Source organism: Dermacentor silvarum, chromosome 10 (genome assembly GCF_013339745.2).
Source record: "Dermacentor silvarum isolate Dsil-2018 chromosome 10, BIME_Dsil_1.4, whole genome shotgun sequence".
In the NCBI taxonomy this organism is placed as follows: domain Eukaryota; kingdom Metazoa; phylum Arthropoda; class Arachnida; order Ixodida; family Ixodidae; genus Dermacentor; species Dermacentor silvarum.
This window is the reverse complement of record NC_051163.1, coordinates 106,161,591-106,305,769: the sequence shown is the minus strand read 5'-3', so window position 1 is coordinate 106,305,769 and position 144,179 is coordinate 106,161,591. Positions and strand designations below refer to the sequence as shown.

At 45.2% G+C, this 144,179-nt stretch overlaps 1 protein-coding gene across 1 annotated transcript; it reads left to right on the top strand.

Moving 5' to 3' along the window:
• Positions 1–30,493: 30,493 nt before the first annotated feature.
• LOC125941089 (uncharacterized) lies at positions 30,494–107,948 on the top strand. The gene is made up of 9 exons (XM_049658021.1): positions 30,494–30,507; positions 30,884–31,029; positions 61,658–61,842; positions 68,149–68,243; positions 69,209–69,272; positions 79,497–79,634; positions 87,837–87,920; positions 99,194–99,300; positions 107,450–107,948. The coding sequence occupies exons 1-9, from the start codon at positions 30,494–30,496 to the stop codon at positions 107,844–107,846; spliced, it is 1,230 nt and encodes a 409-aa protein (XP_049513978.1). The 3' UTR covers positions 107,847–107,948.
• The last annotated feature ends 36,231 nt before the right edge of the window (positions 107,949–144,179 follow it).

Sequence of the window (144,179 nt, the reverse complement as noted above, 5' to 3'; positions counted from 1 at the left end):
TACAATGTGGTCATCTTGGCAGGACCCTCCCTAGCAAAGTAGGCTGCTATGGAACACGTTTCTTCAATAATTATTTACAAATGAAAATAGTACTGTACTTTTAAAAGTACGCAAGGCCCTAATATGCGGCCTTTCATGTACATTCCGTGCAGTTATAATACCAAGTGTGGCATCTTATGCTAAGCTGGTGCATGACAAATCAGGGCATTTAGCCTGACAGGAACAACACCGTGATTGAGATGTACTCCAGATGTAATTAGCTCCTTCACTTAGTCAAGTGAGCGCAAAAACAGATTGGCGTCACTTGGCTTCCAAACCCCATAAAAAAGCACGAACCAAAAAACCCTCGCCTTTTTAAGGCTTCTCACAAGTTCGAGGATAGTCCAGAACTTAATTATTTAATTCTTCACAAGCGGCAGCCGGTTAGTATTAAAATTTAGTGTGGCCTCGTCCGGTACATCGTCAGTTTCTCTTTTGGAAAGAACTTTTTTTTTAAGATACCGATATGACGATACTTACCACCAGCGATAAGTATGATGCTCGGGGAGTTCCTCGGTGTTTGCAGCAATGCTCTCGCTAAAAGAGAAGCAATAAACAGCATACGTGAATTTCTTACAATGTTCGCAAGTGTTCTGCAAATGTAATAGTGCCAATTTCACGGTATAATGTAGAGAAGTGTAAAATATCTTTTTTTCTCGCATTAGATGCGATATTAGATGTAATATACACAATACAATTTTTCAAGGCTGAGTTCATGACAGTTTTGTTCCCTCGAAAGTAGCAATTTTTACACGTTTGATATCGGAACTCCTCTTCGAACAAGCGTAAATTTTCTGTTTTAAGAGCAACGGGCCAGATCTAATGGGCCACTTGTTATGACTAAGAAATAGTGCAACAAGCAAAACAAAACCAAACAAAAGTAAAATGTCTCCGTACGTCGGGATTTTGTGCGGATTCGCCACTCCACATAATAAAATATACGACAATGTTTTTTTTTAATTTTCGAATACTGTTAGCCCTTCCTGCCTGTTACAGAGTGGGATGGGTACATTCTATCAATACAGCACAGTTTCAGCTCTTTTTCAAAAGTTTCCAATGAACACGTATTGTCAAATACTCGTCGGTCAAGCTTATTCCATCGTATAATTGTTTTAGGCAGAAACGAATATTTATAGACGTCAACTCTTGACACGTAGGGCATAACTGCAAAGGGATGGTTAGTACGTGATGACAGTCGACCGGGCGGCCGCAATTATAAGCCGAAATCCAAACTGAATGCATTGCGATAGAGCTGGTAAACATACGTAAGCCTAGCAATTTTTCTGCGAACAGTCAAAGTTGGTAGCTCTGCACGTGCAAGAAGTTCTGTTACGGACTGCGTTCTTCGGTAGCAGGAAAATACAAACCTCACGGTCATTCTCTGGACACGCTCAATCTTGTCAATAAGATATTTCTCATTTGGATCACAAATTAAACTTGCGTATTCCAGAGTTGGTCTTACTATTGATTTATATGCTTTTAGTCTGACATCCAGTTGTGCATCTTTTAGTTTTCACCGTAGGAATCCAAGTTTTCGTTGGGCTGTTCCACATATATTTTGTACATAAACACTCCCGTTCATGTCATGAGAAATCGTAAAGGCTAAATATTTTAATTTACTGGAACGTTTTATTTCTATGTTGTTAATTATGTACGGGAGCACAAATGGCGTCTTCTTCTTTCACACAATCATAGAAGTGGACTTTTCATAATTGATTAGCATGTTCCACTTTACACACCTGTCATATACAACTTTCAAAGAGTCATTCAACACGACCTGGTCTTGCAGGCTTTACTTGCGACAAAATAACAAAATATCATCCGCAAACAATCGAACTTCGGCGAGAGGATGTATGTCCTTCGCGATATCATTGATGTATAATAAAAACAAGATGGGACCCAGAACGGACCCTTGCGGAACCCCGGATGAAACTGATGCAGTCGAAGAGCATTCTTCGTCTATTACCACAAACTGTTCTCTGTTAGGTCAAAAAAAGCCTCGATCTAATTGATACTTCGTTCATCGATAACATAGTCGTGCTGTTGTGTAAAAGCTTCACGTGACACACTCTGTCGAAAGCCTTGGACAGATCTATAGTAATAACATCAATTTGTTCTCTCGAGTTTAAGGCTGTTGCAAAAGCATGAGTAATTTCGAAAAGTTGTCGAGATACGGCTACGGAAGCCATACATACTGCTTGCCGCGAAAAAGTTGATGACTTTCAATGTATTCTACAACATATTTAGATATTTTATGCTCTAATATTTTACACGCAGAACATGTGATGGATATAGGACGATAATTGTAAATGTCCAATTTATCACCAGTTTTAAAGACTGGCACAACTCTTGCTAACAGCCAGTCACTCGGTAGAGTGCTCTCACGTAACGATGCTATGAATATCTTCTCTAAAAAATAGGAAACCCATTCACAGTAACGCCTCAAAAATTCATTAGGTATCTTATCAAGAACAGGCGACTTCTTAGGATCCAGCTTTAAGAGTAATGAAATTACACCTTCTCGCGATATGACAATGCCATTACATTGCTGCCTGCCTGACGCTTCCATTGAGGGTTCGCCTTGTTTTGAATTAAATACCGACACAAAGAAACTATTCAATGCTTCAGCGATTGATTTCGGTTCACGGCATAAAGCACCGTTTATTAGTACTCCGTTTATTATTGGTTTAGCGCCGGAGAGATACCTCCAAAACTTTTGGGGGGCGCTCCTCATATGCTGTGTCAATGTTGTAGAAATGAAATGCGTTTTGGCCTCCTTGAGCTCTTTTCGCACTTGCGCACTGAGTAGCAACTACGCTGTCATGTTTGGGTTTGTTTTTACGAGCACGTTGGAGACGTCGTTTTAAATGGATATTTCGAGTAATCCACGGATTTTCTTTTCGAGATCTTGTGGCATTGTATCAAAGGCAGATTCTAAGTAGTCAATAACTGAAGTGTCATCAGCTGCGTGAAAACTATAATTATCTACCACCTTCTGTTTTGAGGCGCACTTCTTATTAACAGTAACAAGTACACTGTTATGGTGCGCAATTCCCTCGTGAATATCTATTTTATAATCAAAAGCTTCTCCAGACAGAAATATTAAATCGAACAGCAAATTAGCTTCCTTGAGTTCGAGCGAGTTTCTTGACCGTCTGAATGAGACCATACTTCATCATAATCTCTAACATCGAGTCAGCACGAGACCTATCCATAGAGCCGGGAACTGTTAACGGACACGGAAAAATAATATAGGCAAAATAACTGCTGCAGTTGCTTGTGTTATCCTGCCGTGGTGAGCTTTGTTTACGGGGTGCACCTGCATCGCAATTTGCTCTCGTTTTCCGCTTTTAATACCACTCGAGCCCATGAATGTGACCTGCCTTAACAAGCGGCGACCTTTCTCAAGAGTTGACGCACAAAAATGTGTTTCCGGGCTCGCCAGGCCTTGAAAACCTCAGTGCTATGACTGCGAGGACGAGAAAGAACATTTATTGTAGAAAATATAAATTAACAAGGTGGTGTCTTCCAGCTTGTGCGGGGAGGAAGCGCCGTGTAAGCTTCCCCCCAACGCCTGAACGACATTCCATAGCACTCGTTGCTATACCTTTCACGGCACTGTTCTTCTCTGCCTACACTCGGCCGCGCCCGCCTACGAATGCTGGCGTGAAACCTTGACCGCACTGTGTATTAGTGTATGCGTCACGTCTCGCTAGTTTCGAGTTTTGAAACGCTCAACCTTTCTCGAACCACGCAACACTTAAGCCAAGGCGACACCTGCGCTACGCCTGCGCGCGCTCACTCCGGGCCAACGTTGCTTCGAACAACTCGAGCTAGACACCCTAGAGGACGCTGTTTAGTATTGAGCTATTGTGAACGCTTCAAAATACGCAATTTGGATTTGTCGGCCGCCCCGGTAGGGCAGAACCAGTCCGCAACACGTAGCACGGCCTAGCTGGAGCACACGAGAGCAAGTGTGTCGTCGTGGCTCAGGGCCGTGACGACACAAGCCGGACCGGCGCCCAATCGGTCCTCATCTGTCCAGGACGCGTACGGCCGCTTTTCCGTACGCACACGAGCGCATGCCACGTCCTCCACTTTTAAAGGCGCGAATACAGTACGGCGTGAGGCGGGCGCGCGCCATGCGCGGCAATGCACGAGGGCAGCACAACATGCCAGTCTCGACAAATTCTGTCCTTGTGTGATCGGATTTCGTGATACGCCAGACGTACTGCGCGTGTCGCTCTTCGCGAGTATTTTGGTGCGGTGAATCGGTATACGCGACCATTGCCGCTGTAGACAAAATACTGGATTTTAGCCACCATTGGTTACGCACCGTGCAGAACGCCACCACACCATAGTCGGCAGCGTCAGCGACTTGAACGGGGCAGCTCTCAAGGTTAAGCCTATTTCAATAATCTTTCCCGAAAAGATTTTAGGGGACTTCATGAATTCAGCCCCGAGTTTCTTACGGTGATCGATATTTCTGATAATACATTGTGTAATTATGTTTCCACGAACCCACTTTCCTAATAAACGCTTCTCATCTTGCCAGCGGAAAAATCGTTTCGTCTTATTCTTGTTCAACACTTTATAAAGTTATCTGTATTTCACGCTGTCGACATCATCACAATGGCATGGCGCCTGTATTAGTGGTGGGGACTATCGAAACTTTCGCACGAGCTTACAACGTGTCCAAAATGGGAGTGCAAATGTCATTGAAGCACCGGTAGGCGATGGCTGGACTATTACCGTTTCGAATAGCGGAATGTAGTCATAACTGGAGTGGAACGTGTGGCAATGTAAGTTTTGCAACAATAAGAATACGCCAGGTTCAAGACGTAATTGCAAAAAAAAAAGACGTAGCGACAATTCCAAGTTGCACTGCAGTTATTAAAGTATGTTCTCTTAAAGCACTCCTTCTTTTACGAAAACCATAGAACGTTTGGTTCAATGACGTCCCCACATTTGTGTAGTCTGCCGCAGCGTATTTCATTTAAAAGACAAAACAAAGTAATTTATTCACTAATTGATTGAAAATTATTATGTACACCGAATGCATTTGGGGTATGTTCCCATGAATACGTTGGCAGAGCCGCGAAGAGTGCAATCCCCACCTAGCTGTGACGTAGTGTGGGGCATTCTAAGATGCATTGCCATAGGGAGCAAAGTGGTTCGTATACGCTGCAGCGACTGTGCATCTAATAGGGAGGCTTCTGGTATTAAAGAAGTGCACGGTACTCGGATCTTCCATCTATGCCAGAGGTGGTTTCGGTGGCGAAGCACACTTCGCGGTGCCGCCTCGTGTAATCGCTTGAATTTAACGAATATTTTGGAGGGAGCTGTTTATAAACATACCATTGTGGTGATTGATCAAATGGCACCTATTTTCCTTCCAAATAATGTCCACTTAGAGAAATAATTTTTCGCTAGCGACACAATTCGAGAAAACTTTGTAGTCGTTTAAAAATCAGTTCAAAAAAAGAAAAAAAAGCACACTGTACTCCTCTATCAGTGTCTTTACGGACACTGACATTCTTTCTTTCTGTTGATACAACTCTAGCAAATTTATTAAACTGTAAAACATTTTATTTTAGGAGAACACTTTATGTAGTGGACGTTTCTCAGAGAACATCGAGAGCTAACAACGCAGCCGTTCTCTTATGTAGGTATGCAGATATCTAGCAGAGTTCGTTGTGTCATATGTGATGGCAGTATCAAAACATTATGATGTGATCATAGCGATCTCTCAGAGGTCTACAACAAAATGCTAAACATGTTCAACTGAGAAACGAAGATTTGCGAGAATTACCCCTGATATTCTATTTAATTCGTTGTGTAATTTTTTCCCTATGCACTCCACATAGCTACCGCGACTCGCCCTATGACCGGTAAGTACCTTGGGCGAGTGTCCTACCTGCACATTTCTTTGTATATGCATTGCTAGATGATTGTGCCCAATAGTCAAAATATTTGTAACTCAGTATTTAAGAGAAATGCCTACTTCCTCTCTGCTGCACTGTTTTAGAAAATGGTTTTCCGCAGTCACGCAGTTGGTAATGGTTGTTCATTCTTTTGCGAGTATCCCAGATAAAGGAGGAGAGGTTCATTTTCATTCCTTGATTGTAGTGTAGTATGCTACCTTCCCACATTCCTAGTTAATTGGGTTACAGCATATTCAGCTAGCCGCGCGCAATTTGTTGTTGTTGATAGTTTAACCCATTACCAGTTTTTTCGGGTGTCCCCCAAAGAAGTGTTCCTGGACCCTTATATTGTTTTTACTTTTTATTAATGGCATTGTTTACGTAGTTGAACCATTTAAGGTCAGGCTCATTGCGGATTATTTTATTGTGCTCAATGAAGCTACGTTTCGTACAACCTTCCGTCACTTGTACTCAATCAGGTTGGCGAATACGAGTATCAAGGTGTAACTGTAACCAGCAACTTAGGTTCGAACTCACATATGCCTAGCATTTGTGACTCAGCGTTTCGTATACTTTGTCTTCTAAGGCATAAACTAAAGCATTCTCCGGCAAAATTAAAGTTTAAGCATATTCGTCGATCATCAGATGTAGATAAGAATACGCGTGCATTATTTGGTACAAGAAAACGAACATTGACGCGCTCGAGGTGATACAGGGTAAAGCTGTTCATGTCAAAATATCGGCAAAGAGGCTCTATCCCACCACTAATGAAAGAACGTGGCGTCCCACCGCTCCAGACACGCCGCAAGATTTACAGATTAAGGTTCATCTTCTCAGCTAAAAAAAAGCAGCTTTCGCTTACACCATAAGTATACGTCACCCCTATAAGTACTAGATGATTGAGGCATCGTGAAGACTACTATTAAGTGCATACACCTAACTCCATATAGCTAGAACGGTATCAAGGACAGAACGATAAATATGTTCGACTCAGCAGTTAGGATATGCGCGAAATATCACTGATCTATTTCTGATTCGTTTCATTTCATTTGTCATTGTTTTCGCGCTCATCATAGGCATGGCAACCGGTGCTATGACTGGTAAGTGCACTGGTCGATTGTCCTACCACTAATTTCCTCGTTATGTAAAAAGCTGAGTCATAACTCCAACGCTGCTTATTGCAGTAAATGTCAAACGCGGAAATTCTTTTCCGAGATAACCCCTTGGCGGAGTTTAAGGAAGTTCACAGCATTTGAGAGAAAAATGTAACCTACAGTGACTGCTGGAAGCGCAATCTTTATTAATGGCCTTGAGCTTTTTAGAAAGCTTGCCGAAAATTGGTATGTTTGAAGAAAGAAAACACTGAAGCACGAAGTTCACAAATTTAGATGGAGTTTACAATTTAGATGGCACCTCTCCATCTAATACACATAATCGCAGTTCTGTGAATTGTATCGTCACATCATCCAAGACAATTTGATGTAATAATTTGCATCTTACATGAATTTGTAACAGTTTAAGGTCTTGCCCAAGTGCGACTCGCTTATTAGTCGTGTATTTGAGAGTCATTTACATATCAAATGGATCCGCTGTAGCGGTAGTATTTGATGCAATTGAGAGAACTTCAATATTGTTTTTCATTTCCGTGTTGGTGTTTTAAAACTAGATAGTGTTGTTTTCTGAAAATATCCAGTTTTCATTAATTTTTATACTAATAAACGGTCTAAATCGCGAATTCGCTACCAACAGTCTCTAGATTTTCTTTTCTCTTTAAATGCAGCAAACTGCATCAAGTTTGGTACAGTGGTTCCGAGATATTTCTCATTTCCTATGTATTTAAATAGGAGCCCGCAATCTAAAGATAACCTCTTAATATGCATGTATGAGGTACATAAAAAGAACGATGAACTTCCGAGAATACTAACAACGGAGCTGCAGTAAATACATGCTCATTCGGAGCAATTTTCTACATTGCCCGTATAGCATCCTACGGGCCTTCACGGCAATGCACCATGGAATTATAAATGTTTCTATGCTGAAGAAATTATATTTCAAAATATAGGATTAGGTGCCACCAGTTGTAACTAAAGGGGCCGAAGGAATACTCACTTCTGACAACGTATGCATCTACTCGGAACAGTCGCACTGCGGCAAAGCAATGTTCTCGTCAAGGATGAGCGGCGAAGTCACACGACAGGCACAAATTGTTATGCGCCCCCCCCCCCCCCCCCTTCCTACGGCAGAGGCTACGCTGACTAAACAGGTGCCAAAGTTAGGCCGTAGCACGATTTATCGCAGCTGGTGTTGGAACGCTAATGACAGAGCGATTGTCATTCGGTCCGATTGCACGCGCAGCAGTGTGAGTGGCAGCAGAGGGAGGGAGAGTGAGCGATTATGCGGGTGCGCTCGTTGAGCGTGCTTGAGCATTTTTTTATGCTTGTTTTCTCTGTGTTTGTGCCTACATATTTGTCTAGGGCCCCACTGGCCTTAGCCGCCAACCGGTCTTGATTTAGAAGTGCTAGCTGCACCTCAGGGTGGGTCCGAGCTGGTGAGTTGCGAACGAAGAAGTGGGAGCACTGGTTCGTGTTAGAATGTATCTTATTCCCTTGGAAGTACGCTAGGTTTCCTGGTTTTGTAGTGCACCCCCACGAGATGTGGTGTAATGTCGGTCTACCGCCACACCACGGACAAATATCCTGGATAAACGTTTGTTAGACTTTTTCGGTCTATGGTCACTTTGTCGTATATATGTCACCAGGCTTTGACGTTCTTTGAGACCAGGTCCTTTGTGCTGCGAATACGAGCCTAACCACTGCATCGCCACATCGCAAAACCAAGTGAATACTGGACAACACCATTTCTTCGCACGATTTGTAATCCGGTAGGCCCCTAAGTTCGCACCCACCTGGTCTTTGCTTCCCATGAAGCAGTTATATTGGGCCACAACATCTGGACGAGGCAATTCGATCCCCTTCTTCTGAGCACGGGAATACCTGTCTTTAGATGACATGGGCTCTACACTGTGTACACTTTTTGCAATTGTAACAGTTTTGTCCATCCAGCGCACAACGATTATCCCGTTGTCGGAAAGCGCTTGTTCTTCGTACCAACAGGGCTGGCGTTGGAAAATATAAGGAGCATAAAGGCCCAGCGTGACCATATCACCACACGTAAAATAACACGCTCGTACACAATATAAGTGGATAATAATCTCTCCCAAATCATCGGAAATCTCGTATTACATGAGATATGTGGATCATGCTATTACTGGAATGAATACCGAAAAACGGCATTTACCCATGCGAGCGTTGCATCTCGACGGTTACGAACTGCAACCATTATTTCCCGCCTTCTTGAGCAGCTCCTAAATAAACATAGACAATTTCTGCCACCTGGTGTCGGTAATCTATACTCTAAGCTCTCGAAAGGCACGTTGGGGCAAATGTGGGTTAAAGAAGAGCCTACAAGCCTCCTGCGAGTCCGCCAAAATCCCTGACGGCTCTCTGTGGTCTTGACATCTTATGGCTGAGGCTATGGACGCAGCTACCACCCTATGTAGCCGAAGTGGTATGTAGAGGCACTCGTCAGTAGTTTCGTGTTGTAATCGACCGCCGTAATTACATAGCTCCGTCTGCTGTAGCTGGTGGCATCAACGTATGTTACGTTCACCCGCCGTCGTTGTTCAGTGCCTATGGTGTTGGGCTGCTGAGCACGAGGTCGCCGGATCGAATCCCGGCCACGGCGGCCGCATTTCGATGGGGGCGAAATGCGAAAACACCCGTGTACTTAATTTAGGTGCACGTTAAAGAACCCCAGGTGGTCCAAGTTTCCCGAGTCCCCTACTACAGCGTGCCTCATAATCATATCGTAGTTTTGGGACGCAAAACCCCATACTTTTTTTTTAATGTGACGTTCGGGTCGAGCCCGAATTTTTTTTCCGGCGCCATTTGATTATTTCCTTGCTTCTATTGGTCTGACAATCGTACTTCATGTTTTGGGGAATAGGTGGTACTACAACCTTTTTTCGAATTTCGTGGGGTACGTCCGTCAGCGCCTCATGGAGGTGCTGGGGGTAGGGTGGGAGTCCAACTCTGATCAGAAGCGCCCTACCAGCAGAGCTCTTAGTCTGACCCTCTTAGCGATGAAGACCTCCGCCCTCACCTCGGCATAAGTATTGTGCATTCTCAGTGCCAAAAGTTGCTCTGCAGATGTTCCTTGGGGCAGGCCAAGCGCCGCTTTATAGGCCCTCCAGGTGAGGGAGTCCACCCCGGCCTCCTCTCCCCTGTCCAGCGAGTGGTATGGTAGTCGGCACGTTACCCTGCTTCTTGATGGTTACCCTGCTCATTACAAGGGCTTCTATGAACCCAATGGTATCTTTTATTGCGATAGCAATTATATGGACACTCAAAAGCAGATTTCTGCCGTCGGCGTCGCCGTCGCCGTAGCCGTCGCCGTCGCCGTGAGGTTCCGTATGACGTCATTTGGAGAAGAAATCGTCGCCGCGCGCCGAACGCTGTATGTGCGAGTGAAAGGGCGCGAGGGGCGCGTCTTTCACGGGGAGTGAACGCACGGCGGAGAACAAACGCGCGTTCTGCGCCGTGCTCGCTTAAGGGCTGCAAAAGTAGGCGTCTCTGTTCTCCTTCACAATCACCATGTATGTAGAGCAAACGCGCCTTCTTTCGACGAGCGAGAGGCCGTGGGGGAGGGGGAGGGAAGGGAGGCGACGTTTAGCTGCGGCACGCAGTGCCTATTTATATCAGAGGCTCCGGCAACAGTCACCAACGCCGCACTACAGTGTACTAGAATATTCTAGTACACTGTAGCCGCACGCATTTTGAGCGAACGCGGGCAAAACGCCGATGGCGTCTTCAACAGTTCTGCGTGTTGCCGATGTTGCTGCATGTCCAAGTTTATACAGCTGATAAAGCTAATATCATTACTCCGTATAGCTCTCTACAAGTTTGCTATCGCAATTGATGCTTCGCCTTTCAGGTGAAACTGCGACAACTTTTTCCTTCACACCTTTTCGGTGATACGGAATAGGTGACCCGTAAAACGAGCAATCGCAGGGAATTGTGGGGCGCCCCGTGTGCTAGTAGCTTCCGGTTCGACGGACGCCGCGGCGGCATCGGCGGCATGCCCAGCGCACGTGTTTTTCTACGCGGTTTCAACTGTCAGTCGTACTAGCTTTCCGTCCGATTTGTCGACCAGCAATGTCGTACCATTCATGCAGATGATTTCTAGGTTTCAGTTCACTCTGGGAGCGACGATGACGAGCCAAGAAAGGCAAGGATACGCTTTTATTCATAAAGAAACTCTGGTTTTCGTTTCGGTGGCCTTTTTTGTTTCTGTCAGGTTTAGCTTTACAACATATGCCGTTGCTTGGACGCACCGTCACTGACTGCTATGCCTGCGGGTCAGTCAGACAGGTGAAAAAGTTATCGTTATCCGATAATTTATCAAGCGTATGGAAGCATTACTTAGAAAATCGGGTGCTGAGGCGATGGCTACAGCGGTGCATGCTGTTCTGTGATCGTAGCTAGAAACCGATATTGTCGGTATAACGGCGCAGCTAGCGCTGAAAATGACAACTTTGCGCGCTGTCAACGGCATTTCTTGGTAGAAACTCTAGGTTCATTTGAAGTGGTACGTACTTAGACGTTCTTGCTTTTTTTTTGTCAACAATGGCCGTATCGCCGTCATATTACGGCTGCGCATTATCTCTATCTGTGCTGAATGAGCTAAGGAGGCCTAGCTGGTTGCGAGTATTATGTATGTATCTCGCTGTGTCCCGCTTAAGTTCGCGCCGTAAAATATTGTTTCATAATACCTCTATATATGCATGCGAGTACTGACATTGTTCTGGTTGTCTGAGTCAATGTTAGAGAAAGAAATATCTTGGGGAATCATTCCGTGTCGGCCCTTACACAGCTAATCGCCGCCTGATAAGTGGCACTGTACGTTCATTTTCTTTTTGCTCAAGGATGGTCTCTGCCTTGTTACAGTTTTGGAAGTGGCAGCCATTCCTGTGATGCTTGTGCACAGCTGACTCAGCAAGGGTTGCTGCAAGGCAGTAGTTACATGCGTTCACCTTTAACGCTTGAATTTGAGCAGCCAACGGCTGAACAGCCGACGATGGTTTTGCTAGGCACCTGCAACCGGGTAATCTTCGAGTGACACAAAGCCGGACTGCAAACGCAAGTGGCTCAGCCAGCTACGGCGTTGCGCTGCTGAGCACGGGCTCGCGGGATCGAATACTGCTGAGCACGGGCTCGCGGTGGAGGCGAAATAAGAAAACGTCCGTGTGCTTGCGTTTTAGTGCATGTTAAAGAACCCCAGGTGGTCAAAATTAATCCGGAGCCCTCCACTACGGCGTGCATCATAGACTGAACTGGTTTTGGCAGGTGAAACCCCAGAAAGAAGGTACTGCAAGCGCATCAATGGAATTCAACGGCGAAGCGGTGGCGGCGGCTGCGCTGACTCGAACCGGAAGCAGCTAGCAGACGGCGCATCCCACAATCCCTCGCTATTTTACGGGTCACCTATTGGATAAATCATTCTTGAAATCGGTTTTAAGTGTAATTATGGCGTGATCGGCTTTGCCGTTGTTTTGGACCCAGAATACCAATATGATGCCCTTGGCATCATATTAAATCGGACACGAACTACGTGTCCGCTTCATATCTAGCCTAATTCAAAGCTCTTCTAAATAACATTAATAGGAACAGTCGGCGCGACTTTGCTGTCGTTGGGGCCCCTTTGAACCCGTTTCATCTAATAAAGTCCCCTACTGTACTACATTTTTTCAGCATCGTTATGGTCTAACCACTGTTACAAGATTATCGCTTGCCTCGAGACGTGCCTACGTGTTCTTGAAATTCCCAGAATGTTGTCACCGATTCAATATCCAATTAGCGTTATCTAATCGTATTGCTCGCATAAAGCGAACACTGGCGCAAATAATCGATCGCACGTGAGAGCCGGCCATTGTGCTGGAGTGCACTCGCATTAAAGCGTGATTGCCCGCGTCTTGACCCGTAAACCCGATTCCGTTGACGAACGACATTACGCGCAGTCATGCTTGTGCTTTAGCGTTACTTCATTATCCACACGTAGCTTTTAACAAGTTCTTTTCTTTTTTTCTTGCATTCATCGTAGCGGCCCCTTCCTACGCAACCACGAGTAAGCTTCTTAATGAAACTACACCAGAAAAAGAACATCAAACTTCATTTCGCTCGCCTGGACATATATATATATATATATATATATATATATATATATATATACAAGCACACGCATGACTGCATGCTTGTGCTCAGCAGAGAAAAATCTCAGCAGAGAAAGATATCGCACTCGCCAAACCTCGCAGCACAACATCCAGCGTTCACCATCCCGACCCACTGTTGCATATCACGCAGACAACTAGTGACGTCGGATCGCACCGCTGGCACCAGTTGCGCCACTTGTCCAACCACAGACTGCCTTGTTGAAGAGCATCCTCCGCGGCTGTGTGAGGCAAATGCTGCTGATGGGCACATACCGGTAAAATAGGTACGAGCGCTCTCTCGGCCAGGTGCTTGGCCATTAGGTGACCTCAACGCTTGGAAAGGGGTGTGTCTCTCCAACCCGAAAGTGTCCCCACCTCAATAGGTGCATTTGGGGCGTCACGTGGGAAATGGCCGCCATGGAAGTGGCCCAAATCTCTTTTTTGTGCGCACGAGGGTTTTGACGGGAATTTAGCGCACAAGCTCCTCTCCCAAGCATATCACCCCTGAAGGATAGCAAACGCCACGCCGTGGTCCACTTCTGCCCATTTGAATCAGTGCGCGTCCGGCGGCCGTGGGAATGGAACCCAGAACCTCGCGCAGTAGAGGCGGTTGCTCTACAACTAAGCCGCGGCGGGGGGGTGAGGAGCCCTCACCATTCTTTTCGCATTGTATGCACTGCGCTTCCCAGCTCAATAAAGCCACACCTGGTGAAGGGCCGTTTACGGAACGAATTCGCCGCTTCTCTTATGGAGGCTGCTACACTACTGGAAAGTTGAACGTCATTTCTATGCTCTCTCTCGCTATATATCACAAGAACTCAACAAACAATGAAAGCAAGGACAACATAATTACTGGTACTTACTAATTGAATTAAAGAAATCATAAATTTAGTGTTTGTGAGTGGTGGCGCTCGCTAACACTCCCAGGGTTAGTTCCAGTTGTGAAACATAAATGCCCCAGAAAGTGGATGGGAAAACGGCTCCACGGTAGCTCAATCGTAAGTGCATCGCATTGAGAAGACGTGAGATCGTTCCCCACCTGCGGACAGTTGCTTTTTCATCCATTTTCATTTCCATCATTTTATCATTGCTTCAATTCAATAAGTAAGTACAAGTAATTTCCCCTATGTTGTCCTTGGTGTCATTGTTTGTTGGCTTCTTATGATATGACCAATATGAATCGGGCCCCTCGGTTCCCATTCTCCGCGTTCATATATATATATATATATATATATATATATATATATATTATATGTCCAGGCGAGGGAAATGAAGTTTGATGTTCTTTTTCTGGTGTAGCTTCACCAAGAAGCTTACCCGTGGCTGCGTAGGATTGGGCTGCTACGATGAATGCAAGAAAAAAAGAAAACAACTTGTTAAAAGATATGTGTGGATAATGAAGTAACGCTAAAGTGCAAGCATGACTGCACGTAATGTCGTTTCTCAACGTAATCGGGTTTACGGGTCAAGACGCGGGTAATCACGCTTCAATGCGAGTGCACTCCAGCACAATTGCCGGCTCCCACGTGCGATCGATTATTTGCGCCAGTATTCGCTTCATGCGAGCAATACGATTAGATAACGCTCTTTGGATATTTAATCAGTGACAACTTTCTGGGAATTTCAAGTACACGTAGGCGCGTCTCGAGCCAAGCGATAATCTTGTAACAGTGATTAGACCATAACGATGCTGAAAAAATGTAGTTACATTGAAACTAGGAAAACGCTGTTTTCACAATTACTTAACTCTTCGAACAGCAACCACCCATCTTTTCCGTCGTTCTTGCTCCCACGGACGGCCTGGAAATTCGGTCTCATAAGTGTGACGGGTTTCTTTAAAGGTGGTTTAACTCCTTTTCAGGTCATGTGCCGTCATTCTTCTAGCACCACATTTGCGTTATTGTTGGCCACTTGTGTATGCCGAGTGTAGTCTTTATATTTTTCTTAACTCCACTAGCTATGTTCCCTATACTTTGGCGGCTGATTTCTTTTGTTTTAGATGAGCGAAAGAGCCCAAATTCTCTTCAAGAATTATATTTGTTGATAACGTCAGAAAGGAGATGCAGACAATACCACCACTGCTCTCTCCCCTAGAGGAGGGGATGCGTTTACGAAGTGTGGCAACAATGACCAATATTTTATTTTTCAGAATTTTTGTAACACTGGTGCTGGACTGAGGCCTAACGGCCAGTTTTCTTATTTCGTTCCTTAAGTCAAAAAATTGAAATTGGTTTGGAAGTTGACTATCACAGTCATTTACATGTTTCACTTGCATTAGAGTACAAATACTTAGTGCTAAGGCTTCTTAGTACCATGACCTTTTTTCTTGACTGTTTTCAGATGGTTTCACAATATTTCCTCGTGTTCATTTGCGCGCACAATGTTTTCAGGCACCCGTTTTATAAAACTCAAGAAGGCAGCTGCAAGGAGAAGATGGCGTCAAGGAGCCAGCTCAGCACGACTGCACATGGTGCAGAGGAGCGCACTCCAAAGCATCAAAATGTGTTGCCATGCAATTTGGACGAGAAAACTAAAATGTGTGTACCATGTAACTAAATGACTTGAAAACTTTCAAAAGACAGTGTGTCAAACAAAGATGAAAGTTTCGAATGTTTTTTACATGCGCATGTCAGATTCCTTTCGCATCTGCATTGGGCAGACCATAAGGTATTTGAACAAGTGCCGCAATGAACACCAATGAGTTATTAGTGCAGCAATGTACTCGCATTTGACAGTGAACTAATGTAGCAGGAGATGGTGCATACGCTTTAGCGTGTATCACGACCAAGTAGCACGCGGAATTATGGAAGCATTCCGCAGAAAAAAAATCGCAAGGCAAGATGTACCAGCCAGCCTCCATTGTCATCATTGATACCAAAATGGCACTGCTAGAATGAAGATAAATGTGTGAAGTGGTGTTCTTTGCTGGTGTGGCCTTTTCCTTTTCTTTGCTTCCTTGCATTGCTCCTTTGTGTTTGGCTACGAACATGTGACATGTAATAGTAATGAAACGGAAAAGATTGTTTTACTAGCAAAAATCCCCACTTCCCTGATCAGATCATTAGAATATGCGAAATGAACCAACTATCACGTGATGTCTTATGAGAAAGAAAATTATACAATAGACAAGAATACCACAACAGTTGTGAAATGCGTCAGTGCGCTGTGGCAATAGCTGTCTACAAAATACAGTGTTGGAGAAAGCGCGATTGCACGATCCCGACAGCACCAGGAAATTACTTGCATGAGGATGCCAAGAGTAAAGTCGAGCTTTCTGCCAAAAAACTACCAGCTTTGGATCCAACCGAATGGGAGCTGATACGCCACTGTACTGCCTTGTCAATGAGCGGAGATAGTGTTGTAGAACCACGGCAAGATGCGCGTTTAGAAAAAAGGGGGTGCAACCAATGCATGAATGACTATGTGAAATATTATAGCCAAAACTAGACGGTGCGGCTTTACACGAAAATATATAACACATTTCTAAATATACTCTATACTCTCAGTCAAAAGCATCCATATGCTACATTGGATGTTATCAAGTGAACTGCTGTCTTGAAAGCAATTTGCGCATGAAAAAACTTTTCCTGCGCAAATTATTTTACCAGCCTCATGCTTAGCAGATCATCTGATTACCTATGGTTATAAGTACACGAGTTTAGTGCTTGAAATGCGTTTTCTGACCAGTAATGTGGTGCACCTTTCTCTTCAATCGTAGTGCCAATACTTCGCGAGTTTGCGCATGTTTGTTATTTGTTTGATTTTACATTGTATACTTTCATTTTTTTAAATGTTGCCAATTGGAAATAAAAAACATTTCTCAATGCATTAGCGATGAAATCTTAAAGAAAATTATGTATTATTGCAAGATGTGTTGTAAAGTTCATGAAAATCCGTGTAATCGGATTTTGTGTATCTGTATGCTTTTCGAAATTTTACTCAGTTTGCCTTGTGACTGTTTGATCAATAAAAATGTTGACATTTTAAGAAAAATATGTTTCATTCGAGTGACTCGGCGACTAAGCATCAAATCCAATTCACCAAGCATAAGTGCGGAGCTCCTTATAAGGAATCAAATATCCCCGACATGTAAGTGTTGTGAATCGCCTCTGATGTGACCATGGCACTGCATAGCGAGTGCTTTCACACAACTGGGAGTAGTACCAGCACTCTGTCTGAAGGAGTACAGACACTCTATTAGGAGGAGTACAAACACTTCGTTTGGGGGAGTAGAAGCACTCGGTTCGAGGGAGTACTAATACTCTTGTGGGGTGGAGTATTCGTACTCTGGAAGGAGTTCTAGCACTCAGTTGAGGAGTACTAATACTCTGTCCGGGAGAGTTGCAGTACTCTCTCTGAGATGGAGGAGTTTTACTCTTGAAAAGAGAGTGAAATATGGGACAAGCAGATACTCCCTCAAAGAGAGTTCCCGGAACTCTCTTAGTTTTTTTAGAGTGAAGGGGGTGTTCAGCTGTGTGAGTTGAATGTTTAACAAAAAAAAAAAAACGTTCCTTGGGGTCTTATATCGATTGCTAAGACGACTTTGACGGCGAAAGCTTTAATGTGTTGACGTCACTTCATTTGCGATTGTTTGCTTATTTAGGTTAGTTAATTGAATAACCACTGTTTGTCGTAATTCGGTTTATTGTTTTCTTACTTGTTGTTACGGAGTCTTTATTTGATCCTAATTACTATGTAACTGCTCTTTGAAACTCTTAATTAGTCTTAATTTGGCGTGACCAGTCCTAACACGGAGCCTCGATCGAGTTGATGTTTAGTAGTCTCTATTACTGGTCGCAACCCTCAATTACTTTTTTATCGTAATTATTCTTGGTTACTTAGTAATTCACTTTAGCACGCTTTAATAAAAGTGTCGTATGATGTCCGTGTTCTGGTCTTGTTAATTATCCTAATTACATTTAATTAGTCTTTGGGACTCTTTAATTACTCTTAATTGCTTTTAGCTACGGGGTGCTTAATTCACTTTTACATGCTTTATTGAACGGTATAGATGTAGTATGCCACTTTCTGATTTTTGCTACCGCAAGTGTTGTCCACGATGGTCACATTCCGCGACTAATGAGCCAGTTAAGCGTTTCGCTTTAAAAAGGCGCCGATGCCCAGTATCCCGCACGCACAGCAAAGCTTATGCTCCATCGCGTGCACACGCGCGCACACAGCGTTTTAAGACCGCATCCGCACAGCCCCCCCGTGAAAACGCCAAAAGGCACCCAACGATATTCCTTTTGGTGCACGGCAACACTTATTTAGATGCACTGGGGAGCGAGGCGAGCATGCTAGGGAGACCGCGCATGCGCAGACCCTGGCACTACTTTTTCACCGGCGCGCTCCACCGGCGAAAGGCCACCGGTCCGGCGTTCCGAGTTATTTTGTGGGCACCTGTACACATGGTGTCTGCTTATCGCTGCTGTGAATTATTATATAGCAAGCATTTCCTCGTGTTTGTCCGTCTCAATCTAGCAGCGTTTAAACCTTACCTGAAGTTCAACTTCGTACGCAACTTGCTTCACTTGCGATTGACACCACGCTAAAACTTCGCCGCTTATTTCTTGAACGGCGTACACGTATTCGGCGTTGCACAATTTCCTGCCTTTACGCAGCGTGTCACCCTTGAATAAATCTTCGGCGCCCGATATTCGCTGCAGACCATGGTACAACACAGCCGAAAGTAGCTGGTCCATATGGTAAACGTTCTGTCCCGGTGCGACTGTTTTCACAACAAATCCGTGCAGGGGCGCGGCCTCGCCTGGATGACGTGGCCTCGCTTCGATGACGTATCACCATTTTCTTCTTTTTTGTCCTCTGTGTTTGGCGGCGCGGTCGGTGTGCGGCGCCTCAGTTCGGATCAGCTCATTCCACGTGAGCGAGAAGTTGGCGCGCCTATTACATTCGCCGCGTGCGTTGTTTTGTTTCGCTTGTGAAAGCGCGAAATGCAACGATGAGCAAGCCTCCTGACCGACAGAAGGTGATCGAAAAGTACATCCAAGGGTTACATCATCATGAAGACGGCTACTCCCATGGCTACCTGAAGTCAGACGATGAGCTTAAGCTTCTTGAGAGGTCCTTGGCTGCCGTCAACGAGCAAGCCGTCCTGAACAAGCCGTCTAAATGTAAGGATGTATCGACTGCTTCCTAATGTTTAGCTCTGCGTACGCTCTAACACAAGATAATGGAATGGCATACACAACTTGCTCGACTGATGTGATGTACCCGTTCAAATGATTGACAGTGCACTTTCGCTTAACTTGCTTATACTTCTGCATATTGTCAATTATCGGGCATATATATGCGACCTATTTTATGTCTCGCAGAAAAAGAGACATCGATGCCGTACCTGGAACCAACGTTTTTATCCCATGCGCCAGTTTGTATACATACGGTACTACTGCGCTTTTTTTGTGTTCTCTGACTCAGTTTTACCACCTTTCTCATTTATACTCTTGACACCACGAACCATAGTTTCACACACAGATGAAATGATCACTTCAGGGTAACCAGCATCTAGTAAACGGTTGACCTGATACAAACATCCTTGTACATATGTAAACACGACTTCTTAGGTGCAGCGTTTGGGAAAGTCTTTACAAAATTAGAATTACTGGACTTATAGTTCAAAATGGGCTTCACCGACCTGGGATCATATTTCTAGCACACACAACTTTTACCAAAAGTTAATCTTAGGTTTAGAAGCTGCAGTTGATGACTTTTAGAGACTTCGAAAGTAAGATCAAGACCATGCTGCCTGAATACCGTCATAATTTTGTCAACATCCTCGGGGTGAATGTCACTATTGATAAGTATAAAGGAATCAACATATCGGAAAACCCCACACGAAATCTTTTCAAGGTGCATCTCTAGTTGCCTGTCAATATAACCTAGAACTATGTCACTGATGATAGGAGCCACACATGAATCAATGCATACCCCCGATTTTGGTACATAAATACCCCCTGGCCACAAAACAAAGGTAAACATCAAGTAAAAAGACAGAATTTCAAGAAAAGCATGTATTGAAATACCGCAACCATTAATGAAGGCTCCTTCATCATTGCAATACACTGTGGAGTCTCAAACGCCTTTCATAACCTGGGCATGTGGAAGGGAGTAATATAAGTTTTCCACATCTACACTGAAGGCACAAGAAATGTCCACCGAACTACCTTTCAGGTACTTGCAGAGAGTATCAGACTTGGCTATCCTGAAAGGGTCAACTATTTTAAGCGCACAAGATTCTTCTGCAGAAAACGCAACACAATCAAGAGCCAGCTGCCTTTTTACGAGACTATAGCCTGGAAAGGCATGTCATCCTAGTGGGATTGTAAAAACACACGTTTCGCTTTCTTTACGCTAGCTGTTAAAGGTGGCAAATTTATTTCTTCAAACAAAGATAGTGCTTGCTGCTTAGCTTTCACAGCTTTAGCTTTTAGAGCTTTAAAATTTTTCACAACTGCTACCTCAGACTTTTGCGAATACAAACCAGAATTCATAACAACGAAGTACCCTTCTTTGTCAGTTACTAACACATGCAATTTGTTTTCACAACGAAAATTAACAAGGAGCCTAAGCACGTCCTTGCAACCCCGCCGTCTTCCCGTCCCCGCAATAGCACGTACACACTCTGAAACACACCTTGAACCTTCGTCGTCTTTGGCACATCTTGAGACCGGCCTTGGTGTGGCCACCTTCTTGAAGGGGTTCAGGTGAGGCTCGAAGCAGTACTTCGGGCCGACACCCAAGACCTGCTTGTATTCCGCCGGAATGTGCGTCGTCCTAAGGTTAAGGACATGGCCCTGGACATGTTTTCCTTTCTTCTTCACCAGCAGCGTAGGACGAACGCTGCGCCAAAGTAATTCGCTGGTGAAATTAGCTATGTTGCACCACTGTCAGTGAATGTGGGGTACCCTCTAGATGACTTGCATACGCGATTCGAAGCAAGCCCTTAAGAGTTCTAACTTGTCGCCACCAGTCGGACTTGAGAAATTTGCACAGCCTTCGTGAATGACCAAGCGAAGGCTTCTGCCGCCCGCTCAGCACCTGGACGTCGGCTACGCAGATTCCTTGTCTGACGTGCCAAGATGCAACCCTGACCTTACACACACACAAGGCAATCATGGCGGCCAAACAGGCTGGGTTATCAAGGTTTGAGTAGACACAAAGAGCCCTGAGTACTAGTATTATACTGCATCCAGACGGCAAATTGGCCCACTTGTTTAGGATTCATCGTAACGTTGGTAACAGCACAACACAAGACACGGAAAATTGGAAGAAAAAAACGACCACGCGGCACTGACTGTCAACTGATAGTTTACTGAACAATCGACTAACATATACAGGTTATAGACTCACGTTGTCTAATTCGCGAACGGAATTATATATGGCTACCTGGAATATGGTGGCCGTCCACCTTCGGGAAGGAACGGTTTGGTCTCATATAAAGTTTATTCACTCAATCAGCGGAACTCTTGTTATTGACCCAGCATGAAAGTCCTAAAAAGTGCCAACCTTCCTGTCACTGTGTAAAGTGTCGGGGCACTCAAAAATTGCAAATTTAGAGCATTTAAGAAGGCATAACGTATTTTCTAGGGTTAATTTGTGCAAATTAGAATATTTAAGACAAGCAACGAGAAAATTATTGGCTTCAGCTTCGCCGGATGAGAAACTGTCCGGTCAGAGAACCAGACCAGCTCTTTGTCGGTGAAACCTTCGAAATGTAAATCAACGGCGTAGCCTAGTAACTGCGACTTCGAGTGTTCGTGTTTGACCGAGTTTACGGCTTCCCTTATGCGACAAGTGCTGAAAATCTCTGGAGTTTATGAAATACGGGGCCTAAAATTCGCACAGTACCATTTCTCTCCGAAAGCTTGTTCCTATGAAGAAAGGTAATGCCGGTAGTACTTGAATAATCGGAACATTTCGTGTCGCTATGTTGTTGTTGTTGTTGTTGTTGTTGCCTCAAAACATGGCTCGTACCCACGAGGGGGATTGGCCACACTGGATAAAATAAAACATACACCTAACAACGAACAAAGGGGTAAAGGTGAATAATCAAAATTGCGATTTTGGCAACTCCTTAACACAGATTTTAAGATGCCCTATACATAAACTAAATAAATAAAAAATTAAGAGAAAACTAACTACAAAAATAAACAAAATAACATGTCCCACGGTCGGTACCCTAGCAGCGTAACCTTCCGGATGCTTCAATAAATTTGTGTACCGCAGTGATCATCGAACCCTGACTTGTGCCTAATCGACAGGCCCCAAAAGACAAAATGTTTGGCGTTGTAAGTGCCAAACCCAGATTACTGCTGGGAAATAGCAGAAACATTCTACGGAGGGAGGAGAAGCGCTGGCAAGAAAGAAAGAAATGGTCAATAGTCTCCGGTTGATTACAACACGAGCAGAGGTCAGTGATTGATAAACCGGATCTATGAAGATAAAAATTTAGGCGGGGAACTCTGCAGCGGAAAGTTGACAGCGTCACCTCGCATTGGCGTGAAAGGCACTTGCTCGTGTTCCACCGAAATTTTAAATGTTGAAAATCGTCTGAAGAAAGTATGGACGAGTCATGGCAATTCAGCAATAAAAGGCGTTTAAATCTAGCTCCTGTTATAAAAGAGAAATCCGGAAGAACATTTATGACCGGACCATTTAGTGATGTCGAAGCGAGCGAGTCAGCTGATTCATTTAAAAAGATTCCACTATGTCCGGGGACCCAGACAAAGCGGACTTCGGATAAATTTTCTGGGGCAAGAGTCGAAAATATACTGAGTAGGTGTGACTGATTATTGGAAGTTAAATGTGTACAGACCGAAAGCGCATCTGTAACCACTATTACCTTAGAATTCTGTGGACCCAATTTTCGGGTGGCAAGAATAACTGCCAGAAATTCTGCAAGAAATATTGGAGTGTAATCAGCAAGACGGAGAGCAAAAGACCAGTTGAGTTGATTCGAAAAGATGCCAACACCAGCCTTCTCTAAATTTTGTGATGCGTCCGTAGAAATAACCAAATGAGACGGAAATTGACTAAGATGGTCTTGAAGGAGACCTTCAAGTATGCGCGCAGGAAGAAGTTTCGCGTTTTTTGGAAAAATATCATCAAAAGTGAGTTTTATTTTGAATGAGTTAGATTTTGGAGAAATCAGGCGCGGTAGGCTAACTTGAAGTTTTGATAACAGCGACAGAACAAAAATAACTTGTGGCTGTCGGTAACGCCGCCATCCTGTTCTGAAAAATGATTCTGGTGAATTGAGGAAAACGGCTTGTAAATTGGAAAGGGGTGTATCATAAAGCTTCAGGAAAGTCAGGACAGTAAGTTGCTTAAATCTGGAATCAAGCGGTATAATTACAGACTCCAGATAAAGTACATTATTAGGCACAAAACTTGGCAGCCCAAGGCAGAGACGCAGCGCTTGCCTTTCCAGTAGAATTAAAGGTCTTAGGTTGTATGCTGCACATCCTGAAAAAAAGAACACAACCAAATTCTAGAATGGGGCGGACGTAAAGCTTATGAATCATCAGCAACGTAGTTCTACGCATCCCTGTGTTTTTATTGCTGAACCGGCGCAACAATTCCATTGCACGTTCTCCTTTATTAGCGTTTGCTTCTATTTGCTGCTGCCAGTTTAGCTTACCATCATAAGTTATCCCTAAGTACTTCAAAGTTGGAACTTGCGGAATTGGCTGATTACGATAATGAAGAGAAATAGAGAGAGGATTTGACAATGGAAACACTAGTAGAGCGCATTTCCTTACGTTAAGCGAAAAAGACAGGCCGTCCAGCCAGGACTCGTGTTCAGAAAATTAACATTGCAAAAGAGTTGTACATCCTGATGGATTGGCACAGAAGATAACAAAATATTAAACAAAAGTGGCGAAAGAACTGATCCCTATGGTACGCCTCTCGTCTGTTTATACGTATCCGATGTCACCCCATCCTTGAAACAAAAAAGTTCTCTATCAAAAAGACACTGTTGTATCCAGGCTACTAAATAGTCTGGAACAGAACAGCTAACTAATCGAGAAATTAAAATTTCATGTTCGACACTGTCATATGCTTTTGCAATATCTAAAGTTACCAATGCCGGTATATCTCCTCATTGTCCTGTGAGTCGAATGCGGCTTTCTAAATCAACGTGAGCTGACCAAATGGAACATTAAGGCCTAAATCCTATTTGTCTCGAGCACAGAATACCACGAGAAGAAGTAAATTCAAGGAGCCGGACATGAATTACTTTTTCTACAATTTTGACTAGATTCGATGTAAGTGCAATTGGACGAATGTTGTCCAAGATATATCCGAGGTTTTGTTTTTTAAGCAAAAGCACAATTTTTGCAATTTTCCAAGAGGTCGGAATCCATGTATACTGTAGTGACCAGTTAACTATATTCAAGAGCTCATCTGGGAAAGAGTTAAACAATAATTTAATCATAGTAATGGTGATACGGTCTGGTCCAGGAGCCGATTGATGTGCAGTTAAGATGACATCGGATAATTCTGTCATGGTATACTTCTACAAATTAAGATGTCGAAATTTTGAACCTCCTCGGTCTGGGACACAGCGAAGAAAAGCGTGCTTCAAGCCCTTTCGCGATATTATTTAGTGAATCCACCGCTTCTTTGGGGGATAGAACAGCAGAAAATGACCATACGGACTGTTGAACATCTTTTTTGTTGCGTAAGAACCTAAAAAGTGCCTATCTTCTTTCTGGTTTTGAGAAAGACGTATGTAGTGCATTTTTTTGTTCATCTTTAGCTATCGCCACAGTTCGTTTAAATAGAGCTGCATAGAATTTATAGTCCATCCATTTTTTCGGCCAATGATTATCCTGGAGACTTTTCCACGCTGCTTTTCTTCGCCTATAATCCCGTGTGCAAGCATCGTTCCACCATGATGACTTCGACGGCGAGCTGCAAGACATAACCGTAAACTCAGCAGGCTGAATAGAAGAGTTTAAAAGCGATACCACTGAGTCAGCCCTCCGTTGTTCATCATAAGTACTCAACGCTGATAAGACTGCATTTATAGTTCATTTATAAGTTTTATAATTAATGAGTCGTCTTTGTCGTATAATAGGAGCCTGACGTGAAAGCATAATTTCAAAAGTGATGGGTAAGTGATCGCTACTTGTTCCATTGTCAAAGGTGTCCCAAGATGAAATAGACGTGTTAGCAGAGGAGAAAGTCAAATCTAATGGAGAAGAGAATCGCCCACAAAGAAAGGTAATTTGTCCTGAATTGTGACATTGAAAATTGTTGTCATGCACCCAATTCCACAACATCTTTCCACAACTATCCGTTTTAATTCCCCAAGAAGTATGATGCGAATTAAAATCTCCTGCCAGGAGCGTTGCATTTCAACAGTTTCGTAACAGCGAGTCCAGGTGATCAGTGTTCTTGACTCCGTTCGGGAAGTACATATTAACCACTGTAAACACAGAGCAACCTGGCAGCAAAAAATCCAATCCTAAAATGTCGCAGTCTGAACACACATGTTCAAAAGTTACAGTTACCTTATGGTATATTTTTGATGAAACTAGTATTAGCAGCCCACCGCCCCTACCTGGACGATCTAAACGAAATGTTCGAAAATTATTAATAGTAAATATTTTATGTGACGAAAGCCATGATTCTTGAAGTAAAATAAGATCTGGTATTATTTTGTGTACTAAATAAAGAAGGTCAGCGTAACCTGAGGATATAGAGCGGCAATTCCATTGGAGAACCTTTACTGATGCTATGACGATCCTAGAATGGATGACTCCACGGCAGAACGCAACGCATCCTGCTCGTGGTGATCACTGTTCTTTCCTTTTTTAGGCTTAGATTTAGGAGTATCCGTGGGAGAAAGTGGGGAACCCTTGCGTCTATTGCTGATGGTCCCAAGCCTCATGTGTCCAAATGAGTGGCTAGGTCCCGCAGTTGCTGAGACCGGAGAACACACTGAGGTATCAGACTCAACCTCTGCCTGATTTTCAAAGTTCGATTCGTTTGAATGGCGCGCGGGAATACTACATGAAGTGGGGTCAGCAGCAGCAGAGTGCGATTGGAGGAGGCTATTAAATTTGGCAGTCAGCATCTCAGTTATTCCTTGGGCAAAAGTGTTAAACAGTCGCTCCATAACTATTGGCATTGCCTTGTCAATGGCTGCGGCTACAGCGACCGAAACTGTGGCTTCTAGAGATGTTGACTGACGGGAAGCAGCTGCTGCGTAACCATCATCGCGCTCCTTTATTGCTGATATTGCTTCCGCACGGGAAGAATGACGTTTCTCCGCGATCTCAAGCACCTGAATCTCATGGCCTCGCGCAGGGCAGTTACTATCTCTAGCACTATGAGATCCATTGCACAAGCAACACCTAGGTGCATCTTCATCGCAGGCTGATGTAGAGTGAGAGCCGCCGCAATTACAGCATCTCACTGATTACAGCATCTACATGCATTAGCACTGTGGCCAAATCTCCAGCAGTTTCGGCACTGCAATGGCCTAGGTGACAATGTCTCCACGCGGAACAAATACGGCCAAGCCTTCACTTCAGACGGGCGCGTTAAACCGGTGAAAGAGACGATAACGCTCTCACTTGGGACTCGGTTATCACCCACCGACCTACTGCATCTCTAAACAGAAACGACACCAGCCGGAGAGAGCATCTTCAAAAGGGCCTCAGGAGTAATATCGGTAGGAACCCCGCGAACAATGCCTTTCACGCATGCGAGATGAGGAGGGACGAAAGCACGAACCGCGATGCTAGTGAATCTAGTGCAGTTAAGCAAATCATTAAGGCACTGAGCATTAGAAGACTTACATAGAATGCCTGTCTTGCCAAAACGCCTCACCTCCGAGATGTCAACGAAGTGCTCGGTAATACCGCGCAGCTCCTCCTGGAACCTTTCTGATTCGGTTAGCCGAATGGAACACCATGCGTGGGAGCGAGCGCCACGGGCAAGGTACTGACTCCGTTCCGAAGAAAACACTCCAGGGGCACCGACTCAGTGGGACGGCTAGCCGACCAGGGCGAGCCCTGGCCGGGACCGGAGACCGGCATTCACGGTCCCTTGAAAAAAAAAACGAAAAACAAAACCTATACAAGAAACAAAGCCCTACGAGCACTTAAAAGGTGGCCAATCCCCTTTCGGATACGAGACAAGAGGCAGAACGGTGGCCGGAACCACAAATCGCGAGAGCACATCCGACAACGACGGCGTCGGCGACAGCGTTGTACGATTACCTGCGCATTACATTTTACAGGTTCACATGGTCCACTGCTATTATGAATTCCGCAAGGAGAGCGGAATAACACAAGCGTAGGCCTGAAACTGCGTTTCTTTGTAAGCATGAATCCATGAATTCGAAACCTTGAATCCAACATTTCTATTAGCTCAATCAGTATTCTTGATTGACCCAGTTACGTTGCTTGCTCTCAGCTCGTGTTCGGCCGCCTCGCATGAGCAAGATAATTTAAATGTTGTTGTTGTTGCCTCAAAACAGCTCGTACCCACGAGGGGGATTGGCCACGCTGGATAAAATAAAGCATATAGCTAACAACGAACAAAGGGGTAAAGATAAATAATCAAATTAAGATTTTGGCAACTCCTTAACACAGATTTTAAGAAGTCCTATACATAAACAAACTAAATAAAAATTAAGAGAAAACTAACTACAAAAGTAAACATCAAATAACATGTCCCACGGTCGGTACCCTAGCAGCGTAACCTTCCGGACGCTTCAATAAATTTGTGCACAGCAGTGATCATAGAACCCTGACTTGTGCCTAATTAACAGGCCCCAAAAGACAAAATGTTTGGCGCTGTAAGTGCCAAACCCAGATTACTGCTTGGAAATAACAGAAACATTCTACGGAGGGAGGAGAAGCAGTGGCAAGAAAGAAAGAAATGGTCAATAGTCTCGGTTGATTACAAAACGAGCAGGGGTCAGTGATTGATAAACCGGATCTGTGAAGATAAAAATTTAGGTGGAGAACTCTGCAGCGGAAAGTTGACAGCGTCATCTCACATTGGCGTGAAAGACACTTGCTCGTGTTCCACCGAAATTTTAAATGTTGAAAATCGTCTGAAGAAAGTATGGACGAGTCATGGCAACTCAGCAATAAAAGGCGTTTAAATCTAGCTCCTGTTATAAAAGAGAAATCAGGAAGAATATTTATGACCGGACCATTTAGTGATGTCGAAGCGAGCGAGTCAGCTGATTCATTTAAAAAGATTCCACTATGTCCGGGGACCCAGACAAAGCGGACTTCGGATGAATTTTCTCGGGCAAGAGTCTAAATAAAGTTGTTTCTTAAATAAAGTTGTTTCTCTCTCTCTCTCGGGCAAGAGTCGAAAATATACTCAGTAGGTGTGACTGATTATTGGAAGTTAAATGTGTACAGACCGAAAGCGCATCTGTAACAACTATTACCTTAGTCACTGAACATTAGAAGGCTTACATAGAATGCCTGTCTTGCCAAAACGCCTCACCTCCGAGATGTCAACGAAGTGTTCGGTAATACCGCGCAGCTCCTCCTGGAACCTTTTTGATTCGGTTAGCCGAATGGAACCATTATCCGGGGGAACGAGCGCCACAGGCAAGGTACTGACTCCATTCCGAAGGAAACACTCCAGGGGCACGGACTCAGTGGGACGGCATGCCGACCAGGGCGAGCCCTAGCCGGGACCGGAGACTGGCCGGTCTCCGGTCCCGGCCAGGGCTCACCCTGGTCGGCTAGCCGTCCCACTGAGTCGGTGCCCCTGGAGTGTTTTCTTCGGAACGGAGTCAGTACCTTGCCCGTGGCGCTCTAAAGTAGTCTAAATTTAAATGTTTAAATTTCGTGTCGCTATATGCGAATCTGCAAACTTCTTCCTCTTTCAAGTGAGTCACGCGAGCTTTATACAAACATATAAACAACTGCGTGCGGGATTACAGGTTCACATGGTCCACTGCTATTATGAATTCCGCAAGGAAAGCGGAATAACACAAGCGTAGGCCTGAAACGGCGTTTCTTTGTAAGCATGAATCCATGAATTCGAAACATTGAATCCAACATTTCAATTAGCTCAATCAGCATTCTTGATTGACCAAGTTACTTTGCTTGGTATCAGCTCGTGTTCGGCCGCCTCGCATGAGCAAGAAAGAAGCGGTGGGATAGGCGTGCCGACGTGTCCCGCGCAGCAGCCGCGTTCGAAGCTCGTGAACCGACCAACGGCCCATTCCACAGCCCTCTAGGTAAGCGAGCGGACGCACCTTGCCATCCTCCGCCTTTCTCTTGGATAATTTCGATCCCTATAGCGCCCTGTACCAGGCCGCACCACCTCGCGCCAGCATTGCGTTACGGTGTAGGGACAGAGGCCCCGGGCAAGCGTTCCGATAGGCTGGTTTTTATTCTTTTGCACTCGTTTATGACATTTTCGGCTGGTCGTTCCGGAGCGTTCTAGACTTCTCTAGCGAGCCGCCGTGTCTTGGGCCGGTTCAACCAGAGCCTTGCGTTCTGCTGGTTCTTCACGGTCGCTCACCTCTCACGCCGAGCGCTCTCGGGCACTCCGAGCACTGTGGTGCGAGCAGTCTCCGAGATTGAAAGGGCTCGGCCGCTGGATGTGGAAAGCGTTTCCCGCCACGTCATCGCAGTGCAGGGTCACCGCTGTTGGCGACGGCTCACCCTAAGCATGCTGGCATCTAGAGACCGCCGTTTTTCGCGGCAGCGCCGGGAGCTTTAACTGTGGCATTACAGGCCAAATCGGATGGTCGCGCATCTGGTATTGCCCCCCCCCCCCCCCCCCCCGAGAGGAGAGCGTGTTATACGCTAGGTTTGCGTGCTTGTCCTCGGCCTCCGAGTGCGAAGACCCAATATCTGCGCGCCGCTTGGGTTTGGAGGGTGGAGGCGACCAGTCGAAGAGGCCACTAGACTCGGCACTATCACTGGCGACTCGCTCGGCGTCGGACTATTTGAATTAGGGGCCGTGTTTTCTAGCGATTGATTTCAGCCGTCACTTTTTTTCGCACTTCGCCTTTGGCTCGAACATTTTCCAACCGTAGTGACTCCGCTGTTGGTGCTGCAAATTTATTCTCGGCGTAGTTTTCAGCTGACGAAAAGGCGAATCCATCGGCAAAATAAGGCCGTAGCTTTTTTACGCAAATTTAAATTCTGGACATTTTCCAACGGCAAAAAATACCAGATTCTAAAGTTATTTAAACCTACAAACTTTATACCCCTAATGAGGAGAGTTTAGAAACGTATGTGTCGGCATGCGCGCCACACGGTACTGTTCGGCGCAAGCCTATCTATACCAATTTACCATGCAGCTAAACCAGGGACTAACTTGTTCATAAGCACTCCTTATTTGTTATTTTACTGTCACTGCATTATTGTTAAGTACCTATCGCCGCGCTCAACACCTTTGAGTTAGGACTTTGTTTACATGGGAGTTCATTTACATATCCCCTGTGCTGTGTAGCAGGCTAGATATATCACGCCGACCTCTCTGCCTTGCTTCAAATAAGTTCTCTCTCTCTACAAATCCGGTGCTTTGCGGAGCAATTACACGTCACTTATTGTAGTTGAATGTTGCCGAGCACGCTTAAATAGTTCCGCTATGCAGAGAGACGTTGCCCATGCAATTTTACTCTATTTTTCAGCGAGACCTACTTGGTGCACCTCTGCGCGCTCGCCCTTTTCGACCCCTGCCTGAGCCAACTCTTGCCCTCTGCCAGTAGCCGCCACAGCCGAGCCGACGAGTCATCTCGCAAACTCGAAGACAGCTACCCCGAGGAGGTTCTACCAGGTAAGTACTGCAGCAGGTTTCTCTTGGTGGTAACGCGTTTATTGTCATACTTGTGTCTGCTAAAGGTCTTTCACATGTGCCATAACCACACCCCTGTGGCATTTCACTGTTTCAACATATTGAAAAATGCAGCTTAATAAGCTCGATCCGTAGGCAAGTTTGTGTGAATCAGTTGAAATTCCAAACTATCGTTAATATAAAGGGTGTCCCAACTATCATGCACAAACATTTAAAAACATGCAAATGTCACGTAACTGGACAAAACTTAGGGGCTGTTGTTTGCCGTCGCTTGGGGTTCGGAGATTATTTTCTGCATTCCGCCTAATTAAATACTGAGGCTAATTAATGAACCTCATAAACATTTTAATTAGATGAAAGGCGTCAATGAGAAAATTGTAGACCAACATGAAAACTACCGATACACCTACCTGTTGCTCACTACGTGCTCCATAAAAGTGATTTTCCGAACGAGAGAGAAGCCCGCGAGTACACGCAAAATTGCCATGCGACTGGCCGCTCGAGCCACTTTGCGTGTATTCTCGGGCTTCTTTCACGCTCGGAAAAACTGATTTAGCACCTACTGAGCAACAGAAAGCTGTATCGGGAGTTTTTCATGTTTCACTAGAATTTTCTCATTTAAACTTTTCGTCTAATGAAAATATTACCGAAGTTGATTAATTAAGGTCTCGCGCTCTCTGATACCGAAATTCCTCGCGCCACACTTCCACGCGTAATCGCGTGTTTCGATATCCAGAAGTTGATACGTCTTGTACGGAGAGCTTGCTTCAATTTTCCAATTACATTAAGACCGCTTAAGGTCGCCCGTCACCACATGCTCGCCGGTGGGTACGACATGTCTCCGAATGCACTGCCACTTTATTTTAAAGTTGCTATTGAATAATTTTCACTTTAAGTCTTCGTGCAGAAACCCCCCGTACATCCACAAACGCGCCACGCATGGAATTCTTGGCGTTAGCCTAGATGGCACGACCTGTGGAAAGAAGGTGCAACATCGGTTAAAAAAAAAAAAATCACGGAAGAGATTGATACGACCGCATCTCTAGTCATAGGTAGCGGTACAAGGTAGATTTCGAAGGAAAAGAAAAAAAATGATTATACACTTAATACGTTTCATAGGGGATGCCATTGAATCATCATCAGCAGCAGCTGTTGCGCCAGACAGGAGGTAGGCTACGCCTCATAAATCGCTCGTTTCGGAGGTGGAAGTACCGTTTGTCGTAACGTTGCTTCGATACAAATCGAATTATCAACAATGTCCATCTTCAGATGGGTTCTGCCGTAACGCTTGGAAACACTACGAGTAAACGGTTCGAAAAATAATGGCAAAATGACCTCGTTCTTAGCACCGCACCACCATAGCCACTAAGCACCGTGGTGGGGTAATCGTTTTGTCAGATGAACGATTGCTATGAATATAAGCAAAATACAAAGACCATTCGATGTGAGGTGGAAAGTTAGTTCTTGTGCCGATGATAATGTGGATGCCAACAGAGTTCTTTTTCACAAGTGATCGGGCGTCTCCATTGGATTTTAAAGCAAACTTTGACCAGCGCGAAGAAAACGAGACGAAAGACGAGAAACACGAAGAAACACACACGCTTGATCCTCGCGATTCGCCTCGATTTTTTTCGTGCTGGTCAAAGCTTGCTTGAAGATCATGAACCAACTAACTCGCACCAAAGTCATGTTGTGAAACTTTAGTTGCGTATCTAAAATAGCGCCAAGAAGCCGCTCTTCGTTCGAAACCTTTGTGATGTAATCGCTAATGTGAACAGAAGGCAGGACGTCGATCAAAATTCGTGGGGAAGAAAACCCAGTAAATGTGGTTTTAGCGGGGAAAATGTGCCTGTGATTATCTTGGCACCATAAAGTAAAATTATTTAGGTCGGTGTCAAGTTTAGACTGGATCGTGGCAACTGATTTTACAGGATGTGAAGTTGGTCGTGTTGTCCGCATAAACTATGGTCTTGGTCTTGGCAACAGTAGTGGATAGGTCGTTAATAAACATCAAAAATAAAAGGGGACTGGGAATTTGTCCCTGTGGGACCCCTACGTTAATTAGCTTCGATGAGAGATTACCAGTTAATAAAGTAGTTTCTTATTAAGTTTAGTGGAGAACCAGATATGCCGAGGGATACGAGTTGATTAAGAAGTAGTATGCGATAGGTTATGGGGTCGATGGTCTTCGTCAGATCGATAAATACAGATCCCACAATTAGACATCTGTCAATAGCTTGCTGAATTTCTTCAGTTGAAGTAGTGAGCGCCAGTTCAGTTGTACGCTCAGTCATTCATACCTTGGCGAAATCCGAATTGCTCGGGAAACAAAACGTTCAATTTCTACAATTGGCGGATTATTCAAGTGTGGAAAATCTTTTCACTTTACCAAAAACAAGGAAGGATACAAATTGGCCTCTAAATTCTAATTGAAGTCTGATCACCTATCTTGAAAACAGGAGCAATTATGCAAGCTTTGAGGCAGCTCGGAAACGCCCCTGCAGCGAACAATTTGCAAATGATTAGTGCCAACACTAATATTTTATCCGAAAATAGTTTTGCTTTACATGGGATCAATGTCGATAAGCCAGCGCTTGTAGTCTCTAAAGATGTCATGACCTGATTAGCTTCAGCTGCTTTTATTTATTTATTTATTTATTTATTTATTTATTTATTTATTTATTTATTTATTTATTTATTTATTTATTTATTTATTTCAAAATACATTCCCGGCTTCATGAGGAGCATTGAGTAAGGGGGGGGGCATCACACCAAGAATACACGTGAATACCGATAGCCGCAACCACGAGTAGAAATCGTTAGAAAACGGGGTTGGTTACAATTGAAGATGATTAATCATCCCTAGCGTTTTCCGGAATTTAATATTTATTGGTCGATTATTGATGAGCTATTCATTGGCTATCGATTGGCCATCGATGGTTAAGTAGTCCTAACCATGCACAGCTTCGCTAGTTCATAGGGGTATGTGCCATTGTGCTTGGACCCTTTCTGCACTACCGCTAGGATAGGCCCACAATTTTTCCGACGCATCATGGACTTACGGCCGGCTTAAACAGCTCCGCTCCCACGTTTGTTTTCGTCCGTTAGGGAGCACAAGAAAGCAGAAACGTGCCCACATCGACGAACATTCTCATTGCTAGTCATTGCGGTATGTGCGGATGGGAGCAGCAATTTCAAGAAGCTAGTGTATTTTTTAAAGGAATAAAAAAGACCGGTAAGAGAGCTTATTCAGGCATTTATGATTGATAAACAGACATAACGTATGTCAGTAAGTTGTTGCACCACAATTTCTCGAAGTTCCTGGTCGAGCGATTTGCGCATAAATACGGTGTCGCAACATATATAATGTCGAAATTGCAATATCTTTATTACGCGCTGTTTGTATACCTATTTGTTGATGGTAATTATATCCTGTTAGCTCTGTTTAGGACAGGCCGTCACCTAATGCATATTTAGGTAATGTGTCTATCTCGTGAATGAGCAGCATTTTATTTCATTTTCGTTTCATTTATTTCTGAAAGTGCCCAAATACAGCTCTAGGCCTTATTATTGGTGCACTTGTGTTACACGTAGAACAGAAAACAAAAAAAGCAACAGAAAACCTGAAGTAACAGCCGTAAAATGCAACAAAAAATTGAATTACGTCAATGACACAAGTCAGATAATGAGCAAATACAACAACTGAAAATATCAACATCGTAACGCAAGGTATTTGGTTGTGTCACAAGACGTGTTATAGCGTCACAGGGTGCAAGAGGAGTTAACGTAGAAAATGCTGGGATTTACGCAAGTTTGGGCGGGGCACGCAAAACTTTACAGCCGAAAGTAACTGCGGACAGGAAAAGTTGTTATGAATTAGTTTATACAAGAATAAGTAATCGCAATATTTTCGCCTTATTTCTAGGGGTGTAATATTAAACATGCGCAGTACACGCTCATAGGCATAAAATACACGGCGTCCCAGAAATCGATCGTACAGGATACGAATGAAACGTCGCTGAACACATTCCATTTTAGCAACATTGGTCAAATAATTACATTTCTATACAACGAAACTAAACTCTAACTTGGTGCGGTCAAAAGAATACAAGAGAACAACGCAGTTTACATTCGTAAACTTTTTTGTCATTCTCGATACCAGACCTAACTTTCTATAGGATGCATTAACAATGCTTGAAACATGTTGTTAGAAAGTTAGTTGAGAGTCAACCAATATTCCTAAGTCGCGCGCACAACTCGCTCTTTTCAAAGGAATGTTATGAAATGAGTATTTGTATGATAAAGTAGTCAATTTACGACTAAAGGAAACAAGTGTCTTAGTTGGGTTAATAAGCAAAAAGATAGAAGCACACTACTCCGCTACAGAATTCACGTCTTCCTGTAATAATTCAGAATCCTGCGCTGTTTCTATTTCACGGTAAAGCTCAATATCAACGTACAAAAGGAGACGCGAATGACTCAAACAATCTTCAAGATTATTAACAAAGATATTGAAAAATATCGGCGTAAGATGGACCCTTGCGGAAGACCGGAAGTTGATTCATAAGGCAAAGAGTATTTAGCACCAACGCGAACATAATTTAACCGAGTGGACAGGTAATCTTTAATCAGTGAGCACAGGCTGGCACTAACACCGTAACTCGGGAATTTATGGATAAGAAGGTCGTGAGAAACATAGTATGCTTTTGACAGGTCGAAGTATATATACTGTGTCTAACTGCCTCCGATTAGCAACAGTGGGTGGGGCAGCATCAAGAAAAGAAACAAGGTTTGTTTCCAGAGACCTGCCTTAACAAAGCCATGTCGGCATATACTAATCTTATGCTTAAAGAAAAATGACAGATGTGTAAACTTCGCTATTTCAAGCACTTTTGAAAACTGAGACAAGAGGAACACGCGGCGATAATTTTTAATATCGCTCACGCTGCCACTTTTATGAATTGGCCCAACTATTGCATTCTTCCAACAAGAAGGAAACGCTCTCGTACGCAAAGCAAGATTAAAGATGTGCGTAAGGAGAGCAACAAAAATAGAACCTTTGATAACAAAACTTGGTATTCGGTCGTAAGCAAGAGAATACTTTGGTTTCCACTTACTTAGGCCGATGCGATATCGTGTTCTGAAAAAAAAAAAAGCCGGCAGATCCCACTACCTGTGGGAATGGCTGTTATGCGAAGCAGTGTGCGGGGAGCCTACAAAGTTAACGAAACGACCATGAGAGCACCAAGACATAGGCGGCTGTTTCATGACATTCACGTCTTCAAGAGTCCTCAGTAGTCCCTTTCGGAATGCCTAGGATAGCTTAAGGCGAAAGCCTTAGCCGTGTTCATGACTGACTTCGACCATTAGCATTTAGACTTTTCCTTCACTTAGTACCACATCCGAACCCATTCATTGGTTTTTGAGTGTTATAATCTTTTTTCGCTGAGTCATTGTCATTTTTGCTGAGTGATGGTCATGACTATGGCTCTTACCACCAACTTTTAGTGCTTCCTTCATTTAGTACCCAAGTCAGAACCCATTTCAGTGGTTTTTGAGTGTTAATCTTTTTTTGCAGATTTTTTCTGAGTCATTGTCATTTTTTGCCGAGCCATGCTCATGATTATGACTTCTACTGTTATCCTTTAGTGTTTACTTATTTAGTGCCCACGTCCGAACCCATTTTAGTGCTTTTAATCTTTTTTGGTGAGTCATTGTCATTTTTGTTTAGTGATGCTCATGGGTATGACTTGTACCATTATCTTTTAGTGTTTTCTTCACTTCGTACCCACGTCCGAACCAATTTCATTGACCCGCCGTGGTTGCTCAGTGGCTATGGTGTTGGGCTGGTGAGCACGAGGTCGCGGGATCGAATCCCGGCCTCGGCGGCCGCATTTCGATGCGGACGAAATGCGAAAACACCCTTGGCTTAGATTTAGGTGCAAATTAAAGAACCCCAGGTGGTCCAAATTTCCGGAGTCCCCCACTACGGCGTGCCTCATAATCAGATAGTGGTTTTGGCACGTAAAACCCCATAATTTTCATTGGTTTTGAGCGTTAATGTTTTTTCGCTGGGTCATTGTTATTTTAGGCGCCTGTTTTATGACCTACATGAAACGCATGTCATGATATTCATGTCATGATCTGCCATTTATGTTTGTCATACACTGTTGTGATACTGAGCCAATTTTGGTACCTACCAAGTTAACGAAACGACCATGGGAGCACCAAGACGTAGGCAGTTGTTTCATGACCTACGTGACACACGTCAGGATATTCATATCATGACCTATCATTTACGTTCGTCATACACTCTTGTCATAGCATACCAACTTTGGTAGATACCAAGGTAACGATACGACCATGAGAGCACCGAGACGTAGGCGGCTAGATAGATAGATACTGTAAAACTGGCAAATGTTCGCCAAGAAATGCTTCCCATTAAACATGAGATGTTGAAATGGTCACTGAAGCTATACTGCGAGTCACGAGTGCTAGGAGCATCCGCTGTGTTCAAGAAAGCCAAGAAAACATGTTCAGCGAATGCATTGGCGATATTGTCGCAGTTTATAAGAATGCCACGAGAAGGATGATTTATGACAATAATTTCGGCCCGCTCAGAACCCTGATGTTTTGCATAGGTCCAGAAACGTTTGGCATCGCATTTTACGCGCTCTACGACGAACTTAATGTATGCATCACTGTCTCTACGCATTAGGCGTTTCGCCTCGCTTCGCAAGGCACTAAATTCTTGTGCCACCCCGATGATTCTTGTTTTCTTGAACTTCCTATGGTATCTTAGGTTTTTACGAAGGAAACCGCGCAATTCCTTAGAAAACCACTTAGGATAGCGTGCAGGGCGAAACGCCTTGCAGAGAATGAAGGCTTCCAAAGCACATTAACATTATCAGTAAGCATGCTAACTGCTTTGTTGACATCTGTGGCACGGTACTATTCAGACCAGTCGGCATCATTCAAATAATGGTAAAGACCAAGATAGCCACCGTTCAGAAAAACAAATGAGCGAACAGGCTCGCTCGACACATAAATCGCCTCTAGAAAAACTGCTAATTCGAGGGGAACAAGCCAATGGGGAACAGCACTAAACAGCCAACAGCAACAGAAAACTCAGTTCCCCTTTCCCCCTCCCCAGGGTAGCCAACCGGGCACGTCCTTGGTTAACCACCCTACCTTCCTCTCTTCGTTTTCTCTCTCTCTCTCTCAGTAACACAGAAATTAGCCAGAATCAGATCTAAAACATTTCTAGCGGCATTTGGGGCCTTGTTAAACTACGTTAATCCGAGAAATTCGATAAAGAACAGCTCATCACAGTGAAGGGATTATAAAGATACGGATGTCGCGCGTGAAGAATCCCAAACAATAGACGGAACATTGAAATCGCCAGCTATCAGGATATTATATTTTGCTACATCAATAACTACAACTAAGTCATTCATACGCTCACAAAACTGCACGTTACTTATGTTAGGAGGGAAGAGGCTGCGAAGACCAAACATTTTTTGTCGCGTTTAACAGGAATTTCAACCCACACAGTTTCTGGTATAATCTCAAGGTCTGTACGACTTAGAACGCTAAGATTGTTCCGCACGGCAATTAGCACACCGCCACCGTATTTAAGCATTACCTTTCCTGAAATGCCTTCGCATTTTGCATCGCTGGCTTTTTGATAAGGCCCGGTTTATTTTGACGCCAAGATTGTAGCTGTTTGCCTCCTTGAACATTTCGCAAACAAGGTGTGGCCTACATATATGTACTTTCTTTAAATTCAAGGACACCTGCCTCAAGCAAGAGTCCAAAACGCAACAATTATTCGGTGCAGCCTCGTTTGGCGATATAGCACTAACACTTTAAACCATATTAAGATATTTTAAAATTTTTACCTAACCTGTGCCATGACTGCTCGTTTTAGATAAGCTCCAAGTGCACTTTAAAGTAGTACAAAATCTTGTTTAGCTTCGGAAATTTGGCAACTTCGTGATTGAATTTCCAGAAACAATTTCGGGGAGTTTTGTAAGAACTTTGCATCTTGCATGTTAGGATATTGCTGTTGAAGATCGATAGATTTTATGGCTCTTCTTTACATAACGCAAATTTCACTTACATTAGTTAAATTGGGGAGACCCTTGATGCCTTTATAGCATGTATTCGAAAATGGAAATCAGATTTGCCCTAAGTAAAACTTCCTTTTAACTGAGCTTCCCGATTTCCAACTAAAAGAATGAGTGTATGTTATTAGGCCTGGGGATTATATACTGGAAAGCCACGTGAGTTCGAAATGAAATAATGAAGAGCCAGCTCGAGAAGCGGCTCTTAAGCGTTCCAAGTGGGCCGTGTAGCAGACGATCAGATGACGAGAATAGACAGCACTGTGCATCGGTGGGTTTGATAAGATAACAGAATTTCTCAGCATATAGTTTAAAGACGGCGCATCTATATATACTCTGCATGATTGCGCCCTTGCATCAAAATATTTTTCAGCTCTTCACTCGTTTCCAACGTCTAAGCATATTGCTGTCGCCGAAAAACGCAGGAATGAAGGCAGTGTGACCGAAATGGCGATAGTTCTTTATTATATTTTATAAGGCGGTGCTAACTCTTCTTGTCTTCTTTCTTATTTTTTTCAGAAGAAAGAACATGAAGACAACCGGTAAGTCCTCAAGCATTTTGCCTGCCATTCTCTCCCGCTACCACCGCGCACAATCTTCGATTCGCACAATCGATTTAGGCCACAATCGCCCGTATACTTGCCAGCGCCAACTAGCTCTTTGGGATGATCACTGCGTCTGCAACACTACGTACCACATGTGCAGCTTGTGACGTGGATTCTGTGGTTGACATTGAAATAACACAAATAAGTTTTACAACTCTTTATGCGTGTAATACAACGCTTCGCTGTTTGTAGTCTCCAACGAGGTCCATTGAAGCAGCCGCAATGTTTTTGTATGTAATGACTAATCCCCTTTACTTAAGTGGGTGACATTTCGATCTCGGCACTTGGTTCAGGAGTTATTGCAGCTGACGTGTTCATGCGTGTGCGAAGCTTGCAGTCTGCCAGAGTTACGTTCTCTGTTCGTGGTCGTAGTCCAGTTACTTTCGTGAACAGCTGCGTTTAGCATCCTCTGAAATAGAAGTTGCGAAAATCCTAGTTTTTCTAAAGAAATGTGTTTTTCATACTGGCACGTCTTGCACGGACAATGTTCGTTCATTTGAAGTGTACGCGAGGCTTCAGGGGAAAATATTATGTCGCTTGGGGACCTAAGTATTTGCTTGAGTGCGCAGTCGGGAGAGGAGAGCGTTGCGACCTTGACGAAATTGGCATACTATAGCCCATACTATACAATAGTAAACCATACTGCATATAATTAGCAAGCGCTAAATGCTTATAAAGCCGCGTTCCGTTTCCATGGCTTCAGTATCGACTGACGTTTATTCGAATTTCAGCACTCATTTTGTTGCTTTTTGTTCCCTAGAATATACCCCCAAATATTACGAATTTGTCGTAGAATTTCGAATTTATAACGCGCATTTCAAACTGCTTTTGAGCAGGTATCTCGTGCCTTTCTTCTCTGGGACATGCATTTGGTCAGTGCACATTTGCGTTAATTTCGTGAAAATTTTGAAGCCAGCATGGAAAACGTTTTTGTTCTTTCATTCTGGCTTTTTCATGGTTTTATGTTAAATTGTTCCACATGCGTTGCGGTTTTACCCCCACACAATCGTGCTTGCTGTTCGCTATCGGCAGTACCCGGTATCGGTATATTAACGTACTTATTCATATCTTTAAGATATTGAATAACAATAACTGCTAAGAATAACGCATTTATTACTTGAGAAGCTAGCGGATATACCAGCCAAGGTTTGTTATTCTTCCGCATTGACCTGTTCAGCAATGTGCAACGTTCAGCAATCTGATCCATACATCCCCCGCAGATGCTCAAGCATTCCTGCAAGCAGGCACTGAAGAATAAGGCAGACACATCTTACCTTTCCTACGGAATTCTTTAGATGCTGCTAATGATGGAGCTGCAGGTATTCACGTGTGCTATCTCTATGCTTGTTTGTGCAACAATTCTGTTAAATATACTGGCTATTGTCGCCACGTGCTTGCATGTCAGCTGTTCCACTACCTACACTTTCCTTCAAGCGATGCTTGATTTCCTAGTCTTTGCCAGATATCTTCATCATCATGATCACCATCAGCTTAATATTTTGTGTACTGCAGGACGAAGGCCTCTCCCTGCGATCTCCAAGCCCTGTCTTGCGCTAGCCGATTCCAATTTTCGCCTGCGAATTTCGTAACTTCACCACACCACCTAATTTTCTGCCGTCCTTCGCTTCGCTCCCGTGGCACCCATTCTGTAACTCTAATGGTTCACCGGTTATCTATCCAACGCATTACATGGTCTGCATAGCTCATATTTTTCTCTTACTACAATATCGGCTAAAGCAGTTTGCTCTCTGATCCACAGCGCTGTCTTCCTGTCTCTTGTCAACCAATTTTCGTTCAATCGCTCCTTATGCGGTCCATAACTTATTCTCGAGCTTCGTTCGAACCTGTAATACATAGCATAGTAATATCTAATATACTTATATATAATATACTAATATACTATAACATATTATATAATATAATATATAATATACCTGTAATACATAGCATAATTTACATAGCACATGTAAATTTGGTAATACCTTCCGTATGCACTCGGCAGAATGCACACGGAAGAGTACCAGATATATACCTAGTCAAAGCTCGGATAATGGGCCATCGTTTCTATCTCTGCAAAGAGAGATTCCAATATATCTTTTTTAGATGCGGAGCATCTTATAGCGGCGGCCTGTCCCGCGGCGTCGTTGGCGTCGGCGTCAGTCCGCACCTCTCCTCATTCTCTCCACGCCAGCTGTGCGGTAACGCCTCTCTCCTCCTCTCCACGCCATCTGTTCGATAACGCGCTTCTCCCTCCGTGTCTTCTCATCCGCCACCTGTGCGATAGCGCGCGCATGCGCGGCTCTCTCTCTCCTCCTCCTCTCCGCGCCAGCTGCTTATATAAACCCGGTGCCGCGGCGATGTCCCGAATAGCTTCTCTCCGAGTTTCTGATGCCGTGGCTTTTCAGACCCCATCGCGTTAACCAAATAGTTTACCATCCCTGCGTGCGCCACTCAATGTTTACAAAGCCAGCGAACTCTGGAGCATGGGAGAAGAGCGTAGTAACCTCTATAAAACACATTCCACACCGGGGTTCTCCAAACTACGGCGCACGGCCAGCAGTGGTCTTTCTGTTAAATGGCAGACCTGCAAGCGTGCCGTTATTCCTCACAAAGGTAGTCGCGCTTCCGCCTGATGATAGGTGGCTTCTCCACAAAGCCTTCCCAGTTGCTCTTCTTTCTTTACAAGATCACGCAACCTCGTGCGAGAAGTGCCGACGAGTCGGTAGACATGGGACCGTGGCCTGAGAAGCACCGATTGGCTCGTGCAACCCCACGTCGCGTGGGGCGCGTGTGGGCCTAGCAGCTCGAAACGTCGCTAAAGCCTCAAGCTTTTAACGATTAGATTAAGATTAGCAAGTCTTGCTGGCACTATAAACGAATTTAACTGATTCATGAACTTGACCAGATAATTCAGTAAAATTGGAAAGCTATTCACTTACTCAGACGAGAATCTTGGATAAATTAAGTACACATATTTTTCGTGCGTAGCAAACACATGTACTTTCGTTGAAAATGCCCGCGATGCCCAGCAGGAATTGTTTTTGATAAAAAATAGGGCCACAGTACGCATTTCTTTCCGCCTACTCGTTCACGTGCTGCGGTAAGCTGTCATATTATGACTGGTAGCTTAAAAACAAAAGTGTGCAAACATTGCACTCTTTTGTGTAGAAACACAATAGGCACTTGGCAACTTGAGAAGCTAAAGACCGCGTAACGAGAGACAAAAAAGTATTGCCTAACGTTACGTGACTACGAGGACAGTACGTGGTATTGAATAGAACGCTTAGGGGAGCAGGCGACATTGTAGTGGACGTTAAGAGATATAAATACAGCTTCGAAAATCATACAATGCATGTGGCAGACAACCGGCGGTTGATTAAAGTTTGAGCAGTGGTGTCACGGAAAGGAACGTGAAATCAGTAAATTTATAAAAATAACATCAATTCGGCTAGCGCAAGACACGAGTAAGTGGATATCAACTTGTGCTGACTCCGATTTGCGCTAGTCAGACAATGCAAAGCGATATATTTGTGCGTTATTTTTACTGGCCAACATCGTTCTTAGTCATTAACTTAAAACAATCCAAATTATGTTAAAACTTATTTCTGTTTTCGTGAGTTTTTTGTGCCTTGGTTCAATTAAAGCTGTCGGACGTTTACTCTATCGACATTGAGGTTATTCCTACGTGCACTAGAAGGCTTTTACTTATGTTCAATTTGTATTATGCCAGAACTACAAAGTGTTGTTGTTCTGTCACTTGGCTATCGCTTGTAGCCACCTGCCTCCATTTTTTTAATCCCACTTGAAAGTTGTAATGAAAGGCTTACTTTTAAAGTATGCAGATTTGGTCACATAGCTATCTAGCAATTTAGTAATGGCCCAGACGCACTTATCTTTAAACCAATCAAATGGATACAACACAACAATAAATTGCCTTAGTTTGCCATGTGAAAATGCTTGTGCGCACCTGAAGATATCTCCTGTCATTCACCTTCTTCAGGAGCAAAATATTCAGCCTGGCAACGATTATCGTTCACAAGTAGCATATCTGCAAACCAGAGCAACTGAAATTGCACGACTGCGGTCGCATAGAATGGCGACTTTTCAAATGCGAGCTGGGGCAGCACTTTGAAGCCTAATTTTATTAAATAAACTCATACTCCACAAACAGACCTCATAGGTGTTATGTAAAGCATACCAACAAGTTCGCATAACGTCGTGCGGATGTCGTTTATAAAGTTGCTGTTAGCTGCGGTCACTTTTAAGCAGTGCTGACAGGGCGTTACAGCAATCAGACACTGAGCATAAAGCTTCCTTGTGCGGCGAAACACCGTCATTTTCGTTGCAATGTCGCCATTGCAAGTGCACTGTGAAATTCGCAGACAGTGCGGTGTTGTTCACTCCTAAAAACAGTGAGGCTCGCCTTATGCATGGTCGAGGCTTGGCAGGTTATTTATAAAAGTGGTGGCGCGTGCGTAACTCAAGCCTCGATACACAAAGGGGTATTCTGCCTTATATAGTTAAGTCTTTGGCGACTGCCCGTACGTGCCCGTGATTGGAAACTTGAAGATAATTGATTCTGTGTGTGTCATAATTGTGTAATAATTTATATCATGTAGTGAGCGTGTATGTGTACGTTTTCTGTTTTTTATGTCCGGGTTTGTCCTCCTACCTTTCTTTAATTATTCATGAAATCACAAGTTGTCTACACTACCTTCTCAATGGAAATGCTACAACATATGGCCGGCTGGCCTTGTGAAACGTAAACACTACGGGAAAAATCAACACGATTTCATGAAAATACCGAACCCAGTGACACACCTGCCCATTAATAAGGAATGGTGACGTTTCCCAGACCACCTCACCGTCATGTAGATATCGGCTCAGTGCAAAAAAACAATCTTGTGTCCCGCCATCAATGTTTGTGAGTATTTTCAAAAACATAGTGGAGGCTGGGAACCGGCTTTAATAATGGGTATTAAGGAGGGTCCCTGTCAGAAACGTCCAATACAAATACCTATTAAGTGGCCAGGAAATCGTTAACCTTTATCTATACAGGTTGTTTATTTTTAAGTTTTAAGGAATTTATAGAAGTCTCGATCCTGCGGCAGGTAGTTCAATTTTGTCATTGGGCAGGGTTATTCGATGAGGCGGACATTAGTAGCATGGGAAATCGAAATACATATTCAACTAATTAACTAAACTTCACGAATAATTTTGCTTACTTACGAGACATATTGCAATTTACAAATAGCAGCCGGCGAGCTTGTCAGGCGTATCCTCTTGGAATGAATTTTCAGAATGACACCAGTTTAGAAATATGCGCCATCAAACTCACCTTAAAGATGCACTGTTTTTTCACTTATTGGAGTGATATAACGTAAAATGATTCCAAACTGTTTTGATTCAAATTCCTGCAATCAGCCTCCACTATTGGTCAAAACATTTTCGGGCCACTCCCAACTTCGCCTGTCTGTCACGCGACATCATGAAACCACGACAACTCGCCACGTCAAAGTGACATGTACGCGAAAAAAATGCATTAATATGCCGAACAAAAACTGAAAATTTTTCTGAATAGCCACAGACTGCCCCGTTCCGAAAGGAATAGAAGATGGCTAAGGCCCTCGCTACTCGCACCTGCCGGTGAGCATGTGTTTATTTGCGCATGATAAACCTTCTTGCGCGGCAGTAAAACGTTATCGAGCCCTTTCGGCATGCATACGACATCGCTCTGCCACAGCCGCTGGATAAAAAAAAATGTCAGTTTCGCCCTAAGGGCGATACAATGAATGCGATAGCAACACAGCAATGCCATACGAAGTAAGGTGAGCGGCTTTGGTAGCAATATGAATTGTAGTAAACATGATCTGATTAAGTAAGCAGGTGTGCTCCGGCGTAAGTACACCGACATGAAGAGAGACTCGATGACCACGAGAAGGCGCGTGTGAAACGGTGGTGTTGATGAGAAGCGCTGCCCGTGAGCAGCGCGTGCGAAGGGACACACCTGTAGCGCTGCACTGCCGATCCGGGCAGCATTGCATGTGTAGCGTGCGTTGGAAAATGTGGCCCGACTATTACTAACTGAATGAACAAGCGTGGTGTGAGCACGCACAAACATGAATAGATCACACTGAATGACTGCAGACAACGACTGTCAAAACAACGGCAGCAAGCGCATATACGCCGCAGCGGGCGAAGGTACGTGCGGTCTATCGCTTCAACGGAAACTGAGCGGCGAATGCACAGCGCATAAAGGTCAGAGCAGTGTGGAGATAAGAGACGGTGCGGGTCGAGCGACGAGCGCGGTTGTTGGCTGAGTAGAAGTGCGCCCCCCCCCCCCCCCCCGCTCCCTCCGGCGCTCGCTTCCCGCTTCCTTGCTTGCGCGTGGGAGATTGAGTGGGTTCGCTCTCCGTGACAGCGTGCGTCCCCGCACGCTTCCGCTCGGGCATACGGCGCGCGGCGAAGATTATATCTATACGGAACCTCACGGCGACGGCGACGACGACGGCGACGGCAGAAATCCGGTGGAAGTGTCCATATAATTGCTATCGCAATAAAAAGGTGCGGCCTGCCGCGTGCATGGAAAACGGTGTGATCCGCCGCGGCGCCACACGTCGGGGGCTGTTGTCTGGCATCGGCATAGCAAATGCGTCTGGAACGCGCTTGGAACGCCGTCGCCCCTATTTCTTTGCGTTTAGCGTGGTGCCAGTTTCCGCAATACTAAAACTGTATTTTACGCACTTTCCAGCGAATGCATTTAAGCCTCTATAGAGCCGCTTTGCATCTACCCATCGAAAATAATTTCATGCACCACTGGAATGACTTACCATATGCACTTAAATTATCATCACCTTTGCATGCATATAAATATCAACTTAAAATTGTATAAGTAGTTGTCCTCTTAGACACTTTGTACATAAAGTGTGTACTTCATTTGTTCTATAGGTTTGTACAATTCTTTGTATTATTGGTATTCTATTGTATTGTTTGTATTGGTTTGTATTACTTACATGTATGACTCCTTGTATTTCCACTACTACGTTCACAATTTATTTACTTGTGGATTGCATATTATTTATACTCCTCTATCAATTAATCATTTTGTAATCTTCTTGTTAACCGAGGGTCCCGCCTTCGCCTGTATACTACTAACAACCAACCATGCATCTCATATCAATAATAAACTGAAACTGAAACTGACAGCTAGTCGCCACAGACTTAGCGCTATTTGGCCATACCTCGCCCTTGCACAAATTTAATAATCATCGCCAATGCTTTACGAATGGGGTCGCAGCTTCCCAGCGTCCTAAACTGATGTGATCTGTTTCGCTGGTTCAATGGCCCAACCTAATACCGCCGGTAAATGAGAGGGGGTGGCTAGATTTAGGACGCGGATGCATGCATAATACAGCCTTCGTCGAGAAGTTTTGCAAGCTAAATTAACCTACTGTTGCCTACTGTTGTTAACTGGCAATGCAGTGACCGCTCGTTGTACGTGGCGAGCATGGTCATCCTACTGTGCATTGTAGCCCTGGCGCTGGGCTACATCTTCGTGACGACCAAACGTAAGTGAAAAACTTCAAGCTTCGTTAAACGGCGTTATGAAGGAGGGGAGGGGTATACGACTGAAATACTGCGTGTCGCTTGGTAGACTGCCATAAGTTTCTGCACATGAACGTGTGCCACGATAACGAGCTCAAATGGCTGGATGGCGCTCTTACGTTCTGTGCTTACGAAGGCTTTCAAGAGTATACAGCGGGCTGGGTTTTATGAAGGCGAGTGTATCTTTACAAAGAAGGCGCTTTGTTCCTGTGCAGATGCGCTATTTAGACGTTTGTTCATTCGGTCGCTGACGCAGCAATAATTAGGAGGCCCTGTGAATAGTTTTAAATGAAGCTCGCATTACGTGTGAACTTGTCCGCTGGTCGGCGACACGTGGTACGAGCAATACAGGACTATCGCACTACTGTCGGCAAGGTGCCCCACCTAACCTAACCTAAGCTTAACATAACACAACCTAAACTTATAAAAAATCGAATGAGTGAAATTGTTTTAATGCTCCCGCAATATTGAGCCCGAATAACTGGTTGACGCTCATATGTGCTTTGCGTTAGATTGCTTTTAAGAGTATACAGTGGGTTCAGTTTCAAGAACACGTGTGTATAGGAACACCTTATAACTATATTAACTATAACTTGGTTGTTTAGGAAGTCCTGGAAGTTGTGTATCTAAACCCGTTTCTGGTGTGTTCTGGTGAGTGTTCTGGTGAATATCAATGCATCGTTTCGAATGTGCTTTCAAAAGATGCCAGAAATGAGGCGTTTTATAGTGAAGTAGGGAATCCACCAAGCGTTCGCATTCTTTTTTACCTATAAGCCCTTCAAAGAAATGCGACTATTTCAAGGAAATGTGACCTGCGTTTTTGAAAGATTTATAAATTTGTATATCGTAAAAAATATTAGCGGACGAGCGCTGTAATAGTATGTGTAGGTTATCCCTGTTTAGTGAACCTTGCAACAGTTTCCAAATAGTGCACCGCCAGAAAAAAACGCATATTGCGTTTTAGGAACGGAAGCGATACAGCTACCTCTCATTTTAACGATGTGATGCGCATTGTGGTCAGCGCGGCCTGAGAAATAGTCTGACAAAAATCTACACCCAACAGTCAGATTACCAAAGGCATGCATCGCCACATAATATTATAATAGGTACGTGACTAGTTTCCAAGGGCTATTTCTACCAGACATTTTAATGCGTAAATTCACGCATTGCTAAAAGCTCCTCCATCGTTACAGAGAGTTCCGGCAGAGATAGTGACATATAGTAGAAAGCTGCACAAAGTATATTTATTCGTCAATTTTAATTCAGAAATTTGTGTCATGCTTTTTTAGGGCCTTAAGGCTTGCGCTTCTAGAACTGATTAACGACTGAACACATCCTATTTCTGGTAAAACGGGAATATCATGGTGTTCGAGGTCAAAGGAACGGTGCGGGATTAGCAGCTGCTGTGGTCCGATTCGTGGGGATTGCATGTCTGCCTGCAGTACATGAAGTGAGCCTCCATAGTGTAGAAAAATTGGACAAAATTTTCATCTTGACGTATATCTGGTTGGAAACATATTGAAAGGCGTCTTATAACTTTACCTGTATTGCTTCACAATTGCGTTCAAGGTGACGGCCCGACATCGACGGCCATATCGACTGCGGGGACTACAGCACTGCTGGAGACAACAACCTCGACGACCACTAAAATTCCAGACAGACCAGGTGAGAGTTGAGAACACGACGCATCGCAAAGATTCGCGGAGCGATAATAAATAGTAGCGGGAATTAGATTGTGGCGGGATCAGCATACGTGTCAATGGACGGCACGTTAACCCACACAACACAAAGAGAGCACATGCATAGATGGGTTCATGCACAACACATAGTGCTTCCTGTGTATGTATGTGCCTCTTTTGTCCATCAAATGCGATCTCGTGCATCAGTGAGGTTTTATTACGCGCGAGCGTATACGACTGACTGGGGTGGTTTAAAAAAAAAGTATTGCAGTTTCATACGAGCGCAGCACGGCCATTTGCTTTACGTGGTCAATTGTCATTATTTGAAACAGTTGCTTACAGTTGCTTTGATCTCACTAAACATTTTCTTATTTATATATTGTTATTGAAATATGATTGATATATTATTTGATTTCTATGTTGCTTAGGCATTACTCTGGTTGCTTTATATATTCATGCATATCTAGCTCAAGCACTCGCGGGATCGAATCCCGGCCACGGCGGCCGCATTTCGATGGAGGCGAAATGCGAAACCGCCCGTGTACTTAGATTTAGGTGCACGTTAAAGAACCCCAGGTGGTGCAAATTTCCGGAGTCCCCCACTACGGCGTGCCTCACAATCGGATCGTGGTTTTGAGACGTAAAACACCACAATATATTTTTTTTTACCTCAAACTCGTTGTTGCGCTGGTACAGCACTACAACATATTTGTCAGAGCATAGACATAGGCGACCGGCGGGAACCAAATATTACGGGTTCTGCCCGCGCTTGTCAACTTGCAATTTTGCACCCTCTAACGAAGCATGCGCACTGTGTCGAGCCATGGCATTGCACATGCGCCTCTTCTCGTTCACATGGGCTGATGTTCAATTCAACCACTTCTGGCCAGCCCGCTCAAAAGAATCATCAAGAGAGTGACATGTGTTGCACCGAGAAACTGGACGTGGGTTTCAGCCCGGTGTGATCACTGCTGAACGACAACGATCTGCTAGTGTAATCTAAATCTTTTCACTCTGTCACGGACGCAGGCCCAAAGCGGGCGTATTGGCAGGCACACAATCCGGACAGCACGCGCATGTGCAACACTACGTCTTCACACCAGACCAGTATTGTTGCAAGCCAGTTTGGCACACGCTCGCAGATATCACTTTGTCACTGCCTGTGCATATTTTACGGGTATGTGTACGAGACCGCGCAAAATTCTATGCTGGAAAGGAGCGCTCAAAAGGCACTGCTACAAAGTTTCGAGGGCATGGAAGCGTTTGCGATCTGCACGTGCACGTTGTTATTAATCGGGGATCTAAATAAATGGGCAAATTATTCCGCTGCCTGCAATCGGCAGCCAACAAGCTCGCCCAGATCACTCGCTCTATCCTGCAGCTTGCGAGGACACGTGGATTATGTCCCGCTGATGGCGTCATAGACGCGCAGGATAGTCAATAGAAGCCAACCTTTGATCACTTTGCTATGATTGAATTACGCCTGAAAGAAGCCTCGCACACGCCAAGCCAAGCCTTTTAATCTTCAGTATTATATTATTTTTTAATCCTATACGCCTAATGGAGCTTTAAGGGAGTTTAGGGTTTAGTTTTGTGTCTGGGAAAGAAAGGAATGAAAACAAAAAGAAATGTGGGGGTGAGCCCGTACCACCATAAGCTGTAACGGGCAAAAATAGCCAATGTAAACATTAAACAAAAGGGGTTATCGTCGCCAATAAAATGAGGGAGCTTCAGTTAAATTTCCATCGCTTGCTCTAGCCACTTCCTCGAGCCAAGCATGTAAGTTTGTAATAAGTGCAGCGGTTGTGAAATAATGAAGACACCGGCTATTGCTATGGGCACCGCGCTACTCAGAGTTAACGTTATGAGCATTAATGAGAGAAGTATTCGTTGTGAAGTTTACATATCCGTCATCAATAGATCCTCTTCCCACTTCCGTGGAAATGCAATCACGTGTGTTTGGTTTTAAAAGAAGTGTTCCAGGGACCCTATGAAGTCATTTTTAGCGCTTAACTGCTCGCTTGCAATACCAACTGCTTTCCGATACGGCAGGTCGTCTTACAAGGGGTATGTTTCAGCATAATAAGCACTGTAGTTGAGGCAGGGGGGTAATTGCGACGCGTAAGCAAATACTTATTAATGAGATTTGCATTATTTATCTACCTAAGCCGTTTTGAGCCTGTCTGTCTGTTCGTCCGTCCGTGGTGTTACGCCGACCTAGTGGTTCAAGTTACCTACCAGGGTGGGCTAATCGCTATTTATGTATTTATTTATTTTACCCTCAAGCGCACAGAGCTTTACAGAGCTTTGTGCTCGTTGTCATGATGCCGTCGTAATCGTCAACCTTTTCATTCCAGCTTCGTGATCCGATTCGCGTCATGTTGCTTCGTACGCCAACCCTAGCGTTGTCTAAACCCTCGGGCCACTATGGAGGTGCTCGTAGTCCTGATGCCGTCAACACCCTCGCTCAGCTTTGTCATCCTACTCTCGTCATGCCGCCTTTGTCACGCAGTCGTGATGCATTCGTTGTCATACCGTTTTCTGAAGGCCGTCGTGGTAGTTCTGCAGCTTCGCCATTCAACTCTCTCGTAAACCCATCGTCGTCATCAATCTGTGTGCTACCTGACCTGGTTTGTTTCTCTTGCGTTTGTGCAGCTTGGTGCGACCAGTGAAGTGTACCGAATGGCCTTACAACGCTGTCACCGCTCTCTTGTCCTACACCGCAATGATGCCATCGTGGCTGTTCCATATTGTCAGATTGCCCTGACGCTGTCTTCGTCAAGCCATCGTCGTCGCCCAATCGTCATACCATTGCCATCATGCCGTCGTCGGTAAACCGCCTTCGTCGTTCCATGGACCTTATTCCTCCTCCGTCATTTTATCGCAATCATGCTGCTGTCATTAAATTGTAATTATCCCGCCATTGTGGTAGCAGCAATATTGCGTCGACGTCAACCAGTCGCTGTCATGCACCCATTATTTTTAAATAATTGTCAGGCCACCGTGGTCTTTTCATCGTCGTTATTCGCCATACCGTCGTCGTCATGCCATCATCGTCACGCTGTCGTCATTATAGCATCGTCATTATCTGAGAGGTCATACCGCCTTTGTCGTTTCACCGACGTTATTGCTTATTCATCATTCCATCGTGGTCATAGTGCCTTCGCTGTTCCGCTATTCTTCGTCATTTCATCGTCGTCACTGCGTCCGCTTCATACTGTCAGCGTCATAACGCCATGCTCATGGTCAACCTTGGCCAGCGAGACTGACAAACAAGAGTTGTCTGCTAGCATGTAGTCGAAGCAACGAAAGTCTGATAATTACCACTAGAGATTTTAAAACGTGACTTCAGCAATACAATGTGCAGCTACATTGCTTGAATATAAGACGAGCGTCCGGTTTGCTACCCTACACTATGGGTAAGGGAAAGGGGGAACATAAAAAGAGGCAAAGAGGGAGAGAGTCAGCACTGAACACACGTGCGACGATGTATAGGGACACTATAAGTGGTCTCTTAAACCAGTGCACTTCAAATACTGTACTAACGCACGCATCGCTTTTTTTGTGCCAGTGACGGGTGTAGCCACGCTCCGAGTATATGACTAGGAGAACGGTCTCGAGTCCAGTCAGATTAAAGTTGTCCTGAGAGAGGCGTTGTACGTCGTAGCGAGGACAGGTACACAATAGGTGCTCCATGGTTTCCACATGATGTTATTCTGTCAATGGTAATCAGTTCATGCTAAATCTTGTTGCACAACTTGGTTGGGGTGCCAAACAAAGCATTGAATAGGGATTGAAATGCTGCGGGGTTCGGCGTACTGCGGCGTGTCAGTTATCGCGTCGCCCAGGGGTCAGGTTTTATGACGGCTTTTCATTGTTCCATGTACGAAGAAGCAACCAGCAGAGCTACAGAAAAAGCACCGGTGTTCTTTAAAGTCAATCCTTTGTCTTTTAATACAAAGACGTGGCTACGTTTATTTCGGTCGCTCAGTTTATATGAATTTGTCCTGCTGAACGCAATGTCGTGGGTATTACTTCCTTCAGCGCTGGCTGCACTGCTCTGCAGGCAGGAGAAAATTAGCTCCGGTATTTGTATTAAGGTAAGCGTAAAGAAAGACTAGTGGCCGTAGCCTACATGGTGGCATTTCATACAGCGGTGTTGATTTGAGGCATGCCCCCCGTGGTTGCTTAGTGAAATTGGAGTTATGTGGCGAAGCATGATATAGTGTGATCAGATCCCGGCTGCGGAGGCTGCATTTCGATAGCGGTGAAATGCAAGAACACCCCTGTATCGTGCATTAGACGTAGGTTAGAGCCCCAGACCACCAGAATATAAAATTTAATTTGAGGCATCATGGAAATGAAGCAAAGATTTGAAGCATGAAATGTAATTGGCTTAGGGAAAGGCAGGCGTCACAAAATACGACAGTGTTGCGTCCGTGTACAGGGTCGTGGCATGGCAGCCTGCTTGGTGCATGTACTAAAAAACGCACCGTCCCTTCCACTCCGTGAAGATGGTCGAAGAGTGCAGCTGTGTTGCTATGTTGCTTACAGTTGCTATGATCTCACTAAACATTTTCTTATTTATATATTGTTATTGAAATATGATTGATATATTATTTGATTTCTATTTTGCTTAGGCATTACTCTGGTTGCTTTATATATTCATGCATATCTCGTAACACTCGTAACACCGAGTGTTACGAGTGTTACATATGCATTTGTTGCACGTGATGCAATTGCGTAAGCACAAGTAAACATAAATCGACATCAGGAAGTTATATTGAAACATTACCAGGCAAGAAGAGGCAGCGACTGCCGATGCTACTCGACGAGTGTCCAGTTCTCTGGTCGAAACCTGCCGAGCCGCCGCCAGAGGCATCGGCTGCAGTCACGGACATCGCGCCCGTTCGGCGCAAACGCGGGGAAACGCGTACGGCGTCTGCAGCAGCTCTGCGCGTTATCCGAAAGGGCACACCGCACAGAAATACCTTCTTCTATCGCCTCTCCTCCTCGCGCCCAACGTGGCCTCTCATGGGTCGCCTCCTCCATCCAGCGCGCTTTTCCTCCTCTGCTGGTCACGTGATCTGCCCTCCCCCAAGAGCGGCTCACAAGCTCTCCTGGTTGCGTGACCTACGTGACACCGGACAGACGGCGAAGGCTCGACTAAGAACAGCTCCGCTGTCAAGTAACTATCAGTGGGTTATAAAGGACGATATTATCATTATTTAAAGGTAACCATGTGGCTGAGAACGGGTAGCAGAACGCAAACGTCCGAGAACAGGGGCTGACTCGAGGCAATACAACGAAATCGGCGTATGTCCCCACAGTCTTGAAATCGGCGCATGTGACGTCACGACTCGATCTGATGCTACGGTAGGAGCGCAGAAAATGGTTTGATTGCGTCCGTGTCTGTCGCTGTGCCGTGTGCCTGTATTGTGCATAAAATCAAGGACAGGAAACCCCTTTTCTGTTCAGCGCTATCTTGTGCGCTTGACATTTATGATTTGAAGGTATACTTACTACGTTTGTCTGCGTTGTTGCTGTTACGTTATAACACTAAAAAGATCGCAAGTTCTCCTGCAAGATGGAGAGAGTTGACGTGGAGCCAATCTACTGATCTGCTTCAAGAGGAGAACTGAAACATCTTCATGCAGTATCTCTGCCCAGGGTCGCTTCCATGCATCATCATTAGCTTTATATTTGTGTGTACGGCAGGACGGAGGCCTCTCCCAGCGATCTTCAATTACTCCTCTTTTACGCTAGCTTATTCCAACTAGCGCCTGCAAATTTCCTAACTTCATCACCCCACCTAGTTTTCTGCCGTCCTCGAGTGCGCTTCCCTTCTCTTGGTATCCATTTTGTAACTCTAATGGTCCACCGGTTATCCATTCTAGGCATTGCATGGTCTCCTAGTGTCAAGTAGAATATTGGTTATCCCTGTTTGCTCTGTGATCCATACCGCTCTCTTCCTGTCTGTTAACGTTAGGTCTAACATTTTTCGTTCCATCGCTCTTTGTGCGGTCCTTAACTTCTTCTCGAGCTTTTTTGTTAACCTCCAAGCTTCTGCCCCGTATGTTAGCGCCGGTACAATGCCATGATTGTACACTTTTCTTTTTAACGACTGTGGTAAGCTCAGTCAGTATTTGGTAATGCCTGCCGTATGCACTGCAACCCAATTTTATCCTTCTGTAAATTTCTTTCTCGTGATATAGAGGTTGACTGCTGATCCTGAATTCTGGTTCGCTTGCCAGGCTATTGAAGATTAGCTTTTCCTTCTGCATATTAATCACTGCAACCCAATTTTATCCTTCTGTAAATTTCTTTCTCGTGATATAGAGGTTGACTGCTGATCCTGAATTCTGGTTCGCTTGCCAGGCTATTGAAGATTATCTTTTCCTTCTGCATATTAATCTTCAACCCCACTCCTACGCTTTCTGGGTTAAGGTCCTGAACCATTTGTACCGTCCTCATTGTTGCTGAATAGGACAATGTCATCTGCTAACCGAAGGTTGCGGAGATATTCACCGTTGACGCCTTTCTTGATAGGTAACTTTTTACTTTTCTTGTGGAGAACCAAGGTAGCTGTGGAGTCCTTGTAGATATTTGCCAAGATATTCACGTATGCCTCCTGTATTCCTTGATTACGCAATGCCTCTATGAGTGCTGGTATCTATACTGAATCAAATGCTTTTTCATAATCTGTGAAAGCCATATAGAGAGGTTGATTGTACTTTGGAGATTTCTCGATTACCTGATTGATGAGATGCATATGATCCATCGTAGAATAACCCTTCCTGAAACCAGCCTGTTCTCTTGGTTGGCTGAAGTCAAGTGTTGCCCTGATTCTATTCGAAATTATCTGAATATTTTATGCATTACTGAAAGTATGTTATAGAATACTATATTTCTTTAATTTCTTAACGTTTCCCTTATGTATTAGTATGTTGGCCTTCTTCCAGCTCTCTGGTACACTTCAAGTCGTGATGCATTCAGTATAAAGGGCCGCAAGGTTTTGAAGCTTCATATCTCCTCCATCTTTGATTAAATCTACTGTTATTCCGTCTTCTCCAGCAGCTTTTCCCCTGGTCATGTCTTGCGAGGCCCTTCTAACTTCATCGCTAGTTATAGGAGCCTCTGTATCCAGTTCATCACTACTTCGAATGAAATTAGCACGGCTGCTCTGGGCACTGAACAGGTCAGTATAGAATTCTTCCGCTGCTTTTACTATGTCATCAAAATTGCTGATATTACCCTGCTTATCCTTCAGTGCATACATTTTGCCTTGTCCTATGCCAAGTTTTCTTCTCACTTATTCCAAGATGCGTCCAAATTTTACTGCTTCCTCAATATTTTCCGCGTTATAATTTCGGATATCCCTTACTTTCTTCTTGTTGATCGGTTTCGACAGTTCAGAGAATTCTATCTGGTTTCTCGAGTTTGACGCTTTCATGTTTTGTCGTTTCTTTATTAGGCCCTTTGTTACTTTGGTGAGTCTACTACTGGTTGCCTTGGTGGCTTACCTTGCTGCTTCTGAGATCAGCCTAGTCAGTTTCATTCATAACCTCTGTTGCCTTCATCATCCTGTCCTAAAGCTTCAAATTTGTTTGCTAGCACCAGTCTGAATTGGTCTGCTTTTACCCTTACTGCGTCTAGGTTGGCCTGTTTCTTCGCGACTAATCTTATTCTTTCTCTCATGAAATTAGAGAAATCCTTGGCCTCACTAACCTGTGGTCACTACACTTTACCTAACACTTCTACATCCTGCACGATGCTGCTATCGGCAGAGATCGGTATGCAACATAAATACAGTGAATTCATTTATAAAAACAGTGGACTGCGGCGCTTTCTGCTGACGTCTGATCAGTCAACATATCGACATGTGGAGCAGTCGCCAGTGATTTTGTTGTTGATGCCATTCAATTTATTATTTGCCATTATTGATATGTTAAATGCTGTTCTGAATGACTTGTCCGTGCAGAAATTGTAGAAAATTTAAGGGAACCTAATACTTGCATGTTTGCAGCCAAGTGACTTCTGCCCGTTTATTTTTCTCGGCCGATAAAGAAAGCCCGTGAAAACTAAAAAAATACCACGTGACTAAGCCTCCGTCCGCATAGAAGGCAGCACCCTCAAAGACACGACAGGAGTTAGTGAGCTACCTGTCTCGCCGCACTGTCGCGTGCGGGGGCTCGCCAGATTAGCGCCAGCTGTGCCACTGAAGAGCTGGCGCAATGCCACGGCACTGTGCACGAGACACAACACTGTTTCATACTTAGGATTTCCCTTAATCACAGACACCGCCTTCTCATGCCGTAAAACTACATTTGTTTGCGTCGTGATAGAGCATATACGATGCACTTAAAATATACAAATGAAAAATAATTATTTTTTCCCTATGTAAAGTTCCTTATTTCACATATTACTGTTGATCATATGATATGAGAAATTCGCCCCCTCGCTTGAACACGATGTCTACAAAAACGTCGCGCTTTGGAATGTCTTAAGTCATACCGCCTGTTCTGCAAAATCTAAGTACAGTAGCGTCATTTCGCTCGTCCCAATTAGTATACTGCCACCTTTGTAAGGCGTTGCACTATATATTGTTTCTTCTGCAGCACTTCATGTTGTTCCTTAGTTCTTGGAACTCGGGAAATAAACCGAAGCCAGGAATAAACCTGACGCCTACGTTACGAGATGATAAAAAAAAGCCGCCACGGGACACTGAACACCACATCGCCTTTCACTGCTTTCTTGTACAGTCAGAAGAAATAATAAAACGTATTTCTATATAGATAAAACCAACGTGAAAAGATTATCGTCGGGAAATTTCCGCAAACGATAAGGTGATATTAGTAATTTCCTGTGTGTAAACACAAATTTATAGCGTTTTGCGAATGGTAACAAAATATGTACATAAGATATGTATACACGCTTACAGGAATTGACGATTGACCATATCAAAATCTGGAGAGAAAGTCGTAAATGCAACGCAAAATAGGAAATTGCCGAATGCCAATTTATTGGCCTCCCGTTTCTGCCAGTAAAATTCTGCCGGCGTCGTGACACCATTGTCTGCATTCTTTACCAAGGTGTAGGCACCATGTAACAATGTCGCCTGTAGGAGTTCTTTAATGCTCTGTAAAATGCGCAACTATTTGCTGTTCCGTAAAAGGTATTGTCTACCTAGCCTCAATCAGTATTCTTGCGTGCTGGAGCAAATGCCTGCTCTGAAAAAATGAGGTTGGTTATGTTATGTAAAAAGTTCGTTGAAATAGTCTTCTGGCACAGCCTATGTGACTGTGCTACAGTGTGCGTACATGAAACGCCGCTTAAAATAACTTATGTGGCGGCGCTGGACTAACAACGCTTTTTTTTTCTGAGTGCTCTTTTCCATTTGCTGCCCACTTTCGCTAAAATGTCCAGCAACAGTTGTAGTTAAAATGTGCTGTTTGAGGATGTCCAACAAGCCCTGCGCTTTTAAGGCGTGCCGGCGTCGTGACACCATTGTCTGCATTCTTTACCAAAGTGTAGGCACCATGTAACAATGTCCCGCCTGTAGGAAATACGGAACATTTCAGGGGACCAAGGCAACAACACAAAAAAGGCCAGATTCACAAAGCTTTTCTTTCGTAAGTTCGCTTTGCCTGGCTGGCCGCCTTCGGTAATTGTTTGTCTGGCATCCGGATTGGCTAAAATTATTTCTTACGAAAAATTCTAGCGTAACAAGTTTTCGTGAATTCGGGCCCTGATTACGTGCCGCGGTTGGTGATTAGGATAACGGTAATAATCTCGATGTGCCCAGTTTCTCCCTTCTACAGGCATCGCATTGTCACCGCGTGTAGTAATCATTTTTGCCCGTACACAGTATTGAGAAGAGTGCACGGAGCCTTTTTTTTCTTACTGGCTTTGGCAATTAAACCACTTCAACTCGAATGGTATGCCTTCAATTGCGCTATAACCTATATCCTTGATGGACGGTGCTGTCTCGTTAACAGAAAGTGTTTTTATGCATGAAGTCGCAAAAACACCTGAAATACCAATGTAATTAGTCCTACTCCATGGTTTGAACTCTCAAGCCTCGTTCTTGCACTCCTTCTTTCGCAAAATTAGATTTATCAGAATTCGTTCATTCCAGGAAGATGCGTCTTTCTTTGTCACGGGATACTATTCGTAAACTACAATATGTGGCTAAATAAAGTTTGTGGTTTCTTCGTTTAAAATTACGCAGCTAAATACAAGCTCCGTACTTGCATTGGCCTTCACAAACACTAAATCTGTTGAACTTTGTGCATTCTTTAAACGTACTACTTACACACAGGCTGACCGCATTATAGCCAACTGACCGCATTCGCCACTATGGGAAAAGTGCATGTAAATTACCTGCTCCAGTTTACAGAATATTTCCCTTAGCAAAATACATGCTTCAAGACGAGCAAATTACATTTTTTCCTTAACAAAACGGGTATATTCATTTGTCAGCATGCCCTAAGCAACATTGAAAACTCGCGTCTAGTGTTTTATGATCGAGTTTTACCAAGTATTCCTACAGGTACGTTACGCTGGAGGTTCTAAATGTTCGCGTTCACGCATGATCCCAAAAAGCCCCCTTCTCATGTTGTGGAGGGAAAATGTGTGCGTATAGGGTCGAAATTAGGATGAGTCGCTTGTAATCATCCTCTCGTCTTCCTGCAACACTCTCATATATGAAATTTTCCTCTTTTTTCTGCAATAGAGAAATCAGTCTCAGATATAATGGATGTAGGAGGGAGGTGATACATTGTAACATCGGATGTGAACTGCATTTACGAAAATGTTTCAGGCACGATCGTCTGTTTCACAGAAGATATCAATGAACACATGGACACTCTGAAAAATGTATGCTCTCAAATAACAATTTTGATCAGATTTGAGGAAAGTGGAGACCGCAAACCCAGGTAAGTACACTCTTTGTGCGAAAAGCCAGCTATAACTCATCGTTCTGTTTTGGCCGTAATAGAATATGCTGGAACACAATAAAGCGCTCTAAACCGACTAAGTTTTCAACGACGCAGTAGCGCCAAAACTGCCGATAAATTGGGGCCCTCATTTCGTGTCACCCTATTTTCATCTAGTTTTGAGGTTTAGTCGGTGCTGTTGAACTCTTTAACCGTCTATGAAGGAGCGCTTTAGCTGGTGCAAATTGTTGTTTCTCGGGAAAAACAGCAAAGCGGCGAATAGCGAAAAACCACGTGAAGCCAACCGTTCATGAAGCCAAGGCGAGGAACAAATAAGAATGTTTTCTGCAGAAAACCCAATATGGGGGATATACTTGCAATTTGTGTGCTCTTGTAGCCCCGAATCTATCCTTCGTGTTAGTCCAAAAAGAAAACCTTGCGCTGGTGCGAAACAATCCGTAACGCCCTCCCCCCCCCCCCCCCCCCATAATGTGTGCGAAGCACTACCAATAGACCCATGGCAGTAGAAGTTATGTCCATTTCTCAAGATGGACATGTACTACGGCGAGTAGGATTGTTAGCCAGCGCCACTCACGGCCGTGTCAGTGGATCTGGAACTTTGTTTCTACCTCGGCCTTCACGCAGTGCTCATCTTCAGTGCATGAGCCAATGCGAATAAGTCTCCGAATGAGTTCGCATTGTAGGCTGCAGTCACCATTCTCACTTTAGGTCTTGGGCGCGACTTTGTAGTTTTGCTAGCGTTAACACGACAGCTTTGTGAGGAAGCTCTGCGGAGAGTTTATTTCTGTTAAGCTAAGCAACTATGGACTACACACTTCCTTGGAATAAATACCCGAGAAATAATGGTTGATGGTCAATTATGACGCCTTTTGAATCGGTAGTTACAAAGGCTGTCGTTTGCACGTTGACTTATAGGGTGCAACGGGATGTAGTCAGCGGTACGAATGGTGTACTCATTCGTGCCACGCCGCAACGTTGCTACTGCTCGTGTTCCCTGAACCACATAGGTTTGCATGGATTGCAAAACTACTTTTCTACTGCATATTTTAAGATATTTCTCGCTGAACATCCAGCTGGAACATGAGCATTTCTTGTATTGATTGACAGCTGTCCTACCATAAAGCCAATAACATCGCGCAGCGATACGTAAAGAAGCAAAATATGTTTTCACGCGGTCAGCATCACAAGCCATTCGATGCACGAGTTTGAAGCCTTAGGTTAATTCTCAATAAAACAAATACACACGATAAAAAAGATTGTAGAGGGTATTTCGTGGTAAATGACACAGTTGTGCTCTAACTGAATGGTCGAAGAAAAAAGTTTTGGACAGACACTGTTCGTTCCAAATGGCTCTGCACCAACTAGCCCAACAGAAATCGTTTTGCCGGTGCGGCCAGCACCTTTGCTTTGCTTTGCTAGTTTATTAAATTCGCCTATTGATTGCTGCCGTTGCTGCAATTGAATATTTGCGTGTATGGGATGCTACACGCCATTCCGTGAGAAGTATTCTAGGAAAGACAAGTTGACTAATTTTCTGCTCCTAAACAGTCAGAAAGGCGTATATGCGAGAAGGTGGCCTCAAGTGCGTGCAACATGGCCCCATTTACCATGATGTGACAATATTCTTTATCCTGCAGAACTGTCCTTCCTGGAGCAGTTGAGCAACTTTTACGGACCGCAGCTCGTTTTCGGAATCAAGTTTCAAGAGGAGCAGGAGCCAAGATATTTCGAGACTGTGGCAAACACCAGAGAATGGCAACTCACTACTGCCCATGCCATCGTGAAAGTGAATCTGACCGAACTAAGCGCCCAGAAACTTAAGGTGGGTCTAATAGCACGGAAACCAATATGAGTGTTAATTTGCATTTTCACCCATACCACCAGAATTAAACTGTGTTGAAAAGTTACAGGCATGAAAATAATCAGCATGACGTAAAAGGGTTATGCGAAACGCTTCCTAGCTGCGAAAGTATTACGGCAGCGCTTAGTTTCTTGTACAATTCCAGTGCTTGTTATCAAGCAGTCAACGCACAACGGTATTTAACTGAACTAGTTGCTTCACGGTTAAGCGGAGTGTTAGCCAACTAATTAGAACACGCAACAAAGGGAGACAGACAAGGAGGTCAGGGCACAGTTCAAGTTTCCGTTTCATAAAGCGCTTCGTTTGATAGAAATCCTTCGTCTCGCACTAGCGGGAAAGCGGCATAGTTGCTACAAGTGGGACGCTGGTTGGATCGCCGGATCATACCGTGTGTCCCTTGTGCGCAGACAAGCAACACATGTAATCAAAGAAGCAGCATCCCTTAGTCATAGTGGTGCTATTCTCAAGTATTCCGTTCCATGATGTCGACAGTATTCGCGGTGCCGACAGAGCGGCAGAGTCCCAGCAACCTTTAATGCCACCATACTATTGACTAATGCCGCGATCTTCCACCAAACTTAGAAAAGTCGGCTCCGATAATTTGAAAACCATATTAAAATATGATGAAGAGAACGCTTGCCATTTATACACGTATGTTCGGGGGAGAATCGAACACCGTCAACATTTTCGAAGAATACAAGCAATCGAAAAACAAGACGGCGAATAAGACGCACGGTTTAAGTCAGCCACAATATTTGTATTCTTACCGCATTTCAGTAAAGGTAATATGGTTTTCCGAGGACATCAGACATACATCGCACAAGATCGTGGAACACTCTTACAGCACTTCGGAGCGTTTGCACAACTACTTTTCTGCGAATGTTGTACGAGATACTTTTAACATCGCTTGCACACGAGGCATGTCAGTCGCTTTGTTTCCGGCAGCTATAGGCTTTGTGCCTTCAGTTAACCGATGACATTACATGAACAATTATACACTTCGTACATCACCTGAAACCTGAAAATAGATGACATCTTACTCAATAATTGCATGCAAAGCCCGTAACTCACAAACATCAGCTCACGTTAAAAACGTGATCATGCAATCATGAAAGTCAATCTGACCAAAGGAAGCGCCCAGAAAATTAAGGTGGGTCTAATAGCTACGGCTGAAAATCGTTGTGCATGCAGTGTAGTAAAAGTTCCAAGCAGCGTAAACCAATCGGAGGACCCAACGAACCGACTATAGTTGGCGACGTATTATACCATGCTCATGCCATAGACATGTAGATCCCCTGCACTGTACGAAAGTTGGCGTGAAGACATTATTGTGAAAGGTGACACGTACCCTCTGAAAAATACCTAGTGTTTCTTGAATATAAGCACGTCCGAAGCTCCAATAAAACGAGTCACTATGACAAAGGCTTTCAAGGCACAATTTCAAAGCACGCTGCAGCCAGAATTGACCGAACCATGCAGTGTTACAGCAGATGCCATGCACTTGTGGGAATCGTCATCAAACATGCTACTCCATCTATACTCTTTCTCACACACTGGGCTTCCCAGAGCAAAAGCAACAAAGCTGCGAACGGAGATGCTTTCGCGCTGAAAATGTAGTTCGATGGTGTTGTGTTTGTGCTGCCTTGCGCAACCACGCACACTGGGGGCCCTGAAGACGCTGCAGGCCTTCGTCACTGCGCCGGTAGCAGACAAAACCCAGAGGGGTATGTATTTTGACGTGCTCACCATCCTCATTGATCGAGGCTCCCGTAGCACCTAGTTTCGCAGAATATTAACGGCGAACAATCGATGTAGTCTTGCCAGACACGCCAGCTGCTTGGCGCTAAACGGGGTGAAGAAGCAAATAACAGCTTCGCTTTAAACGAACTTGCGCTTATTCATTATTATTTGTACGTGTGCAATTCTCAATCGAGACGTCGCGGGCCAAAATCCGTAGACGTGAGTACGAGTTTCTTGGCGTTTATGACTCACTGAGGGTACTAGATATCACTACAAATAAATTAAATAAACCAAAATCTCAGTAAGTTTCGAACCATGACGCCGCAGAAATAACGATGTAGCGTTAACAGGACAGCTTTGTGGGGAAGCTGTGCGGAGAGTTTATTTCTGTTAAGCTAAGCAACTATGGACTACACACGAGTCTAATGCAGAAGATCTAATGCTAAGAGCTCGATGCTCTAAGCATTAGATCACGAACGAAAAAAATGGGAAAAGTTCAAATCCAGCGGAATCCAGCGCATGCAACATTTGGCATGCTAGGCACGTTGCATAGCAGCAATATTACGTAGAAAAAGGTAAGCGCATACATTTCATAGGCAATGACAAAAAAGTTACGGGAAGCGTTCATCCATGAAATCTGAAATCCTTGAGAGTTGCTATGGTAGGCCGAGCAATATCAACAAATCGACTAGTTCGCGTTTGTTGCGTAAAAATTTGTGCTTTCTGCATGCTGGAAAGAAGTCAAGAGGCCGGCGCGGTGGAAACACGTTGACGTCATCCTCATACCCAAACCCAACAAGCCGTTCAAGATACAGAATCTACGACCCATTTCCCTGGCATCGTGTGCAGAGAAACTATATAAACATATTGACGCAAGACAAAAACCATCTTTAAATAACGTGCACCAGTTCGTGCGCCCTCCAAGAGGACAACGGCGTATTAGTGAGAACAACAAAGACAACGACATAATGGCACGTGCATTCGCCGCACGCACTCGTGTCATGTGACCGTTGTCGCAAGAAGAGGAAGTGAAGCGCCGCTCGAGAAAAAAGAAAAGGCTTCTTGATCTCTTCTTGGAACGCTGCAATTACTAATTTATTTACTTTCCGGGGGCACAAGTTAGCCCACAATAAATAGTTATCTTAATTATCTTGAATCATTCGTTACAACATGGCATTGAACAGACTGACGCCGTCCCCTGAAAGCAATATACACTCCAGATACACACAGTAGGGGAAGAAACCTCGCATTGGATGTGAAAGGAGCGTTGGATAATGTCTCGCACGACAACTACATCACCTAAATCCCTACCCCTGGGGTGAACGAGCCTTGTGGTTGGAGAAGTATGATCCTGGGTATTGCTTAATGGTGCAATTAATTAAATCAAAGACTTCCTAATAGACAGAACTGCAACTGTATGAGCGGGTAACGTCCGATCCGACTAGTTCAAAGTGCCAATCAAGGGCGCACCTCAAGGATCCGTTATGTCGCCACTGCTATTCAACCTGGCAACGAGCTCCTGATCCACGAGGTTGCGCAAAATTGGGGGAATAAGACGTGCACAGTACGCGGGCCATCTGATCGTTTGGACAAGAGTTTCAGTTCGATGATAACAAGATGTGTTAGAAATTGCTGTCAATGCGACGAAAGATTACCTTGTGGAACTCGGGCTCTCCAGCGCCTCGCAGAAATCCGAGCTCCTGGATCTACGCAAGCGGATGACTTCTCCAAGGATACCGGACCCCGCGAAAAAGGAATACCAACGAAGTACGCGGAAATCCTAGAACACAATAAAGAACGGAAATACTACGCGGGACCATACAGATGACTAAGAGGGGAACAAACAAGATCATACATTTACGGAACTATATTGCACGCATTGCACCCTGGGACATATTGAAGATACCGCAAAAACTACAGATACACCCAGCACCACAATTAAACCGAAGACACAAGTGCAAGCAGCCATCAGAATTCAACCCTGGAAACACTACCGCGAAGGAAAACGTAAGTTCCTGTCAAGAAGCTTGAGTTCGGGCGTCATGAGCTCTCTCTCGAAAGAGCCAGGGTGCAGGTGCACTATGAAGTCATCATCATCATCGAACTTCATTTATTACCACTGCAGGACGAAGGCCTCTCCTTGCGATCTCCAATTACCCCTCTCTTGCGCTAGCGTATTCCAACTTGCGTCTGCAAATTTCCTAACTTCATCATCCCACCTGGTTTTCTGCCGTCCTCGACTGCGCTTCCCTTCTCTTGGTATCCATTCTGTAACCCTAATGGTCCACCGGTTATCCATCCTACGCATTACATGGCCTGCCCAGCTCCATATTTTCCGCTTAATGTCAACTAGAATATCGGCTATCCCCTATTTCTCTGATCCACACCGCTCTCTTCCTGTCTCTTAACGTTACTCCTAAGATTTTTCGTTCCATCGCTCTTTAAGCGGTCCTTAACGCGTTCTCGAGCTTATTTGTTAACCTCCAAGTTTCTGCCCCATATGTTAGCACTGGTAGAATGCAATGATTGTACACTTTTCTTTTCAATGACAGTGGTAAGCTCCCAGTCAGGATTTGGTAATGCCTGCCGTATGCACTCCAACCCAATTTTATTCTTCTGTAAATTACTTTCTCACGATCAGGGTCCCCTGTAAGTAATTGACCCAGATAAACGTACTCCTTTACAGACTCTAGAGGCTGACCGGCGATCTTGAATTCTTGTTCCCTTGCCAGGCTATTGAACATTATCTTTGTCTTCTGCATATTCATCTTCAACCCAATTCTTACACTTTCTCGATTAAGGTCCTCAATTATTTGTTGTAATTCGTCTCGATTGTTGCTGAATAGGACATTGTCATCTGCAAACCGAAGGTTGCTGAGATATTCGCCGTTGATCCTCACTCCTAAGCCTTCCCAGTTTTAAGAGCTTGAATACTTCTTCTAAGCATGCAGTGAATAGCATTGGAGAGATTGTCTCCTTGCCTGACCCCTTTCTTGATAGGCAACTTTCTACTTGTGGAGAACCAAGGTAGCTGTAGAATTCTTGTAGATATTTGCTAAGATATTCACGTATGCCTCCTGTACTCCTTGATTACGCAATGCCTCTATGACTGCTGGTATCTCTACTGAATCAAATTCCCTTTCATAATCTATGAAAGCCATATATTGATTGTACTCCGCAGATTTCTCGATTACCTGATTGGTGACGTGGATATGATCCATCGTAGAATATCCCTTCCTGAAGTCAGTCTGTTCTCTTGGTTGGCTGAAGTCAAGTGTTGCCCTAATTCTATTGGAAATTATCTTGGTGAATATTTTATACAATACTGAAGCTAATGGGTCTGCAATTTGTTAACGTCTCATTTCTTATGGATAAGTATAATGTTGGCGTTCTTCCAGCTCTCTGGTACACTTGAAGTTGTGAGGCATTGCGTATAAAGGGCTGCAAACTTTTCAAGCATGATATCTCTTCCATCTTTGATTAAATCTACTGTTATTCCATCTTCTTCAGCAGCTTTCCCCCTGGTCATGCCTTTCAAGGCCCTTCTAACTTCATCGCTAGTTATAGAAGGAGCCTCTGTATCCGGTTCATCACTATTTCGAATGAAAGTAGCTTGGCTGTTTTGGGGACTGTAGACTGTACAGATCAGTATAGAATTCTTCCGCTGCTTTTACTATGTCATCAAAATTGCTGATAATGTATGAAGTAACGGAAGGTAATAATTCGTTTTAGAATAGTGGTATTTTGGCTTTCGTACGTTTAAATTTTGCTGCCTTGCAATTCAACATATTTAGTTTACCGTACGGGAACAAAAACGTAAAAGAGACTTTAGAAGACAGGGTACCATCTGACACCTTGTGCGAAATATATCCAAGCCGAGATATTCCATTAGCAACCATCTTAACTGCGCAGCCAAAGTAAGGTACGCGGCTGTTGACATGCCAATATCGTGAGGACCAGCTTCGGCTGGTGGAGAGGGACAGGCTATCGCAGAAAGCCATGGTATCGTGGAATAAGTAGGCCATCTTAATACAACGACACGAGCCTGGTCGTCACCACAAGATGACGTTCCCTCATGACACTCCACACAGCATCGTTCCGCAAAGAGAAGTGCTGCAGTTGTATGAGTGGCCATAGGCTTAGAAAGTGTAGAATCACGCATTATAAAATATTGTGGCATAACTTACACGAGGAAAGAAGACGATGACCTGTTCTCAGGGCTGCTGCAGATACAGTACCCTTTCGCGCTTCCGCATTTCACAGCATTTGGTGGATCATGTGACCTGTGCCAATTGCGGCACAGGGCTCTGCAACAGCTACAGCTTTGGGTTAGATTGTAAGAGAATATAAATATTTATGTAAAAAACTGCTTTTTTTACAGGAATCTTTTGCATGACATGGGGAGTGCCATGGGAACTGTTTCAGCCGCATCTGCATTAACCTTTTAGCGTGTATTTTTGTGGCGTCTTATCATTATACTGCTTACGCAGTTCAGGAATAATTATGTTCATCATTAATACGTTTCAGACTGCAGCAACCAAACTGATGAATGTGGAAATAATTGACCTACTCTGGGCATCTGAAGCGAGCGCAACCGTGGAAACACTACCGCTAATGAAAGAGTAAGTTCCTGTTCATGAGCTTTAGTTCGAGCATTACGAGCGCTCTGGCAGAGCGTCAGGATGCGGGTGCACTATGAAGAAATGGAAGTTGGATTAGTTTTAGAATTGTGCATTTCGTCTTTCGTACGTGAAACGCGAGCCCCTTTGATGCCTGTCACTAGAAGCTTAACGTATGGGAACGAAAACACAAGGAAGACGTTTGAAGACGAGGTACCATCTGACGCCTTGTGCCAAGTATATCCATGTTGAGATATTCCATTAGCTACCATCTTAACTGCGCAGCCAAATCAGGGTACACAGGTGTTTTTGCATTAAATCTTTATCGGAATGTACGGGCCGTTGCTGGGAACCGACCCCATGGCGCTGTTTGAAGCAGAGCGGATTAAGTAGAGCAACTCTGAAATGAAAGCATTGATTTAGAATACGGGTCCAGTGATACAACTTTATTTCTATATTTTATTGCTCGTTTTGAACTTTACAGAGAACAGTATATCTATTCTAGCTGTTTTCACCAAAAATTAGGCGCCCGAGGTTGGCAGGGCTTGCTTACACGTGAAGCTTCTATATATTCTTTAGAATTCTCACTCCAACTTTAAATCATTCGCAACCCCCTTCTGTCACCAACAACGACTACAAGCTCTCTCTTGCTTAGCACTTAGTTTTAGAATTGTTATGGCCAGCCGCAACGTGAGGGGGTGCAGCTAGCGAAGTGATAAGCGGATGGGACGGGTGTCACCACCTGTGTTACTTCGCCTCGCTCCGGCAGGAGACAGGCAAGCGTTGGCGTCGACGGAGAAACTTCACGTGAGGTTGACCACTCGCTTAGCTTTCGCAATGTCGCACAACACCCAATAAGCACTCGCATATCAAGCGCGAAAAGAAGGAAGTGACCATCCAAGTTTTTGCACTTATCGCGTGTGGCATGGCCTAAATAGATTTATTGTGATAGAATATTTTACTTCCAGAGTGAAGGTAATCACGGTGACACCGGAATGTGAAGCCTTCAGTTGGAATCAAACGAGTGCCCTCGTAAGTACGATGTTCTATGAATGAGAGTGGATGTGGCGTTATTCGCCATCTATCGGCCGGGCTCGCTACCATTGCATGATGGCCATATTGTATACGAAAATGCCGCCGAATACGTATCGGTCACAACGAATTAAATCGTGGAACTTTCTTCTTGCAGAATAATATATGGCTTTGATCGATTAAAAGGAGTTCCGAGTTTGTGACCTATTTCAGTGGAATGCAGGTTACTGTGATATATATTGTGAGCATTAGCGTAGGCCACAATTCAGGCTAAATTATTTTTCAAATTATGTGGTTTACGTGCTAAAACTACTGTGATTATGAGGCACACCGCAGTGAGGCACTCCGGTTCATTCCGACTACCTGAGGTTCTTTAACATGCACCCAATTCCCAGTACACGGGTCATTTTGCATTTCGCGCACATCAATGCGCTGCTGAGTACGAAGAAAAGGTATCAAATCCCGGCCGCGGCGGCCGGGATTTGATATCTTCGTACTCAGCAGCGCAATATGTAATTCAGGCTAACTTGTCTATGCTGGAATTCTAAATAGCGCTTAGAGACGAAGTAACAAGTAACAGGCGGCGCTATTTGAATCCATGCAAGTATCCCACAGTTGGGAACTGTCTGGGGTACTTTTTTGCATGAACAAAAATCTCGGCAGCATGATGCACTCCTGTAACACCTAAAGGCGAAAGCCTGCTGTACGCTTGGTAATGCGCAGTCTCGGATCATCGCGTTCTTGCTTTCGCAGTTCGGCTTCTTCGGCTCGTTTTCGACGCTTAGCTACGGCTTCGCGCGCCGAGAGCAGGAGCGGGAGAGATTTCAAAGGATCCTGAAGCTGCCGTGCAGTTTGCCGCGACTATGAACGCTGTGGCTGATACGCTAGTCTATGACGATGGTGCAGCAAACACACTACTTGCTCTTTGAAAAACATGCCGAAGACGCTCAATATAATCACTCATGATAATATATAAATTCACTATAGCATTTCACTACCAAAGACCCACCATAGTCGCAGCTTCGCTGGCTTCCATCTTCGACAGTAGTGGAAGGGCTCTGAATTTTTATGTAGGCTCAGTATTGAATGTTTTAATCCTTAAAAAGAAAGACACTGTGGTATACGGCTTATATCATTTTTATTTTTGTTGTTCGTTTCGGGTTTTTTTTTTATCTGCAACCCGTCGCGAAGAGGCTCACGTGCATGCTCGCGCGAGCGAACGCAATTGGCGCGCAGCGAAGCATGGACAGAACGCCGAGCTAAGCATAGACGGAACGTGCTAAGAACTTTTCTTGACCGAGCTTCTTGCGTAGCTTCCACAGCGCTGACTGCTATGTATGGAACGCAGTAGAGACGCCGCGACGTTGTACCGTGATTCCAATGACTGTAAGCACTGTTCCCTTCACTTTGCTGACTGCTTGTAGCCTCTGCATTAGGAGAGGGATGAGCCATTGCGTTTTTCCTTGGTTAGGGAGGTATGAGCCATTGCCAATGAAGACAATTTTTGTACCACTGGACTGGACGACCTGTTTTAACAGCGAAGCCGTTTAAGCCAGCCATAATTTGTGGTGCGTAGCAAGAAACTACCAAGAAAGAAAAGAATAAACTTTCTTGCAGAGGCGGGATTCGAGCCCGCGTACACCCGGTCCCATAGCGAGCGTCGTAACCACTAGGCTATACAGCCATGCCTGCAGAGCATGCATTTGTGCGAACCATATGATTGTGTTCGAGTGTCGTCGTGTTCGCCCACAGCTAGCGCGTTCGTAGGCTCGTTCTCTGCGAGGTGAAAATGGGATGGATGGAGAAAACTTTATTTCGTCAAAAAGCATGTGGGGACGATTCCGTGTTAAATGGCCACCAACCCATAGTTGACGGCGACCTGGGTGGCCCACTCCACGACGCTGGTCTGTACGACCGGGTCTGAGCTGGCCAACACGGCCTCCCACTGCTCGAGAGAAGGATCAGGCACAATATCCACCGGTGGCGACAAAATGCTACATTCCCATATAATGTGGTCATAGGTAGCCAGTTCCTGGCACCATCTGCATTCCGGCTTAATCTCTACCGGGTATATTTTGCTCAACACGTACGGATCCGGAAAAGATCTAGTCTGCAACCTTCTCCATATGCATTCCTGCGCCTTAGTCATCTTCTTGTCTGGAGGCGGGTAAATCCTTCGCTCCAGTTTATAATGGTATGTAATGTCGTGAAAGGACACGAGCCCATCTCTCGTGGAGCTCCCTGGAACGACCAGCCCACCTGTTCAGCTGACGAAACCTCGAGCATTTATGTGAGCCGCCTCGTTCCCAGGATTCCCAGAGTGTGCAGGTACCCAGACACTTTCCACCTCCCTAGTCCCTCGTCTCGTGGCCCGATTCAGCAATCGTGCCGCCGTGACAGATATTCTGCCTCTTGCCAAATTTCGGATGGCTGTTTTTGAATCGCTGAGAATCAGGTCAGATTCAGTATTAGCTATAGCTAGCGCTATCGCCGCTTCCTCTGCAGTTTCTGAGAAGCGGGCTTTGACCGATCCAGAGGCGACCGAGCGTCCCCGTCCGTCCACCACCGCAATCACAAATGCGTCCTAGTCATTGTACTCCGCGACGTCTACACAGACTGCCCCGTTGTACTTCTCGTGCTTAGCATCTAAAGCTCTACCTCTTGCCTTCCTGCGTTCCTCATGATGTATCGGATGCATATTCTTGGTCAAAGGCTTTATGTATAAGGTCTTGTGGAGTTCCCGCCGCACCTGAGTTTCCCCGGCAGGAGCATCAACCTCAATACTGATCCTCTACAATATGTCCCTGCCCGATTTCGTTTTCGAAAGCCTAGCGAGCTGCATCACCAAGTGTACCTCCCGTAGTTCTTCCAGGGTGTTATGCACCCCTAATCTCAACAGCCTTTCGGTAGGCGCATTGTTAGACAGCTCAAGGGCCGCCTTATACGCCTGCCTAATCATAGCATCCACCTTGCTATTTTCCGTCGCGTCCAACTTCATATAAGGCGTCGCGCAAACTATCCTACTGAGCACAAAACGCCTGTACTAGCTTACACAATTCCTTTTCCTTCACCCCTGTTTTGCGATTGGCGATTCTCCTGATTAGTCTCACGGTAGCGTTGACCGTATTCTTAGCCTTGCCAAGGCCTCCCTATTCCTCCTGTTAGTCTGCAGATAGACTTAGAATCCAAATCGTTTGGGCCTCAGCGACCGGCACACCCCCACCTTCACCTCTAGCGGGGGTGGCGGAAAATTGTGCCTCGCATGTAGTCGTCTTGGTTTGTCCCTAACCACAAAAAGCTCGGACTTGGGCTGAGAGCACGTGAGTCCCACCTCCCCCGCTAGCTCTTCCACAATATCCAATGCTCGTTGCAGTGTATCCTCCAGTTGTCCGTCACTACCCCTGGTAACCTATAGAGTAATATCGTCCGCATAGAATGTTTTAGTCTCATATCTCTTCCAGCCTCGGCGGTATCTTAATTAAGGCGAGGTTAAAGAGGAACGGCGAAACAACTGACCCCTGCGGTGTCCCTCTGGCCACCAACGTGAAGGAATCCGATTTCACTTCTCCGACCACAATCTCTGCAGCCCTGCCCTCCAAAAATGATCTGATGTAGCGGAAGGTTCTATCCCCTGGTCCTATGTTCGATAGGTTCCTGAATATTGCCTCATGGGCAACATTGTCAAAAGCTTTATTTAGGTCGAGCCCCAAGATAGCCTTGGTGCCCGTACCGTATCCAGGATCAATCACGTCCGTTTTCAGCTGTATCATGACGTCCTGCGTAGACAAATTAGCCCTGAAGCAAAGCATCGTTGCAGGCAGAAACTTCTTGTCCTCCGCATACCCCTGAAGCCTGTTGAGGACCACGTGCCCCATCAATTTGCCCACGCAGGATGTGAGCGAGATGGGGCGCAGATTCTCAATACAGAGCTCCTTCCCTGGCTTAGGAATAATTATAATCCTAGCATGCTTCCACTGTGCCGGGATCTCCCAGGCCGCCAAATACTAGTTCATCAAGTCGGTGAGCGCCCCCACCGACTTGAAATCCAGGTTTCTTAGAATTTTATTAGTAACCCCGTCCGGAGCCGCGGCCGACGTAGTACGGAGCTGCCCCAGGGCAAACTCCACTTCCGCCACGGTAAAGTCCTCATCTAGTACCGAATTTTCCTATCCCGAGTAGTGCGGCAATTAACCGCCTGACACGCCGTTTATGTAACGATCCCGGGGTTCCTGCATAAATTCTCCAATCGTGCCTTGATATTGATGCAGTAATGTAGCTATTTGTCCCCTTTGCGCCGACTTAGTTACCGCCGGATCTAAAAGGTGCCTCAACAACTGCCATCTGTCCTCAAAAACATCTGTCCCCACTGCTTGCACTGCAAGTCCAACGTGTAAGTTTCGATTTCTCATTCTAGCTTGGCCATCTTCCTACGGAGGACCCCATTATGTTTTTGTTTCCTCCACCTCCTCAAGAGACTCGCGTGCGCTTCCCATATGTGTAACAATCTAGAGTCCGCCGTAAAGCCCTCCTCCTCCATCGGAACCTCTTCCGTGGTACCTTTTACATCCTGCTTGAGCGCCTCAACCCAGGCTTCCAGGTTCTCGATTTCCCCATTCCCGGTGTCTGCCCCGGTTTTCCGAAATCTGTCCCAATCCGTCACTCTAGGCCTATTTACCTTGTTTTTATGCTTCGCAGCACTAAACACCATGGACAGGATATAGTGATCACTCCCCAGTGCCTGTCCCGTGTTTACCCACTTTGCAGCCCGGATACCCTTCATAAATGTGAGGTCTGGAGAGGTATCAATGCTGACGCTGTTGCCTATCCTCGTATGATCTTGCGGGTTGTTAAAGAGCGTCCACCGCAGGTCCTGGGCCACCTGCCAAAGCCGATTGCCCTTTGGGCTGGCTCGGATGTAATCCCACTCCGGATGCGGCGCATTGAGGTGTGAGGCAAAGTCAAAATTGCATTTTTTTTTCATTTTTTTGTTTTCGGCTTTGTTAGATAGGGAATTTATTCTCCATCATTTTGCTGAAAAAAGTCTCTTCTTGCGCAGTTTCTTTCAAAAGATACATAAAAAAATGTAAACTCACCCGGCGTCTACGAAATCGAAGCAGAAAGTGCCAATTTTCTGTGGAACAGAAAAAAAATGGCCTGGTTTGTAGTACTTTGGTGGTTATTTAAGAATCGTATCACGTAAAAAGTGTAATAATGCCATAATAGCATTTTCAACATGTTCTAGATCAATTAAAATAATAAACGCCTCACCAGGTGGACGTGCAATTGCACGTGTTTACGTTCTGGAGGCTGCACGCGCGTTGAAGGAGCAGCCGATTGTTTGATGGATGTGTTTGCTCTCTGTCGTGTACTTTTTTAACTGGCAGCCACAGAATAGGGAAGTTTAGAGTGCAAAGACGCACAAAATGAAAGTTTGCCGGCAATCAGTGCAAGGCGACGGACCTGGAGACATACTACAAATACCTGTAATAATGCAAAGCAAGATAGAAAAAAAGGAAGTCGAGGTGCCACGCGAGCACAATCAGACAAGAGCAAGACCCAAGACGGAACTGGCTACAAATATAGGGGATTTTAGCTCTCCTGATCATCTTATGTAAGCACTATGCTTTGAAATCTTTTTGTTGATTTTCTCAGAACCCATCTTTTTGCGGTTTCTTCAAACGCAAACATTCATAACTTTTTCCGTAATAAAGATATTTTTGTGAAACTTGGCACAATTTTTTCTCACAGTATTGGGTGTGCAATGAACCTCAACAAGTAAAATCGTACCACAAGTTTTGATATGCATGCCTTTTTCACCAAGGCACACCCAATGGAAGCAACCTGTTTTTGGTTATTTCATCACTTGCTTCGACAATTCATCTGATCTCACTAATTTTGGTTCAATGCACAGATCAAAGCCTCCCCTATACCACTGCCAAAAATCGTCGTTTTATCGAGTTAAATTAGAGTTTGACTGTTCACATGAGGCGCAAATTTAATTAAATTTTGCAAATAATCAAAATATTGAAAAAATAATGCAAACTTTAAAAGGCACACAACGGCCTAAAAGTGTGCTTTATGATGTAGACCAATAATTTGTATTGTTTATCCTTTTTTAAACTTTTTTTCCTGGCACTTGGCCTTATACCTTGAACCCCCCCGCCCCACTATAAGCTGAGCTCTAGCCGCTGGCCGTTGGGTCTTCATCAGGAGCTGTGGCAAGCCGAATCCCCTTATCTTTTGGAGAACTATAAACATTAAGTACAAAGAGACGCTTATTATCCTTTCGTTTGGGCACAATCTCTAGCAGGACGTAGTCCTCCCTGCTGCAATCTATGGTATGCTGAATTGCCGTGGTGTTGCGATGGACTAGCACGGCTGTGAATACGCTCGATACACCCCCTGGATCAATCCCTGGCGGTGTAAATGCCTTAAATCCCGGTAATTTCACCGAGCCACTAGCCTCTTGCAAAGCTATAATATCCGGTTTAGTATCCAGATTTTCTATGTGCGACTGCAGGTTCCCCCACTTGCGACGGAAGCCCCTGCAGTTCCACTGCCTAACCTCAATTTGTTGGCGAGGGGCCATGATGAGGCGAGGCTCTAAGTTGACTAACATCGGCGCTTGGCCGACTACGGCCGGCAGTCGTGCCTCCAATAAAGTATGGAGCTGCCGAAACATGCCCATAACCTGGGTTTGGAAGGCCCGAGATTCGTTGGTGAAGGCGTCGAAACGCACCTCAATTTTGTCTAGTCTGGCTTCGATCTTCCCGACCCGAGCCTCCAACCTATCCTGTTTGTCCTCCAGTTTCCCTACTATGTCCACAAGGACAGTCACACCCGCGTTAAGACTAGTGACTTTAAACGCTGGCTGTGGCGTGTCCGCCGTCGAAGTCTCTGCCACCCTCTTTGCATTAGTTCCCTCATCCGCCGGCGGCGGCCTCTTGACCGGCCCCCGATTCTCCACTTCCATAGCTGTGCTCTCCTGCACGCGAGAACCAGCCGCCTGCGTCACTTTTTGTGGGGCCTGCACCACCGGTGCCAATACCCCTTGTCCTTTGCCGCTTTTAATCGCGCGTTCCATCCCTCCCATTCTGGCTACCATCTCTTTAATAGTATCGCCCTGCTGCTGCACCTACCTTTTCAGCTCCCTCTCTCGAGCAGTCTCATTCGGGGCGCCCGTGTTTGGCCAGCTCACCTTTTTTGTCGTGTCGTTTGCACTGTTTGCACTACTTTCATGACTGGAACCTCGTCCTCCTACTTTGACACCCCCGGCTCCTGGCAGTGGCGGGAAGGAACCCGACCGGTCCCTGCTGTTTCCGTCTCTCGCACCGCTCGATGACCGCTCCGTGGGTCTCGAGCGCTGCTCCTCCTTGCCATCTTGGCTCTTGTCTTCGCTGCTCTGCTGCCGGCCCGGTGGCTGCTTGCGGGCTAGACGAAACTTGCAGTTTCGACTCCCCGTGTTGTGCGCCCCATGGCACACAATGCCGTCCGGTGTGCATGTCAGCGACTTTCCTTCGGGTGGTGCAGGATGGTGCTTCCCGCAACGGCGACATAGATTAGTCTGCGGACGATAGCAAACGTCCGCTCGATGTCCCACTCGTCTGCAGTTGTAGCAGGTCTCAACTAATTCTCTATACGGAACAACAGCGTACAGACAGTTCCAGTGACTTGCCAGGGGACACGTTTCCCCTCAAACGTGATCTGAATCCTTTCGACTTGCCCAAAGGTCTTGCATCCAGAATTTCCATGCCTTCATTCTTCTTCAGGAATCTCTTCCGCCGGGCACCATCGTAAGCATTGTATGACTCCCCGCACGGAGTTCTCCGTCGCCGCCACGTACGCCGAAACCGGAAGGTCGCGACCGCCCAGCTTAAGCGTTTTTACACTCGCATATGCCCCACTGCGATTTATACACGGCGTGCTCACCGTCATCGTGTTGTCGTCTCGTTGACCCGCACCAGGTCCTCTTCCGCTGCACTCGCACTCGTCAGCTTCGCTGCCGCTCTCATTGCAGATCCGAGTTCCCTCGGTGTCACCACACTCAAGTACCAATTCTTGGGTCTGCACACAACCTTGAAATCATTGGCCGGAATCTTCAGAAACGGTCGCCGTTTCTGCCGCACTGGCGCTTTCCCCCGCTTCACTTGCTCCGCTCCGTGCGCCTTGCGTCCGTCGCTGCCCGCCTGCGTCTCGCGAGGCGTACTCTCAGCGTTGTCGCCGTATAGAGACTTTTGAATCGGTCTTGTGCCTTCAAAACCGAGGTCCATTCTCCCGCACCGAACTCTTCTGGTGTTATACATTCTCCCTCAACCGAGTATTCCAACATCTTCAGCCCGGCGTCGCCGGCATCGGCTCGGCCTAGAGGTTGGGCCTATCTTGGAGCCGCGGGGTTGAGTGGAAAAACCGTGGAAGGACACCTAAAAAGGAAGTAAACTTGGGGACCTTTGGTGTCCGCAGGTGCAGGGTAACTTCCTGAAGATGAGTGCACCAAAAGCAAGTCCAAAGTAGAGCACGTTCCACCGAAAAACGGTCGCAAGGCGGGAGCCCATGCGAAGCACGTCCGCACAGCGTCTCACCACCACCTCTGCTCCGCGAGGTGAAGATGTTTTGCGCGCTATGAGAGCGAGAGAGACGCATTCACGGAGCAGGTCTCCAGGAACGCGGTGACGGTGTTGCAAGCTGCGCTATGCAACGCGCATTGACGGCCGTAAGTCTTAATTATCACCATGAGCATTGAGTTGTAAACTTCGCGCGCACTTCTGGCAAATGCTGGGCTGCGATGCTACGATGCTGGGCTCGGCAGGTTTTGCCCAGCCACGCCCCGGAAATGTTGGAGGCGCAGCTTGGCCGTGACGTCACCGGGGACATAAAGCTCGGAGCCACCGCGACGGCGGCAGAACTCTCGCTGACTCTGTGGCGAGTGCATGTACCCTTGCCATGGGACGACCAAAGGAGATCGGACACTCGAAGAAGCCGCTTATCTTGAAGCGCGTTGCGTGGCCAAGCGAGAATCTGCGCGTCGGCGGCAAGCCGATTCGGAATACCGTGCCTTGCAGCACTCAACATTTCTAAAAAAAAACTAGGTCGATGACCAGCTCCGCTGTTTACAACAGCCTTGGACCACTAGTGCACGCTGCCCGCGTTTTTTTTTTTCTTTCGGGCCATCGGGGGTATGAGCCACGTAAGGCTTATGCCTTAAAAATGAAAAAAGAAAATTGTCATATAAGCAGTGGTTACGGTAGCATAATTGACAATTTGAACTCTGCTGAGGTGTGGGAAGTATGCGTTGCCTCTACCTGAAAAGCAATAAGGTGAATGACTGTGAATGTGTGCGTGATAGAGCGGAAGGATAATGCGCGGTTGAAACTATGAGCGAGTTTTGATAAGGGCACTGATTTCAAAAGAAATCTATCTGACAGGCGATTCCGCATGATGTAATTTAAGGTGCTTGTCGATACCTACGCCAAGCAACCTTGTGGAATCGGAAAGTGCTATTAGGTAGTTGTCAAGACAAGCATATATACATTTCGAAATAATACATTTCGGAAGGTGGGTGAGGGTGAAATACAATACAAACTGTTTTCAGCGGATGGTGTCGGCGAAGCTGGCGAAGAGGTGTGCAGTGACTGGACTGACTCAACATTGCCACATCCTGTATTTCACCTCGAACATATGGCGAAAGAAAATATGAAGATGAGCACTTGCACCATTTCGTTGCACGCACTGCAAGGCAACTTGACCGTGTAATAAGCTTATAGGGTAGTACTGACAGGAAGAAGTGTTCACTCTATTGACGCATTTTACGTTTTCTGAGACGGGTATACAAACAAGGCTGAATAGGTACAATACGTATTTCTAGCCCGTCACGTTTATTGTGCTATCGCAAAATGTTAGAGCATATTTGGAAAGCCTTTTTCTACTGTCAACAGACAACACTATAGCAAAAAAGGACGACGTTCTGTGCATTGCAAAGTTCTTCTTGAGAAGAAGCGGCGTATTGTTCGGGAGCCAACTGAGGTCACAGAAAATTACTTGAATTCCAGAGAAATCACTGAAGTTTGCTCGCAAAATGTTTTTAAAATTTCATCCTACTGAGCCACAAGTAACTAAAACCACGATAAGGAATGTTTTGCTACGCACTTAAGGAAAAAAAGCAGAGAATTTTACTAAGCGTACGCTTTCTTTCGAAAATAGCGTTGTTATTCCTTTTCACACTTGCAGGCATTTGCAAATAGCATTAGAAGTAGAGTTGGGAAGCCTGTTGCGCTCTCACTCTCGGCTGCAATGTGGAAGGCAACTCAGGACAAAGCTGGCGAAGAGGTGTGCAGTGACTGGACTGACTCAACATCGGTGATTATGGTAAGAGATTTACAGTGATATTATAGCATAACATGTAACCAAACTCTTTAGACAGGTTGTCCGGATAGCATGAGCCGAGTAATAAATAATGGTAATAAAGCATGTTCCGATTGACAAGACTGTTCTTAAATTCTGTAGAATCAAAGGAAATACAGTAATATCCGGCTCGCAAGACAGAAAACAAACTCCCACGCAATAGAACGCAACATAGCATTAACCACGTTGAGTTTCCATAGAAACAATGCTTAGTAAATGTACTGCCTTTATAAAATAAAATCTGCTAAATCGCTCAACAATCATTCAACGTTTATTTTGTGTAGCCAACAACGAAAACTGCGACAGGGAGCTAAAAAGATAACAAATAGCAACGTAATCAAGTATACTAGGAGCAACACCCAAGCAATCACTCCAAATTACATACATTATATAATACATACATATACGGAAGGAGAGAATAATTCAGAAGAGAGGAGAGGCGTGCAGCAAGAAAACAGGATCAAGAGAAAGTGTGGACTTCGAACAGAAAGAAGACAACAAGTTTTTAAAGATATCAAGATGGAGAAAATGACTGCGTTATGTGGAGAGGCGCGTGTGTACTGCAAGAGCCAGGAACATGGATGGGCCTATGCTCCCAGGAAGTGTTCTGTAGAACCAGCAGGAAAATAGGAAAGAAATTCATGTTCATTAGGAACGAGAACAATACACGAAAAGAAACTAAATCTGCGTTTTTTCTTGTAGCTGGCGAAGAGGGTTTAGTGTTGTTTACCTTTTCTAACTATACATATCCTCCCGGTACCAGAACACAAAAATTGGTTATAATCGCTCTTCATGGCGCTTTTTATTGTCTACTCTCATGTTATGATTCTGACAAACAGCTTTTAGAATTTGGGCCATGGTTAGATGCCAAAAGTGCGTCTCATGTGCGTCTCATCTTCTCATGTTTGCAATTTCTAAAAGTGCATTTCATTGCTGAAACGCAGAGATGAAGCTGGAACTACGTGTAGTACACTGCCATATTGCTGCCGCGTCCCGTATTTTCACACAATCTGTTATTTTGAAACATTTCAATGTTGCTTTAAGCAGTCTTGGACGACACAGAGGTCTAGATAAATTGTGTCAAATTTCTCGAAATCGGATGACAAGAATACGAGTAAACCACTTCTTTACAGTTACACATGCACCATACTTCATACGCAGAATGAACATTTTGCGTAATCACTTGCAGGTAAATTTCTAAAAATTGTTGAAGGCAATGTGCAATGTTTTGTGCAAGTGGTCTTAGTAGGATATAGAAAGTATGACGAATCTATTTGAAATTCCAATGGCTTACGGATCAAAACGACGACACCAACGTAACAGACGCCGAAGAATGGAACGGCGGATTATTCCCCACTACTTGGGTTCCTTTAACGCGCACGAATAAAGTAACATTAGTGTTCTTGCATTTCGCCCCACAAAAATGGGGCAGCCGCGCTAGGGATTGAACGCGCGACCTCGAGCTCAGTAGCCACAAAGCTACCGCGGCGGGTAGCCACTCTGCTCGCGATGAGCCTTCGTTTGACGTTGTCAACCGGTCTACAAGGCAGGATTTTGCATGAAAAGCGCAATTTCTCAGGGAAAGCTCAAAAAAACACATATAAATTACCGCACCACCAGAAACAGTTCCCTGCTGATAAATCAACGTTTATCCTTGCGCACTGCCTCCGATGTATCTGCCGAGGTTTCCTAGATATGACTGCTCTGCGCGTTGAGGAATAAAGTCCACTAATTTCTTGCAGAGTAGTGAACATGCTGGGTAGGGGATTGTAATAGAATGGATCGCTACGCACAGTCTACAGTTTTCGGTAACAACCATGCCGTTCAGATGTTTTCGTGTCTGAATGAATGACAGCATCGTTTGAATGAATTGATGGAGGCGATCTTAAGAGCTCTTTTATCAAGTGCCAACTAGGCCTGATCATTTTTTAGTATTGTAGCGCAAGCATAATCGGCTGAAGTGGTAACACGGAAAACGCCATGGAATATTTTTATCCGAATTTTTCGCTCTGCATTCGGCATGTATTCGTGCTCACGAAACAGTCCGAAAACAGTGATAGGTGAGCGCGATAGCGGTTATACGAAGGTATTTGTCAAAAGCAGACAAGTGCGGCTCTAGCTGCAAGAATATGATGTCTTGTTTAACAAGCCGATGTTCCACCGGTATGTTTTCTGAAGCTTCGAATTATTTTTACAATAATAAACGATGTCTGAATTTACGCCCCAGCGACGGCTCCCTCCAAGCAACACTGATCTCGAAGGTCGTGCTCTTAATTAAGGGGGTAGGTGGGTTTTAGAAAAAAAATACTCTTGAAGATATGGTGCGGAAAAGTTGTACATATATTCAATGGTATGAGCCTGTTTTGAATATGCAGTCCATTTTTGGTTATGTCCTCTGATTCTAATTTTATGTGAACTTCCTTGAAATAATTTTTGCATAGGTTTGCAAAACGTTTATTCTTTAGATTTCGCTGAACAGGGTATCAATGGCTTTCTGCGTCATTTAAGGAATGCCGTAAAACCAACCTAATTTCATTTCATTTCATTTTTATTTCCTGAAAGACCCCCGAAGGGGTATTACATAAGGGGCGGGGTTTATTATTTTTTTTACAAAGATCAGTGCGATGATACATCTGTTATGCTATGCATGAAGCTTGATGGGCAGGTGAGAGTGATGATGTTGCGAGAAAGGCCGTTCCACTCTTTTGCTGCTCTGGGAAAAAATGAAGCAGAAAATGTTTTAGTACGCGCACGTGGGCGAGAAACTTGTAGTGCATGACCAGTGCGATGAGATATGCGAGCTGCAGGGATAATGTAAGGAGGGCAATTGAGTGGTGAGTGAAAGAACTTGTGAAATAGAGAGAGGGTTGCAATGCGTCGGCGACAAGACAAAGGTGATAAGTTACACTCGGCTTTGAGGAAAGAAGCACCGATTTCATATGAATACGAAGCATGAATGAATCTAGCAGCATGGTTTTGAACGGATTCTAGGGTATTAGTGAGGCCTACTTCGGGTGGGTTCCAGGTGGGAGATGCGTATTCTAATTTAGCCCTGACTAATGATTTGTAAGCAAGTAGTTTAACATGACTCGGAGCGTTACGCAAATGACGTTTCAAGAAGCCTAAAGTTCTGTTAGCAGATGACGTGACGTTAGCAATGTGCGTGTTCCAGGACATATTGTTAGATAAGGTGACTCCAAGGTATTTATAAGTTGTTACTGATTCAACGGGGACGTCAGCTATGTTATAAGTGAAGTGAAAGGAAAATTGCCGACGATTGAAGGAAATGAGTTTGCATTTAGTAGGGTTTAGGGACATTAGCCAGTCATTACACCATTTTACTATGTGGTCGAGATCTTGTTATAGGATCGTATGGTCAGATGGGCTAGTAACGGTTCGGTAAATGACGCAGTCGTCAGCGAACATGCGGATATTAGAAGATACATGCAAAGGTAGGTCGTTAATGTATGTTAGGAACAGAAGAGGACCGAGGACAGAGCCTTGAGGCACCCCTGATGACACTGGTAGTGGGCTGGATAATTTGTTATTTGTAAACACTACTTGTGAACGGTTAGACAAAAATTATTTTATCCAATTTAGTACATTTGGGTGCAAGTTTAAGAAGGATAATTTTAAAATTAGGCGTTTATGGGGTACTTTATCAAAGGCTTTCGCGAAGTCAAGAAATAAGGAGTAGGTTTGCACGTTAACATCAAGGTTAGCATGAAGGTCATGAACATAGATGGCAAGCTGGGTTTCGCAAGAGAGACCCCTACGAAACCCATGTTGAGAATGGTGAAAGAAGTTTTGAGAGTCGAGGAAATTCATGATGTAAGAGTAAATGACGTGTTCCATGAGTTTGCAAGGTATGCTGGTCAGGGAGATTGGTCGGTAGTTCAGAGGTGAGTTTTTGTTACCGGATTTGAAGATGGGAACGACCTTTCCCACTTTCCATTCATCTTTAATGATACCTGTAGAAAGAGATTGCGAAAATATTAAAACAAAATAAGCCGAAGCAACGTGGCCTATATTTTTCAGGAGTTTCGCGTTAATTTCGTCTAGTCCAGATGCCGATGACAACTTGATCTTTTCGATGAGGGATGAGATACCACCAACAGAAAAGCTGATTTCAGGCATGAAAGATGTGACATGACATGAAAACGTAGGTAAGGAAATGTCTACTTCCTTAGTGAAGACAGATGAAAAGGCCTTGTTAAAGGCATCGGGACATTCAGTGTCTGAAATAACCTCACCAGAGTTGTTAGTAAGAGTGGTAGAAGCTACTGCTTGGGGATTAATTATCTGCCAAAACTAGAACAGGAGTTGTGAGACTTCAAAGTTAAGCACCAGAAAAACGCTCCTTCGAGTTTCAACTTCAAACCTTGCAACTCATGTGCTAAGTAAGGCAGAACAATAAGGTTGGTCTTACATCATTCCCTGAATCGTACAGAACCCATTGATACCCCATTTTGCGAAATGTAAGCATGAGTTATTTTGCAAATGTGTGCAGAAAATATTTAAAGGACAGTTGCATAAAATTGTAACTAAATTGTGAGATACACAAAAATGGGCCTCATAATTGAAATAAGAACAAAGAATTACACATAAGTACAAGTTTCCAGTGCCATACCTCAAAGAATAAAGATTTTAAAAATTTTCGGTCAAAAGACCACATCTCCCCTTGCGGAAACTTGCGGTTGGGCTAGGTAGTAACACATGTTGGAGGATTAAAGGAGCGCAAATAGGCACACTTGCAACTACGCACACACCCACACACACACGCACTAGATACAACCCCAACACGCAGCGCCCGCTTCCAACTGTTTTATTACTCGTAAAGTCATTGAAGCCATTTTCAGAAAGTCTTGAGTATGTTGGTCACAGCCTCGAATCCAAAAAATGACACTTCCGCAGGGTTCACAGATGGTTCACTGAAAAAGACCTCTAGGGCCACACCTGTTCTTGCGCTTTTGCCAAGCGTATGTGTGTCAAACCGTGGCTCACAGCCACAATATCCGACAAAGAGGTCGTGCAACACACCTGGTTAAAGAACCCCAGGTGGTCAAATTATTCTTGTGTCCCCCACTCCACTGCAGCGTGCCTAATCAGATCGTGGTCCTGGCACCTAATGCACCATAATATTTACAACCAGGTGTGCATAATATTACTGCTTTATTACTTTTTGTGCGTGCCCCTGTAGTCAATCGATCGAACATCACTCGTGTGCGTATTTGCGCTTTAATTATCTAAGATGTCTTACCAGCTAGCCCAGCAGCAAGTTCTTTAAGAGTGTATATATAGTACAGTGGGCCCATCGTTTTAGTTTCGTGTCGTTGCCCGATCGACTAGAGCTCACACCACTGAAACCACCTGCCGCGCAAGGATATTCCTTCTGCATCCGCAAGGCCATTACTCCACAAGAAGTGCCTTATTCGGTCATAATAAACAGTCTTGGGGACACGTGAAGAGTCTGCAAGATTCTCAAGGCGTAAGTGTGGCGCAAGGTTCAGTTCTTTCACGCCTGGGTATGAGTGGCCCACTGAAGAGTTTTTCCACCTACGCATGTTGCTCTCAAGCTCAAGGGTCTGAAACTATACATAGCCCAGCTCACAAAAGCCAGGTGGAGGACTGTTTTGATCCTGTTACATAAGGGAAGCGAGAGAAAGAAAAGTTGTCGAAGGCACATTGTCATGCTCCAGGACGCAAGCACCCCAGAGGACTTGAGCAGCTGCTTCAAAGGGGATCCAAGAGTGTGGTTCTTCCTAAAGTACCCACCCACCTGTCGTCGAAGCCAGTCAGGATCACGATAAACTCCTTCTGGACGGCGTGCACTGTTTATGGAAATTTACTTCGTAAGGTCCAGCCATCAGTATAAGGGACGAAACAAGGTGGTGTCGTAGAGAAGGATGGTGGTTTTGTAGTTAATCCTGAGGGAGCCTTTCAAGGAGAAATCTTTGTCAGTCAAGAAAAACTGTTACCGCAGGAAAGAGTGCCATACGAGTCAAATCCAAGTTTGTTGCCTTCTCCGGGGAGGTTGGTCTCGAGTAGAGCAATACGAGTTGAGCAATAGAAAGTTGCAAAGCTAGTAACCTTAAAAGGGCACCTCACCAAGCGAAATAGAAATTTTTGGTTATACACTGGAAGTTGTTACGTGCTCTCTAGGGAGCATTCAACCGCAATAATTTTTAAAATTGGTTCAATAATAGCCGAGATAGAAGTCTCACACTTAACAGAGGACAGCGCCATTGTCGAGACTCTCTCTCCCCTTGCCCCGTCTAGCCTCCGCAAGCGAAATTTCTTCCCTGCGTTCTCCCATGCCGAAGCTGGAGAATTCAGTGATGCATACGTCACGGGACCAGCCTCTTTCTTCTTCTTTCTCGCATTTTTTGCTGCACGGCGCACTTCCGATGATGGCCTCGAGCGCGAGTTGTTGCGTTTGTCTTGAATCGCGCATCGCACGATTTTGCGCGCTATGCACGAAGAGACCCGACTAGCGGTATAAGTCAGTGCTGCATGAACGCAGATGCGAGCGGATCACACAGCATGATCGCGCGCTGGAACACAGTAGAAAATGACTTAATTGGATGTCAGCGCTATTGACTGCTTGAGGTGGGAACACGTAGACTAAAAGAAAGTACATCTCTCTTGCTGTGATGCAAGTACAACAAAAACACTAGGACATTCGGGTCGTACGTTTTATTCTCGAAACTTTAATTCGTCTCTAAAGCAACAGATGAAACAAATAACTGCGATCTACGTAGGCGCCCTTGTGCAAAATACGTCGACTCTCCGGCTGGCAGCGCGGCACCCGCGAGGCGGCGTGCAAACGGCGTTAAGTTTGTAATTTGACCTGTTTTCGCGGTGCACAGCGGTGTAATATTTAGCAGACACGATCATTAGAGTGCATTGTATGCACTGCGCTTGTCAGCTCAGAATGGCCAGTCCTGGTGAGGGGCCTTTTAACGTCTTTTTCTCCGCAAAGACGCGCAAGCCTGCTATTCCTTTCCGGACTATTGCCTGTGACGGTGGGTCTTGGCAGGGCAATGTTAGCAAGTTCCTGCAAAGTAAGCTGAAGGACCTTGAAGTATATGGTCCTGAAGTACATGGTATATTGTATACGGTTCTTTGTAAATAATTTTGCACTGACCTTATCATTGGTAATGCCTTCTCGATAAATGTTTGTTCCGTCCATTTTCACATGACAGGCTTCTTGACTTGGTTAAAGCTTGCATTGAAGACAATGGTTATGCTTCATTTATCAATAACGCAGGCGTAACTGGTGAGAACGTTTTATCGCTTTCAGAATTCGATCTGAATAACTTTTATTGTTTTAGACAACAAGCCCTACCTGCAGGAAATTTTTGTTGCAGCGACTTTTACTTTTTGTTATTAGACTAAATAAATGTTTCTACAGAAAAAAAGCATAGCAAACATGTGCGAAGAAATAATCTCGCGACCCCTGAAATAATAAATTGGCGAATAAGAAAAATTACCATATAGCATACCAGAGATATTATGCTATGAAGAGAAGTCAACATTCGGCGCAGGATACCGACAATCAAAGGCGTGACTGTTGTAACATGCTGAAACAAATCTGCATTTATATAGGGTGTCCCACGTAACTTGAGCCAAACGTTAAAAATTATGCAAATGCGACGTAGTTGGACAGAACCAAGGTAATGTTGTTTGGCGTCGCTTGAAGATACTCATATTAATTTTTGCAATACGCCTAATTACATAATTAGTCCTAATCACTTATTCAACTTCTCAATTATAGTTAGATGAACAGACCCGACTAGCGGTATAAGTCAGTGCTGCGTGAACGCAGACGTGAGCGGATCACACAGCATGATCGCGCGCGAGAACACAGTAGAAAATGACATAATTTCGGTGTAAGCGCTCGTGACTGCATGAGAACACGAGAACCTCCCGATACGTGCTACATAAGTGTTTTTCCAAGTGTGAAAGATGCCCGCAAATACACGCAAACTGCCTCGAACGGCCAGTCGCGCGGCAGTTTTGCGTGTATTCGCGGGCATCTTTCACGCTCGAAAAAACTTTTATGTAGGACTAAATCCTAAATATTAAGTGTCACTCAAAACAAAAGTACAAAAAAAGATGGCGGATAGTGTACCGGGCTTCGCAAATTGTTCGGCGTTTTTGCAGGGCTGCGTGAACCAAGGGAAACCCCTCGAGCGATGCAGAGCGGGAAAAACGACCGTGGTCGATAATGTTACCATCGTTACAATGGTAAGGACTAATATCTATATATTTCGGCATTTGTTGAGTGTTCTGGCAGCGGTTTTTGAAATCGGCATCAGGTTTCCTGTATTTCTTTAAAATTACATTATCAATAAAACTGTTGGCATGCACTGTGCGATAGCACGCAGTTTCTGCGACTTATCATTCACACGTACAACACTACAAATATTTAAGAGACTAACAACCCCGGCAGCTCGACATATTCACCGTCACGACAACGTGATGGTGAATAAGAAGCCCAGCCCAGCAAAACAAACAAAAGTGAAAAAAATGAGTGGATGACCAAATGAAGGTGGATGACCAGTGAAGCTGTAGCACATCACACAGGGTTAGAGAAGGGTACATGTATTCATCATTCGGCATTGTTAGTGACCATAGCTTTCGGATTACTTTGATGCACACCTATTGGTTCAGTTACAACCTTAGACCATTGAGCAGTTGAGTTACTTGAATTGGTGTGGAACTTCAGAGCACTCTTGTAGCACAAACTGAGTGAACCATTTTTTGCGTGGTTTTGAAATGTACACATTGAAGTCTCCAACAATGATCACAGGAGTAGTGTCATCACGGCTAAGCCATGCAAAGTGTTTGGTCATGAACTTCTCGATATCACACTTGGGTGTGCCGGTCGACTGTTGCGAGTCGAGGGTGTATGGTTGTATCTACATTTTGTCATTCGCGTATATGGCAATGCCTCCTCCTCGTGAGTCCATGTACCATTTACAAACAATTGCAGTATACCCATCGACTTGAAACAATGTGCCCTGATTTATTTATTTCATTTATTATAATTGTTATTATTATTATTCGGAGCGGAGTACTTCATCTCTGCCGTGGGTCGGCCCGGTATTGCACTACCTCTGGGATTCGCCCACATTCTTCTGTCCACGGAAACGACAAATGCATTGGGGGCTACATGTATAGAGATTCGCTGTAAAAGCATGATTGCGGGCAGCACAGTCGTCGATTGCTCAAGTCTACCGGTCAGGCGCGTCGGGCATTTATGCATCACTCATCGTACATTACAGCGTCATTGCTGCTGATCACGCCCTTCTAGAGTGCACGCAGCTATTCCCGTCTCGGACGCAATCTAATTGAACAATCATCGACAACATTCCAGAAAGTTTGGACAACTGAAAGCGCCCCTTTCGCCGAATGACATCTGGGATGGTTGTTGAGATGGTAAATAATATTACAACCTCCCTTTCTCTTTCAAATGCATGAGCTAAGAAGTTGGCTTTTTAAGAAGATAGCAAAGCCGTCGATTCCCTTTTTTGCACCCAACCTCGAAAGGACAAAGATCGGACACATGCAATCAGGACTTGCACGTTAGCAGGTAAAAACGGTCGCCCTAAAAATCATATGCTATGGGTTATTGCACCAAAATATTTATTTCTCTGGACATGCATTACCAGTGTGAATGCAGACAGAATCCATTCACGAAATATTCGGGCTAGCTAATTTATTACTTTCAACAGAATCGCGCATGAGTTGCAGCCGCTATTTATTTATTCATTTATTTATTCAAAATACCTTACAGGCCCATTGAAGGGCATTGAGTAAGGGGGGCCACGGTAATTACAAGTCAAAGAAATAAAAAGATACAGACGGAAAAAAGGCAACAATGCAAATATTACAAAAAGCAAAGTACAACATCTTTATACAATATTAATATGCAACGAATTCAAGTTATCACGGAATGTTTCGCGATAAGAGATGGATGCAATGTGATCCGGAAGACTATTCCAATGTGCAATACCTCGAGGTAGTGGTGATGAGTTAAATTCCTTTGTTTGACCATGAATGCGTGCAAAACTAAGTGCATTGTGAATGCGTCGAGATGTGCGCACAGGTACATGAAGCGGCAAACAGTGAAATTTGTTACTATAAATGTACCTGTGAAAAAGACAAAAGAGCGATGACACGGCGATCTTCCAATGACTGAAATGCAAGGTCTTGCTTTATTCGGGTAACACTTGAATGATAGTCGTAGTTGCCAGATATGAATCTAGCTGCCCTATTTTGAACACCTTCCAACATACGGATTAGATAATCTTGATATGGTGACCATGTAGATGAAGCGTATTCTAATTGTGGGCGAACATAAGTAAAGTATGCTAATTTACGTACATCATAAGGTGCGTAGCGCAAGTTTCTGCGCAGATAGCTGAGAGACTGAGAAGCTTTCGATGAGACAGCTGCTATATGCGTTGTCCAGGATAAATCCGATGAAAGGTGAATGCCGAGATATTTTTACGATGGGGTAGCCGAAATTATGGTATCGTCAATTGAATAGTGAAATACCGAGTTAGTGCGCTTTCTACTAAACGAAATTAGCTTGCATTTTAAGGCGTTAAGGGTCATCTGCCAAGTTACACACCATCTATTGGTTAGGTCAAGGTCATTCTGCAGTTTAGAATGATCGTCGAAACATTTAATATTGCGGTAGATGACGCAGTCGTCAGCGAACAACCTAACTGACGATGAAAGGTTAGCGGGCAAGTCGTTGATGTATATTAAAAAAAGTAATGGACCTAGCACACTGCCTTGGGGGACACCGGACGTGACGTCGCAAAGGTTAGACGAAATGTTATTGACCACTGTAAATTGCTGACGTGAAGACAAGAAGTTACGAAGCCAAGACAGTGTTAAAGAATCTATACAAAGGGCAGAAAACTTGGAGATTAAACGGCAATGAGGTACAGTATCGAACGCCTTAGGGAAATCGAGGAAGAGGCAATCGGTTTGATCGTTAGTGTTCATGTTGAAGTGAAGGTCAGTTGTGAATTCGAAGAACTGAGTGTCGCATGAATAGCCTTTTCTGAAGCCATGTTGACTAGGGAAAGTTAGCTATATAATGTGTTCAAGAAATTTGCAGCATATGCAAGTTAGTGAAATTGGATTATAAATTACGGGGTGAGTGTCTGTCGCCAGATTTAAGTAGAGGAATTACCTTACCAATTTTCCAATCCACAGGCAGCTCGCCTGATGATAAAGACTGGCTAAATATAGTACACAGAAAAGGACTGGAAATACCAGTAGTGTTCGTGAGTATTTTAGAGTTGATGTTGTCAATGCCAGATGATGTGGAAACTTTATGATTTCTGATGAGGTTCGCGATACCTTCAGCAGTCAAGCTGATTGGAGCCATGAAAGGGAAGGGTTTATCTGGAACAAATGGCACATTGAAACAGTCGTCCTGTGTGAAAAAAGACGCGAAATATGCATTGAAGGCTACCGCAGAATCTTCGTCAGAAAGCGGAGTTTCTTTTGTATCGTTTATTGTAATGTGATCAGAAGACTTAGACTTAGGAGAAATTATTTGCCAGAATTTTTTTTGATTATTTCTCATAAGTAAGGGCAAGTCTTGCGAATAATATTTCTTTTTGGCTGCTCCCAATGCTTTACAGTAGGCTTGTAAGCAGTGCTTGTACTTATCACAGCAGGACGCGGAATTATTACGTTTCGCAGTATTGTACACACGTTTCTTTTTATTCCGCAGTGTTCGAAGTTGCTTATTAAACCAAGGGTTGGTTTTGTCGTTCGATATTGAGATTAGCGGCACATACTTATCAACTAACTCTGGTATTTTTTGTTTAAAGAGAATCCAGTTATCATTCACGCTCCGTGAGACAAACGACGGCAGACAAAGCTCGTTATAAAAAAACTTCTAGTTCGGTGTTGAACCGATCGTAATTGCCATGGTTATAATCCCGAATATTTTTAGTCGCTGAACCTGAAAAAGCTAAAGGTAGGTTAATTTGGAAGTTAAGAAGCCTGTGGTCGCTATCCCATCTTCGTCGCCACTGTTGCCGGGCCGATGGGAAAGTCCGCACTTCCGGAACGAAATCAGACAGCGTGTCCAGGCATAATGCGACGTTTTATTGTCGTCTCGGAAATATATAAAGAGGGGGAAGGGGGAGGAGGAGGAGGGAAAGAAAAGGTGGCACACGGCCCAAGGGCAGCTGCCGCATGGCGATTCGGCTGACGTAAGCGAAAACAGTAACAAATCGGACTAGTAGTCTCTGGTGCAGTCGTTAGAACCAGGTCCAAAATGTTACTACCACGGGTGCATTGGTTTACAACTTGTGATAAGTTGAAATCGAGTTAAATCAAGAGAGTAGTGTTCGTGAGTATTTTAGAGTTGATGTTGTCAATGCCAGATGTGGAAACTTTATGATTTCTGATGAGGTTCGCGATACCTTCAGCAGTCAAGCTGATTGGAGCCATGAAAGGGAAGGGTTTATCTGGAACAAATGGCACATTGAAACAGTCGTCCTGTGTGAAAAAAGACGCGAAATATGCATTGAAGGCTACCGCAGAATCTTCGTCAGAAAGCGACATGTGGAAGTTATGGCAGACAAATCAATGAGGGGATAATTAAAATCGCCAAAAAGGTATGTTACATCTGCTGAAAATAGCTGTGTAGCTTGCCCTATATTATGACGTAGTTCGTAGAAAAAGAAGAAACCGTGTGCGGTGGGCGATCAAAAGCTCCTAGAAGTATTTTAGCACAAAACGTGACGCAAGCAGCTCAAGTAATTTCTATAGTACGGTTAGTATCAAGGGGAAAAGAAGACTTTCTTTTTCACCGCTATTAACACGCCGCCTCCTCTTTTTTCAACACGGTCACAGCCATGTGTTCTATAACACATCGCTGTGACCGTGTTGAAAAAAAAGGAGGCGGCGTGTTAATAGCAGTGAAAAAGAGTCTTATCTTTTCCCCTTGATAGTCCTTATCTGGGAAGAGTTGTTCATTGGTTACGTCAGGATAGAGCCACGTTTCCGTGAGTATTATGTCAGCATCACCATCTAGATAAGAACAAATCATCCCTCTTGGGCAGTAGACTTCGAATTTAGTAAAAGAAACACTAAAGGATGGAGACTTCACCTGACTCCGCTTACGCAGGCGCGTGTTAGCTGTACGCTATCGCGTAGACCAAGGGTTCTCAGGTACGTTCATCCCAGGGAACCCTGCTAAGCTCCATAAAGTGCCAAGGAACCCCCCCTGATTTAACCGAATTATCGAGGGTATCAAGACAACAAACAAATGCTGCACTACGTCAACACGCTTTTATTTACTCAATGAATCGTCAAATCTTGTTTCTGTTTAGCACAAGACCAGTGCGGAAGCTGAAATTCTCTTCATCTCATGAGTGATTAGCGCTAGCAGCGGCGAAGGCCTCGCGACATCCTTCGCGGCGCGCTTTTTCATCTGAGACGCGCTTTGCACCAACGGGCGCACATCCCGATTATTTTTTCGCCACTCAGCTGCTCGCCTACAAATTGTCCGTCCATCGCGATGTAGCCGGTGCTTTTTATCTTTGACAGCTTTGCACTGCGTAAAAGCGAAACTACTGCTTGCCGCAACCGCTGTCGACGAAACCGCGGTCGGTCAAAACGAAACTACCTTTCGCTGCAAGAAGTGCGGACGAAACCGCGGTCGCTATCGACGCTGCCATGGTAGGCTACTACGCAGTTGTGAAGGCACGCAGCCGACGCGCGCATCGAGTGAAAACGAAACTACTATTTGCCGCAACCGCTGCGGACGAAACTGCGGTGGTTATCGACGCGATCAGAGATAGCGACTACGCACTTACGGAGGCACGCGGCTAGCCGCCAACGTGGTGTTACTCGCGGCGATAAACGCAAGAATAAAGGCTTTAAAGGCACAATTAGGCACGAAGCGCTTCGGCGTTGCTGTCAGTCACGTGCCGCGTACGATTGCCGCTGAGGACCACGGCGATGCGGACTGCGCCGCTTCGTTTCGGTTGGACGCTACGCCGTTGTTGCTCTTCTGCGGCGCGCATTTGCGATGCTCCGCGTTTTTTTTTTTTTTCGATCAACGTATAGGTCAGTGCGCACGCTATCGGCACCTACCCTATCTACAAATAGGAGAAAGGCGCATGGTGGTAAGTTACGGCCTCCGAGATTCAAGTGCGAAAGCTTAGGCGCGCTGCCCGTTCTCAGAGGTTGGGTGGCTACATGCTGCTTGCGTATTTATTGCGCTGTTCGCGCGTTGCTGTTACGCACTGTGATGTGCTTTTTGACACTCGGGCATGGGAAATGGAGGTTCTTTGGATCAAGCGCACCTCGTGTTCGCCGTTTTAGACTCTTGTCGGGAGCGGGACTAGGGAAAATTTATCAGTGGCTCGCGGAACCCCGAGCAGGGGCCTGCGGAACCCGTAGGTTCCGCGGAACCCACTTTGAGAACCCATGGCGTAGACAGTACAACAACATTGCTAGAATTGTCAAAAACGTAGGTATCATTGTCAATGGCGAAGCGTATCCACGGAAAGCTTGAAGGGCTTGTTTTGAACCTTTGCGTATTGCAGGAGCTTACGGCGCGCTTGTCGCGTTGTCGTGGAAAAATCCTCACGTATGTAAAAAGCAGAACCCTTAAGCTTACGTGCATTTGACAAAAGCAATTCTTTGTCCTAGAAAAATGTAAACTTGGCACTGATAGGCCCTCGTTTATCCGTGTTAAATCTCCCCAGCCTGTGCACACGCTCTAATTGCGGATTTGTTATGGAAAGGCCTAGGTGATCGGAACAAATCTTCGCTATCTTATCTTCTGAGACTGCCCAATCCTCATTGGGGCCATCTTCTAGGCCAAAAAAAAGGTTAGACCGACGCAACCTATTTTCAGCAACATCGCACCTATTCGTAATTTTAGAGCTGGTTCGACACATCACGTAAAACTTGAACCGAACTTGAACTGAACCAGAAGGTGCGGTCACATACAGTCATTTCTTTCTTCAAGGAATTCGCCTTCGTACTTAAACTTTTAATTTCATTGTCAGCTGCTTTCAGCTGTTTCATTGACACATAGGGTGTCAGCGTCAGCACTAGCCCCATCTGCAAGACGCACAACGTTGGCGTTTTCAAGCATTTCCACTTTGCGCTTCAGCTGTTTATTTCGATCTCAGCGGTAGCATGTTTAGAAAATAAAGCTTCGTAACTTTCTTTGAGATCACGTATTTCATTAAGGGCAAGGGCGAATGCGTCAGCCTCCGCCTTATTCATAGAACCAGGATTCGACTCTACGTCACCCGCTAGCATTAATAAAAGTTCACGCATGGCACTACATACATACGCACAACATAAGAGTCCCTTCAATGTACCACTAAGTTCTGCTGGGCACGACACCGCAAGGAAACAACGGTTGCTGCTTCTTATACAAGAAGGATTATTCAAGTAATCAACATGAAAGAGCAAAGGCCGTAAGCGTGGCATCCTTCCCGCGGTGTCAAGCCCAAACCATCCAGTGACAGACTGACGCTTAAATACAGCACTGCGCAGAACATCCATCGTGACGGGAGACGCGCGTTGCCAGATGTCAAGGGCAATTCCATCTAACGTTGGAAGACAGAGCGTCACCTGCTGCCAATCAAGAGGCCGGGAGTCGGGTGAAATGCAAAACGAGTCGGGTACTCCGATGAGCGCAGCACAGGAAACGTCGTTCGGCCAGGAGGCGTTTCCCTTTTGCCGGCAGGTGAAATCATTCACTGCGCGAACATTGGGCGTCGTACACGATGTTGCTGGACAGGAATAAGGCAAAGCGACCGAAGCAAGCCAGGAGGAGCCCAGGTAACAGGGACCTGAAAGAGCAAAGGCCGTAAGCGTGGCATCCTTCCCGCGGTGTCGAGCCCAAACCATCCAGTGACAGACTGACGCTTAAATACAGCACTGCGCAGAACATCCATCGTGACGGGAGACGCGCGTTGCCAGATGTCAAGGGCAATTCCATCTAACGTTGGAAGACAGAGCGTCACCTGCTGCCAATCAAGAGGCCGGGAGTCGGGTGAAATGCAAAACGAGTCGGGTACTCCGATGAGCGCAGCACAGGAAACGTCGTTCGGCCAGGAGGCGTTTCCCTTTTGCCGGCAGGTGAAATCATTCACTGCGCGAACATTGGGCGTCGTACACGATGTTGCTGGACAGGAATAAGGCAAAGCGACCGAAGCAAGCCAGGAGGAGCCCAGGTAACAGGGACCTGAAAGAGCAAAGGCCGTAAGCGTGGCATCCTTCCCGCGGTGTCGAGCCCAAACCATCCAGTGACAGACTGACGCTTAAATACAGCACTGCGCAGAACATCCATCGTGACGGGAGACGCGCGTTGGCAGATGTCAAGGGCAATTCCAACGAGTCGGGTACTCCGATGAGCGCAGCACAGGAAACGTCGTTCGGCCAGGAGGCGTTTCCCTTTTGCCGGCAGGTGAAATCATTCACTGCGCGAACATTGGGCGTCGTACACGATGTTGCTGGACAAGAATAAGGCAACGCGACTGAAGCAAGCCAGGAGGAGCCCAGCAGCGCGCAGCACACTGCCCAGGTAACAGGGACCTGAAAGAGCAAAGGACGTAAGCGTGGCATTCTTCCCGCGGTTTCGAGCCCCTTGACTGGTATCGTGCGCTTTGTCATTTTTACAGTCCTGTCACACCAAAACTGTGCCTTTTTCAGCAATTCTTCTCTGGAGGTCGCGCAGAGCCCCTGTGTTAAAGCACTCCTATTTCAGTATTGTAGCCGGCTGTTCAACATGAAGAGTATCACTGAAATCTACAATGTCATCAGACCTGACAATAATATTGTGTGGGTGCAGTACTGCCGCTGTATCCTGAAGTGTAATAGAAAATAAATCGTTCTATTAGAAATGTTAAAATTGTCGTTTATTTGAGCTTGGTCGTATACCAGGTGCTACCCAAAAGTTATAGGAAATCCGTCGTAAAAAAGAATGTTGACCATATCGCCTAATCCGCACTGTCTCCTTCAAAGTAGTCCCCTTGAGCATGTATACATTGATCCCCGCGTTTCTGTCGCGATTTCATGCATTCGTGGAGGTCTCCAGGTGACAGTACGTTGACAGCCTGCGATTCCGACTGGATCTATTCACCAGTTGGAAACCGACGTCCTTTCAGCCTCAACTTCAACTTTGGGAACAAGAAAAAGTCGCAAGGGGCGATGTCAGGTGAATAGCGTGGATGCGGAAGTACTGTGCTTTGTATGGAAGTCAGGAACTATCGAACAACGAGTGAATGTGAGCGGGCGCGTTGTCGTGATGAAGCCAGTTGTTCTTCCACTCCTTCGGACGCTTGCGACGAATGCTCTCTTAGCACCTCATAACGTCACAGTATAACTCGCTTTTCACGGTTCGTCAACAATGTAAGAATTCCTTGTGGGCTTGTGGGCAATTCCATGTAGGTAAAATAAAAAACCAGTGAGCATGGACTTCACATTCCGACAAACTTAACGCGCCTTTTGAGGCCGCTGAGAATTTGGCGACTTCCATTGCGGCGACTGGTGTTTGGTTTCAGGATCGTCGCCATAAACCCATGTCCCATCCCCTGTTATTACTCTGGAAAGGAATGTGGGATTGTCTCTGACTTCTTGCTTCAGTTCCATAAAGACAGAAACACGGTGCAGCTTCTGTTCTTCACGGAGCAGTCTTAGCACGAATTTCGCAAAAAAGCGTCTCATGTTCAAAACATTCGACAAAATTCGCTGAACTGTGCCATACAACGGTCCTACAATGTCGCAGACATCCTTTATAGTTAGCCTGCAGTTTCCAAGGATAGCCTACGAACTTATCCATGCTATCTTTTCCATGGTGTTGCTCGTTGACGGGCGTCCAGAAGGTACATCGTCAACACACATTCGACCGTCTTTGAAGCGTTCACGCCATAAGAACGTCGTACTTAGGCTCATGGCGTCGACTCCAGAAGCGTCCTCTAGCATATGATGACGTTCTACCGCAGTTTTGCCAAGTTTAAAAGAAAACTTTATGGAAATTCTTCGCTTCTTGAAGTCTGCCATATTGGTTACTAAGAAATGCGCCAAATCAGTGAAACATTGCGTTGCAAAACACTCGCAAAACAGTACTTCATAGATGCAAGTTGTTCAGCCGCAAGGCGTACTGCTAGCCCCATCTAGCGGCGGAAATTTGTACCACACTTAGTTTGCCCGTGCTTTTCAAATTCTCGAAACTTTTGGGCAGCACCTCGTACGTTAAGGGACGGGGCCAGTTCACAGGCATAAAAAGAAAATTATCTCATACATGAAATATTTATGTAGTGTTTACAATTGTGAACTTTGTAAATTCAAAGATGTGCCGTAAAATAGTTATATAGCGTAATTATGTGAATTATTCAATTAGACCTTTTGATTTTTCGTGGAAGTAATCGCCGCCTCATCGGATCAACCATTACAATTGCGCTATCTGCCACAGGCAATTTTAAAAAATTTGGTGCAGCTAAAATAAAACTCCCTGTATGATCGGAACTAGCGGTGCCTTCATCTTTTCGAGATAATTGAACACTTTATAGCTTTTAGAAATATACCTGTCGTTCAAAGTTAACGTTTATGTTCTTAAAATTTGGCAACGGGAGGCATGCGAAAACCACCTGTGCAAATAAGTTAGGTGGCCAGGGGGGCACAAAGTGACATAATTATTGCTGTCAGCAGAACAGTTACCAAACATTGAATAATTAACTTTTTATTGACTGGAGTAACTGGGAATGTCTGTATTGAAAAATAGACGCAGTCTTCTTTCTACACAGTATCATTTGGAAGTACTGTTCTACAATGCCTGTGCTCCGAGATATCCGACTCCAAATTTTAATTGTCGTTCGCATGATTACGCATACGAGAGTGAGATACCTTCAACCCGTAGGTAGCAGCCACCGCGCGCGCAGCGACGAAACCTATCCTAGAGCTGTGCAGCGCGTCACAAACGCGCGCAGCGAATTCCCGAATATATACTTGACGCAAAGGAAGGCTAAGCAACCGCTTCGTCCCGTTGCAGCCATCGCGCAAAGCGACGAAAGCGCCACGAATGATGTGGGACTCGTCTTGTTTCAGATCCAGCGCACAATAATGTTGTACAGCGCATTTCAAAAGCTTTATTCTGTGCGTACTAGCCACAGGGCGCACAGTGACAGAAAGCGCTTCGTGCCTACGGAGAACAGGGGCCCGCAATCAGAAATCGATTCCAGAGCACGCGAGGTATGCAGCAACCTTGCAGTACTGTTTAGAGGAGGGAGTGTGCACGTCTGTTGGGCTCCGGCTCTGGTAACTGTGCGCCTTGGAAACAGCATCGTTACGTATTGACCTTTTTGGCGGAGGAGTTTGTTCAAGACAAACGAGACGGTGCTCTCGGCGGCGTGCTGAAAGTGGCCTTACGACAGCGAATCATTACCGCTTCCTAGTTTCATCAATGCATAATATAATAATCAGTCGATTTATAAACATGTCTGTACTTTCAGGTCAACTACGCGAGATCAAAGGACCTGAATGCCTTTTGCATACGCAGCGCTCAGATAATCGAGCAAACACTCGCCCTCAAACTCCAGTTCCACCTGCTTAATTTCACGTAAGAGAATGTTTTCCCACTCCTTTAGAAAATGGCTGACGGCTTCCTTATATATATATATGAAAGAAATACTCTTTGTTGTGTTCTGTTTTACGTACAAGCTATTCATCGTGTCCTCAATATCTCTGTGCATTGCCGTCTTGCCTCCTTCAACCACTTGCCTGTCCTTACTCGTTCGTCATTCTGCCACTTCATGGAGAATTAAGCCAGCACTATTGCTGCATTTGATGAAGTCTGACAAACGCCAAATGTGAAAACGCCAAAAAAGTGAAATGTACCTCGTAGGGCCCATTTCGAACTCTGAACTTTTTATAGTGACAAACTTTTGCTGTTTTCAAACATTAACAGTAGTATTTAAACTGATTTAAATTATGCCATTAAGCTGGACTGTTGTGGGTATTATTCAAGTCATCGTGTGTTCTGGCTGGTCAGCTGTCGATACCGGTTTGAATTGCCGTTAGCATAATGTTCCCATTTGTTATACTGAAACCTATATGTGGTAACCGGCAGCATCGAGCACAACATATAGATATGCACTGGTTAATATTATTAGAAGCAATAATAATCCTTTTGTCTTTCCTATCGACGCATAGATATTGCAATTCCATTGTCGTATTAGGAAAATAAAAATTTTCAAGCTTATAATAAAGGTTATAGTTCTGAAATTTTGTGTAGCATATACATGGTGTTATTTTAGCTGCACCAATTTTTTACAAGAATTGCCTGTGGCTGATAGCACAATTATAATCCTTGATATAAACTACTGGATGAGGCGGACATAACTTCCAGGAGAAATGAAAACACCTGATTGAATAACATATTTAAGCAAATAACTTTATTATGATTTCATGGTCCATCTTTCAAACTACGAGTTATAGCCGCTGAGTTCGCAAGGCGTATCCACTTGGAATGAATTCTCAGGACTGAACCAGTTTCGAGATATTGTCACGTACTAGTGACAATGAAGAAAACAATTGCAAAACTGTGAATAACGAAACAAATTTTTATTGGGCGAACGCGTGCCCACAAAAGCAAGTTGCACTCTAAGCCCACCGATAGCAGCGAACACATTCGTTCATCGTCGAAATCTGATGAGCGGCGAAACGCGTTGGCTTTTATACATGAATCATTGAAGGTTCCAGAGTAATTCCTGATGCCCGCGTGTCTTCCATAAAGCACTAGACAATTCGCGTCGCTCATACAAACAGATTACATAAACGTTGGTGACAACAGATAACGGATAGAAGCATCGATAACGTTCGAGAAACTACCGATACATAAAGGCGCGTCCTGCGCCGAGCGATAACGTTTAACATTTGTTCACCGGTAAAAAGCCGGTGCAAGATAAACAAGTACGTGTCAATATTATTTTCAAAGTGTACGACGAAATGCATAGGCTTTCCAGTTAACTTTTTGCGGAAAACGCTGTTTTATGCAATGAAGCACAAAAGTAACTGGAACACCCATGCATTTCGTCTGAGAATTCGTTCCAAGTGGATATGCCTTGCGAACTCAGCGGCTCTAATTCGTAAATTCAAAGATGTGCCGTAAAATAGTTATATAGCGTAATTATGTGAATTATTCAATTAGACCTTTTGATTTTTCGTGGAAGTAATCGCCGCCTCATCGGATCAACCATTACAATTGCGCTATCTGCCACAGGCAATTTTAAAAAATTTGGTGCAGCTAAAATGAAACACCCTGTATGATCGGAACTAGCGGTGCCTTCATCTTTTCGAGATAATTGAACACTTTATTGCTTTTAGAAATATACCGGTCGTTCAAAGTTAACGTTTATGTTCTTAAAATTTGGCAACGGGAGGCATGCGAAAACCACCTGTGCAAATAAGTTAGGTGGCCAGGGGGGCACAAAGTGACATAATTATTGCTGTCAGCAGAACAATTACCAAACATTGAATAATTAACTTTTTATTGACTGGAGTAACTGGGAATGTCTGTATTGAAAAATAGACGCAGTCTTGTTTCTACACAGTATCATTTGGAAGTACTGTTCTACAATGCCTGTGCTCCGAGATATCCGACTCCAAATTTTAATTGTCGTTCGCATGATTACGCATACGAGAGTGAGATACCTTCAACCCGTAGGTAGCAGCCACAGCGCGCGCAGCGACGAAACCTATCCTAGAGCTGTGCAGCGCGTCACAAACGCGCGCAGCGAATTCCCGAATATATACCCGACGCGAAGGAAGGCTAAGCAACCGCTTCGTCCCGTTGCAGCCATCGCGCAAAGCGACGAAAGCGCCACGAATGATGTGGGACTCGTCTTGTTTCAGATCCAGCGCACAATAATGTTGTACAGCGCATTTCAAAAGCTTTATTCTGTGCGTACTAGCCACAGGGCGCACAGTGACAGAAAGCGCTTCGTGCCTACGGAGAACAGGGGCCCGCAATCAGAAATCGATTCCAGAGCGCGCGAGGTATGCAGCAACCTTGCAGTACTGTTTAGAGGAGGGAGTGTGCACGTCTGTTGGGCTCCGGCTCTGGTAACTGTGCGCCTTGGAAACAGCATCGTTACGTATTGACCTTTTGGCGGAGGAGTTTGTTCAAGACAAACGAGACGGTGCTCTCGGCGGCGTGCTGAAAGTGGCCTTACGACAGCGAATCATTACCGCTTCTACCTTCCTTCTGTGCGATCAGCTGTCGGTAATGCCACTGAGTTTTCTCTAACGCACTGCGCTCCTATCATGCTGGACTGAATCATGTGGAATGAAGACGTGTGGGGTCATCATCATCAGCCTACTGAACCTTTTCGCGGAGCACCTTGATCTAGAGAAACGAGATGGCGCTTTCGGCGGCGCGCCGCACGTGGCATCAACGACCTCGCGCAAATACTAAACCATTAGCACTTCTGTCTTGCTTCTCTGCAATCAGCTGTCGGAAAAACAACTGAGTTTTCGCTAACGCACAGCGCTCTGATCAAGCTCGATTGAATCATGTGGACTGAAAACGTGTGCAATAGCTGGCTGTGAAAATAGTGACTGGAATATTAAGGAATGGAATAAATGAATCTGTATCGCCAAGTTCGCGGACCGCGGCTGCAACCGTCCGTACGTGTTACCGGCACTTCGAGATGTACTGCTTTCCTCGAGGATACATAAACTTGCTCATCCGCCAGCGTTGCATTGCTAACCTTCAAAGAAAGTGCTTCAGCCCCGCAACGTCGGCAAGAGTTAGTACCGCTCGTTATTACAAAGGGAGTAGCGCTGCTTCCTGTCATCGTAAGTTCCTCGCACAGTATCTACACACATCTACTCCAACTGACACGGAAACTTACGCCCACTCTATCGCCAACATGTCAAGAATAAGTGAATGGGCAACCACTTGAATATATGCGCACAATAAATGACTGACTACACCGATAGCACATGAATGGTCGAAGCTGAACGTTTCGTGAAGGTCCACAAGAGTAAGCGAGTTACTAGCAGTAATACATCTTTGCTACAAGATGTATTACTGTTGAAATACAATGTTGAAAAAGCCACGTTTCAAGCTTTGCGCGCAGCAAGAACAAGTCTGTCGGAAATGAGCACACCCGCGAGCGATTAGATACAAAATAAACAGATAGTGACCGCACCGAAGAACTTTACTGAGTGAGAAACGTGACAAGCCGCTGCTTCAGAATATTTGCTAAATAAAGAACGAAGAGTAAAACACACTAACCCTGATAATTCATGAGCGGAAAGTTTGGATAGCGTATTTAGCGCCGCTTTTAGAACAAGCAGCATATATACGTTTCCCGCACCGTTTGGACATAGCCTAATCAGCTCCGAAAGCGCTTTTGCCTGTTATCTGAAGCTGTGACCAAAGCTTCGTGTCGTCTACCCAGTCACCGTCAACGATATCTCCCGAAACCGAGGTTTGCTAAGCCGCGCCACCGTAATACATATCCATTCTAAACACTGATGCAACGGAGGCAGTTGAGGCAAGCAATGGACGCATCACCACATGATCAAACATAGCAGCGCCCACGGGATCGCCGCGAAACGGGTCAATATTTATGTCCACTGCAGGTAGAAGTCCTCTCCCTTGATCTCCAATTACCCCTCTCTTGCAATAGCTTCATATTAAGGAATGTAATGAATCTGTGTGGCCAAGTTCGAGGACGGCTTTCCTCGAGGATACAGAAATTTGTTCATCCGCTAGCATTATATCGCTAACCTTCAAAGAAAGGGCTTCAGCCTCAGAACGTCGGCAAGGATGAGTACTGCTCGTTAAACAATGGCGAAGGGAGTAACGCCGCTTCCGGTCATAGTACGCTTAGCGCACAGTATCTATACAGACCTACCGCAAATAAAGCTCGAAGATCAAATCACACTTATCCTGATTCAATTCATGAGCGACAAGATTGGATAGCTTGGAATACATATTTTGTACCGCTTTTAGAACAACCCCCTTTTGCGCGGCTCGTGCTGTTTGCACGTAGCTTAATCAGCTCCGACAGCACTTTTGCGTGTTCTCTGAAGCTCCTCCGCGTTGAGGTGTTGTAAGCGGCTGCGCTCCAAAAACACTTTGCGCGTCAACACATTCGATTTGATAATGCTGGTAGGGTTGGATCGGGTGTGGTGACATCACGCTTGCCAAATTGATGTGGCGCACGTCTATAGAGCTTTCGCTTGAGTACAGCAGACGGCAGGCTTCTTGGGCCGAAATGGCATCAGTCGCACCTGCATCTTCAAAACCTCTTCCATGTCGGCGGTGCGGGCATGATCCTCGCCTGTTGCCATTGGCTGCGGCGGCGGTTGTCGTGTACCGTTATCCGCCATCGTACTTGTGTCGGTAGCCATCACGTCAGTGCCACGAAGGCTTAGGGACGCGGTACTGGTCGCCTCTAGATATATGCGCGCAAGCGAGCGGCGGAAGTAACGCTAGCCCACTACGGGAGCCCAGGTTAAAGTATGCATTTACGTTGCGCGCTCTCCGCACCCAGATTCCGGCGCTGTAAGCCGTTGCGCTCTAAAGCCCCTTGATCAAGGGGCTTTAGTGCCCACTAAAGTCACTGGAACCTGGAAAGTACCGCAACCGCCGGAGCGCGCGCAGGCAGCACTGTGCTTTTGTCAGATTTGGTCCAGCGCGTCTCGGGCGGCAGCAGCTCAGGTATGTATCTTCGGTTTCAGCGGATTATATTATCCCAAATCGACAGATTTCATCGTCCTTAACATAAAATATGAGATGGTGAATCTTCTATGCGTGCGAAGCACTACAGATATGTTTATGTACGATTCCAAGATTTTTACAGGCGCCAAATTGCATACAGAGACCAGCCACAAGACGGGCGCTCGAGCGGCCGGCCTTTCGTTTGTTCTCCTTCCCGATGTTTTGGGCTCGTTGGGAAGCTGTCCAAGGAATATACTCAATTGCTTAATTGCATAAGTAAACGGGAAGGAAGGCAAAGTTACCGCTGCGTCCTGTTGCAGCGTACGTCAATCTCGGGTTCGTTTACACTGACTGTTTTACTCTCGTAGCTAACTCGTAGCTATTCGACACGCTGCAAAAAACGCGAGCAGCTCTTTCTCTGGTTTTCTAGGCTTGCTGAGGGTGAAGACTGGCACTATGGTTGCCGCAGTGGGCCCTGTGAAATCCACATACAAAACCGTGTTTCGCTTAGCTAGATACGGTATAAATTACATGTACTCGGGAAGTGAAGCATCCAAATGCGAAACCCCCGTTCTAAATGCAAAACGAACCCGATGCTCGTGTGTCACACATAATTTTTTTTATTGCGATAGCAATTATATGGACACTTCAACCGGATTTCTGCCGTCGCCGCCGTCGCCGTGAGGTTCCCTATAGATAAAATCTTCGCCGCGCGCCGTATGCCCGAGCGGAAGCGTGCGGGGACACGCGCTATCACGGAGAGCGAACGCACTCAATCTCCCACGCGCAAGCAAGGAAGCGGGAAGCCAGCGCCAGAGGGAGCGGAGGGGGGGGGGGGCGCACTTCCTCTCTGCCAACAACCGCGCTCGTCGCTCGCTCGCACCATCGCTTATCTCCACACGGCGCTGACCTTTATGCGCCGTGCATTCGCCGCTCAGTTTCCGTTGAAGCGATAGACCGCACGTACCTTCGCCCGTTGGTGCGGCGTATGCGCTTGCTGCCAGCGTTTTGACAGTGTCTGCAGTCATTCAGTGTGATCTATTCATGTTTGTTTGTGCACGCTCACACCACGCTTGTTCAATCAGTTAGTAATAGTCGGGCCACATTTTCCAACGCACGCTACACATGCAATGCTGCCCGGGTCGACAGTGCAGCGCTACAGGTGTCCCTTCGCACGCGCTGCCCACGGGAAGCGCTTCTCATCAAGACCACCGTTTCACACGCGCCTTCTCGTGGTTATCGAGTCTCTCTTCATGTCGGTCTACTTACGCCGCAGCACACCTGCTTACTTAATCAGCTCATGTTTAAGACAATTCATATTGCTACCAAAGCCGCTCACCTTACTTCGTATGACATTGCTGTGTTGCTATCGCATTCATTGCTTCGCCCTTAGGGCGAAACTGTGACATTTTTTTGGCTGATTAGGTATCGAGCATTGCCACGCATAGTTTTTTAAACGTCTTTATTTCTGCATTTAATAGGCGAAGCCTTGCGGCATCGTTTATAAGCATGGATGTAGTAGCTTTCCAACGCGGCAACTGATTTACCCGCGCTTCAAAACGATCGACTTCGACGAAGATAAACTGTCCCTGACTGCAGTACAAGGAAAGGGATGCTAAAACAGTTATCCAGATCACGTTCCTGTTGTTTTAAGCAGTAATAAACAACACACGAGAAAATTTACTTTTAATATTCGAAATTGACAGGTCGATAGATGTTTATTGCAAAATCGAGCAACTCTTCCGTCACTCTTCGGTTGACGTTTTGCTTGGTTCTGCATAATTCTGAGCATCTACTCGCCTTGTGTGCGCAAGGCAAACCGCAGTCTACAAAGCAAACGCATGAAGAAGCATCTCGGTCACATTATGGCATTTACGCAGCTCGATGATACCGCAAAGCTGAGAAGCTTTGTGGTATCAAGTTTACCTTCTAGTGGGAGTAGAATTGTCACGCTTTATTCGGTGCAGCCAGATAGCACAGCGCTTGCTGTCGCCCTTCCCGCTTAATTGGTATCGCGAAAAGCGCTTTCCTGGATTCCCGGTGGTTACAACTCTTCTACGAGTTGCGCTATCCGTTCACATCATCGTTAGGTTACTGCACCCGAAAGTGCAGCACCCGGGCATTTCCTGTTTTATTTTAAGGCTACAAACGTTACATATGCCCTAAATTACACAAAATGAAAACTCCGACCCCGTTGATGGCTTACACGCGCGGCGTGTGCGAGCGATGCATTTGTCTGTTACCCGCTCCGGCGCGGCGTGGACCATCTATGGTGGAACGTGATCACTTGACGCCAACTGACCGATTGGCGGCCTGGCGGCGAAGAGAAAAGGGCTGCGGTACTTTCCAGTTTCCAGTGACTTTAGCGCGCAGCGAACGGAGCAACAAGCGCTGTAAGCGGGAGGGCACGCCGCCACGTTTATGAAAGAAAAGTGCTTTATTAGCGTGAGCATTGTCAGGACACCTCACCCACTTTTGTGGGCTATGCATCTATTGAAGTTTATCTTCATGTAACGCAAACATGGCATGTTTATGGGCTATGTCTGTGGGTATGTATTTTATCTATGGGTATGTTACTTATCTGTGGGTATGTCTCTTTGTAGATATGTATGTTTGTATGTAACAGTTTTCTGCCTAATTTGGATGACTAGGTAGTCAGTGATCGAATGGGCGTTGGGCTGCTTTATTGACGTGACAGGATCCGCAACCAACAATCGGACCAACTTGCGTAACTTAGAATGTAGCAATGTGTGCTACATTTGATCTTAGCCAAAAGGCCGAGAAGCGATGAGCAATGTGTACTATCGTGCCGCTATTCAACGAACCTCTCTCACGACGACATGGGTTTTTGTAGATGCGGGACTGGGTATGAGTACTGGGTATGTGCCACTTGGTCTGTGCTGGTACCAGTAAGCCGCTTTGATGCTCAATTTGAGCCACTGGGTATTCGCCAGTAGGTGTGTGCTTCACTGTTTGCGTAATACTGGCTGCCAATTCTGGGACAGAGAAAACTACTGAAATGTTTTGTGCACAGGCTGCCAAGTCGACAAGGTATACCACTGAAGGAGACGCGGCAACGAAGCATCCAATTGGGACAGCCTGGCGCCCATGATTGGGCATCATGTGAATCAGGCGAGAAAACAGTGCCGGTTGATTCGAGCTCCGAGTCCGAGGTGGAACTAGTGGAAACGGAAGATACCGTCGTGGCCACTGAACATCACGTCAAGTCCGGCGTGGTGAAGAAAGCATCATCCAAACCTGCTGACTCGGCTAGCAGCTTACCTGTGTCCGCATGGCGAGGGGGACCCTCGAGCAGTTCTGCAGCGGGAACAGAAGGATCAAACGAGTCTCCCACAGAGAAAGCCCAAAACCCAATCAAGAAAGCACCCGCTCCTAGCAGCGACATGGTTTCTGCCCCCCTGACTGATTAAGAAAGACCGCGTTACTGGGGTGAATATCCGCATGACTGCAAAAGGTTATTTACGCTACCATGGGACAGCAGCCACGCGGTGTCTCCTCGCCCCAGTGATTTTTTTTTTGTTTTTGCTTTTCAGACCCACCCAACCCCTCCTCCATGCCCACACGCACCGTTTTTTTTTTTCCTTTTGCCTGTGTGACGCGCGTCCTTTCGTTTTTTTTTTTTTTTCTTGAGCGCGCGCTCGCCACGCCATGCATTGGCATTGCTTCTGTACTCGTGCTTGAGTCCTTTGTGTGTTTTCATGCAGGCAGTCTTGTTCATTACTGTGGTCAATCCAGCATGTGTCAGCACATAAAAAAAAATTCCACTTGCAACACAACAGATCTTTGCACTGGTTTTATTGGCTTCGTTTCTGAAAACAAAGATTTTCATTTATTGTGGTATGATACGTATTCAGAAAATGAAACGGATGCATGACATGTTTATGACTAATAAAGTGCAGAAAAGTTTACCGATAATTTCATGTGAGCTTAGTGAGCGTCGTTGTACCCCATACTAGTTGGCAATAATTTAAGCGAAAGCGTAAGAGCGAGTGATAGAGCAGAAGGTTGTTCCTTTTGGAAGCAAGTATCGAAGCCGATCAAATACACCTGTCACCTTAGGTAATTTTTGTAGGACATGTCTTTCATGGAAATCTCGGTTACCTCATATTCGCGGAAAGAAAATGCCCAGACATTTAAGTAGCGCGAGTAATCAGTACTACGTCTTGATGAGATTCAATTTTATTCTTTGGTTGGAATATAGCAGCTTTTGTTTTCTTTTTAGCAAGCACTGTTGCTTGCATGTTCACAGGAATGACTGAATTAGCCGGCAGGACATCATCAGACACGTTCTTGACTGGCGCTCAGAAAAAAGTTGCTCAAAGAAGACTTCGTGGGCGGTGAAAGGACGCAAGCACAATGATTGAGCGTTCTGAACACTTACGTATTCGCAAGCAACAGTCACCGTCCTGGTTATCATATCAGTAAAAAATGAATATTTGCGCCAGCCAATTTTGATCCATCGATATATTTGCCGTTCACTTCCAGTTTTGAACCAGGGGTGGTACAGTAACCACGATGGAGGGGCGTTTATTGTAGACCACAGTACGTTCTCGCGGGCCGCAAACGTATTGAAAGTTTTCTGCGATAACATTTAAAGGTAACTCAGTCCTCCGGTAAACGAGTATGCAGGAACGTTTGCTTTCATTTGTTTTCATTTGTTAGCGCAAGGTTCCAGTGTATTACGGTTAAATTGGCGCTCTTTCAGCGGAAAGTGCAAATGATATAATCGCTTCAAAATTGCAAGTAAATTATCACAGGTATTTGCGTCTACAGATTTTATTTTATCGCTCCAGTCCACGAGAATAACTGCGTCATATCTGTTTTGTTGAACTTAATTGCTCAGAGCTTTGTGTAAAATTGTCATTAGCTCCGCACACAAAAGAATTTGGAGAGGGTCGCATACAAGACAAAACACCTGACCTAATATTAGTAATTAATAAGTGTGTAACAAATTTCTAATTAGATCAAGGACTCGCTCATATTCAAGTGCTACTGAATATGAGTGAGTCGCCATGCGGCCGCGGCGGCCGCATTTCGATGGAGGCGAAATGCAAAAACGCCCGTGTGGTTGCGTTGTAGTGCACGTTAAAGAACCCCAGGTGGTCAAAATTAATCCGGAGCCCTCCACTACGGCGTGTGTCATAATGAGAGCTGGTTTTGGCACGTAAAACCCCAGAAAGAAGTGCTACTCTCGTGGGTACGTTAATTGTGTTTATGAAGAAATTGGAGAGCCTGATAGCATTAAAGTCATGGCTAATAGAGCTTTTACAGGTAACGTCAATATTGAAATCGCCCGCAGAAATTTTACATTTATTTTCTGCTGTAAATGCTATAATGTCCTGTAATGGAACTTCCTAAAGGCGTCGCATTCATTAGTGCTCCTCTAAGTTTCAGTCCGCAGTATGGCGGAGTATTGAAATGGCACGCGAGGAGAAATGAAAGAGAGAAGGCAGGGATGTTAACCAGAAATGCGTCTGGTTGGCTACCCTACTTTGGGGCACGGGAACGAGGGAATATAAAGGGGCGGTGAGGAAGGACACGGTGAGTTCGCACACGCACGCGGAAGGCCTGAGCAATTCAAAGGCGTTCACATAGCCCAGTCGCCCTCAAGAAAGGCAACTGCGAGCTCCGACTCCCAGTCCCCACATGGGTGGAACCACCGGGCCGGCCCCCGTAAGGGGTGCCCAGGCCCCTTCAGGACCATTAATAAAGTTAATTCTCTCTCTCTCTCATTCGTCACTGATCTCTACTGCATACGTGCCATTATAATCTAAAAGGAAGCAACAGAAACAGTGAACATACATCGGAGAATATTGTGGCAAACGATGTTGTGGCTTGAATTATCACTACGGTTCAATGTGAAGAAAAGCTCCCCGCTGCCGCTGCACGCATTTTAGGCTGTGGTATAAAACATAGACTTGTGTACCTGCACAAAAACTAAAAGCGGATGCATTATGGTGATTGAATGGTTACTTCTATCCAATATTTTTTGTATTATTTCCTTGTGTATCAATGCTCCCTATATTGGCGTTTGTTTTGTATTCTCCTGAAACGCGACACCCACTAACAGCGGGCGCACACTGAAGGTCGCACGTGGGCGCACGCTAGAGTACTGTAAGATCTCGACGACCGACAGAATCAAAGCGCAGAGCAGGTCGAATAACCAATCTGCAGGGCGAGAAAGATGCTTCGTAATCAGACCTGTACACTGCAACTGAGCCCACAGCGCTTTCTTTTTTTTCTTCTTTTCTTTCTTTTTTGTATTTTTGACGTATTAGAGGGGGGAGTGGTTCCTAAATTATAGGAAATGTTGTGTTCATTAGAGCACGCCAGACACGCACCAATTTTGCCCGATCACTAACACGCGAAAAAGACGCCGTTTCATTCACATGACAGCGGCCGACAGCTGCTCCAGTAAGGTCTCGTAGAGAGATGAACGTGCGCTCGCGGTGGGAGGCCACAATGGCGGCCGGCCAAGTGAGCAGGGAGAAAACATACAAATACAAACGAACAGGAACATCCTGAAACATTACAATACTAGCGTCTTGATATATATATGGTCCTGTGATACTTTGACGGAACTATAGTTTGATTATTATCTTTAGTTGCCCTAGATGCGGGGCGTAATCAAACGCGCTTCATCTTCAGCCAAACATGAGCGCTGTCATATCTCCTTCGTATTGCGCAGCTCTCGCGATGCATGCCGGGAAGAGTATCGCCGGTGGTGCCATTTCGAAACGGTCGTGTCGCGCTTTGTTTCATCGCTTTAAGCACGTTTTTCCGCTCTCGGATTTGGTGGCGTGCGCTTACCAAGCGTGTTGTGTGTCTGAGTCACTCGTGACGGGTGGTACAGTTACTAAAAAGACTCCTAAAGGCGCGCGCGCCGCTGAAAAGAAGCCATGACGCCGGGCGTGGAGCAGGGACATGTTTGGCGTGCTGCGTGGCCGCTGCGACGAGACGCATTGCCGATGGCAAATGGTAAAAGTTCTTCCCTTACCTGAGAGTGGTGAGCATCGTTTGTGTTGTGACTACTGTAATGAATGCCGAAGGCAGCAATAAATGTGACCTAGGTAAGCAATGCTTCCTGTTCAACTATTTATTTGCTGGTGTCTGTCTGTCGTAAATTTCACCGTCAATTCATGCTCATGCTCGCACTGTTCAGTTTTATTTAAGTAAACTACTTGCTCTTTTCATAAACACTGTTGTTTTAATATTTTTATCACTATCAGTCGCCGTGTTGGTTATTCTTAACTTTTATAAAAAGTTTATGTTGCACTTTTGTGCGGACGCACAACATTGACCTCATGCACGGAACTGGTGTTTTGTGCTGATATTCAGTGTGTAATCACTTGATATTGCGTTTTGACTGTTAAACTGTCACATTATTGCGGTGTTGTCTTTTGTACTTGTACTGGAGGGGAGTACGAACTGACTTGAGAATTCATTTTTGTTCAGTTTTTTAATCTTTTTATTGTTACCGACATTTTCTAGACAAAAGGGTATATATACCTTAGGCGTGTTTAATTATTTGTTCTGTGGTAGTTTTTCATCTGTTTGTGGTTTATTTATGTCTCTTTCATTACATGGTAATAGCTGTTGATTGCAGGGCGACGCTAACAAGTAACTATGAGATTGTAAGATTACTTTTTCGTCGTTGTAGGCTCCACTACACAGCAAGGACATCGGAGATTTAGCAACTGACATACTAGCACCAAAGAGACATGATTGTGGTCGCAACAGGGATGAGATAGTCCTCCTCGTGAAAGTCTAAGCAATATATGTATTTGTATTCGAACATATTGTACACGAACCTTCAACGTTTCTCTTTTTTTGCCCCATTCCTCGTGATGCCGTTGAAATTTGTGTTGCCAGGGAGCGCGGTACTCAGAGGTTTTTTCATTATTGCTTCATGGCCTTGAAGAAGAAAACAGACCAAGGCAAATTTAAATTTGCTTGTGAAGGGAAAGCGTTGAGTTACCTTGTTTTGTATATGCAAATAAAGTAATCATGATACTTTCACTAAATGTTTTGTGTCAGCTTTCCTTCTCACAGCTGCTACTCGCATCATTACCAGAATGTGGGTGCTGCTCTATAATTGAAATGTGCCGCCTTTTCAGACATACTTTCCACTTGTGCAAAATATAATTGTTAGAAATCTCACTATCATGGGACGACGACATGATACTTTTTGCAAAAAAAAAACTTTCAACATGACCCGCAGCAAAGAAATATGTTGTGGGACGAACCTGTATACGATGCATTCACCTATACAAAAGCAACATACTGTGTATTTCATTAATTATTTTGTGTCTTGCACATTTAATCCAAAATTACCAAGTATGTGCCAGCTTATTTCAATAGGTACAACTGTCTTGATGCATCGTGCATTATACTAATTCCTGGAAGCTGCCTTGTGTAAATGACCTGCGCTGTAAAATAGCAAGGTGGCAAAGGTTTACACGTTGTTAACCAGTCTGTCCTTGAATATTTAAAGCAGAGAATTTGAGACAAAATGTTGATTTCTGCGGAACACGTTTTATAGTCATCGCAACGGAATTTCAGCAATAATCATTAGTACGAATTGGGCCAATAAACTCGAATAATTATCATTAGTACGAATATTACCAATGTTTCACTGATTAGCATGTAAATAAACAATCGTGGTTAACGGCAGAGCTGGTCAATCAGCACTCCATATCCGGTTGCTGGAAGCATTCTGCAACAGAATAGTCTCAAAAACACATACTGCGAACATGCCATAAAATGCATTGCTGTTCCAGTTGAGATATTTACAGAATTTTGCAGCAAACATGCCATAAGATGCATTGCTGTTCTAGCTGAGAAATTTACAGAATTTTGCTCCAGGTTGTGCTGAAAGAACAACTGAAACAGCAACGCACTTCATTGCAGATTCAATTTCTCTAAATTGGTGCCACGCACAATTATGGCAAATCGGTATTCTTTCAGTACTGGTTGCCTTCAATATGCAATTACATGTCCCCAAAGAAATGAAAAAGCTAATTAGTAAAATTTTGTCCCCAAATGTATTGACTATCGTGCAAATGCTGTCTGTCGCCGCTATGAAGTTTTCACGGCAATAAAATGTCATTTTGTCTTTAGTCCTGAATATTTTTTAGTTTTCAAAAAGGAGTCATGTCCAAGAAATTAGGGCATAACCCCTGCGGCCATTTTTAGGAACCTTTTTTTGTAATCTTTCGTATAGGCATCCAGTCTTGCACGTTGTCACCCGCGCGTCTTTCTGCGCATGCACATGAATTTTGCACATTGCTCTTTCGGCCACCCGTTGAACTTCACTGCAGGGCACTAGCGTAACTCACTGAGCAGCGTTTTCAGAAAAATTGTATTTCGGAAGATCAGCCGAAGTTCACCAACTTTACGTTAGCTACGTCGAAAGGATACGTTTTTCCGATAACATAAGCGTTTATGACACTTAGTCGTAATTTCCCTGCTGAGTTATAGCAGTGCTTTAACCTTGACCAAAGCGCTAATTTAACGCAGCAGAGAAGTTAAGACTAAGTGCCTTAAATGCCTATATTTTCAGAAGCGAGTATTCTCCTGACGTTGGTAACGGAAAGTTGTAAAAATTCGGCCGATCATTTGAAGTAGAATTTTTATGAAGTTCTGCTCAGTGAGTTACGCTAGTGCATTGCGGTGAAATTTGGTGGTTGGCCGAAGAACCAATGTCCTAAATTCATGGACATGCGCCGAAGGACGCACGTGTGAAGCCTTGTAAGACTGTATGTCTACACGAAAGGTTACATACATAAAGGCTACGTGTACCTATACTAAAAGTTACTATATAGTAACCTTTAGTATAGGACACGTAGTCTTTTATTCTATAGGTGCACAAAATTGTGATAATATGCCCCTTTATTAACGTTACTTAAGTAAAGGTTACAATTTTATGTCCAACTTATAGGTTACAAATTTGTGAGAGTATGCCCTTTATTAAAGGTTACTTAAATAAAGGTTACTGTGTAACTTTTCTTTATAGGTGCACAAATTTGTGAGAATATACCCCTTTAGTAAACGTTACCGTGCTAAGAGTGTACTTCCTGTTGCGGAGGAAGTGACGATTACGAGGCTGGCACGCGCTCAACCAACGGCTTGAGAGACCCGGGTCCTGCCTCCGGGTACAGCGGCTACAATACTATTCTAGTCACTGTACTCCGGGATCGCAACAGACGCCGCTGTAATCTCGTAGGCAGGGTCACGTGATTTAGGTTTGGAGCGGCCGCCGCAGCTAGCGCTCGCAGCCGACCCCGGTGGAGAGGAGGAAAGAGGAAAGTGGCAGGAACCAGCTTCTCGGTTCACGCGGCAGGCATCTTCTAAAGGAGGCATTGGTTAAGGTACACTGCCTAGAATATACTTACGTAAGTATATTCTAGGCACTGTAGTTAAGCTGTGTTTAGTTGGTGTGTCACTGCACACGTCACGTCGCGTTGCGACGCTTGGCGCGTTTTGATTTGACCTTACCGACGCGCAGTTAGAACGCAGGCGACAGCTTGCGCGTGGAAGGAACGTGCGAAAAAAAAATCACCAAAGGAACTAGAATGTTTTCGCATTCCCCAAACGTCAGCACTCTTAGGTGTCTCTGCCGAATTTTTAACGGGATAGCATCAAGCGCGCCGTGTCGCTGAAAATCCGGTGTCGGCGTCGTAGCCGGTGTATAGCGTCCCGTGAGCGTAAAAATATTGTATACGACACTAAAGTTATTCTTCTACCACTAAACTTGCTTATACCTTGACTCACATTCTTGACAACGCTATTCCTCGGAATTTTGAGAATGACAGCTTACAAAGAAATGTTATGAAACAAAACACGCACAGCGCATGCCTTTTATATGTTAAATCTTCTCAGACTGAACTATTGAAACTGCGAAGCAATACTAGAAACCTGAAAATTATTCATAGCGTTCGCCGCCACCGTTTCGGGGAAAGCAAATGTGACCATATCACTTCTCGGCAGATGCCTCAACTACAGTGTGCTATTCTATACTCGCGGACAACTTTCTGTGGCAATGAAGGGAAAGCTACGGGCGCGTGGATGCTGCACATGTGTTAGCGCGCCAAGTAATCCGGTAGCGTTTGACAGTGCTTTTGGTTGCTCGGAACGGACGCTGAATCGACGGAGCTTTCGCGTGCGACGGTTTCGCGTGTGCCCAGACGCGGAAGGGAAAAGCCGCAAAATAAGCAAACTTTTACGCTCAGTGGTGTGTTCTGTCTTATGTAACTGTTGCTAATAAGCTGTTTATGTTTTCTCTTCAGCAGCCTAAAACCAACGTGGATTAAAACACGGGACTATTTTCAGAAGCGCTCTCACTTGTGCGCGCTTTGCCTCCGTTAGCTTTCCCTTCATTGCCACAGAAAGTTGTCCGCGAGTATAGTACGCTGTACCTCAACCACAGCTTTTATCCAGCGGCCGTGCCTCAACCGTGCCGTGAGGGAAGGAAGGCCTGTGCGCGTGATATTGAGGCAGGAGCGGAAAGCTTTCACTGCTCGCTAAGGCCGCTAGGAGGAGCGATGGCGTTAGCGCGGTATTATAGTAAAGCCCCTTCAAGAGCTCGGCGACAGCTTTTCTTGACAGCACTGTTGAAGCTACAGAGCCGAACCGCCTGCATGCGTGGGCGCCAGGAAATAGTACCTGTTTTATTTTCTGATTCTAAGAGTTACTTGGCCCGAATAAATAAAACTTTCTTAATTAGAAATATATAACAAGTATGGGCAGCTGTTCATGAAAAAAAAGTTAGCGTGCGCCTTAATTTTCTTTCTTTTTTATTTCTTGGACAGCACCACGTTTTCGGCGCCGCCTGCTGGTGGCTCTCGCAGTAAACATGGCGTCCCCGGTGCCGGCGGTACCATGTGTGGCCGCAAACTCTCCTTTTCCTTCTCCGAGGAGGCTATACTCTAAATGTGACAAGAAGTGGGTCTCCAAACAAACCAATAAGGTTATTTTTAATGTCTATGCTGGAGTAAGGCGCCGTCAGCCCGAGCTGTCGATGAATACGTTTTGCTAAACACACTAGCTCTGCGAGCTAGCGAAAACCGAAACTGGAACTGAAATCGGCTGCAAGCTGCCGGACTACTTGCGTAGTAACACAAATGCGCGGAGGCCCCGCCTCCGTAGCCTTCGCTCCAATGTCAAGAAAAGCTGTCGCCGAGTATAGTGGGGAGCCTACATGCAAACAGCGTTGCATATATAGGCTCCTTAAGCGCTAGGGCATAAAGCGCTGGAGCGCTTGCTTGCTCTTGAGACGCATGTGATGGATTTGGCTCAATGAGGTAATTATGGGAAAGTAAAGGCGATTGTGCCAGTCCATTGCACTTGAACAATCGCATGCACTTGTATCGCATAAAAATGAGATTTTAGAAGGCAGAAAATGTGGACATCACGTGTCAAAGCAAACATTGACAAGAAAGTCGTACTGTGGACAAATAAACGAATGTTGTGTCATGAGGATTACGTTATGTGACTCGAGATCATAGCAAGCGAATGAGAAGACGATGCGAACGGGGCCCAATAACGCTATAACGTTCCACTCTTAAAGGCGACGCTTAATTGTTCTCCAAGTTTTTCTTTTTCTTCGCCAGGTAGAGAAATAAGGGCGTTGTATGTCGTACGTCATACTGGGACGTATATCCGTTGCCACGCATAGATGATGCCCTCGATTGCCTGCACGGAGCGAGTTATTAGATGCGAAGCAGCTTATGGTCGGGGCTATGTCACTCTCTCCCTCTCTCCCTCCCTCCAGCCGCCGTGCGGCGTCCACACCCCTACTGCGCATGCGCATCTTGCTCCCCCTCCTCTCCTTGTCTCATCTCCTCTCCACCCTCCTCCCCCTCCTTTCCTTGCCTCATCTCGTCTCCTCTCGGCATTCCTCCTCTCCTCTCCGACGCTCCTCTCCTCTCCGGATTGAGTTGAGCTTGAATTTATTTAACCACATGGCAGGTACATAAAAGTACACATAGACGTGGTTGGGTGTGATGGGAAAAAAGCTGCAATTCACAGCTTGACTGGCCCCATCACCCGGTAAACAAAACAAAATAACAAAATTACAGGCAGCGGAGAGTGACAACACAAAAGGAACTCGCATGTGGTCTGTCACAGCAAAGCGTAAAATAAAACTCTGAAATACATAAAAAACATTCAAAAACAAAGCAATAGATAATTGAATGACACTAATTAGCCATCACACTAATGACCTAATATTCATGAATCCTAATATTCATATTCACATCCTACGTAATATAGCAGTTTTAGACAAGATACTTAAACTTTCAATTGTTAACTTTAACTTGTTCAGTGCACTCGGAAGACAGAAATGTAGTGTTTGGAGTCCGTAATTAGTGCGAGGACATGGTACATACCAATTCTCTGTATGTCGAGTGACGCGACTGGCAGGATTTGGTTGCAAATCGGCCACAGTACGTAAGAGGGTACTTCCTCTGCGTATTTCTGATTTAAATGTTGACAAAAGCTGGTATTCGTAATAACTGTTTACTCTTAAAATTCTATACTTTAGAAATAAAGAAGCGGTGTGTGCGTTATGTGATAAACCTTCAATGCACCGTAGGGCCTTTTTTTGTAACACTACCAGATTATTTAATGATGCTTTAGAGCCCGTGGCCCAGAGCAGATGACAATAACATAAATGTGAAGAAAAAAGAGCGTTATATAATAATAGTTTTTGTTTTACAGGTAGTATATTTTGACACCGACGCAACACACCTAAAACTCTGCAAAGTTTATGACTTAAGTGTTCAGTATGGTAATTCCATGCCATATGTTCGTGAAAGAGAACACCAAGAGTTTTAACTGTTTGGGAAAATTCAATTTCGTTATTGTTAAGGGTTAACTTGAGAGACGTTTCGTAAAATTTGGATTTCGCACGGAATAGTACAGCCTTGGTTTTAGAGCAATTAATCTGTAGTGAATTTGCCACAGTCCATGAATGTGTTTTATTTAGAACTTCATTAGCAGACATAATGAGGTCATCAGCCATTTCACCAGAAAAAAATAGACTGGTATCATCCGCATAGATTACATAATCTACAGAGCTGTCAATTTGTACACTATCATTAATAAAATATTAAATAACAGAGATCCCAATATGCTGCCTTGGGGTACCCCATTCCTAACATTCAGGGATGATGACAGCTCTCGGTTCATTGATACGCACTGTTTACGATTTGACAAATAGTTTTTATTAGAGTTAAAATAACACCGCGAACGCCATAACAATGGAGTTTTTCCAACATTGTAGCATGATTGATCCTGTCGAATGCCTTAGAGAAATCAAGGAATATTCCTAAGGTAAGTTTTTTTGCTTCCACATTTTTTAGAATCAATTCCTTTTGGTAAAGTAAGGCACTTTCGGTTGACAGGCCTGACTGAAAACCAAAATGTGACGACGTAATAACGTTATGTTTATTAAAGAATTCAGACAGTCGAATGAAAATGAGTTTTTCACACCCCTTTGAAAAAACTGGCAAAATCGAAGTTGGTCTATAGTTCCCTAAATTGCTTTTATCTCCGCCTTTATATATAACCGTTAGTTTAGCGGTTTTCATTCTCTGGGGAAACACTCCTGTGGTAAACGCGAGATTATAAATGTGTACTAAGCAGGCACATACGAGAATTAAAATAAATATTATTGGTTCTAATTTTAAGCCATCTATGTCCTCGCATTTACTCATTTTGAAATTTCGAAAAACACTGGTGACTTCTTGCACGTCTGTGGGATTAGCAAACAAATAATCAGTTAGAGCGGGAGGCAAATAAGCTAATGAATCGCAATTATGAGTACTGTCAACCAAAGAGGTAAAATACTCATTGAACTTGTCTGCTAGCACTGTACACTTGCATGATTCATTGTTGATTGACAACTCACTAATATCATTGGTAACTTGTTTAGTGGATATGATACAATTTAGTTTATTCCATAATTGCTTAGAATCAGTGACACCATCAAACATCATGAAGTAGTAGTTACGTTTAGCTTGTTTTTGTATTTTAGTGAGTTTATTCCTGTGCGCCTTAAAAGCTTTAAATTTATCTGGGTCTCGCTTCCTCAGAAACTCTCGATATAACCTATATTTTTCCTTTATCATATTAAGTATTGCTGAAGAAATCCAATGTTACCGCGCCCGTGTTGGTCTCTTTAAAGCTTCGTAAGTAAAATGCTTCCTATACACAGAACATAGAGTATCAATAAAGCAATCATAAGCGAGATCAGCTGAAGAACAAGATAGAACACCATTCCAATTTAGTGCGCCAATTTCATCTCTGAAAGAACATAGCGTTCGTGGATTTATTTGTTGAAAATAAGCGACAGGAAGGATTTGACTCCTTTCATTAGCTATGCTACCTAGGACTAAATATATGGGTAAATGATCGCTTATTGGGGCATCAAAGACGCCTGCCTGTATGGAACTATTTGTACTATTCGTAATGAACAGGTCTAGTAAAGTAGAACTGGTATTGGTCATACGCGTTGGGATGGTGATCACGTTTCTTAAGAAAAAGGAAGCAAGAAGGTATGAAAATCTCGCCTGTTTAGGTGTATTGCTCAACATATCTATGTTAAGGTCTCCTCCCAGTACTACTGTGTAATTAGGCTCATTGACAACGGAAAACAGATTTTCCAAATATTGAATAAATGAATCGATATTACTATCACGTGGCCCGTATATTACTACAAACATATAGTCCTGATAGTTTAAGGCGCAACGAATGGCATCACCTGCGGCTCCGCGCGCGATAATGCGAAGCAGCTTAGGTTAGAGGCGCGACGGTAGGCGCCCCGGAGGCACCGGCAACAGTCACCAACGCCGCGCGTGTTCGGTGCGAACGCGGGCAAAACGCCTACGGCGTCGACAACAGTTCTGCGCGTTGCTGGTGTTGCTGCATGTCCAAGTTTATACAGCTGATAAAACTACCTTGAGTCGACCCCATGACTGCTTCGCATACTACTCAGGGTTCCCCTGCGGGAAGATGGTGCAATTTTTTTTTCGTCCATCCACCTGTGGTGTGGCTATTGGCAGGCTGCCGTAGATCCTATGGACCGCGAGAAGACCACTTTTGTGACACCTGACGGGTTATACCAATTTAAAGTTATGCCCTTCGGTCTATGCAATGTGCCAGCCACATTTGAGCACATGATGGATTCGCTCCTTCGTGGCTTCAAATGGTGGATTTGCTTATGTCACCTAGATGACGGTATTGTTTTCTCAACGACATTTGATAGCCATATTCAGCGCATGTCCGCCATCCTCGAAGTGTTCCGCAGCGCCGGTCTTCAGCTTAACTCATCCAAGTGTCATTTTGGTCGCCGCGAAATAACAGTGTTCGGCCACCTTGTTAATGGTGTAGGAATCCGACCTGACCCTGAAAAATTTCGAGCCGTGAAGCATTTCCCTGCACCTTGCTCAAACAAAGACGTTCGCTCCTTCATAGGCTTATGTTCATACTTTCGTCGCTTTGTAAAAATTTCGCTGACATCGCCCATCCGCTCACCGACCTTCTCAAGAAAGATACGCCTTTCGTCTGGGGCCATCTAGAAGCTCATGCATTTTCTGCGCTTATCCGCCTTCTGATGACTTCTGTGTTGACGCACTTCGACCAATCTACTCCTACGGAAGTTCGGACGGATGCCAGTGTATATACGGAATCGGAGCCGTCCTTGCCCAGCGCCAGCATGGTCGCGACTGCGTCATAGCGTACGCCAGCCGCCTGCTATCTGCCCCAAAACGCAATTACTCAATTACGGAGCGTGAATGCCTTGCTCTTGTTTGGGCAATCTCCAAATTTCGGCCGTACCTCTTTGGCCGCCCATTCACGGTAGTCACTGACCATCATGCGCTCTGCTGGCTTTCCTCGCTGAAAGATCCTACAGGCCGTCTCGGAGGCAGGGCTTTGCGATTACAAGAGTACTCGTTTTCCGTCATGCACAAGTCTGGCCAATTACATCAGGACGCGGACTGCATGCCTGTCCCGTTATTCCGTGGATCCACCCGACAGCACCAACCCCGACACCGATGCCTGTTTCGTTTCTATATCTCAGTTACGTCATTTCGGCGATGAACAGCGGCGTGATCCAGCCTTACGTTCCATCATCAACCGTCTCCGTTCCGGGGTTTCTGACGAGTCACTCCGGATGTTTACCCTACATTATGGAACTTTATACCGCCACAGTGTATGGCCCGAAGGCCTTGAGCGCCTGCTGGCGGTACCCTTCAACATGCGTACTACTGTCCTCCAGCAGCTTCACGACGAACCTACAGGAGGTCATCTTGGTGTTACGCACACTAATGATCGCGTGCGGCGTCGTTTCTTTTGGCCTGGGCTTTATCGCTCCGTACAGAAGTATGTTGGCCGCTGCGAACTCTGCCAGTGACGCAAGAGACCACCGACGCTTCCCGCCGGCCTTCTTCAGCCTATCGATGTCCGAGTAGAGCCGTTCTTCCGCGTCGGCCTCGACCGTTACGGTGTCTTAAAACACACCACACGAAGCCATTGCTCCGGAGGTCATCAACATTTCATCGCTACAGTTTCCTCAATCTCCTGGTACGTACAGCTATTTCGAGAACTAACTCGACGCGTAACGCTGGAGCCAAGGCTAGGTCCGCCTGGAGCAAGCGGCGCCCCTACCTTCGTTACAACATTACACCGTAACGAAATTAACCCATTTGTTATGAGGTTACGAGATAGCTAGCCAGATCCTAGATATGCCAAACACGCGTGAAGTCAGTAAGGAGACCTTGTCAAAAAAAAAAAAAAATAGTGGGCCTCATAATAGGAGGCCGTGCACAACAGCCAAGATAGAGAGCTCAGAGAGAAGTTGCTTCTTGAGCAGATCAAACTTTCTCAGAGATCGCATTTGAGTTTTTATACATCGTAACAACCGAAGTTCCGCACGCGATTGTCGTGCCACGAAGTGTGCCGCCAGGTGCAGATGGTGTGGCGCTGGCGTACTGATAACCAAGCTTGGCGCATGTCTGTAATCATCGTCGTTTCGAAAGGAAGACTATAAGCAATTATATGCGAGGCTGATTTATGTCATGCCGAGAAAGCGCTTGTTTCTTTCCTTTTTGCACTGCTTTAACTACTCTAAAAATATTACAATTACGTTGAAGATATCTAAGCACTTTGAACCACTGTCGATAACAAATTACGAAACGATGTTTACCAATCCGCCTGTAACGGAACCATGGGTCTCATACAATAATTACTAGAGGGAACACTGGCGCTGCGATCGTTAAACCATCTTGGGAATGATGGAAGTTACATAGATTTGTCTGATCTTTGTGCTTATGGATTCTGACGCTCCTGTTGCTTTGTTTATTATACGTTTTATTTGCCGTCATTGTCGTAAATTTCAGAGCAATGTAAACTTTTCCAACTGCACAGTTGCCGAATGTAGCAGTTCACAATGTCATATAAATGACATTGTGAACAATCTATCTGTCAAAATTAAACTTTACGCGGATGATTGTATACTTTATGCTGAAATTGAATCCCCCCACGATATATTCAGGCTAAATAGTGATTTTGGCAAAATAGTTGCATGGTGCCATCGGTGGCAAATGTCTATTAACTATGAAAAAACCGTCTTTATGAGAATAACACTAAAGAAAAAGCCATTTCTCTTCGACTATTTTGCCAACAACACTTATATCTCCGAAGTATCTCACTATAAATATCTCGGTGTACACATATCTCACAATCTTTCCTGGTCAAAACATACTGACACTGTAATGGCTAATTGTCTTCCCAAATTGTTTACCCTAAGACGGTCGTAAAAATTCTCGACACCTGCTGTCCGCCTTCTGGCATATAATGCAATAGTTCGCCCTACTTTAGAGTATGCAATAATCATCTGGGACCCCTACACAAAAACAAATATTGAAAAATTAGAACGAATTCGAAAGAAAGCTGTTCGATTTATCTACAATTCTTACGGTCGAACTTCTATAACAGATCTCCTTAAACGTAGTGGCTTCTCTTCGATTACAGAACAAAATCGTGTTTCCCGATTAAATTTTTTTTTCAGCTAGTGAATGACCACTACCGTATTGATACGTCACACATTGTAACACCTGTAACTGGTTATGCTACCCGTCATAAACATTCCCAAGGAGTAGCCCCTTTAACGACGCATAACAACAGCTTCAAATACTCTTATTCTCCAAGAAGAATGGTTGATTGGATTAAACTTCCTGGCGAAGTCGTTACACTGAATTCTTTATTCATTTCTTGGGCCCGCCTGCATTCTTGACTCTGTCGCACAAAATTTATTTGCTTCTTTTTGCTTGCATTCTGTCCTTTTATTCGCTTCTTTTTGCTTGCATTGTGTCCTTTTATTTGCTTTTTTTGCTTGCATTCTGTCCTTTTGTCATGTTGAATTCAAGCGTCGGCAAGATTGCTTGTAATCTATGTTTGTATGAGTGTACTTGTACGTTACCACCCTGCTAAGATCTTGTAAAAGATCGCAGTATCTATAAATAAATAAATAAATAAATAAATAAATAAATAAATAAATAAATAAATAAATAAATAAATAAATAAATAAAAAGAGAACTATGCGGACCCACACAATTGCCATACTAATTGCAGCTGTTCAGCCTGTCGAGGTGGCGAAATTGAAAAGCGGCAAGCGCCTCAACGCGCTGACTTGCCCGCGAAGAATTCATAAGGGCGTTCTCGTGGTCGACTTATGCGTCCTTGGCATAATGGTTTCGATATCGGGCTTCTGTACTAGAGGCCCTGGGTTCGAATCCTGCAGGCGGATGATTTTAATAATGTTCATTTAATTATTCATTACACACTGTTTGTTGAAAATGATGAATTTACAAAGTCGAAGAGACGTTTCCTCACGTGGAACACAGACGAGAGCTTGCGCGTGTCAGCCCGTACGTGTGGTCAGGGTCCTTGTGTGGTCCTTGTGCATCCATACTTGCGCGGGGCAATGCTCTGGGCAGAGCTTGAGCGTTTCGAACACCGACATGGAGTGAGTGGTTTCCGCGAGAGGGCAAGGCTCTTTGGCAGAGCTTGCGCATATACCGCTCTGGATCTGCCATTGCGTTTCGCACAAGTCATCGAATGGCATGAAAGAAACGTCACCAGGTTTCTAAAAGGCCTTTCGAATAATTCTTTGTTTTGCTGCAGCTTTCCCTTATATGTACAATGGCGTGGGGTAGTGAGATATGACGAGGGCAGCGATAGGTTATTGTTGGCATGGCATCTTCTACTTTGTTATATAGCGCAGGCATAACGACGGATACACAGAGACGCACATTAGGCAACAAATAAATGTGCGTGCTGGGTCTGATGTGCATTTATACGTGTGCCCATCGTTCTGCCGGCGCTACAAAAAGTAGACGGTAGCCAGATGATGCGAAGGAGAAGCTCGTCTTGTTTGATCGTGCTTGATCGTGTTGGTGGCCTTTGCTGTTATCTTGCGAAGTGCTTCGCCATTGCCGCCCTTGTGTTCAATCATCATTCCAAGTACCCGAATCTTGTCTACCATCGGGATGGGTAGGCCGTTTAATGCCGTTAATTGGATCTCTTCCTTTTCCGGGGGGGTGTAGCCTTTAGGTGGGCGCCCCTTTCTGACCGGTCTATATAGCAGCAATTCGGATTTTCCGGCCGATCAGGTGAGTCCCGTGCCCACCAGGTAGTTTTCCCCGCACTGGATGGCCTGCTGTAAACGTTGCTCGATCGCTCCGTCGCTGCCCGTTGTCGTCCAGATCGTAATATCATCCGCGTATAGCGTGTGGTGCAGTCCTTCGATTTGCAACAATCGGTCGGGTAACCCCAGCAGGACGAGGTTGAAGAGCATCGGCGAGATGACCGAGCCCTGCGGGGTGCCCGAGCTCCCGATGTTGATTTGATTTGAGTCGAGTTGTCCCACTTGCATGCGAGCTGTTCTTCCCGTGAGGAAGTCTCGAATGTAGTTGTACGTTCGCAGTCCTAGATTTAGCTTGTCTATTTGTGGTAATATGGCATCGTGGCGAACGCTATCGCAGGCTTTCTTCAGGTCCAGCCCGAGAATGGCTCTCGTCGAGCGCCCCGGACTGTCTATGAGTTGGTGTTTTAGTTGCAGAAGGGCGTCTTGCGTGGAGAGATGTCTTCTGAACCCAATCATGGTGTGTGGAAATAATTCGTTGTCCTCGAGGTAATCCGTGAGTCTATTGAGAAATGCGTGCTCCATCAACTTGCCCACGCAGGACGTGAGGGAGATGGGGCGCAGGTTCTCTAGCTGTAATTTCTTGCCGGGTTTTGGTATCAGTATGACCTTTGCTTCTTTCCATTGCTGTGGTAGCTTGCCGTGCGCCCAACACTCGTTAATGTATTTTGTCAGTTTCTCAATTGATCCGTAATCGAGATTACGTAGTGCCCTATTGGATATTCGATCGGGGCCAGGGGCCGACTTGGTGTTGAGTTTGACGAGGGCCGCCTGGATTTCGGCAACGGAGAATTCCGCGTCCAGGGTGGCGTTGCTTTCTCCCGTGTAGTCCGGATGTATTAGCGGTGGCGCTTGAGATATGTAAAGGCGTTCCGCATCCCGTAAGAATTGTTGTTCCGTTCCCCCGTAAGCGTGTATGATTTTGTATATGCCTTGCATGTGTGTGGTCTTGGTGTTGGCGGGATCTATCAGGTACCGCAGCATCTGCCACGTGCCACGCGTGGTGAGTTGACTGTCCATCTCCGCGCATTTCTCTTCTCATTGTTGTCGTTGCAGGGTAAGCGCGTGCTTTTCTATTTCTTTGTCGAGCTGCGCTATCCGTTTACGCAGTCTCCTATTGTGTCTCTGTTGTTTCCATCGGCGCTGCAGGTGGGCCTTGACTTCCCACATGTGCAGTAACCGGGAGTCTAGTGCATCGAGCCCAGCTTTTGACGGGATCGTTTGCGTCACGCGCTCGATGTCCCGCCGCATTTGGTCGGTCCATTGGTCTATGTCTTTGATGTCTGCCACCTGTTGCTTGTCACGATGTTTGCGTAGTTGATTCCAGTTGGTAATCTTCATTTGGCGACCGGCATTGTCTTCCTGCGGCCCGTCTTCTGCCGTTATGTAAATGATGTAGTGATCGCTTCCCAAGTCTTGCATGGTGTTTGTCCAAGTGACTTGGCGAGTGTTGCACGTAAAAGTAAGGTCCGGCGTCGTGTCGGTGCTGACGCTGTTGCCCTGCCTTGTTGGTGCCGCGGGGTCGGTGACGAGTTCGAGTCCGGCGTATTGCACCGTTGCCCACAGATGCGTGCCTTTGGGCTGATCGTGCTTGTAACCCCACGCCGTGTGCACCGCGTTAAAGTCCCCCCCCCAATGAAAAGCTGTTGCCCTTGGGCGATGTCGATTGCCCGTTTGAAGAGAACATGGAAGCGGTGCTGGCGGCATCTGGGACTGCTGTAGATGTTGAGTACGAAGATGCTGTTGCGCGTCTTGCGTGGTGGAATTAGTTCTATTAGGACGTTTTCAATGTCTCTGACTTTAGTGTCGTGTTCGATAGCTGTGTGCGCTCGCTTGACCAGCGTGGTGACGTTTGGTTTCTCCGCCTTGCTTAGTATAGACTGGTACCCCGTGAGTTTGGCGGGGCCGTTCGTTTCTTGCAATATGATGACGTCTGGGCGTTCGGGGATCGTTTTCAGGTATTGTTGTAAGTGCGCTCGTTTGTTTTGGTAACTTCTGCAGTTCCACTGCCATATTGTGTGTTTTTGTTTAGGTGGGTGTCGGGCCATGTTTATGTGTTGTTACATGTGTTGCGCCGCTTCTCTATGCGACGGTACGATCGTGCTGTTCGTAGCTTCTAATCTGGACAGCCCAGTCGGAGGTGAACGCTCTCCAAGCTCTGCTGGATGGTGCGCGTGATGGACGCGATGATGGTTTCCTCGAGATTGCTTAAGCGAGCCTCGAGTGCATCTATTCGCGCGTCGCGTATCGCTGCGCGCGTGCGCTTGCGTCGTGTTGCTTCTGTAAGGGCGGGAGTGGGTCTGCGTTTAGTATCGGGGAATTCGACCTCGTCGTCCTCTATGGGTTCTTCTTGTATTTCCGGCGTGGTCTCTGTGGGAGTGGGTCTGCGTTTAGTGTCGGGGCATACGACCTCGTCGTCCTCTATGAGTTCTTCTTGTGTTTCCTGCATGGCCTCTGTATCGGTACCGCTTTTCACGGCATGCTGGAGTTGTTCTATGAGTTCGTCTTTTGCACGAATCTGTGTCTGCATGTGTTCTATTTGCTTCTGCAGCGCTTGTATCGCCTGTGTTAATTTAGCTATCTCCGTCTCTGTCTTAGCGGGTGTTTTGTTGCCAGTCTTCGCGGTTGGTGCTCGTTTTCCGGTGACCGCATCTGCCCAGCTCACCTTCTCAGTGGTCTCGGTGTCTCTCGTTGCGATCCTTCTGGGGGTGGGACTGCGCAACCGGCGTTGCTTCCGGGAGTCCGGGGTGCGGCTCCGGGAGTCCGGGGTGCGGCTCCGGGACCGGGAGCGGCCTCGGCTGCGGGTCCTGGATCTCGAGCGGGAATTGCCGGCGGAGCTGGTGGCTTTGGCGGCCTCTTCCGCCTCTTCGGCGGCCCTGTGTCGTTCCCATTGCCTCTTTGTCACGACGTAGGGGGTCTTGTATCGTGCGCGGCAGTTGCGATCCGCCGTCATGTGTGTTCCCCCGCACAGCTTGCAACGGGGGGAGCACTGGTGGTCGGGGCCTGGGTTAATGGCGTCGCAACCACGGCACACTTTGTCCTGAGAATTGGGGCACACGTCCATGCGGTGACCGAGTTAAAGCGATGAGCCTTTGTGCAATTTTGAAGGGCACTATTAAAACACCAGAATTTGTAGTATCATCAACAAAAGAGCGCATTGATTGTCCATGGTGGAATAGTGATTGCGCACGAGATTATCGACGGCCGAAAAGCTGCATGGAAGAAACTTATTTCTAATCAGTGCCCTACTAAGTGGAGTAATTATAAATATGCTGCTGCTATGTTTAAAAGAAGTTTCCTTAGCGAAGAATAATTATTATGAAAAACGGTACAAATTTTTATCGAAAAGTGATAATAAAAAAGCATTATTTAGGTTTCTTCGCTCTCGTAAGGCCTTGAATTCCAGGTTCCCATAAATATTGATTCAGTGGTTCTGCCACCAAAAGAATTATTAGAATCATTAAATAAGATCGCAAAAGCCTTAGAAGAGCGTTTTACAACTCAGCTGCAAGTAAACTTCGTAGGGGTTCTATCAGGGGATGACTTTATAGAGGTACCAATGGAAGAACTTCAGCACGTTATTCGGCTGCTCCCTGGCACAGCTCCAGGTCCAGATCGCATTACATCAGGCATGTTAAAAATATTGTTTGACCTCTCCCCACGAGACCTCTCCAATATCGTTAACTACTCCCTAATGAACGCATGGATTCCCCCTGACTGGAAACTAGCAAAAATAATCCCCCTGCTCAAAAACCAAGGAGCAGGATTGTACCCAGATAATATAAGACCAATCGCGTTAACCTCAAATGTCATGAAATTAATAGAAAGGGTATTGCACATTCGTATTATGAAATTTTTAACGGATAATAAATTATTGAGCCCATGTCAGATTGGATTTAGACCCGGATGCTCGATATGGTGCGCCCATGTCGATTTAGAGGAACGCATTAAGCTTGCACGGCACAGGCGGCAGTATGCAGCTTTAGTGACCCTTGATTTAGCTAAAGCCTACGATAGTGTAGAAGATGTCATACTCCTTAACGTTTTAAATAGCATGGATTTCCCTCGATATATTATAAATTGGATACATGAATTTTTAAAGGATAGAAAATTTTATTGTTCTCAGCGTGGCTTGGTGACAAAAATATAGTCAAACAAGAGGAGTTCCCCAGGGATCTGTCCTTTCTCCTATTTTATTTAACATTTTACTAAGCTCAATCCCACTGTGCGATAGCGTACAAGTATATGTCTATGCAGATGACATAGCATTCTTTGCGTCTGCGAGTGATACTCACTCATTACAGAGTACACTACAGTCATACTTGGGAACACTCGAAGCCTGGTTTGCGAATATTCGAATGTCGCTCAATGTTAACAAAAGTGTCTTGATTGTGTTTCCATTGAATGTACCAATTAATATCTCTTTCCATTATCAGCAGGAAATTATTCCGCAAGTTGACTTTATCAAATATCTCGGTGTAATATACGACACAAACCTGAGCTGGCGAAATCACATTGAACATGTTAAATGTAGGGCGACACGCGCGGTTGGCATAATAAGCAAACTTGGCCGACATCGCTCTGGGCTACGCAGAGACACTTTAATGATGATTTATCGTATGTATATTCGTCCGATATTGGAATTTGGGTGCGTGCTATTCTGTGGTGGGCCAGCGTACAAAATTAACCCCTGGTTCTTCTGGAGCGGGAGGCAATTCGGAATTGTCTTGGTTTGCCAAAATTTGTAGCTAACAATGTATTATATCAAGAATCACGACTGCCTACACTTCCCTGCAGATTCCGCATTCTAATGGTAAAAACATATTTAAACATTTATGCATCTTTTTTGAGAAGATCACAATTTGTATTTATTAGAGAAATGAGGGCACTTTTCGATGAGCATTGGTCCCGCCTACTTCGACCTCAAGTTTTGTTTGTACAAGCTGAGCTCGATCAATTAAATGGTAATATACGCGACATCGCCTACTCAGACAAACCCTTACCTAATATAATAATAGAATTTGACGATATATTTCCATCTCATGCCAAACTCCTGCCCACTACATACTTAAACGGCATGTTGCAAGATCATTTAACGCAACTAGGAAGAGGTCATGTGATCGCGACTGACGCGTCAATGAATGAAGAGAAAGCGGGTGTGGGTATTTTCTCCGAATCACTATCCTGGTCTTATGCAGTACGCCTTCCAGATTTCACACCCATATTTTTGGCTGAACTAGCAGCGATTATCTTAGCTCTGCGGAAACTTCCTTCAAATTACTCAACAGTGGTTATAGTGACTGATTCACTGTCAGTATGTTCATCGCTCACTTCATCTGCAGATATTACTGTAACCAATACATTTAAACTGTTAACCCCTCCTAACTTAAGTCTGGTACGATTCGTATGGGTTCCAGGCCATCGTGGTATATTCTTAAATGAAATGGCTGACACACTTGCGCGGATATCTCTTGATGGACCAGTTATGTCTGTCATACCTAGTTCGGCTTATGTCACTGCGGCTAGGTTTAGAATATTTTCCCTATTACAAGATTCTACGAAATTGCAAATCCAAATGTCGGAATTTAATCATTTGTCCTTTTCGTGGGACAATAAATGGTGCCCCACACGTAAATTAGAAATTTCCATAACAAAATTACCCTGCCGAATCCCACCAATAAATTTTTACCTAAGCAGGTCCGGTCTGGCACCGTCCCCTCTGTGTCCTACCTGCCAGGAACCCGAAAACATTGACCACTTTCTATTACTTTGTCGTCGCTTTAGGAATCAGAGGAAGAAATTCGAATTTTCATTCCGTAAATTGGGTATTTCTCTAACTACTCAAAATATCCTCTCCTTCGGGGCTTTTTCAATGGGCTTTAGCCATAGGAACATCTGCGTGGCCCTCTGTGACTATATTTGTGACAAAAAAGACTACCCAGTTAATTCTCGAAATAAATAATTGGATAACTCATTAAATCGCTAATTGTTGTTTCGAAATTATTCTAATACCACAAAAAGTTTTGTTGTTTATATACCATTACAATGATTTTAATTCTGTCTCTGCCCTGTAAATCTCTTTCCAAATTATCATAAACGCTATACTTCACCCTGATTTACTTTTTCGTCTAGTTTTTTTTCCTTCTTTTTCTTTTTTTTCCGTCTCTCCCTTCCCTTTAACCTTTAACCGCCGGCTTCTTGGCCAATCCCCCGCAGTGGGTAAGCGCCACGGATGAGGATCAAGCAAGCAAGCAAGCAAGCAAGCACTATACCCCGATTTTCTCGACAGGGGAGGGGCTACTGATTTTTTTTTTTTGTACCATGGTTTGGCGACGCCGACCACGCATTTTCTCGTAAGGGGGCATATCATGCTTTCGCATCAAAAGTCAATACCCCGAGAGACGGCGCGTATTACTTGTGCCGATTTCATCTGCAAGCTTAATTTTTTTTTCGCTATTTGCGCCTCCTCGACAAATTCCGCATATTCTGTGTCAAAAAAAAAAAAAGCCATGCATGGTTCACAAATATCTCAACTGAACGCGATACTCTGCCTTTTCAATACGCCAGAGTTCAAAAGTGAGGGAACACATGTGCATCGCAAAGCATTTATTATATCTGACAAATAAACAAACAATAACATCACCGTAAAAGCCAATTATCCAAATCACAACAATATTAAGAACCGCTGGCGTGCTCTATGTCATGCCGGCCCAGGCGTCGCGAATTCGTCACCCGCGCGGCGCACGGCTGCCTCTGTCACTGCCAGCAACCAGCCCACTGAGTACCAGCATCCACGCATGTTGAGGCTTTGTACTCAAACGCGTAGACTTCGGGGGCTGCCTGGTACTGACTTGCTTCGTCCAGAGACCAGCCGTTGGAGGTCGAGTCTGCCGCGCGTCTCAGGACGCCCTCGTGTCCCGGGTCACTCACAGTCTCAAATACCAGCAGCTGGTCGGAGGCGTGAGAGCCCACACTCGTTTCCTCCGGCAAAAGCGGCCAGGAACAGCGGCACCCGGCTAGCAAACGTAACCCGGCGGCGTCCCGCGGCGTCTGCGGAGTCTCGCCCTCTTGAACGCTCACAGGCTGGGACGGAACTATGCATTCGCTGCCGCACCACAAAACGACGTCGCTGCTTCTTGTGGACGTCAAGGCTGGAAACGGTGATAGTCGCGGGCCTTGCCGTTGGAAATGGCTGGTCAGACTCACCGCGGCCGCTAAGGAAACGCGAGACGCGCCATCCAGACCGGTCGTGGACGCACAAGGGCATTCGACGCGCTGGAGTAGACGGCCAGCATCGACCTTTTGGTCGTGGCCAGAAGCAAACAACAGTCCAGGGCCCTGGCTTCCTACCACGTCCAAGCGTCCCGGTGCATTCTGGAGTCTCGGACGCACCTGTTGTTGATCTCCTCCGCGCCGCTTGATAAGCTCGCTCGGGAAGACAGTCACGCGTCTAGCAGATTCGGCGACTCGCTCGACGCTGCATGTTTTCTCTGAGACGTGGGCGGCAGCATCCAATACCTTCGCTTTGGCATCAGAGCTGAGCGTTGAGTCGGTCGCCTGCTGTGGCGTTTCGTACGCGCCTCTTTTCAGAGGTGATGGTGCATTCACTTCGATCGAGAACCGTAACTGCGCCGTGACGGCTCTCTGAGGACAGCGTGGTAGCGTGGCCCACGAGATATCTATTTTCCTCGAAGCTCTACGTAAAGTGCGCGCTCGTGCCGAGCTGTTGCCGTGGAGAACTGCTGATTGAATCCATACCGGAAGGGACGGAGTCCCGAATCCAAGTCCACGACCGTACGCTGGCTTCGTGGTACCCTGCGCCAGGGTTTTTGTCACCCTTTGTCCAGGGTAACGGTATCGGCAGCTCCGGAATACAGACGTCGCCCGTGGCTGGTTCCCCGAGATACGGCGCTGTACCTTGAGTCGCGAGCCTTGATGAAAGCTGGAGCCTGGAGGCAATCGTTTGCAGTTTCCCGTCTTCTTGATGGACCGGTTGTGGACCTCCCGTTGGCTGTGTTTTCTTGCAAGCCGTGGGAAGTGATGGAGAACAGAACTTGCCGGCGGCAGATGCCTCGCGTACGTACTCGAGTCGAGTTCGCCTAAAGATCCCATCCGCTAGCTTGTGGTATGCGAGCCTTTTACCGCGACCTTTTGACTCGGAGAGCCTGGCCACGACGCAACGTGCGCGGAAGGGGCTTGAAGTACTCGGTGGCCTCGGACGAGACGCAGCCTGCAGTGACACTGGCAGCGAAGCGAAATGGAACGTCTCCTGGCTCGTTCACGCGCAGATGTCGATGGCGTTGTGGATGACGATGTTGGTAGCTCCCCGCGACAAAGAAAAGGAAGAAATGACTGGTTTGCGCAGAGTATTAATCTCGAAACCAGAAGTATTTGTAGTGCTGTCAAGGAGGCAGATTCCGGGTTGGGAACCCTGAGAGGTCTTCTCATCAAGATATTTGTTTATACATGGTAGACAAAAAATGCATTTAGTGCAAACTGCAACAGCGTGGGGTAGTTTGCCGAGACCTGAGGTATACTCGCGGACAACTTTCTGTGGCAATGAAGGGAAAGCTACGGAGGCAAACCGCGCAGAAGTGACATAGCTTCTGAAAAGAGTCCCTCGTTTTAATCCACGTTGGTTTAGGCTGGGGAAGAGAAAACATAAACAGCTTATTAACAACAGTTAAATAAGACAGAACACACCGCTGAGCTTAAAAGTTTACTTATTTTGCGGCTTTTACCTTACGCGTCTGGGAAAACGCGAAACCGTCGCACGCGAAAGCTGCGTTGATTCAGCGTCCGTTCCGAGCAACCAAAAGCACTGTCAAACGCTGGCGGACTACTTGGCGCGCTAACGCACGTGCAGCATCCGCGCGCCGGTAGCTTTCCCTTCATTGCCACAGAAAGTTGTCCGCGAGTATAGTTTGTTTGATACCGAGCTGCCGTTTAGTGGTGGCATTAAGGAAAGACGCAATATTTATACAAGGATAAAATTGGGTTGGAGTGCATGCGGTAGGCATTGCCAAATTCTGACTGGGAGCTTACCACTGTCGTTGAAAATAAAAGTGTACAATCATGGCATTCTACCGCTGCTAACATATGGGGCAGAAACTTGGAGGTTAACAAGTTAAGGACTGCACAAAGAGCAATGGAACGAAAAATCTTAGGACTAACGTTAAGAGACGGGAAGAGAGCGGTGTGGATCAGAGAAAAAACGGGGATAGCCGATATTCTAGTTGACATTAAGCGGAAGAAATGGAGCTGGGCAGGCCATGTAATGCGTAGGATGGATAACCGATGGACCATTAGGGTTACAGAATGGATACCAAGAGAAGGGAAGTGCAGTCGAGGTCGGCAGAAAATAAGATGGGGTGATGAAGTTAAGAAATTTGCAGGCGCAAGTTGAAATACACTAGCCCAATACAGGGGTAATTGGAGATCGCAGGGAGAGGCCTTCGTCCTGCTGTGGACATAAAATATAGGCTGATGATGATGATGATGATGAAATGGATGCTATGAGCGTCCTCTCTAAAGCGGGTTGGTAGGTTGAACCACCAAGCTGCTTTTTCTAATATTGCCTAATGTACCTTTCTTTTTGTTTTAAGACAGAAAATTCCCACCGTCGAACTTCTTGAACCATTACTGGGAATGCTGCGTTTGCACGCTTCCGTCGTTAGAGGTCTCCCTAGATTCCTTCCACCAAACCTCCAATCGTCTTTTACTAGTCTCGGCTTCGGACATGTTTACTTTCCCCCTGCCATTCCTTAACCCAAGGGCTTCAAGGAGGCCAGTGCAGCCTAAACCGACAGCTGGGTAGATTATCTTCACATTTTAATCAAGCATCTTCCGTCGTTTTCCTAGCTTTACCACAGCAAGCACATGCTTCTTCTTCATTTGTGTACCTCGCTTTATAGCTACTCGTACAAAGGCTTCCTGATCTCGCTTTCAAATTAAGGACCTTCGCTTTCAGTCGTCATCAATTGTTTCCTTCCTGATTTCGTATTTAGCTCTTAGGAAGCTACTCATAGCCGGTTCTTTTCTATGGCCGCCACCCAGGAGATGGTCTCAGCCTCGCTCACTTTGAGTTTAACGTATTTTGTTGCTACGTCGCTTACTATACCGCTCGCATACTTGCTGGTATGCTTTCTAGTTCTTTTCCACCACTGCGAATCGAAATGTTCCCTGTGAAAATCTTTGAATACTCTCACAAACCATTGCTTCGTTTCAAATTCCTTAGTCGCTCTTTGAAATCACTTTTATTCTGATCTTCACTCTCTTCGAAACTTGACGGCTTCATTTGTAGTCTTCCCATGAGAACAAAATTCGAGGCGCCCCACTGACCTTTGGTTACCATCGAGTCTTGATTGTACCTCTGAGGTCAAGCAAACAACCGCATTTCGAAATGTAACTCTTGGAACCATTGCGCCTTCCCCCGTACCCTGGAGCCCCTAGCTCTGTGGTTGTGTTGTTCATTATGGTCACATTTCTCTTTCCCCTTGGTATTATTGTTTTTCGCAGCGTTTCCATATATCTATCTCCCTCCTTTGCCCATACACCGAGGTGTTTGTATTATTTTACTCGAGGTATTTCCTGACCCTGTACTGACACTGCATGTTCACTGTTTTCAAGGAATACCGTAATGTCTGATATTATGAAGCTAAATTTCAATCCTAAATTATCGCCCTCCTGTGCACAGATATCAGCCAGACGATGCATATCACTACAGGCGCGGATCCAGGGGGGATGTCCGGACGTCCTGACCCCCCCCCCCCCCCTCAGATTTCTGCATCACCCCCTCGCTGACAGGGGGATGGCCCTGTCGCAAAAAATGGCCGCCAGCATTCTTCAAAAGCATTTTTCGCGAGTACCAGTGATGTCAGCCATGTAGAAGTAAAGCTAGCTCGCTCACAAGCTTAGTTGTATTCCATCGGGGTGTGGCGTCAAGAAGTTGCCCTAGTTATTTTTTCTCATGAACACCTTGGACCTCCTGGCACCGGCGGTGCCCTACTCGTCCCGTCGGTGGCGTCGAATGAACGAGGGGACGTCCCTTTTGCCAAGCATGCCGATGTTCGCGCGAGCGCCTTCGTGCCTGATCAACTTAGTTGCCCCTTGGGGTGTCATCGGTTGCCTCATTGGCTGTCATCGGTTCCTCGACCAACCTGCTTAATGAAAGAGATCACTTGCTGAAGTGTTCATATACAGGGTTTTTCCGAAAAGTAATGTCAGTGATTATATTGTGAAGCGACTATACGTCGCAGCGCGCTAAGACCGTTTGGGATTGGTGGAGGGGGAGGTTAGCTTATAAGCACGCGCTGTCGCTCAGTCGTCTGCAACCATCTGGAGAGTAAGGACAAGGTTTTTCGTCAACTCATTTTCATTTACCGTGCAAGCCTTAATGCAGCGCTCGTTGGAACAAAGGATTGCCATCGAGTTTTGTGTGAAACTCGGCAAGTCTGCAGTGGAAATTTTTCCTATGATAAAGACAGCTTTTGGCATAATTGTTTGTCAGAACGTCAAGTTTACCGGGGGCACAAGGTCTTTTTAGAAGGTTGTGAAGAGGTCAGCGATGAAGCCCGCGCTGTACCGCCATCAACGACCATCACCGACGAAAATGTGACGCGCGCGAGAGATCTTTTGTACTCAGACCCTCGTTTGAGTGTCCGTTTAGTGGCACAGACAGTAAACATTCGGAAAAGTACCGTTCACGAGATTTTGACGAATAATTTTCAGATGCGAAAAGTGTGCGCGAAGATCTTGCGCAAAATGTTAACGGACGACCAACAATCGAGCCGAGTTGAAACGTGCCAGGAGGTTTATGACTTGTGCGAAAGTGACCCCCACGTCTTGGACAATGTCATCACAGGTGGCAAGACTTGAGTGTTTGAATACGACCCCGAAAGAAAAAGGCAAAGTGCCTAGTGGCACAGCTCGGCGTCCCCTCACCCCAAGAAGGCCAGAATTAGCAAGTCAAAGGTCAAGACCATGCTGATTGTTCTTTGACATCAGTGGCCTCGTCCACCAGGAGTTTGTACCCCATGGCACAACCGTGAACGCCACATTCTACATGAAAGTGCTCAAGCGACTCAAGCGAAGGATTCATCTCACCCGGCCTGATATCGGGGGCGATTGGAAACTTCACCATGACAACCCACCATACAGCCTGCACCGCCTTCCTCGTGACCTGCTTCCTGGCCGATTGAAAGATGCCAACAATTCCCCAGCCGCCCTACAGTCCTGAAATGGCTCTCCCAGGCTTCTTCTTCTTTCTCCGCTTGAAAATTCCCATGAAAGGACATCATTTCGCGACAGTTGGCAAAGTCGAAGAGGCTTGCCCCAAGGCTCTAAAGGACATTACTAAGGAGGACTACCGTGACGCCTTCGGTGGTTGGGAATCTCGCTACAAGCAATGTAACGACGCAGGAGGAGCCTATTTTGAAACATTTTATTGTGTTGTACCGGTCTGATCAATAATTTCTTTTAGGGGCGAAGCTCCTTATGGCGTGGCCCGAGCGTCCCGTCGTAGGTAACCGCCTCCGCAGTAGCGAAGAGTGAGTGGAGAGGAAGAGCGCGCTCTGGCGTGTGAGGGGGCTCGCATCGCGGGAGCTCCGCCGAGCTCCCGCGTGTGTGGAGAGAGTGTAGGAGAGGGTAGGTGCAGTGCTTCGCCGCTCCTTCTCTCGCCGTTCGCTCTCTCTCCTCCCTGCGCCCCACTCTCCCGTTCGCTCGCTCGCACGTATATATAAATGGAGTGAACCGCCAGCGTCCGCGTAGCGAACGCGTGCTTGAACTGGCCGTAGAGGGCGGTACTTGTACTATATAACGAATGCATATACGCTGAAAAATGCAAGATGGTACGATACTAGAGGGCGTTACTTGTAGTATGAAAAAATAAAAGGTTAGTTTTATGAAAACAGGAATGACGTCACACGTACGGAAGGAGAGAGACGATCGCGCGACGACGATCGCGTGTTCTTCGGTGGCGCCGTACGCCAGGGGGTGCTCTATAATACAATAAACGCGCCGTTTTGGCGCGCGCGCGTTCAGAGGGTCTGCGGAAGATGGACAAGGCTGCTGAGCGGCGTGCGCGCAGGGCGGCGGCGGCTCGCGCTCCTCGAAGGGACCCCGACGTGCGGGCGCGCACGTCGGGGTCCCTTCGAGGAGCGTTTATAGTCGAGGAGCGTTTATGAATACGGGGGGTATACTCTCTCAGCAGTCATGTGATGGCGTCGGCAAACCCGGTGCATGTTCTGGCATGTGTAAATGGCTGCGTAAGACGTTGTGGCCGCTCCCCCTTACTAGAGAGTACTGCACGTTTCTAACACGTTTGTGCTAGCGTCCCCTTAAGCGGGAGATCCGATGATTCCCTCCGGAGCTTCGCCCACTCATCATCATTCACCCCGTGGATATGCTGCCATTTTTTTAATCGACTCACTGACATTACTTTTCGGACAAACCCTGTATAAATAATAACAACGAACAGCTAAACTAAGAACTACGCATGGGCAACTTTATTAACTGTAGCACTCATTGTGATCACAGTTACACGTTGACAATATCCAGTACGAGCACAGTACCGTTCGTACGCTACAAGTTTTCCATTGTAACTTCGCAGTTTTATTGCCGTACATTAAGCATAGTAGGGTCAAAGCCGCTGGATCCGTTTATCTGAGTGGGCGTTCTCGCGGAGTGGGGCGAAGTCTCGAGCAGCGCCTGCGAAGTGACGTCAGCGGCCAACGCCAGCGCGCGGGCCAAGGATGGCGTCGCGTGGATAGAGAAACGAGAGCAGATGCGCGCCTTGTGTAAAAGGATGGCGTCGCGTGGGAAACAAAACATGAAGACGCTGGCTCGCGCTCTCGGCTACTACACCACATCGTTCTTCTTGTAGGTGGCGTCGTGAGTTTGCATACGCGGTGATTCGCATATCATAAACAACCAGCGTAGTGGTTGCCGCGTTGGAGCTCCAAAGCAAACGAAGGTGTCTCAGCCGAACAGAAAGAATATCCTTAAGGAAAAAAAGGTGTCCCAACAGAACTACAAAGACGGACCCATGCTTACGCATTTATAACGAACCTGCAACAGATCATCCCAAATTTTATTTTAAGAAACAATACAGGCCAGATATACCGGGTGTTCAAAATTAAGCTTTATAGTTTTCTTAAAATTGGGCACTGGGAGGCACGTGAAGACCACCTGCCCAAATAAGTTATGTAGCCAGGGGGACACAAAGTGAGATGATAATTATCGCTGTCAGCAGCCGAATTGACTATAATTGAATATTTACTTTTTATTGACTGCAGTATAAGAAAGACGACTGCCTCTAAGTTTTCAATACAGACATACCCACTTACTGCAGTCGACAAAAAATAATTGTTAAATTTTAGTTAGTTGGGCTGCTCACAGCGATTATTATCATCTCACATTGTGCCCCCCTGGCTGCATAACTTATTTGCACAGGTGGTCTTCGCGTGCCTACCAGTGCCTAATTTTAAGAAAAGCATAAAGCTTAGTTTTGAACACCTTATATTATCAGGCACAGCCGCCAAGCACATGGCTGTATTGGGTAACGTCCTTTTCATATAATCTCTGAATGAGAAACCGATATCTGGCTTTGCTACAGCTCTTCTTCCTCTTTCTGGGGTTTTACGTGCCAAAACCAGTTCTAATTATGAGGCACGCCGTAGTGGAAGTCTCCGGATTAATTTTGACCACCTGGGGTTCTTTACCGTGCACTACAACGCAAGCACACGGGCGTTTTTGCATTTCGCCTCCATCGAAATGCGGCCGCCGCGGCCGGGACTCGATCCCGCGATCTCGTGCTCAGCAGCGCAACGCCTGAGCGGACTGAGCCACCACGGTGGGCTACAGATGTTGCTCTAGCCGTATAAAACGCGGGTTTATCGTGAGCAGAAACGGTGAATTTTGGTAAATAAGAAAGGCTACTATCATCATCATCATCATAATCATTGACAGAAGCTGACCCCCCCCCTCAGAAAAAACCTGGATCCGCCCCTGTATCACTATGCCTGTTAGCAAGCAACACAGTGTCCTCCGCATAAAATAAACCTGGGAGCTGCTGCTCTACTATCAACCCACCTGTTTGTATGACATATTAACCCAATATTGATTCCATCTAGCGCCCTTTCCATACTTACCATGTACAGCCTCCCTCATTTTAAGCTATATCTCGCGAGAACACCGTAATATGGTCGTGCGTCATTAGACTAATCGTGCACAGGAGAGTGTTTGGTGCGTTTGGGAGTACTTCTGCTGCTCTCCCTCATTGTCGCCGCTTAAAGGCGTTAAATCGACGCGTGATAGGCGCTGGCGCGATTTAGATAAAAATGCGGGAGGCTGTACATATACACAAAAGCGGAGATTTAGTCCTTTGAAGATATCAAGTTTCGCTTCAACCTACACGGTCTTCTCGCAAGAGTTCCCACCCGTCTTCTTCTTTTTCCTCGTGTCCCGCGCTGCTTACACCTTGCTCCGACCGCACGTGCCTTGTGAGCACGTGTTGGCCGCTTCACTGCTGCAATCTTTCGTAAGTAGCCCCTGAGCACATGAACGGGCGCAGGAGACGGCTGGCGCACGAGATTTGAAGGCACCTTGTGTCAATATATTGAAAGCCGCATCAGCGCAGTGTTTTAAAACAGCGAAAGTTTAACTTCACAGGCAGGGTGTGTATACGCCGCAGTCTGCTGCGCATTCAGGCAATCGCAGATTCAATTTTCTTCAAAGCTGCTGCATATGAATGCATGGTAAATAGTTTGACTTGATGGCGTTTTTCTCGCTGATGTGCAAGCAGCAGCGCTCCCGCACTTAGGCAGAACAAACGGCATTATGTCAAGACGAGCGGCAATGGGCAGGCTCAACGCTGGGTTCAATTTCACTTTTCCGCTTCAACAAATGAGGCACAAGCGCCACACGGTAAGCATTTAATTATCATTAATTTTTTTTCGTATGGCACTTTTTACAAGACAAGCTTCTCCTTCGCATCATCTGGCTACCGTCTACTTTTGGAGCGCCGGAAGAACGATGGTCACACGTATAAATGCACATCAGACCCAGCACGCACATTTATTTGTTGTCTAATGTGCTCCTCTGTGTATCCGTCGTTATGCCTGCGCTATACAACGAAGTAGAAGATGCCATGCCAACAATAACCTATCGCTACCCTCGTCACATCTCACTACCCCACGCCATTGTACCTATAAGGGAAAGCTGCAGCAAAACAAAGAATTATTCGATAGGCCTTTTAGAAACCTGGTGACGTTTCTTTCATGCCATTCGATGACTTGTGTGAAACGCAATGGCAGATCCAGAGCGGTATATGCGCAAGCTCTGCCAAAGAGCCTTGCCCTCTCGCGGAAAACACTCCCTCCATGTCGGTGTTCGAAACGCTCAAGCTCTGCCCAGAGCATTGCCCCGCGCAAGTATGGATGCACAAGGACCACACAAGGACCCTGACCACACGTACGGGCTAACACGCGCAAGCTCGCGTCTGTGTTCCACGTGAGGAAACGTCTCTTCGACTTTGTAAATTCATCATTTTCAACAAACACTGTGTAATGAATAATTAAATGAACATTATTAAAATCATCCGCCTGCAGGATTCGAACCCAGGACCTCTAGTACAGAAGCCCGATATTGAAACCATTATGCCAAGGACGCATAAGTCAACCACGACAACGCCCTTATGAATTCTTCGCGGGCAAGTCAGCGCGTTGAGGCGCTTGCCGCTTTTCGATTTCGCCACCTCGACAGGCTGAACAGCTGCAATTAGTATGGCAATTGTGTGGGTCCGCATAGTTCTCTTCTTATTTATTTATTTATTTATTTATTTATTTATTTATTTATAGATACTGCGACCTTTTACACGATCTTAGCAGGGTGGTAACATACAAGTACACTCATACAAACATAGATTACAAGCAATCTTGCCGATGCTTGAATTCAACATGACAAAAGGACAGAATGCAAGCAAAAAGAAGCAAATAAAAGGACAGAATGCAAGCAAAAAGAAGCAAATAAATTATGTGCGACAGAGTCAAGAATGCAGGCGGGCCCAAAAAAGGAATAAAGAATTCAGTGTAACGACTTCGTCAGGAAGTTTAATCCAATCAACTATTCTTCTTGGAGAATAAGAGTATTTGAAGCTGTTGTTATGCGTCGTTAAAGGGGCTACTCCTTGGGAATGTTTATGACGGGTAGCATAACCAGTTACAGGTGTTACAATGTGTGACGTATCAATACGGTAGTGGTCATTCACTAGCTGAAAAAAAAATTTAATCGGGAAACACGATTTTGTTCTGTAATCGAAGAGAAGCCACTACGTTTAAGGAGATCTGTTATAGAAGTTCGACCGTAAGAATTGTAGATAAATCGAACAGCTTTCTTTCGAATTCGTTCTAATTTTTCAATATTTGTTTTTATGTAGGGGCCCCAGATGATTATTGCATACTTTAAAGTAGGGCGAACTATTGCATTATATGCCAGAAGGCGGACAGCAGGTGTCGAGAATTTTTACGACCGTCTTAGGGTAAACAATTTGGGAATACAATTAGCCATTACAGTGTCAGTATGTTTTGACCAGGAAAGATTGTGAGATATGTGTACACCGAGATATTTATAGTGAGATACTTCGGAGATATAAGTGTTGTTGGCAAAATAGTCGAAGAGAAATGGCTTTTTCTTTAGTGTTATTCTCATAAAGACGGTTTTTTCATGGTTAATAGACATTTGCCACCGATGGCACCATGCAACTATTTTGCCAAATTTACTATTTAGCCTGAATATATCTTGGGGGGATTCAATTTCAGCATAAAGTATACAATCATCCGCGTAAAGTTTAATTTTGACAGATAGATTGTTCGCAATGTCATTTATATGACATTGTGAACTGCTACATTCGGCAACTGTGCAGTTGGAAAAGTTTACATTGCTCTGAAATTTACGACAATGACGCCAAATAAAACGTATAATAAAAAAAAGAAACAGGAGCGTCAGAATCCATAAGCACAAAGATCAGACAAATCTATGTAACTTCCAATCATTCCCATGATGGTTTAACAATCGCAGCGCCAGTGTTTCCTCTAGTAATTATTGTATGAGACCCATGGTTCCGTTACAGGCGGATTCGTAAACATCGTTTCGTAATTTGTTATCGACAGTGGTTCAAAGTGCTTAGATATCTTCAACGTAATTGTAATATTTTCAGAGTCGTTAAAGCAGTGCAAAAAGGAAAGAAACAAGCGCTTTCTCGGCATGACATAAATCAGCCTCGCATATGATTGCTTATAGTCTTCCTTTCGAAACGACGATGATTACAGACATGCGACAAGCTTGGTTATCAGTACGCCAGCCCCTTATAAAAAATTGTTGAAAAGTTGTTGAAAAGTCATTGGTCAACGTCAACAAATAGCATTGAAAGCACATTGAGGCTTTGTTGAAACATTATTGAGGAAATTGCTGACAGGTGTTGAAAATTGGCCCGCGACATTTGGTTGAAACATCATTGGGTCGTTTCAATTTGAGAAGTCATTGATGGATTGTTGAAACCATGTTGAATTTCAATATTGAAAGCCCACTGAAGAACTGTTGAAGTTGTGCTGAATGTCAATATTGAAAACCTGTTGAGGCATTGTTGAAATATGTTAAATGCCAATATTGAAACCCTATTGACACAATATTGGAACTGTGTTGAATGTCAATATTGAAACCCCATTGAAATATTATTGGAACAGTATTGAACATCAATATTGAAACCCCATTGAGATATTATTGAAGCATTGTTGAACATCAATATAAAAAATTATGGGGTTTTACGTGCCAAAACCAGTTCTGAATATGAGGCACGCCGTAGTGAGGGACTCCGGAAATTGGGACCACCTGGGGTTCTTTAACGTGCACCTAAATCTAAGCACACGGGTGTTATCGCATTTCGCCCCCATTGAAATGCGGCCTTCTTTGTTAACCTTCAAGTTTCTGCCCCGTATGTTAGCACCGGTAGAATGCAATGATTGTACACTTTTCTTTTCAA

Bases quoted from the DNA above. Each gene is read 5' to 3' on its own strand.
- LOC125941089 (XM_049658021.1), top strand. The intron at 61,843-68,148 runs GTGGGTCTAATA...AATACGTTTCAG, and splicing joins TAAGCGCCCAGAAACTTAAG to ACTGCAGCAACCAAACTGAT. The intron at 68,244-69,208 runs GTAAGTTCCTGT...TTTTACTTCCAG, and splicing joins ACACTACCGCTAATGAAAGA to AGTGAAGGTAATCACGGTGA.